This window comes from Caloenas nicobarica, chromosome 5, assembly GCF_036013445.1.
Source record: "Caloenas nicobarica isolate bCalNic1 chromosome 5, bCalNic1.hap1, whole genome shotgun sequence".
Classification (NCBI taxonomy): domain Eukaryota; kingdom Metazoa; phylum Chordata; class Aves; order Columbiformes; family Columbidae; genus Caloenas; species Caloenas nicobarica.
Window position 1 is genome coordinate 37450460 of NC_088249.1, and position 144179 is coordinate 37594638.

The 144179-nt window shown below is 40.4% G+C and overlaps 1 protein-coding gene across 13 annotated transcripts; it reads left to right on the forward strand.

Annotated features, from left to right (window-relative positions):
• The first annotated feature begins 8656 nt into the window (after nt 1–8656).
• Nucleotides 8657–101498, forward strand: PCNX1 (pecanex 1). Of its 13 annotated transcripts, none has more exons than XM_065637032.1 (37): nt 8657–8963; nt 17423–17631; nt 23553–23658; nt 26650–26695; nt 27597–27686; nt 29337–31034; nt 42610–42742; nt 47513–47697; nt 55017–55107; nt 56851–56908; nt 59092–59309; nt 61414–61567; nt 62305–62337; nt 63402–63573; nt 66839–66949; nt 67419–67510; nt 68726–68835; nt 70546–70651; nt 72120–72212; nt 73793–73943; nt 75259–75400; nt 76904–77081; nt 77478–77586; nt 78200–78329; nt 79409–79467; nt 80189–80404; nt 80817–81070; nt 81795–82025; nt 83404–83504; nt 84812–84962; nt 86714–86944; nt 87316–87590; nt 89287–89528; nt 90575–91011; nt 91872–91937; nt 92424–92564; nt 96539–101498. In XM_065637032.1, the coding sequence occupies exons 1-37, from the start codon at nt 8811–8813 to the stop codon at nt 96677–96679; spliced, it is 7113 nt and encodes a 2370-aa protein (XP_065493104.1). In that variant the 5' UTR covers nt 8657–8810; the 3' UTR covers nt 96680–101498. The 13 variants fall into 13 exon arrangements, with proteins under 13 accessions (XP_065493104.1, XP_065493107.1, XP_065493106.1 ...); XM_065637035.1 differs by having other exon boundaries at nt 66863–66949; XM_065637034.1 differs by having other exon boundaries at nt 59107–59309.
• Nucleotides 101499–144179: the final 42681 nt, after the last annotated feature.

The following is a 144179-nucleotide window of genomic DNA, read 5'->3' on the forward strand; positions in this document are numbered from 1 at the left end:
AAGATAAATACAAAAAGTGAAACACAGTCTGGTGTAAAAAGAGGCTGAAGACTATAAGGTCATGCAGCTGAAGGAATATTTGCATGAAAAATTATGCTATTTCAGAACCTGTGGTATATCTATATGTGTACATGAACACATAGGTCTACATACATGCATATGTGTGCCCTGTGTTCACAGGGACTGTTTTACTGGATTATAGCAAAGAGCTAACTGAAAGTGGAGGCAACAAGGAGAGGCTGAGTTGAATGTGTGTATGTGTTTCTGTATAGCTATGGATTTCTTTTACAGCAAGAGCTTCCTCCTAAATCATCTTAACATGAAATGCTGTTCGTGGAGGGTAGGTTACAACCAGTTGCCTATTGAATGGCTGCAACAAATCTATTCAGCCAGCAGGGGAGGGAGAAGATCTTTGTAGCTGCTGTTGTTTTCCTGGTAAATAATTATGCCACCTCCAGCTGGCTGCCAAAGACCCTTTCTTTAAAAGCCATATGTCCTCTCTAATAAAGCTCTCATCACATCTCCTTCAGGCTTCCCTCATTCTGCTGTACTTATGCCTGATTTCATTTGGTTCATGCAGTGGTACGGCTGTAGGATGATGGCTTCCTTAAGCTAGTGCTTAGAGAAAACATGGCCTAGAGAAAAAGGAGAGATTGTCTGGGATAGTCTGGGTCTGTGCCTCTGTGATTCCTGGAATGTTATTCACTGGGTGGCTCACACGGGTTTTCTCTTTAAATAGCTCTTTAAAGGGTTTCTGGAATCCACATTACTTTAGATCTGCCATAAAGTGGGAGTGTTTGAGGGCACTCCTCCCAGATTAATCATTTTCACATTCTGAAATCTGTCAACTGTACCTTCAGGCACTGCCAATTCAAGCAAATAATAGAAAAATAGAAGTCACAACACCTCAGGGCATGATTTCATCAGATCTTCTACACTAAACAGGTCTGACCTGCTCAATATTTTTCCAGGAGGCCTCCAGAGAACAGGAAGAAGAATACAGGAAGGGGCGTATCTTGTAAGGCAGCTGAGATTTCTTGCCAGTATAAATCATACAACATCTCTGGGAATTTAAACCTTGGTTGTTTAAAAAATAGCACTGCTTCTGCTGAGACCAACCTATATTGGTGCTGAAGCAGCGTGTGACTAGAGATGCTACCTTCCAAAAGGGATTTAAAACTCAGATTCTGCAGTTATTTTCTCAAATTCAGGTTGTTAAGTATGGCCACATTCCATCTCAAGGCAATGAATTACATACTGTTTCCAATAGTCTTGAATGTCAAAATTATTCTTCACACCTCCTACTAAAGCACAGTCACTGCCATATTCCATTTCAGACAAGGCTGTTTTCAGTGAGGAGCCTTACATACACAGCTAGCAAAGGAGTTGAAATCAGACAGAAATATAAAGTAAGTCTTCTGTTTATTCAGAACGAAGCTGAAATCCAAGAAATTCTAGAGAAACTGCCAAGGCAGCAGGGCTTCTGAACTCATGTGCCTAAGCAGACCCTTGTACTTGTATGAAATCCAGTCGCACAAAATTGAGACATATCTCCTACAACATTGTTGCCTTGCAATGCCACTAGTTATTGCAGAGATTACTACAGTTCCCTGTTGATAAGACAGCTGTTTAAAGACTATTCTCTAAATTCTGCCCACATTTCTTCCTTGGCGCTCCTAATTTTGGCCTCTTTTCATTACCCTGAAATTTGTAGGCATTTAATATTTTTTATAATTCTGCTTCTGACAATGTACTTTAAATTGAAACCCTTTCCTAGGCAGGGACTGACCAATTTAAAAGGCTTGACTTTCTTAGAAAAATGTCTAAAAAGATCTGAAAGAGAGAGGAATTCCTTTAAAATAGAGAAGGTGGTCTTATGGACTCATTCACGTGCTATTGGAGCTTTGTACTTCAGACAAAGAGTTTTAACTGTGAACAAAGATCTTAAATATTAATTTATCCCAGAGGCATCATGAATCATTGTTTGGTAGAAACTTCTTACAGTGAGGCACCACTGTGCTGTACTTTAAAGAATGTGGTATAAATGCTGCTAAAATACTGTCAGCTGGGTGTTTGGATATTCTAATTTTAGCCTTGTTTATTATGTTTCATCTCCATGGTGTTTTTAGGCAATTCTTGTACCAGCAACGCTAGCAAATTCCTCTTTTTCAGAGAGACCTTGTGGTCACTGGGACACTGATGACACTTCTCTGTGGGATTTCTGAATGGACACATTCACAGAATTAGGTCCTGCAATGCGAAAGTGGATGATGCTGTTGCAATTTTCTTGCAAAAAATACTAACAGAACCATCTTTAGGAGGAAAGTTCCTCTTAAAATTGCACTCTATCTCTAGCAGTGGGAGTGTTTAGCCATTACAATTGATTTTTCAGCCATGTGAAGCAGCTGCAAGAGGTTAGGATAGTGAGACTGGGGCCTGCATAGCTCCTAAAAACGTACAGAAGAAAGCTGTATAGAGACAACTAGACAACAAGGAAAAGGAGGGGAGTTGAAGATGCTGTTTCTCTAGTGGCAAGTTACAGAAGGTTGCTATCAACAAGTTGGTAAGAACTCTTTTTTCTTAGCTGTCATGGGACTTCTTTGTCTGTGTGTATCTATTTTAATCGGTTTTGCCCGTTCAGCACTCCCTGATAATAAGAAACTTATGTAAGTGCTCTTCTTTGGGGAGAATCTTGCTTTGGTCTGCTTATTTTGTCTTGAGAAAAACCACAGGGCTCAGAGAGCATAGGAAAAGGGCTTACGTACTCAAAAGGTGCAGCAGGCAGCTGAAACAAACTGCAAGGGCAGGATTGATGGGACTGCGAGCTTCATGGTTCAGCTGTTTGCAGATCAGTAATTAGCATCCTCCACCCAGTGAATTGATCTCTCCCTAAGCAGCACTGTGAGGTGCTATGGAGACCTATATTAGTCATACAGATAACTGAAAAAAGAAAAAAGAAAACCAAACCAACCAAACAAAAACCAAAACTTTTCTTCCCCTTTCTGGGTGTGTGAGGTCAAGAACACCGTTCTTGACCACACTGTGAGAGGGGGAACGGTTTGGCCTGCCCCACAAGCTGCTGGGCAGGGTGTATCCCAAAAGGGCAGGTGGATCTGGGGTGCGTTTGGTGCCCTGGCAGTGATAAAGGTGGGTGTGGGCTGTACCCTGGCCTACAGCTGGGGCAGCATCATGTGCTGTGAGCAGAGACCCTGCTAGCACAGCAGGGAATCACAGAATAGTTTGGGTTGGAAAGGATCTTCAAAGCTCATCTAGTCCAACCCCCAGCAATAAGCATGGACATCTTCAACTAGATCAGGTTGCTCAGAGCCCCGACCAGCCTGGCTTGGAATGTTTCCAGGTATGGGGCATCTACCACATTTCTGGGCAAACTGTGTCAGTATTTTACCACCCTTATTGTTAAAAATGTCTTCCTCATATCTAACCTGAATCTCCCCTCGTTCAGTTTAAAACAATCACCCCTTGTCCTGTCGCAACACAACCTTCTAAAAAGTCTGTCCCCATCTTTCTTATAGGGCCCTTTTAAGTACTGAAAGGCCACAACTAGATCTCCCTGGAACCTTCTCTTCTCCAGGCTGAACAAGCCCAACTCTCTCAGCCTGTCCTCACAGCAGAGCTGCTCCAGCCCCCTGATCATCTCTGTGGCCTCCTCTGGCCCCTCTCCAACAGGTCCATGTCTTTCCTGTGCTGAGGGCTCCAGAGCTGGACACAGGACTCCAGGTGGGGTCTCACCAGAGCAGAGGGGCGAGGAGGGAAAGAAGGTCTCCTGCTATCTAACCTTCCTGCTGGTAAATCCCTGCCTGGTCTGTCCTGAAACACTAAAGAGTAGGCTTAGTTTTCTCACTGTCACTAAAGGCTGTATTACAGTTGGGAGTAGGGGTAATACACAAGACTAAATTTCACAGAGTAATTTCAGAGCAATCTCTTAGTGTGCAAGGCAGAATATGGTGTGGCATCCTCTGCTGGAAAGGCAGTGTGGTCTGTCAAAGGATCTGGCTCTTCTTTAGAAGTTTGTTTAAAAACTGTGCAAATAGCAGATAAACTTGTCTCAGATGCTAACATGATGGCAACATGTTCAGTAGAGTCCTGCAGTTGTCAAAACCACTGTACTGTAATTAAAAGTGAATCTAGACCAACCTTTTACAAGAAAAAATAGCTATCTTACAGTGAAAGCAGGCTAACAAATATTATTGTAGAATGACTTTATGCTTTCTGTCACCCTCATAAATAAGCCTACTTCTTAATTGTCATATGAGATAGTGAGAGAATAACACATATTTATCACCATTTATGACAACGCTCTGAATTCAGATAAACCCTTTTTTAACCAGGTTGCAGTTACAGGGAAATGTTGAAAACAAAGTCAGGACTTATAATTATACAAAGGCTCTTAAAGCCCAGTTAGCAAGTATATATTGTGACTGTTGCTTCTTCAGGAAATCAAAAGGTAGGTGCAGTTCTCTCCTAGGCTTATCAGTTATATAGAAAATTGACTTCTGTCTTTTTCTTTTTTTTTGGAGGCAAAGTTGCTGCTTTGGATACTGTATCCAATCCACAGTGAGTAGTATGTGTCAGCAGGATCCAAAAATCAGGGTTTAATACTGCTGTCCAGCTATAGATGCTGAGACAAGGAATCAATAGGAAGACGTAAATAAAAGTTGGTAGTGCGCCACCAAGGCCTAGTTTGTCAATCTTCATCTGAAAACAAATGCTGTATCCAGCACGGAGAGAGAAGTGCCAACCCTCGCAATTGTAAAGTGAGTAAATTAGTGTTTTTCTTATTTTATGCTGATTGTTTTATTAGCTACTTACAGCTTGGTATCATACTGTGATAATTACTGTAATGAAAAATAACAAGGAAGTGCCAATCATAAGCCTGTTTCTGGGCATAATAAATTCCACCCAGTTTAGGCAAAACATTCTTTTTAACTTTCTGTTTCACCTCTTGTCCTAATTATGTAAGTTATATTCTTAGAAAACTTAGGAATTCTCTTGATAGCTAATTTAAAAATGATAATTCTGGGTATCCCACAAAAGATGTCTGGAGGGGAAGTGTAGCACTTCATTCCCTTGAATGAGAAGACAAGAGAGACTGAAGTGCTACCAATGGTGCAAAGCATGCTGCAATATTATTCTTAGAAATGGTAACATGTTGAAGCATTTTTGTGGCAGGTTTCAGTGTTTTGTTACTGTTTTGATTAACTTCCTGTTCCTGTAATATCATGCATTAGAAAAAGTGTGCTTATAAGGCTGGTCAAGGAATTGTGATTACCTTATCCATCTGAGTATTTGGTATAACCTACATTCTACCATGTACCACATGCAGTGGTGCCCTGATTTTGCAAATGCCCTTTCAATCCACTGGCATGTAGCATGAAGTGAAGAAAAACGTTGCTGTATACGATTAAAAGATCATTCTTCCCTAGCCAAGTCCAAGTCAAAACAGCCATATCTTTAATATGATGGCATACCTAAGAGAGCAAATAATACTAATTTGCTACAGAAGCTTCCCCAATAGCCTGCAGTTGTAAGGAGGGCACTTGACTGGGTACATACATAAAGAATGTGAGGAAAAAGGAATTGAAGTATTGTCTGCCCAAAATAATAGTTACAGTTTCGAGTTAGTCTCCTCTTGTGCCACACTGGCTTATGTGGCAAATTACTTCTTTGATTTAGTCTTGGCATGCTAAATTCCAAGAGAAATCCTGGAGGAAAATAGGTTGATTTCCAATCATTTGATTTAATGCCCCCTCTCTTAAGTATATTATCTAAAAATCTTCACTCTTCACCAATGCTGTGCTCTATTTTCCCTAGAGCACACTCTTTTTCTGTATAGAGAGTAATACTCATACGAGAAAAGTACTGTAAGGCTAAAGTAGAGTGCAGAAGCTAAGCTATTTATTTGTTGGATTGCAGAGGTTTGATGCATAGACTGAGTCTCCTGCTGTTACTTTCTATCCAGATGTAGATTGTTTGTTTGTTTCCCTTAAAAGTTAATAATTTTTTTTTCTTACTTTGTTAATGATGTCTATGACTGGGCTTGTTATCAATTTTACCTTCAGGTATGGATGGATTCCAATAATATTATTTCCCCATCTTGTGTCCTAATGATTTCAGCCTGTCTGCATTTAAATAGCTAAACAATGAAATTCAATTGTTCTCTCAAGCACATGATATTCTCTTGCTTATTTTCTACATGCAGACTAGATCATCTCGCACTGAAGCGCTCTTGAACAGGGCTATCTGTGCTAAACTAGGTTACGGTGTTTTGGATCAGGGTTGAGGGTTGAGCCTATAATATTCATGCTTTGTTTCCTCTGGGTTGTTTTTTTTGTTTGTTTGGGTTTTTTTGTTTTGTTTTGTTTTTTGCTTTAACCCCTCACCCCAAGCCTCTACCATTCCATGGCTGGTCCAATGACTTCTAGGAGCAGGGCTGGGAAAGCAGTCACAGGCTTCCACAGCATTCCGTCTCTCACACAGGAGCGCTGTTTTAACATGAATCATTACTATGAGGCTGAGGCAAATCTGTCCTGATCTAATCAATGGCTGCTAAACAGAAACATAAAGGTTTCTAAAGCATTTATTGTGGCCTTCAGACATGTTATTAATGAACATTATTCCTCTTCCCTCCTTTTTGTGGACAAGGTGAATGGCTTTTATGTTACATCCATAAAACAGCTGCTGGAAGAACTAAGGCTTCATAATTCTGATAATTACAGTATCATAGTGTATTTATGGACAACACATCCTAAAACTCCATCTTCTAACAGCTGTATTTGTAATTTTAGTTTTTCATGGTATTTTGGCAAATGATGTAGTTGAAACAGACTTCATAGTTGTGGGTTTTTTCTGAGCCTACTGTAATCGGTGAGGCTTGTTATGCTTGGCTCTACCCCAAAAGGATAAAGAGAATTCCCCCTCCCCATTCATGATAATCCTCTGCAGGTTTTCTCTGGTTTTGTTTTGGTTTGGTTTGTTTGGTTTGGTTTTCTCCCCTCTTCTTCCCCCCTGCCCCATTCTTTTTTTCCTTTTATATCTCAGTCCTGTTTGATAGAGTGAAAAAATGCTCCTTCGCAAAATACTGCTAGCAGTCTTATATTTAAAAAAATGTAGTATTTGAAACAATACAGTTAAAAAATTATTTATCTGTTTATACTGGGGAGAGACAGCTATCATGATTGGCGTTTTATGTCCATGCCTTCTCCCTACTGTCCCACCGGGAAAACAAAAAATAGATCATGTACATCTGCTTTGAGTCAGTCACTTCTGTCTTCTGGTTTTCCAAGAATAGCCAAATGCTGCCATTGGTTCACTAACTGTCAGGGAGAAAAACACTGAAGACTGTGGCATTAACACAGCGTCTTGAAAACACCAGCCCGAATGCGTGCTCATCATGAGTCACGGCTGAGTGCTTGGGTTATTTCATTCCTGCAATTCCTCCGCAGCAAAGATACGGGAGGTGCAGTTCCCCAGTCTCATACCTGCTGGAGTGGGACAGTAACTTGGTTTTGGGACAGAACCTACGTGAGATCCTTCTGCCACCACAGCGACATGGTCATAGCATGCCTTCAAAGCTACTTTTTCCCAAATATGACTGAAAAGCCGGGTAGTTTAATGATGGATCTTCAACATTACTCATTCATAGGATTTGAAGGAAGAGATCTCCCCTTTCCCCTGCTTGACAGCACTCTCCAAAGTCCTTCCCTAATCTGTCCCTTTCTGTCTGATGTGTGACTTTTGGGATGTGCTTATCTAAGGGGAAAGCTTGGAAAGCCAGGGCTCAACGAGAACTAGCGACTTTCTGTGAAAATGGACGAATGTGGAAGTTGAGACTTCAGTCTGTGGGAGACTTGTGGTGTGCCCATGGCCTGCTGTGTTGTGTTCAGCCTTACAGTAAGTCCAAACTCTGACTTCGTATGTGTTGAGAGCAACAACAAAACAAGCCATGTGGTGGGACTGGCACGCAGTGGTTTTGGCTAAATTATATCTCGGCAGTAAATGTAAGGGCTCCAAACCAAGCGAGGTTATTTTGCTTTGAAGAATCAAAGCATACAATGGGATGACGTCCCCCTGCCCTGCGACAAGAGGACACTGGGCCCCACCAGGAGCAGGACCCTGTGAGAGGGGGCAGGAAAAGCACTTTGTGCGCTTGTGCCTCACTCCATTTTCTAGGCATATCCTCACACGGCTTCAGCTCCAGAGCCACCATGGCCAGGCCGCAGGCGTGAGCCCACCTGGGTGACCGGGGAACACGTTTCCCTCTGGTGCCCCGGGCTGACTCCGGCCTGCCGCCTACCCGCCGGTGGGATTGGGCCCGGCGGAGGATGGGGGATCGGGATGGGGGCCGGGGATGGGGGCCGGGGCCGGGGCCGGGGCCGGGGATGGGGGCCGGGGCCGAGGCCAGCAATTCGCCGTACGGCGCAGCGCTGCCCCGACCTCCTCCGCGCCGCCAGGGGGCGCTGGCGGCGGCTTTGCCCGCTTCAGCGAGGGCGGGGGCAGAGAGGAGGCCGCGCGCAGGCGCAGTAGCGGGCGCGCCCGCCCACGCGGCGTTGTCCCTCCCCAGCGACAGAGCGCGGGGCGGGCGTCCCCTGCCGCAAGGGCTGCCGGTCTATCGGCGGCGCGGGGGCGGGCGGCCGGCCCGGGGCCCGGACATAAGATGGCGGCGGCGTTGCTGGGGAGGCGGCGGCGGCGGTTGCGGCCGTGCGGGCTGTCGCGGAGTGCGGGCGGCGCGCGGCTGTGCCCGGGCTCGCAGGGCGGATAGAGCGGGGCCGGCTCGGCGGAGCGGGGCCGCCATGGGCTCCCAGGTGCTGCAGATCCTGCGCCAGGGCGTGTGGGCGGCGCTGAGCGGCGGCTGGTACCAGGATCCGCACCAGGGCGCTGGGGTCAACGCGCTGCACCTCTACCTGTGGCTCTTCCTGCTCGGCTTCCCCTTCACCCTCTACATGGTGAGCGGAGGCCGCCGCCGCGCCCTGGAGAGCGGTGCCGGCCTGGGCCTCGGGGCGGGCGGGCCTTGTGGGGGCCGCTCGCCTCAGCGGCGGTGGGGAGGCCCGGGGAGGGGGGGCGGGAAGGGCCGCGGGCCGGGGCCGTCGCACGCGCGCCCCCTGCCCGCGGCGCTGCCCGCGCGCTGCCGCTGCCCGGGAAGGGGCGCCCGGGGCCCGCCTGCCCGCGGCCCGCCTGCCCGCGGCGCTCCCCGGTCGCGCCCGCCGCCGGGAGGGGTGGCCCGCGGCGGGCCCGGCGGCCGCGGCGGCCCGGAATAACGTCTGAGGCCGCGGCGTTTGGGGAGCGCGGACCGGCTCCCGGGAAGATGTGGGTGGGTGCTCGCGGGGCGCGGCAAGCCTTCGGTCGCTGGCGCTTTGCCTTCGTTTTTCTGTTTGCTTTCCTTCAGAATCGGGCAAACTCTACTGGCTTCCGCAGCAGATCTACTGGTAGTCCAGGAAAAAAGCACAGTTTCTGTTTAAGCTGTCAGGTCTAGCCAGTATTTCTGGCTGGCAGCTCTATCGCTTTCTCTTTTGACTTCTGAGACTGGGGGAAGGATGTTCTTCAGGTCCATAACCTAGAAGTTTATTTGGTCATAGTGTAGGGTACTGTGGGCTGGCTGGACAGCCCATCTGGACTGTTTGTTATTGACAATAGATTACTTTGGCTTTTTTGGTTGTGGCCAGATGGAGAATTCCTGTTAAATATATCATTGTATCTGATGCTTCAGTCAAAGCTGTTAAAATACTAACCTTTAAACCTAGAAACTTTCTTGACATTTGGACTTAGAAACAAATATAGGAGAGATATGATCTCTTACGAGAAAAGGAGGCAGTTTCCTGTTGATGAGTGCTTTTCTTTCTGTGTAATTTATGAAATATTAGTATTTTGCTTAGATTTCTCAGTAGAAAAATGTAGTCCTACCAGGTGTGATGTGACTAGTTTTGAGTATATGAGGTAGGATGTAATTTGCATATCTGCCAAGTCCAGATGCTGTGATGACTTAAAGTGGAAACTGCCTTGTGAAAAAATGTTTGTGAATGAAACCTTGGAGGAAGAGCTCTGCATGAGTGCAGTTGCAGAGGCTGAGAGCTCTGGGGTCAGGCATTTGCTTTGTTAAAAAGCGACTTGTAAGATTGCAGTGTGAGACACTTCATACTAAGAAATAGCTAATATGGAAGAGGAGGTTACAGTTAGTGTTTAATTCGTATTACGTTGTCTTGGTAAAGGTAGCTCCAAGGCTTTTTGTTTGAAAACTGTAGATTGCTGGCAAGGAAACCGCAGGCTGAGACAAATGGCTTTTAAAGCCAGAGTTAATGTGACAACAGCTAGATAAACTTTGAACTAAGCAGATCCTCTCTATAAAAAATATGGATCTGCATCTATTTGGAGTCCAACAGAACATGGGAAGAGGAGAGTCCTTTTAGTCTCAAATGTAGTGTGTGTTTTTGTTTTTTCTTTTAGAAGTAGTACTTTTCCGCTTTGACAGAATAGTCTAATTAGTACTGCTTTGCTGAGAAAGCTGTTCATAAAGGTGTGGTGAGCAATATTCTGCATGCACAAGAGACTTTTGAAGGGGGTGATCTATATTGTATATAGGTCTTTTGACAACTGATAAATCTGGACTAGCATTTGAGTCTCCTGCTGCTCTTAAAGCAGTAATTAAGCTTTGGTTGCCCATACTATGGGGTAAACTTCAGTGTTGCTTAAACTCTTTTCCTGTGTAAAGGGAGAAGATGAGCAAAAGCAGGCTGCTTCAGGTTTTGTTGAGGTCAGAGAAATTCTCTTGCCTCATAGCTCTGGACAAGTTAAAGATGCAAAAAGAAGTGCCAACTTCCCTGAGAATAAGTAGGGAGATTAGTCACAAGTTAAAGCAGATTGAATCATATTTGGCTGTTTTCCCTCTTTCCACCCTCTGCAGTTTGAGTGTTGTCTAGACGTAAACCAAACAGGCAGAACTGTGATGGTCATCTCAGCTCTTTAGCATCTTTTAAGCTCTTTTCAGAATGAAAAGCAGTAAATGTTGCATTACTGTAAGACATACATAAATAAGCAGGACTTGCTTAAAAAGTCTTAGGTAATCGTAATCTGAATTCTGAGCATGGCTCACTGGTGTGTAGGAGGGAGTTTCTAAGCTAGCTTTAAATGACTTGTTGCTGGCAGACAACCCTATGTGTTTAAAAAACAAGATGTATAGAAAGACTTGAAATGCTGGCAGGTTTTACATTACATATAAAACTTCTTCACATAGAGATTTACAAGGTTATAGTGTTGCTTTGGTGCATTGGGGCACCAATAACTGTAGTTATTCCTAGATTGTTTTGTAGCAACAAAGGCAAAGGGATCCCTTAAGAACTTCACTTGTAGATGGTTGTCAAGGCTGAATGCATTTTACAGTAAGCTAATAACTTTTTTCAAGTGTTGTTTAACACCCAACAGGAATGGAACACCTAATTTTTTTGGATATGGTAATTTAGGTGCCCTTATTGCTTAAAGACTTGGTTTATTGCTCCCAATTTTGCTAATCATACTTCCATGCATTCCTTCTATTGATCCTGTATTTTCAGGATGGAGTCTGGTAATGGTTGTGGCCAGCAAGCAATACCATAAATCTGTATGTTTCTTTGCATGTGTATGCCAGTGCTGTTAGGGTTGATGGGTTTAACACATGGTGCAAACCACCTGAAGAAATTAGCAGTAGAATTCAGCTAGCTATTCTTTCTTGGTCCCACCTCTGCTTAAGCACATAAAAGTGAGGTCTGTACACTGTGTGAAGGAGAAGAGACAGATGTATACATAAAGAGAAGTATACAGATCTGTAATATAGATACGTTTTTCTCATGTGTATTTATACTCTTAGCCTGTCCTTGTTGAAAGTGTGGCAAAAAGTGTAGATAATGACAGAACTGGGGTGTAGAGGAAGAGAAGTGTCTGTTTCAGTGAAGCTGCTTGAGTCTGTACTCTTGGATCTGTGGCTTGGCAGCATGCGTACAAAAATACTGCTCTCTAGACTAGCTAAATCTATCCTGTTTGGATATTTGTATTCAGTAACAGACCCAACTGTGCTTGTTGATATGCATATCAGTTGTAAGAACTGCTCCCTGTTTTTACTCTAACCCAAAACTCAAGTTGGGAGAAGAAAATACACTACAGCATGGGGAAACTGTATGACTAGGTTGTAAAATATAGTGGTAGAGTTGAAAGAAAAATACCCTAAATGCAGAGGCCAAATTTATGCATCAGTGTTGCAAGGGGGAGGGGAAGAAAGGAGGCTGCCAAAGAGCTTCCACTAGTTGGAATGCTGCTTCAGCCCCACCACGTGCGCAGGAATGGGTGAAGTCTTGGCTCTGACGCTCGAACTTTGCCAGCGACTGAAGAGCAGCTAGGACTGTACCTTGCTTGGGGTGATGGGCTTGTATATACCTACATAACTTGTCTGTCAAAGTCAAGCTCATTCAGACAACAGATCAGTTAATAGGCACTTGATTTCCTGACTTGTGTACATAGTTATAGGAGTAGGTCATATAAATGTTGCTTCATGTGAAAGTCTTTTTCCAGTGAAGTTTCTTAAACTAAGAATTTAAATACTTGAAATTGGATGTATGATGATAATCCCTGGTATCCCACATTGCTCTAAGCCAGCAACACTAGTTTGTTGGCTACTCAAGTTTCACTTGTACATCTTCAGGTTTCAGTCAAAAACTAGGTAACTTGTAACTAAACCTACTTCCTGGTAACACCAGTTCCTAAGTGGTGGTAGAAGAGCATCTGCTATTTCTTGATCTTTCCTCTTCTCCAGTATGAATGTTTCTATAAAATACTGGCCTCAAAATGCTTGAACTCGAGAGCATTTTACGAGGCAGCTGTTAATGCTTAATAAATGTTTGATTGATATCACTTTTACATAAGGACTTGTAATCTGGTTTGGGTTGGGAGACTGTCCTATAAATGTTCTCTCAACAGGTAACACCTACACATCTTTAGAAAAGAATCTGGCAACTTCATTGTATCTGTAGTGTCTAGCTAAAGCTAGATGTGGTTAGGTAAGATCCATATAGTCTTTGTTTCTTCATAAGTATGCACCACAGCCTGTGATCAATGAATTTCCCTCTGGTTCCTGGCACTTACTGCATTTCAAACATTGAATCAAGATAAAGTTACCTTTGTAGTTCAAATGAGAATATTTTAATCCTGTAACTGGTGGTCTCAGGCTTCTTTTCTGTTCTAGGTTGAACATTGGATTCTAGGAGTGCTTAAAGCTTTTTCTACCCACTCGTTTACAAAAAGTGTGCTGTGATAAAGCTGTGCTGACATAACAGACAGCAGCTTCCTGAAGGGGCAGTCCTGCTCCTCATAATGACACACCCATATCTTACCTTTGTCCACATGTATAGTGTGGTTTTCATAAGTTGTATTGAAAGGTTTAAATTTAGAAAGTGACTCCTGAGGGAAGGGTGGTATAAAATCAGTGTCCTTCCCTTCCCCCTCTTGTCTTTGAAGGAGTACTACTTAACTTCCCTTTAAGATTGAGGGAAGTACTTTCAGCTAAGAGTTTATCTAGTGATTGGGTTTGTCTAGCCATTGGATGACTGAAGTTTTCAACAGAATGTAGTTGAAGCAGGCAGTTTTTGTATGGTTATGTTGTGCTCTTCTCTCCTAGGAGAGCTTCACTTGTGACTACTGCTGTTCAGTGTATGTTTTCTTTTGGTGCTGATGGAAGTGACTAGAGATGTGCAGTAAAATGGGATGTTCTGTGAAATGCTGTTGCAGCTATAGACTTGTTGCTAGCTGGTGTCTGCTAACAAGCTCTAACGTGATGTTTTTAGTCTGTTGTGACCAATAAAAATGTTTTAGTACTTGTGAAAAGAACAGACATGAGATCAAACTGCAAATTTGTAGGACTTAAATTTATATTCAAGTCTTGAAGATGATATTATATAGGATGCTCAGCTATGCTGGTGAGAGACCTGCCTCTCCTCAAATGTGGTAAATTTTCAAGCACAGATTAAAATACTAATCTTGCTTTAACTTGCCTTGGCCTGTGGAGAGAAGACCTCAAATGGAAGTTGAATGCTTCTAAGTTTGGCAGAGAAAAGCGGAGAAGGCACCCGTGGTCTAGGTTGGGTTGCAGTAACTTCCTCTGGAGGTTGGAATGCAGGCGAGTTGCTGGTATAATACCATGGGTAGCACTGCTGTACCACAGCACGAGACTTAATGTAAAGTATGATCAGACGGTAGAGTATGCTGGACGTGATAAAATTTTATTCTGTTCCGTAGTATATGCCCTATATAGAGGAGAATAACTGCTACGGAATATGAAGAATAAAAAATAGTGAGTTATCTTATTTCTAGTTTTCTGCAATCCTGTGGAAACAGGCTGTGAGGAAGAAGCACCCTTTAATTCTTTATTGGATTTGCTACAAGTTACATGAGGTGTTTTGCTTTTTTCCCACTTGTCTCAAAACTTTCCTTTGCAGAACAGGATGTATAGATTTTGCATTCTACAAGATAAACTGGATATAGTGTGTGACCTCACTGCTGGTGGAGTAGAGGAGAGAAATTGAAGAGCTTTCCTGATTTTAAAAAAAAGTATAGACATGGCTTTTATAGATTAACTCTAGCTTTTGTGTGTTAAACTGACTCTTCTGATAATGGCTTCTGAACACTAGGTACTTGTAAAGGAGACTATAGTTGTGTTTGTGATTGGGTAGCAGACTGCTTAGCAGGCACAGGAAGCTCATACATTTGGCCACAGTTAACGGCATGCCCTTGCCTACAGGGACCTAGCTGCCTCTGAAGGTCTTGGAAGCAGATACACTGTGTTTCTTAAGACCCTTGTGGTGTTGGTTCAGGGGTTGTATGGATGCTATTAGCATCATTGTGGCCCCTGGCTGCTTACTGATGGTGTTTTTAAGTAGCTTTGTTCTTTCTCATCTTGAGGTGGTGCTTGATCAGTGAAATCTCCAGGTCCGTTAGGGTCTTGTCCAACTCAATGTGCAAAATATAAGTTAGCATACCTCAGCTTAATTTGCCTGTCCTACTTCAAAGATTATACAAGTTGTTGACTTAACCTACCTTTTCCTCCAAAACAAGTTAAACTTGACCTCTGTAATAAGAGAATCCTAATAAATAACCTGCCTCCTGATTGATTCCAGGCTCAATTATTTGTACTTGTTTGGATTTAGAAATGTTACATTGATTGTTTTTGCTTACTGCCAGAAAGTGAGCAGTCTGATTTGGTTTGTTCTGAAGTCAACAGACAATACAATATTTAGAAATGTTTATCCTTGTAAGGAACCTTTAATGAAGAACTGTTGTTTTTACATAACCAAGGACCTGGCACCTGACCCCAGCAGCGGGGAAGGACCGAGAGACATCGGACTATGAATTCTTAATGTAAAACACAGTTTCTTACTGGAATGTATACTGATACCTGTATTTACAAGTTAATTTAGGGGGAAGTGTAGCCGAAGTGCCAGGAATCCATATTGATAAGGGGAAGGGTATTGTATGCGTCGGGGTGGTCTGTAAACCCTGAAGTACCCAACCAATGGGGAACAGGGGAGGGAAATTGCGGCCAGGATTTTGGCGGGGGGATATAAGCAGGGGCTTTTTGCCCTATTAGGTGTGCCTACCTTTAGGTAGAACACCTGGTCTTGCAAAATCGTTATTAAAATATGCTTTGCTGGGAGATCCTGCCTGGGCCTATTATATTTGCAAAATAATTGTTTCCTACATCCTTTTACCCCCTTTATTAGAACAATATTTTGTACTCTGAGATCTCTTCAAACAGTGTTTTTTTTAAACTCATGGCTTAAATTGTGTGATGAGCTCCGGCAGTTCTTTCAGGACTACTAAACTCTTGAATATGTAGAAATATTAATGTTGCAATCGGATCTCCTTTAGACAACTAAAACTAGCTTTATGTGCAGAATAGAGAGGGTGCTCTGTCTTATTCTCCAGTCATGTTCCCTTTCTGATTCTGCAAGATGTGCATGGGGCTTTGATCACTGCAAAGAGTCTTCTCTTGCCATGGTCTGTATATGAAGGGTGACTAGGTATACGAAAGACACTGGAAATCTCCTTGGGCTAGGAGGTCTAAAAAGACAGTTCACTTGTTCTTCACATCAACTAAATTAATGTTCATGCTGGGTGACAAACGCTGCAGAGTTCTGATTGTTGTATGTCTGTGTGTGTGTATATACATACTTAAAGCTGTTAGAATTTTATATCAAACTGCACCATTAGTGGGGTAAAGGATAGTGATGCAGCAAAATACTTGAACACAGGCTCTTGTTTCTTTTGTAAGGAAAGTGGTCTATTTGTAGCTGAAGACTAAGGGAGAGTATCTCATTCTTTTTACTGACTGCCTAGGAAAATGGCAAGATTGTAAATATGGATAAAAGCTGAATTAGGAGAGTGAAAGCCTTGAAGCGAAATCTGAAGTTTAACTAGTACTCCGAACACTACTTCTAATAGCTGTTAGGCTGTACTTAATATCTGTTGCTGAAATGATTGATCTGTAGAAGCTGTATGGGCCTCAGTGAAAGTTGTGTGAGAAATCTTAATTCTGAGTGGAATTTCAAAAGTTGAATTCAGGACTGAGGTTTTTCATGTGGCTTCTGGCCACCTTAGACACAGCCGAAAAATTATCTTCGGAACATTTGCTTTGGCAGCCTTTTGCATGGGCACAGAGTAAGCTAGCACAAATCATCTTTGCTGCATGGGGTCTCGCAGGTTATTATGGACTACTGCTCAAATATGTGAGCCACAAACGTAAACAGCCTTTTGTTTTGTATGCAGGTAGGGAGAAGTTTGGCTTTTGTGACTTGAGTATCTTGTCATGCAAGAGTAGCTGTTGGAAGCTGACAGGCTAAGTTGAATCATCTATGTTGGGTAGCTTAGCAGGTTTTCTCCCATCCACCATGCTGTCACACTCACATAAGTTTCTCCAGAATGGACTCGGTACTGGGTACTAGCCCAGGTCATACCCTGTGCTTGGTTTAGTTTTCAAGTTGCTTAAATTTTTTCCATTTTTTTATTCATAACTACTAATCAAAAATATTGGTTGTGGCACAAAAAAATCATGCTTGCTCTAGGTTTCCTAGTCTAGGTCTTACGTTCTGATAGCCTGGAAAAAGAGAACAAGAGCTGACTTTGGTTCTCAAGCTCTAGTGATAAGTCTATTTAACATGTTGCTGTGGTGCTTTGGTGTCTTGTAGTCTAACTGTTCCTTTTTTCTATCTTGCTGGACTTCTAACAATCTCTGTGCAAGGTTTGACTGTAGGGAGTCTGTGTGTTTAAACCTTCATTTTGAGTATGATCAATATTTTCTGTATGAAGGATACTGTTAAAATCTAGATAGCTTTATTTTTTTATGGACATTTGACTTTGTGTTCATTAACTTTTTCTTACTCTCTTTTGAAAGGCCCTTCCTTCTTCCATGATGATAGTAGCTGTCTACTGCCCAGTGATAGCAGCTCTCTTTATCGTTTTGAAGATGGTGAATTACCGTTTGCACAGGGCACTGGATGAGGGAGAAATTGTGGAGAGGAATGCCAGTGAGCATATGGACAGAGGTGCGAAAACAGAACAAAGCAATGTTTCAGCCAAGAGGAAAGACAGCAATGGGCCCAGGTAAGATGTCTGCTGTTTGAGTATTGCTTCAAATGGTAAACAGTCCTGTTTTCATCAGATGTGTAACTGGAACAGTGGTTGAAATAAACACTGAGGAATATAGATGCAGACCTCTGTAGTTCATAAAAGGCTATTTAAGTCTGGTCTTTAAAAGCAGACTTATTTATATATTAGGTTTGAAATAATGGATTCATGTTAATTTCCTGGTTCCTCCTCCAAAGGAGTTCCAGAACAATACCGAAGATGCTGGAAGCACTGAAACAATAGCATGGAAAATGTGTGCTACACAACCAGTACAAGTAATCTTATTTCAGCAGTAGACTTAGTTTTAAAAATGTAGCTTTCAAAGACCACATACTACATGTGAAGTCTTTTATCACTAAAATGAATGTCTGATTGGGTTTCAATTTGCTTAGTTTTGCAAAAGCAGGAGTCAGACACAATGCTTGACTTCAGCCATAGTGTAACTTTAGGAGAACACTGTGTTGCGAATTTGGAAATCCTGGAATTGCTCAGCTCAGTAATCAAGATGATGGTTCTGAAGTGCTGTCAATAGGAGGTGATTCCTTTCCACAGATCTCCTTTGCTGTTGCCAGCATCAGAAAACCCAGAGGTTTTCCTCCTCTGACCCCAGACTATTTGGAGAAAGAAGAGCAAAAGATGACTCATCAACAAGACCAGCCTAACCAGTCTGATCAGACTATGGATGTGTCACGAGCTCTATTATCAAAGCCTCTGCCTGGCTCCAGATAATTGAGGCCATCCTAAGAGTTAGACTACATGAAATAAATCAACCTTGAGTTGAGAGCATTTCTCTTGTCTGTGAGTTTTTGGTACTAGTAGCCATGAATAGTTTTCAAAGTGAGGCAACTAGTATGTTGTCCAGACTCTTAAAAGATTGTTTGTGTTTTATTAAAAAAAGAGAACCAAAATGAACTGAAACTTTTACATGGAGACACTGCTGTAAGGAAGTGTAGCTGAAAGAAGCCTCGTAACTCTGTTTGTCGGGATGCTTAAAGGAAGTGTTAAAGTGATGCTCTTTAAAATGCTCAGCCTAAAAGTAAAAGGACTTCATTGTGCATATGGAGTAGCTTCTCATGAGATGGGTCTGAAGTTCTTCTGTATCTGCTCTAAGCTTGGGGGGCACACTGTTAGCAAAAATGGTGTCTTGGATCTCTTTAAAGTTGATATACAGTAGCTTCTTGTATCAATCTCTTATAACCTGAACCTTTTTCCATGGTGTGTTAGGTAACTGAACCTGCTGATTTTAATTGTGACTCCATTTAGATCACCATATAGCATACTAAAACTGTATTGAGCTGTTTTGGCAGAATGGTTGTCTAAATGTATATTAATGCGTATTCTGCTTAATAAAATTCATGAAAGCAAACTAGTCGTCTGTCTGTTTCAATGCAACCTTGCTAACGCATGTTTTAGCTGTGATCCTTGGATGTTTTTCCTTTGTTAAGCCATGTAGCTGTTGCTTCCAAAACAGTAGCCAAGACTTGGCAAGGGACCTCTGTCTACTAGTATTGGGAATTACTTCTGGATGTTTCAGAAGTTGTTTTGTCTAAGGAGCAGTTGACATTGGACAAGTTACTACATTATAAGCATTTATGAGCTCAGAAGTAGAGGTTAGTTTGCTGTGTGTCCTGCTTGCCAACTGAAGTTTCATTAACTTTTATATGATCCTTGTTCCCACTTTCAGGTCTCTTAACTAGAACTGGGAACAAGGTCAATGCAGAAATTACGGAGTTACTTTTTGGTAAGTGGGATATACAGTATATACTAATCTTTGCCTGGACATTTACAAGAGCTCTGGGATAACATTCAAACCAGTAGAGGGAATGTAGAGTGAGTTTTAATATTGAGCTGTCACCTTCTCAGTAAGTTAAATTGGTATGCTAATAAAAAACCGGTCTCAGAAGAAAGGTGGATATAGGGGAGATCTAAGCGGACATACTACATTAAATATTTGCATAATCAGAATGTTAGTTTTGATAGCTTAGGCTACAGCATGTGATACTAAGTGTGTCTCTCTATATATATAGAGAGAGAGTATAGTGGATGAGGCTGTCCTAGAGTTTTCACCCTGCTCCCACACACCCTCCTTGGGACCACTTTAGATATGAATATTACTGTTTTTGAAGGATTAAGGAATAGTCTGGTTTCTGTTCAAAAGTCACATTCACGATTCTGTGCAGCTTCTAAGAACTACTGTTCTTCCTGAAGATGTTTATCTGCAAAGTGGTGCTTTCAAGTGACAAAAGTTATGTGCTGTCATATGTAGCTTTACATGAACTCATTTATCTTTGGTTTGTGAATAGGATCAAACTCTGGGGGCTTTTAGTCTTTTCATAAAACTTTGGCATGCTTAAGCAAAGAACAACTTACTGTTCCCTAAGAAATGCCTTGTTTGATCCTTGCCTGCTTTATAAAGGTGAAATTCTCTAGTTAATATTTTTGAAAGAAGCTAGTCTTTAATTTATAGATAGGAATATGAGGTGTTGTCTTCTGTAGCTTCTAGTGTAGTTGCTGCTTTTGTACTTAAGGGGGTGGTGTTAGAAATGCATCTTTGAGGTTTTATAAGAACAAGTAATGGAGGTGCACACTTGCTCCTAATCTCACATAAAAGGTAGAAGGAACAGTGCAAGCATAATCTTTGGGTGTCAGTGGGCCCACTTAGATACCTCACAGCATTTAAGTCACTCTTGCTTCTGGAGATACGAAGATGGCTTCTTTCTTTTGTCAATGACCACTGTGGTTCAAAGTATCATGAAGCATTAAGATGGTGGCACCACTGTTGCTGATCTCCATCAGCATGGTGGAGCTGCAGTCATGGTACTACATGAATTTTGCATGTACTTCACCCAAAAAATAAAACTGATAGCTGGGGAATGTAGCTTCCCAGTTCGTTGCATACAGTTTACTTACACAAGTATGAGCAAGAGAAATTTTAAAAAAAACCCAAAAAACAAAAAGACAAAACCTACAAAAAACCCAAACAAACAACAAAAAAACCAACTCTCCAACTGTTGCCCTGCCTTTGCAATTTCTTCTCTTTGCAGTTTTCTGTGGCTGGCAGACCTGTTCTTGAACTTGGAATTGTTTTGCCCTTTTGACTCTAATTAGGGATTCAAACTGTAAAGAAAACTTCTCTTAATACCTGAAACTGTTGTGGTGTAGCATTTGCAGTACATGCTGTGGTCATTCTTTGTTTTGAGAGCACCCTCCTGACTAGCTCTCCTGATATTTTAGTTGGAAATTAAGGACAGAAGACTAAAACTCCCCCTCTGCTTTATCCTGAAATCAGAATTGCTCATTCCAGATACTCTCTGGAAGTTCTAGTCCAAATATCAGATTTCTTTAGTCAACCAGCCTAAGTCAGGTTTAAACTTCTGAATTCATGTAGACTTACAGCCTCTTCAGCCTTCTGGTTAGTCTGTGATGCATTAATATAGGACAGTTACTAATAATAAGAAATACTAGTGTTAATTTGTTTTGTACAATCCTTGAATGCCTTGTCCACAGCCATCTCTGTTACAGGTGGCTGGACATAATTTATTCAGTCTACTCAATTGGTCTAGTAACTTCAGGGGTTTTTGCTTGCAAACAGAAAAGTGTTGTGCTTGTTCTAATGTATGAAGTGAGCAAACTCTAAGAAACTGAGTGTAGAACTTAACAGCAGAAGTGGCCACAACACTAGTAGAAGATAGCACGTAGAACCCTTTAGGAACTGTTGTAGTCCAGATCCTTATGCGTGCTATGACTAATCCTAGAAATCTGTACTTCCTGCTTGTTTCTGCAGACTTCATTTGTTGTTGTTTGTTACTAACTTTTGTTAATCCATTAGTTTGTGTGTGCTGTCACAGAATACAGCAGCTGTGAGCAGAGTGGTGGTGTTGGCCTGTGCTGTTGCTTGTGCTGGTATCTGATGGTTCACTATTAGACAAAATTGCCTCCTTCTCCCACTGTGGCTAACTACCCAGTTCTGTACATGAAAGTTTATTTGCGTTGGCTTATTTTTCTACTTCATAGGACATACTTTAATCATATGCAGTGTTTCTGAATGAATTATTCAAACAGGAAAGGAATTTGATCTTTTTGTGAAAGGCATTTGTTATATATTCAGTTGTCATCATAATGTATACTGAGCTTAAACATTAAGTGAGAATTTTTCAGTTTAGTGTTTAACTTCATGTTACGTAAGGAATACTTTGGTTAAAGCTGGTGGAAATTATTGAAGCTGAATTCTGTATTTTTTTTTCCTTACCTCGTTCTGCCTTAGCATAATGGATAATACCAGATCAGAGAGGGCTCGTAAGCAGCCATCAGTAAGAGCATGCTTATGTCTCATGGCTGAGCTGTACCAAAATTGTGGCCTTTCACTTTCTTCTTCAATTTGCTGGAGTCTGACTATAATTGTTCTGCTAACTCATGGCTGATTTTTCTCTTAACTTATTTTTACTGAAGCAATATATTCCTATCTTCGAACTGTGGGGTTTTTTTGTAATCTTTTTGATGTAGGAAGGTTTAGGGGCTTCTTGTATGATCTAGAATGGTTCCTGAGGTTGTACCTTTATGCCTCTCTGAGATAACAGCTTAAAATGTCACGCTGCAGAATGAATGTTTCAGGTCCTTTAGTCTACAGGCAGTTTAGTATTTTGTATCGATGTCCATGTATTACAAAAATTATTAGGTGGTGGTCTTATTGCTTGAGAGTTTACCATGAAACTAGCTGTCTGTAAAGTCCTGCAGTGCTTCTACCTGTTTCTGTCCCTTTCTCCAGAGGGACTTCATCTTTAGTTTCTTTAGTCCAGCTGGAGGAGGGTTGTGCATGTGTTCGTTCTTCAGCAAAATGTTGGAGTGGACTTTCCACAGCTCTGAATCATTGTCGGGAGGCAGTTGTTTATCTTTGGGAAGGAGCAGAAAGTGTCAGTATCAAATTACACAGCAGCTAGTTCTGTTTAGAACTCTCCTGGGTCAAGATCATTGAAGAGAACTGTATTGGTAGAGGAAAAAGGATGCCTCAACTTCTCCCTTTTTGCAATTAATGAACAGTGCTAGGCTGGATCCCTGAGTTGTGGTCCCCAACTCATTTCACACCCTGTTGTCCTAATGGACAGGCCCAATATGCATTTGTTTCATAAATAATCTGCCTTTGACAAGCTGAATTATGTTGAATTATGATTTGGTGGTGATGTTGATCTAGAAAACATTTTCAAATCAATACTTATTAATCTTGAAAGGGTGAAATCACTAGAATGTAATAACATATATATTGTACCTCAAAATATTTATCGATAGGACCTGTAAATTATCTGAGGGGAAGTTACTTTCTGATAGAAAGAAGTTGCTTGCATCCCTGGAAGAGGTACCATGTCCCTGCCTTTCGAAGAACTTTTACTGACAGTGTGTGGTTTTCCTGGTTAATCCATCCTTAGTTTTGCTCCTAGATCCAGTGTAAGGAAAAGATCTAGATAATGACAAGTACCTTCAATCTGAGTCCTCTCCTTGCTCTTTGAAAGAGTTCTATTTAGTACTTTTTATATTGTTTAATTTCTGGGTATTAGAGTTAGACAGGTGATCTGAAAATTACATGTGTGTACATATAGACAGAGAATTTCACATGTCAGCATTTCAAAAGGCCTTGTAGCTCCTAAGTCTTAACAGTTTGTGTTGGCTGCTGACAGTGGACCTCACAAGGCAGCAACTTCTGTGACATACATGGGGTGTTCCAGCTCTGACTGAGCTTCACGTGTCAAATGGGCAGTAGTCATCTGAGATACTGGGGTATATTTGAGCACCTGGTATTTGGAAAGGGAAAAATCACTTTGAATCTGCACTCAACATAGACAGACAAACTTCTGTTTTACTGGTAGGTTAATGTTGGGGTTTTTTTGTTTATTTGTTTCTCTCAGTGACCCTGGTGGAGGGATTGAGATGTCAGAGTTCATACGAGAAGCAACTCCCCCTGTTGGCTGTAGTTCACGCAATTCTTATGCTGGGATAGATCCAAACAACCAGGTAAGCATTAAAGCTAATGCAGTTGTTGGTTTAGTACTGCTGGCTTTGTAATCTGGAGAGTAATCTTTGCAGATTTTTTTCTTATTATTTTACTTTTTTAAAAATTGTATTAAGATAAACAACTTACCTTCCTGTGTTTCTTAACTGCTTTATTAGGGTGGCATTGCACTGTCACCGCTGCATAGCTCTTGCTCATCCCATCGTGTGTGTGTTTTAGGAATGGCTGGATCTTATAAGGCCATCAGAAATTACTCCCTTTTGCTCAGTTAGCTTTGTTCTGATTTAGTAAATAAAAATGGCTTAGACCATGGTCAGATAAGTACTAAGACCCACTGTGGTGGGCTTCCCTCTTCCTTTTGGTATTAGTGAACTGTTAGCTCAAGCTGTAACTTAATCTTTATGTTCTAACTTTGTTTTCCTCCTTTGCTTTTGTTTGATCTGTCATTTAGATGCTTAATTGGCAAACTTCAGTTGTGCTGGATTTGAGGAGGCTTTGTTTAACGTATACATTCTTATAATGTATCCGTTGCTGATTACCTCTTGCAATGCTGAACGGCTTTCTGAAAGTTGTTATTCCTGACAGTTCAGACTCTGCAGTCAAAAATGTTAATTTGCTAAAGTACAAAGCAAGATAAACTGGTAGAAATGGCAAGACTAAAACTGTTTAATTTTGAATGGCGTCTGCAAAATCTTCACTATTTTCAAGCTTCAGCAAGGGTGGGAAGGAGGCAATAAATAGGGGCTGCTGTGTACCAGATACAAGTGCTGAAGAACTATTAGATTTTTTAATGCAACTTCATTATGCTCTAGTTGCCTTGTAATGTCACTGGGAAAGTTGTTCTGTTTCCTTATGTCTGCTAGATTTATGCATTCAACTTCCATAGTGCTCCATATGCTGTTCCTTCTATTTGGCTGGTGGTGTTTAGCCAGTTGTGGCATCTTTCTTTTGCCAACTCTTCATGAGGACAAGTAGATTGACTGGCCAGACAGTAAGGTTATGTTGACAGTGAGCAATACAGCATCATATTAAAGATACAGAACCTATTTTTAGATGAAGTGGAAATCCTTGGTGTGGTATTACAATATAAAGTCCTTCTAATTAGCTCTCTGAGCAAGCAGTATATAGTGTAGTGCAGTGTTATGCTAATGTTGGTGTTTATCTGAATAATGCTCTGTTATGCAGCATAGATGCTCTTGGAGATTTTCTCCTTTGAAGAGAGCAGGCATTTGGTATCATTCAAAGGAACAGGATGTGATGGTCCATGTAGGAAGACAGAACCAGGCTTGGGGGATCATGTTTCTTTGACTGGTCTTTGGAAAAAAACTATTCCAAATGTATTCATAACATTTTTTTAGCGTTAAAGCATGTGAAGAAGCTCTGTGTGCTTTAATGCTGACACTGTAACACAGTTAAAGCTACTGTGAAAGGAAGTATAGTATTTTAAATGTGTTTATGTTGATAAAATTAGTGCTCACTAGTCCCCTGTGATTGTGTGCAGCATCAAAAGGGTATGTGAACAGAAATCATCTGGGTTCTGTTCAGTTTTTTGCATGAAATAGCTTTCCCATGCTGATGCATTTACATTCAGCTACAGCATTCAGCAAGGCATGTCACTGAAGGGAAAAAATGTTGAAACAAAATGACTACCTAAAAAGTGCACATAATAGTGTAGTAAAGAATGCATAAAACAAGCTCTGGTTGCGTTTTTGCATTACATGTAGCAAAGTCATTGTTCTGTAGTACGGCTGCATAAAATCTGCACACACCTTCAGGTTACCTTAAATTTGCTGTGCTTACAGAGAAGAATTAGTAGAATTATGCTCTCTTTTCCCCGGAGTTATTTAAACTAGAGATTTTTGAAAAACAGTGTCTCAATAAGTATACAATAAAGTAAAATTTTCATCATTTTTGTGTATCTTGGGTTCAGATTTTGCCTCTGAGTGCTTTTCTCCTATCCTGTTTGAGTGATTTAATTATTTGACACATGCATTTTTTTTTGTGCTATTAGGAGTTCTGTAAGAGAGGTGGTGTTGGAAATATTATCCAAGCAAAGACTAAATTCCCTTTAGCACCTCTGCAAAATAATCTGCTACAGGTTATGGGTTGTATGTAGAAAGGCAGACTGCAAACCTACGACTAGCTAGTTTTCATGTGAGGTGGTACATGCCTGCTGGTTGGCCACTGAACATGGCTGAAAAGCAGATACTATGTGATTGTAACTAATACCCAAGAAAAGATCAAGGAATACTGCAATTTTTCATTAGCCTGTTTACTGGCTTTGAGGTAACTGTAATCTGTGTACTTAGAAACTGTCTTCTAAAGAAAAATTGCATTTTCAGGAATGAGGGGGAAGAATAAGATACAGTAAAATGATTACATTAAATTGATTTAAGTTTATCCCCTGTCCATGCTGCTGCCGCTTTCCATGTACAAACACTTAGGTTTTTGTGGTTACCAGGTCACTGGATCAACTCTAACAGACCTGAAAAATATCCGTGGTAAAAATATGTATCTTTTCCAATTGGAGCAGTTTCTAGACTTAGCTTGGTGTTTACTGTGTTGAAAGTATAAGTTTTATTAATAAAGCATTTTAGGCAACTGTGATCACCACATTAAGCACTCAGTGTGATGACAGCGTTTATTAGTGTACCACCACACTAGTAGTTTGTTTCCACATTAAGTATTTTCAAGGAAGATTCCTAGCTTAGAACCTCATTTTAAAATCAGCATAGTAAAATCTCCAAGTACACTGTCTATAACACAGAAAAATGCAGCGATGTAGTTGAATGTGTAATTAGATGCCGTGTCATCTCTGCAGCAGAAACATTCTGAGTCAGAAAGGATTTTACAGCGTTGTGCTGCTGGATGCTTTTGTGCCTTTGAAAATCTCTCCTAAGTGTATAGGCGAATGCATGCATTGCAGTAATAGGAAACAACAGTTGGGTAATTCCTGAAAGTTTACAGCTTTTTACATAATTCCTTGTTTCTAGGTTGGATCTGGGTTATCTCGTCTGGGAACAGCAGCAACCATCAAAGGTGAGATTTTTGGCTACTTAGTAAAATTACTGTGCAGTAGCACTTCAAATCACTATCACTTACTATGTTGTTTCCTAATACTGTCTACCTTGCTCATCTTCAAAACTTTTTTTGTGAGTTAGTACAACACTTACTAAGGAGAAGTCTTCCTTGGAGTTGCATATTATGTACCTAAAACACCACGAGAGAATATCCTGGAATCTGTGTGCTGTTTTCCATGTAATAACAGGTTTTGCTTGTAAATGCAGTGCCAAGGAGTTGGTTTGAGTGGACTTTTCCCTACTATTTTGAGTTCTCTGCACCCAGTTGCCCTTCTGATACTGTATATCAGTGACTGCATTATTTCTGGTTGCTTGGCATCTAGCAAAAGTACTGTCCAGGACAGCCCTTGTGAACTCCTCTGAGATGAAAAGTTAAATTATTTGTAATACGCAAAGTTGCTGCCTTGTAAATTTGTTAAGCCAGTAATAAGACAAAAGAAAATGAGATGTGAATTTTTGTCACCCTCCTGAGTTTTTTCCTTACCTTTTTGATCTTTGCAAGTATTTTATTACGGTCTACCCTTCATTTTTATTGGCAACCATGCAAAAAGGAATAATCAAGTAGACATATCTTTAAGGAAAAAAAAAATATATTTCCATTGAGTTCTGTGTAACACACTTTTCTAGTTCTTCATGGAAGATCTGTGTAGTTGAATGAAAACTTTCTTATATACAAAATAAAAGAAATAGAGTAGGCAATACTTACCTCTAAAAGATAAAGCTTTTGTTACTTGTAATTATTGTGATTTACCTTTAAATGAAGAAATAAAAGCAACAGTCTTTCATGACAGGTGAGACATTTGCAGTGCATGTAGATGTGTTAATACTTTGAGTACAAGTACTCTTCTTTAAATTCACAGGAGATACTGACACTGCTAAGACCTCTGATGATATCAGCCTAAGTCTTGGCCAGAGTTCTAGCCTATGTAAAGAAGGGAGTGAAGAACAAGGTAAAATTTCTCCTTCCTGCATATTAAACATGGTATTTTGTTTCCAAAGACCTTTGCTTAACATGCTAAAAAAATTCATGCAATTTGTTGATAGAATCTAAGAAAGGGTATCTTGAAGCTCTGTTTCCTTTCTTAATTACTCTAAGTTCCTGGGATACATAGCTTGAATACTTTAAACTTTATTCTTTGGCTGTGTGTTTCTTGTTCTGGCATCTTCTAGCAGGTAATAAATATTTACTGTGTTCTCTTGTCTTCTTGCTGTTGAAAGATGGTGAGTTTGCATGTCTCTAGACAATCTCTTTCATACTGAAAGTGGCCTGGGATTCCTGGACTTCATTGTTGACTAATTTGCTTTACTTTCCAGTGCAGCCAGATGATTTTTTTTAAATCAGGCATGCTTTTCTGTAAATAATCCTGTGTATAGTTCTGTGTTTCTGGAGCTGTAGACTGCTTCTAACATGCAAGCTATCAAACTATCAGAGTTTGGTAATTGTTTTTCCCTAGTATGTAAAGAAACTGCTAGCTGTATTCTTCAGTTGTCCAGTTTTGTTTCAAATCTTATTTTTCATTTAGCTTTATTTACAGGAAAAAATCTGATCAGACTAAGAGAGCATAAAAACTGTAGGGAAATCTTTTGTTTGCTGATTTTTTGAAGTATCTGGTGATTAGCAGGAATTCAACTCTGGGATTCAGTTCAGAAAGTATGTTTAAAATAGAGGATTGCAGATGGCCATGCTGTTGTAATAGGCAGCAGGGTTCTACTGTGTTCAGTTAACAGAACTGTTTGTGAAGCCTCTTAAGTTACACATGTGCAAATACACTCTACAAAAATTTAGCAATTGTAGTAATGTAACTTGGCCTCCAGATCTTCTATTTTTACTGGCAGTACCAAAAAGGAAAGTAGCCTGACTTCCAATGCTACCTGCAGGAGGACGCTTTTACAGGAGACCACTTGTGATGGATAACAGAAACAATTGTTTTAGGGAATTGCTAAAAGCAAATCCTCATGATTTGTTTTAACAGCACCAATTTTGGAGGTGGTAAAACTCAGTAACTTCATAGGGAGTTTCATTATAGTACAAACAGACCTGTGCCAGTGCCCGCATCCTTGCTAAGTATGAGCTTACTTGGTATCTGGTAGGAAAGGTGATTTTTTTTTGTTTGTTTGTTTGGTTTTTTTTGTTTTTTTGTTTTTAATGTGACTTCAAAATTAATGGGGTTTACTCTGTTTTCTTTAATTTTAAAGTATATGTGAAACAAAAAGCTGACTGCATGTAGGAAATAAAACAAAAGGCAGGGTACCCCTTTATAGTTAATAAACTTTGGAATGCATAAAAATATTAAGTCTGAGACACATGAGCAATAGAGAAGGTTAGAGACTTGTCAGAATCATGTTGTCTTTTTATTAGCTGTTAATCTTAAGCTGGTGTTGACGGCTTATTTTTTTATAAAAAAGTCTCCTGTCAGGTTTGCCCAGATGACAGGAAATCCTTTAAATGGTAACGTGATGCATAGTACTTGCAAATGGATTTGTCTTTTTTTTGTTGTTTTTACTTTGTCTGATATAAACAAGTAGTTGTAGTTGTAAAGCAGATTGTACAACTTCCATGAGCATTCTACCTGCATAATTTTAAATATGTCTTTAAACAGATTTGGCAACTGATCGGAAGCTTTTTCGTCTGGTGTCGAATGACTCGTTTGTCTCCATCCAACCTTCATTATCCTCTGGACAGGATTTGCCAAGAGACAACAGTGACAAAGTGTGCCTCTCGAACAACCAGCTTGTGGACCAGTCTAAAACCAGTGCGTGTGACACAGAAGTAGCTTCACTTATAACTCTGCATTCTCACTCCTATAGGAAGGATCATAGACCACGAGGTGTACCAAGGACTTCTAGCTCTGCTGTCGCTTTTCCAGATGCTTCACTAAATGACTTCCCTCTCTATCAACAGAGACGAGGACTAGATCCTGTCAGTGAGTTAGAAGCTGCCAAGCCCCCTTCTGGATCCAGAGAGTCCTTGGCTGAGAACTCTTGCATTTCAGGAGTTTTTCAATTAGATGACATTCTGAAAAGTAGCAGCCCTCAACCATTGGCTAAGAGTGGGAAGAGCAAATCCTTGAAAGCAGACAAAAGCGTGGACAGTCTGAGAAGCCTGAGTACTAGAAGCAGTGGTTCAACAGAAAGCTACTGCAGTGGGACTGATCGTGACACTAACAGTACCATCAGTAGCTATAAAAGTGAACACACTAGCTCAACGCATATAGAAAGTGTGCTCTCGGAGCACGAGGAGGAGTCTCCTAGAGAAGAGAAAAAGGATGGTAAGAAAAAGGACTGTGGTGTTGACTCAGAGGATGACAGTAGTTCTACTACTGACAAAAGGACTAGTAGCGAAAGGACTGCTGTGGAAGTGAGCACTACCAGTGGTGTTCCAGAGGTAAAGAGTTCTCATGCATCTGAGATGCACAGTCAGAAAGGTCTTGGTGCCTCTGCTTCAGAAGAGGCCAATAAGAACCCACATGCCAATGAATTGACTACACAAGGTGACAGGCCACCTGGGAAGGCTGCTGAACAAAGAGATGAGCAGAGTGAGAAACTGGCTGTGTTAGTAGATTCAAGAGCTTCTAAAGAAACGAGTGGAAAACAAAAAGAAGGAGATGTTCGACCAAAATCTTCTAGTTTAATACATCGAACAGCCTCTACCCACAAGTCTAGCCGGAGAAGGACAGGAAAAAAGCGGGCTAGTAGTTTTGATTCAAGTCGGCACAGGGAATATGTTTCCTTCCGAGGTGTATCTGGTACTAAACCTCACAGTGCTGTGTTTTGTCATGATGAGGACTCCAGTGATCAAAGTGACTTGAGCAGGACATCAAGTATGCAGTCAGCTCACCAGTTCAGCAGTGATAGCTCTTCCAGCACCACTTCCCATTCATGCCAGTCTCCTGAGGGAAAGTACAGTGCTCTAAAGACCAAATATGTTTCTAAAGAACGTGGGGGCACAGACCCTGAAAATGCTCACAAAACCCGTGTAAGCTCTGAAGGAATTAGTAAAAAACGATCTACGCGTCGGACTTCTAGTACAAACAGTGCCAAGAATCGTGCCAGAGTATTAAGCCTGGACAGTGGTACTGTAGCTTGTTTAAATGACCCAAGTAGTTTAATGGCACCAGGTAACATAAAACAATTAACCACTTCAAAATCTGATTTGGAAGCCAAAGAAGGAGAGGTGCTAGATGAGCTATCTCTGTTGGGAAGGGCTTCACACTTAGAGTCAGTCACTCGTTCTAGGAATAGCTTACCAAGCCAGGCTACGTTTCCTGAAGGGGAAGAGCAAGAATTAGCAAGTGGAGGTAAGTAAATGACCTACCAGAAGTACCTTGCTGTATTTTGTTAATGAGTCTTGTATCTGTGACTTAAGTTACAACTATACTTAAGTAGTGTCTTCCTGTTTCTTTGTTCTTGCATAGTAAAACTGACAAAGCATTTCCTTTGTAGTCTCTTGGAAGATCTCCAGAAATGGGAGTTGAAGTCAAACAAATGTGAATCTGTAGGTAGAGGTGTTATGGGTTTGTAACTGGCAGTCTTGGTTAACCAGAGCTCCTTCTTAAAGTTATTTGTGATCAAATCAGACTTGCTCCATCATATTAGTCAAACTTCAAATTGTCCCCTATTTTAAAAGTTAATAAAAGAGACTGTTTTTGTTTGAAAGATTGTGCAGTTTAGAAAATGGGAACATGGAAGTGATTGTTTGAAGTTCCTGCTGCCTCTTAGATGAACTCTCTGGCATGGCTTGAGGTGGTGTTAAAAACAACAACATCAACAAAAACCAAACAAAAACAAAAAAACACACAACAAAACCAAACCAACCCCAAACCCTTACTATGCTGCCTTGAATTGTGCATTCTTATGATGAAATAGTTACTAAGCTGAATTCTCATAGGATTTGATTTTGCTTAGCTTTGCTATTGTTGGCTAGACAGTGTTGTTTACTTTGGTTTATGTGTGGTTGTTTGGGGTGTGTTTTTGGTTTTTTTTCTTGTTTTTTTTCCCTTGTCCTCATTATGAGAACACAATAACCTTCCTGTGCTGGAGAGAGGAATGTAGTTTCCTCTTTCTATAACTATTGCTTTGCTTGCTGTAATGTGAGTACAAAGCTTACCAGTAATAGCTGGCATTAATATTGATTAATAGGGGCATTTAAGAAAATTTGGAGCCCTTAATATTTTTTTTGCTTATCATTTGTTAGGACATTTCAGTCTCTTTTCTTGGTTAGCCATATTGAATGCCTTAACTGGAAGGCTTTTTGTGTCATGGAAGATAACTGAGTTTAAAATACGTTTTCAGAGCATTATGGGATTGCTAATTGCCCTAGTCTGACTTTTGGGATTGTTTGAAGGGAATACCTACCAGATAATCTGGATCTTGTTGGCTAAGCACACAAATGCTTTATGAAATTTTATTTTAGATTGACATAGATATTTTTAAGAAATTGTAGCAAATTTACTGTCCCTGTTATTTGGGCAGCCTAAGCAAAGTATAATAATTCTTCCATCTTAAAAGGAACAACTTCTAGCTGACAGTGAGATAAGACCAAAGTGGGGTTTTTTTTGGGTCTGTCCCCTCCTGATACTGACATAAGAGCAAGCTCTAAAAATCAGTACAGTTAATTTTTGAGGGGGGATGGGGAAGTGTGCTACACTGGAGTTCATCTATATATTGATTACTGATCAAATTTGAGTGGTTTACAATAAGCTCAGACCTACTTAGGAACCTTCACTTAAGAGAATCTTCATTTATTGGTACTTGTTTTTCTGTTATTCCTGGTAACAAGAGTTTTGCAGTAGCTTTGAAGGAGTCCAGGTTGCTCTTTTAGTACTAAACCTGCAAGCTAAACACTTAACACACATTCTTACATGTAGTTGAAGTGACAGCTCTTTATGTCTACTGAGAGTAACTTGACTAATGAGAAGTCTGCTTTATGTATTTACCATTTTGACTCAATGCTTTCCCTAGCACAGGATTTAATTTCATTTTGGTTTGTGTTATTACAGCTTAAAACTGTTAATGTTCTCTCCTTATATACAAAGGAGGATTAATATACCTTGCAGAACATGTCAGACTGTGCTCTCACCAGTCATCAGAAGTCGGAAGGAATCAGTGCATGAATGATCTCTGTATATAATCAAATATTTTGCTCTCTTAAAAAGTGAGATGGTGGGGAAGACCGGCACTAACACGTTTAGAAACAATCTTAAAGACAGAAATCTGTAGCAGCTTAAGCAGGGAAGTCTTGCTGTCATTTTCACTGGACTATTCTCTTCAGTTTCCTTTGTAAAGTTTGCTTAGATAATGGTCATTTTGAAGTTGTTAGTATCTTTAATAAATGGCAAGCACCCAAGTATTACTTGCATATGCATTTCAGTCTGACTTTAAGAAGCAGTCTGGATTCAGGTTCTCCAGCTTTGATGGCATCATATGATTAATAACTCTTGCTGTATCTTATATTTCTTATTCTCAATAGATAGGAAATATTTACTTTAGGATTGTAAGAAATGAGTGTCATCCTGCTTTTTTGAAAACAGAATGAAAATATCCCTTTTCTTTAGCATTACTTAAATATTTATGCAGTTATGCCTAGTATCAAACCAGTAATTATTTTGAATTTATCTGTTCATCATCAGTCTGAATAATTTCTTCATGTTGTCCTTTGTTTCTACTGTTTTTTCATTTGTATGTTTTTGTTGCCTTTCTGCCAAATGTATAACTTATACTACAAGTTTTGTAACAGCTGTGTATTTAATTGTGGCTTTCTTTGGGCTTACTTGTGACTAACAGTGATCAGAGAAAATGTTTGAAATTTTTAGAATCTAAGTTGCTTTATATTCAGTATTTCCCACTATTGAGTGGTCTTCACCTTTTGGGAGTGTTTTTAAAGACATACATGTGTACTATAAATACACAGTGTATGTGTGTAGTTGTATATAAATTATTTGAGAAAATTATTTTATTTACCTGTAGCAGATGAGTTAAAGAATAAACTTTGTTCAGATTTTCATAAGATCAGAGAATATTGGTTGGATGTGACTTTTAGAAGTTGTTTGCTCCAACCTCCTGCTGAAAGGATTATTTTATAATTTTACATAGATAATTGTGGTGGTTGCTTATTTTCTGAAACAAATAACAGATGCATGCTGGATAACCAAAAGACTGATATTAATACTGCCTCCTCTTTTTCGGTCAGGAGCTTTCAATTCCTGTTTTTCAAATATGAGTTAGATCACTAATTCTAACTTAAGTCTTTAGGAAGTAAACTAAAAAGTACATTATGTCTGCGTAACTGCTAAAGCGTGTTTTGTAATGGGTATGGCCTTTAGTAATCTTTTACTAAGCAGGATGCTATACAAACTTGTACATATTTTACTTCAGCAGATACAACTTAGCCGTTTCATTTATATTATGCCAGGAAGTGGTGAATGACTCACTTTTTTACAAAATAACTTGTGCATTTGACTAGAAATGCAGTTCATTAAAATGCAGACAATCAACATTTGAAAATTGTGTAATACATGTAGTAAATGTGTAACAAAAAAATGGAAGATCTCTCACAATAGTTATCTTTGTTTAACTGCTTAGTCTCCAAAAGTAGCTAGTGAATTGGTGGGTGATGGGTTAGATGAAGTTATTTAGATGTTTAAAAGCTTGCCTCTGTGTAGTGACATTTTGGAAATACCACTATGGCATGCTCCTATGCCTGGTTTCTATCACATGTGTGCTATTTCTGGGTTGCTGTTTGTGAAGATTTAAAGAACCAACATAATGCCATATATGAAACAATGATGTTGTCTAAAACTTGAAATGACCTGAAAAGTCAAGTGTTTTCCCCTAGTTCTATATTTACTGTTAAAGATGCACGCTTTAAGTGGCTATTCTCTTCTACAGCTTGCTGTAATTTAAGATTTATTTACTTTTAAGTTCTTGAGTTGCATACTGTTTTGTAAATAAAACTGCATGTGATGTAATGCTTTTTTCTTTTTGTGCATTGCATAGTGATATTGAAGTAATGACTCATACTGTTCTTCTGTGTTTTGTGGTCTGCAGTACATCTCTACAGACAGGCAAAATAGGGTTTTGTGAGCTTGGATTAGAATCTTGCATTTCATGTTCATCTTCTCAGTCTGCATGTGTTTGTACATATTTGCTTAGTGTATCTGCCTGTAATCATTAAGCAGTACCCTCCCCAAAGTAAAATGTACAATTCAATTCTCTGCTATGCAGCCAATGCTAATGTCAGCTGTTACTGATGTATCACTTCTTGCCTACTATGCTTATGTTGCATATGGTCTACAGTCATTACTTATTTTGCTTATGTCGTAGAACTGTTCCATGCTTCTGATAGCTTTAGCTTGATAAGTTTTCTGCAGCTGGAATTTATACATTTACAGAAGATGGGGCTTCTAGTTTGTTTTCTGGGAGTCTATCAGTTCACATTTCAACTGCTAAACTAAACAGTTTTGCATGAAAAATCAAACTCTGAAAGAGTGCAGGAATAGTAGAAACTGAAAGATATGTAAAGTTATTGTAACGTGGTTCTGTGTATGTTAGCTATCTCTACTGATGGGTTCAGCAGGACCCCTCCTGTGACTGCATCAGATGAAGCAGAGTAGCCAGTAAAAAACTTCCATATGAAGTTGTTTATTGGAACCAAAAGACTGTATTCCATGATTAGATTTTTACATGTCAATTAGCAGTGTAATAATGTATGCAGCATTTGGTCCAAACATGACATAGAAATTTTAATTTTAGCTGTTCCCAATATCTGACTTTGAAAGCATAATATTGTTCTGTCACAGCTTTTGTGTGTAAAGGTTGAGTTTTACAGAATTACCTCTGATTTTTTTGGATTCTTGTTATCTCGGAGGTGAGATGTTGCTGTTCAGTTAAACATATAAACAGTGTTACAAGTGATGTGTGAGGCTGAAATGGAATTCTGCAGTTTTGGAACTGAACAATGAAATAACATTTGGAATGAATCTTGTATCTACTAGTGGTTAATCACTACCGAATAAAGCAAAATGCAGTTTTAGTATGTTGTGTGGGGACTTTGGCCTGCCTGTTTTGTCCCCTTGTTGGTATTTATGGATAATACAGGGATTTTCATTAGATTACTTACATCAAAATAACTATCATCTTCCTGATACTTTGTCATTTCATAAGGGTGGTGATGGGGAACAAACGAATAAAAACCTCGAGTTTTGTCTAACTGGCAGCAGTGGCTGTTGAGAGCCAGGAATGTGTGTAGTTGCTCTGCAAAAGCCCTGAGTGCTGCTGGTAAGAGATTTCCTGTGTCTTGGTAGAAACACGTTCCTTTAGTGTGTCATCTGCAGAGTGGTACATGTTCTACCTCAAGTTCTGCAGGGCTGCATTAGGGAAGTTCAGGAGATACTTGATGAGAAATGCTTGCCACAGCATATATCAAAAGTTAAAAACAAAGCAAAATACACTTCATTTAATTTGGTGGGGGTTTTTGTTTGTTTGTTTGTTTTCCCCCAGGAATATTATTTATAAAAACTTGACCCTGGTTAAATTTGCTCAAGCCTCTCAAAGAAACCAGAAGTAGTAGTTCTTTTAAAATACTTTGCATTGCTGTGGGAATGAGCTATTGAAATGTGTTTGACTGGTAGTGTTTGTGCAACTACTTCTTGCAATATTCTTTTTTTACTTTATTTGGAAAGAATGGTTCAATTTTGCTGACAAATAGCATGTGATGGTCATAAATTTGCCAAGTATTCATCTTTAAACAGGAGCTGAATAAGAATTTTTGATACTTGGTATAAATGAAGCTATATCTACTAACTTAAGTTTATAAGCCACTTTTTTCATGCTCCTTTCTAGATGTGCCTGGATTTATTGTTATGCATACAGCCAAGAAAGTTCTTAGGGCTCTCTGAAATGTGATGGAAGTGCTCACATTGCTGCCAAATGTACCTATGAGATGTAATTCCAAGATACTTCAAAGTAGACTGCTAATTAACATTTGCTGTTATAGATAATAAAAGCCCATTCAAAGCAAACATGATTTTCTGTGGATATACTAAGACAGAATACCACTTATGCTGGAAAGGCTGTGTGTTCTAAAGATTTAAAGCATCTTTTCTTTAAGATGAATAAATCCAAATACAAGGTCAGAATTAAGTTTCACAAAGATAAATGTAGGTTATGAACATTTGTCTGCTGCATGAACATACTACTAGCTATTGATACCCAAATCCCTGGATACAGCAACTCTCCCGGGCAGGCGATAGATTAGGTCATAGCTTTGGCACTTTGACCCCAAGTCCATCAACATTATATTTAAGAAGTCTGTGTGAGTAACACCTAATGTTTTTAAGTGAAATATTTCAAGTGTGCAGTACAGTGGAGTAACTGAGACTCAGTTTTATCTTTGGCATTAGTAGAGAAATTTGTCTATCAAGACAGTCTGTAAAAATGTTTGGTTCACAATTCAAAACAGATGTTTCCATTGTCCTAGTTATTCCCTGCTTGACAGTGTTTTGCTTTTCAGATTGTTGAGTGACTGGTTTACTGTAACTGTAAATATTCCTCCAGCCAAGTCTCAAACTTGTGTGGGTTTTGTGGTGTGTGTGGCGTGTCTCTTTTTTTTTTTTTTTTAATACATTCAACCACAACACTGAAGTCTTGGTCTTTACTTCAGGTATTTCTCTTTTTTTTTTTTTTTTTTTCCTCTGGTGACAGGCTTTCCTTCCTAAATTGTGTGTTTTCCTCTGCTCTATTTTCTAGCAAAAGTGTATATCTTAAAGGTATCCCTCTGTTCTTCATTGTTTCTCCCTTGCTTTCCATGTCTTCATTCTTTAGAAATTGGCATTAGTGATATTTTTCATTAAGTGGCCAGAGTAAGTTGTCATACTATAAACCAGTACTTTACTTTTTCACCAGAGAAGTACAAGAAATCCCTGCAATTGTAGGTCTTGGAATGGTGCATAATTCATGGTGATTAATATCTGCATGCTGAAGATATGGACTGAACAGACTCCTTCTTACTACTTGGGTATAAGTATGGTTTTAAAAATAGTGTTTGGGCACATGAGCCTAAACTACAAATGCCTCAACTGTGAGGAGAGTGGTGGTAAACCACAAATGCATGTGAGAAGTTTGACTTTTCTTAGGTTTTGAACATGAATGAGGTAAAGATGCTACTTACAGAAGAGCAAAATTTCAGCTATTTGGTTTGTTTGGAAATCTCTTAGAGGACAGATTTCATTGCCTGTATGAATGCATGAGCCCTGAACTGTTCATTTCAGTTCTCACAGAGAATTTGTAGGGTTGGTCATGACAAGTGCTTGAAAGTTAGATCCTATTTCCTATTCGATAGGGAGAGAAGTGGCATGTCCAAGCACCATTCAGGTTCCATGCACAAGTTTAACCATGCTTAACCTGACTAATGTTCAAAACCATCTAGACTTCAAGTGATGTATTTTCTTTCCTGAGAAGAGTGAGGGACACTGTTTCCATTGTCTGTGGGGTTTTTTGTTTTCTTTCCTGCCAGACTGAAGTTTGCAATTTTTATCCTGAGAACTGCATGTTTTTCCACAGTGATGCTTTACATCTGCATTACTTCCATACTATATCTTTCCAGGAGCCTTCCTACTTGGATAGAATTTATCTGTATTTCAGAATTTATCTGAGGCACTGGGTTTAGTGTGTTTGCCTAGCAAAAATGAAAGGGGACTTGTTGATGTAATAAAACTGGGAAATTCTGCTTCTTCATCTCATGCTTCTTCAGTTCCCACCTTCTAAGTTTGGGTTAGAAGCAGTGGTATGTACATGCAGGGTGATGTTGTAAATGTTTTGGCTTGTGTTTGTAAATATTCCTGTTCAAAAGAAAATATTTTCGTTTTCTGTTTCTTAAAGCTAGTTGTAGTATAAAATTGTATAGCTGTAGTGCAAAACTTCGAGTCTTCAGTTCTGTTTAGAACTTCGAGGAACTGTAGAGGCTTGCATCAAAAACACTTCGTGTAGTATAGAAAGAGAAGTTTTGGAAAGGCAAACTGCCTGCAGGCAAGGTAGATCAACCTGTGTTCAGATATTCCCATCTGATTGGCAAAGGGATGTGAGTATTTGTTATTCACTAGTTTTCTCTGCAATAAATTTTAGTCTTATTGGGAAAGCATAATTCCAAATGTGTGATGATGAAATCATATCCTCATGACTTTGTGTATACCTGCTAATTTGGCTTTTTTCCAGTCAGAAGTGTAATGAAAGGGGGAAAAAAAAGATGAATTTTAATAAATGTGTTAATATACACAGTTGCATTAACTATTGTGAAAGTTAACTTATTTCCTCTTTGAAATTAGATGTATTATATTTGAGAATAGGTGTGAGAGGGTTAAGTTTGCTACAAAGTTGTCATTAGGTCTCTACCTCTATTGATTTCTCTGGGGTATAGGTTTGTAGTTCTAACTTGTGCACTTTGAACTTCAAACCTGATTCTTCTGTTTGTGAGAACAGATAATGTTGGGGGCTCAAGTTCATATGACAACATGGAAAATAAATTTATACTTAAATTTCTTGACATTAAAGAAGTGTAGTGTTTTAACATAAGTTTAGAATAAAACAGAAAAATAGGACAGACTTTAGCAGCAAGCACTCTAACCTGAAAGGCTTGTCTTCCTCTACTGATTTATTAAGTAAGCATGAACTGTAAAAGTATTACCTGTGCTTTGTCTCCCTATTAGATCTAGATTTTGTAGATGTTGGATCTTACCTTTCTGGAGTCTAGAGTAAGTGGTTGGAAGTAACAGCATTGGAGAAGTGTGAGTGGTGGTCTTAGGATGTTTGTGTGTTGTGGTGGTATTTTGTTGGTGGTTTTGGTTTTTGGGTTTTTTTAAGCTGTCCTACAGTGATACTTTTAGTTTTGTTTTCAAACATCAACGCACTGTTACTTTGTAAATATTAAAAGAAGCGTATTTATGTTAAAACCAAGCTATTTCTCTCATGATTGAACTGCTCTCAGAGCAGATAGAGGATAATTTAGGAGCTTTATCTTGCCTCCTACTGGTGAATTCATGAGCAGTTGTAGTGTTCCTTCACACTAAAGACAAGTAGAAACACAAGTAATTAACACAAGTAGCTTTTCAAACTGGTATATCTTTTAAATCATCTGTGTTCTTTAAAATTAGGGTTTTTTCTTTTAAAAACACACAAACAAAACAACAAAAGCATCAAAAAAACCCCACCAAAAATAACCCACCCCAAAACAAACCAAAAAAACCACTCAGCCAAAAATCAAACTTTGCTCACTTTGGCCTTCCACACTTAAAACCACTATCCTTATTGTTCAACTACCTTATTGTACTTAGTCATGGTTTCAACATGTACCTTCTTGAGGTGTTACAAGCCATTAATAGACTTGCTTAGTGATCCTGCGTGTCTCTACCAACATTCAGGAAAGGCGTATATAGAAGATGTGCATCAAACTGAAGTTTTAAGGTAAATAAAAAATATCTTGGTAGATTAGGTAGAAAGCAACACCAAAATCTACTTTAACCTTTAAAAATCAAAGTGAATTTAAAAGGTAGCAAATGCCAGAACTATTTGCCTATGCTGTTTTTAATCTCCAAGTACCTATGGATTTTGATAATTTTTTTTTTTTTAATCTTCAAACATGTTTATAGCTGTTTTCCTCACAGGACACTGCTTCAGTGTGTGAGGTAGACTTGCTTTAGTGGTAAACTGGAGCTGTATAGGAAGGACCTCTAGTGTTTCCATAATCTGGGCTTCAGATATTGCAGAAGGTGATGTTTACTGAATAAAGTATATGAAAAGAAAAACAGATGTTGTCAGTGTTAAGTACGCTGTCTTGAAAAATTGCACTTGAACGTTGCTTTTGCTAAGTAGTTGCAAATGGTAATTAAAATTTAATACTGATGTTTACCATCTTAATGGTAATCAGGATGTTTATGTTTCAGTTAAGACTGTTCCTTATTTCATGGTGTTTAACTATGGTCTGATTAGCAGAAATGTGTGGAATTGCTTTTGCATCTGAAGTCAGCGGAAGCTGTGTTGTGAATATAGATGTCTTTTATGCTGATGTATATGCTAGGAAAATTGAGCTTTACAGATTGGCACCCAAAATTAGTGGGCAGTTTTGGCCTCTTATGTGTTAACTTAATCCACCAGAAGAAAAGTTTGGATTCATACTGTCTTGTTTAACGTGATTCACTTTCCCAGTACTTCAAGTATGAGAGCTATAAAGAAATACTCGAATAAATGGGGCTGTGTATTAAAACAAAGTATAAAGCTGTATATTAAACCACAAGAGAAACATGTTAAATTCTTGCTGAAATACAATGAAAAGGAAGTGTCTATTCATGCTTAGAATAACAAAAGCAGTTTTCCTTAAAATATCAGAAAGTACTGGATTGAGGATGTTCTTGCTTTTTGACATTGTGGTAACGACATGCCTGTAACTTTAATGTTGGTCTTAAAGTATATGTCTTCATGTAGCTTCTAAGCTTTTAAAGCAAACTACGGATTGAAGTTTCATATACAGTTGTTCACTTTAACTTGTGGTTCCTGGGTGGAATTCGACTCTTATTCCATGCAGTCTTTATTGCTTGAGCTATGGCAGCAATACACAGCAGTAGTAGCTTGCTATAGGTTACAATTCCCTGTAGACCAGTGTTAGATTCTTTGCTGGTAGTTTTGAACGCCCAATAACAGGAGTGTTGTAACTTGAAATGTGCTTCAGTGAACATGGACTACTCTGCCTGTTATCTTTCTACATAAAAAAAAGCATTACTCCCTTAGTGTGTTTTTTTTTATTTTGGCTTGACACAATTCTTGGTTTTCTCACTCTAGTAACAGGCTTTTTGGCTACCAAGTTGTGACTTCCCCTTCAAGATTTTGATTTTCCTCTTTCACTGACTTCATGTCAAGTGGTGGGTGTTTTGTTTTCTCTTCCTTCATTTGCCTGCCAAAACCTATTTTCGCTGTGACCATTCATTTGAGCTCTCTAGTGCACTGCATTCAAATTGGTTAGTAGCTTCCTTGGTTCAGGAAGACTCTGAGATTGTAGACACACCATGAAGCAGTGCAAATCCAAAGTTGTTCAGACTTTGAAGTTTAGGGAGCATAGGTGGATTTTGGGAGGTGATATGTGGGAAAAAAATCTTAGATTCCATTGAATACATACAAACTGGTTTTTAGTGTGTTGCATTATAAGTGGACCAAACCATTTGTTTGTTTTTTGTTTGGGGAGTTGAGATAACAAAACTACCAATCCTTCCAAAGAAACCATTCTCTTATTTAATCTCAAACTCCTACTCCTCCAAATCATAGCGTAACTAGACTAAAATGAGCTACATGTATCCCTTGGTCCTTATGAGCAAACCAAAAAAAGCAGCTCTGTTTTGTCCCCTGATGAAGTTAACCTCAAACCTACCTGTCTGTCAGAAATTATAAAATCGAGAAGAGAGTATTATGGTGAGGAGAGGCAGACAATCTTTCTAGGTTGTCCTTTAGGCTTCTTTATCTATAAGATGAGATAAAGGACAAGATCAGTCTTGTCTCTTCCTGCCCTGTGTACATGGAAGAGATCTGGGATATCAAAGTTTTTTTGCAACTTGGCTATCTGGATCTCGGGGTAAAAAAAAAAAAGTAATCTGTATATTCAAGAATGGATACACCCTACCTCCCAAACACCCTACCACCCAAATTTTTACTAATAATTGTGTTGTGATCCTGTCTTGATGCAGGTTACTTGACCAGTCAGCGCATAATTTGCTTTTGTTGTTTCAAGTCAAATTCATTAACTTGGGGAGGGTCAGGGGGAAGAAAGGAGTCTTAAGTTACTGTGTACATAACTAGGATGGGTTCTTATTTGACCTAAAGTCTGTCTTGATGCAGCAGCACAAGCCAGCGAGGAGCCTGTCACATTTCGTCGTGAACGCGGCACATTTAGGCGTCAGGCAGTACGACGCCGGCACAATGCAGGGAGTAACCCTACCCCTCCTACATTGCTCATCGGATCACCCCTCAGGTAGGGTATCTAAATGTTCCACCATATTTAGCATGCATGCAGCAGACCACTTCTCCCCACACCCACCAGTGTTACCAGAAAAGCACTTTTTACTTCCTTCCCCCCCATAACCTCCTTGAGCTGTCACTGCATGTCACTGTGGGCTTGTTGAATTGTGCATGTATATGTGGCAGTATTTTCAAAATGATCAGGATAGCCAGTCTCTAACATGTTATAGCTAATTTTGGATTGATAACAAATGGAACTAATGCTAACATACTTAGACTCAAGTGTTTTTGTCAAAAACTTCAGAAACTTATTTTCAAGGAAGGAATAAAACCCAAGAAAATATTATTTACCACTTGTCATTTTGCTTTTCTTTCCTTTAAGAAAGCAAGCGTTAGGGACTAGTACTGTAATCTTTTTTTTGCATCTGTAGATAGTGGGAAATAAGCATAATAACAAAATGGCAGAACATCATAAAGAGATAAATCTTATGAGCAAAGATTCCAAATCTAAAATACAAGGTAAACCATTGTATGAACATCCTGCAGCTTTTTACAGCAGAAGAGAAATAATGAAGTAATAGCAATGCCTTTGTTGTAGAAGGCACAGCATTGCTCAATATTAAATCTAATTGTGTGGCACTCTTGCATGCCTTGACAATGTTTAAAATGTGCTATTAATACATACACGTATCCCAGGAGTCCCCAAGCTTCACTGGCACAGCTGTAAACAGTACTGAGCCTAGTGATAAGTTACATACAGCAACTCTGTTTGGTCTGTCATCTTCAACAGTACAAGCAGCAATCACAGTAAGTTTTTAAACTTGCTTTTCAAATCTTTCAGTCCTGTGGTTGCCTGTGGTGTTGGAGAATCTGGCAAGCAGAACTTTGCCTTTAGAGGAAGGAACATTCCCCCATACATACCAAAGTAATTCTTCTTCCAGTTACGTGATAGATATGCAGGAGTAATTGTATATGTTGTGTATTCTTAATGATCTTCCTTTATATGCTTAGCTATTGTTAAATAATAGGAGCAGTCTGGTTTTGTGTTCCAGGAATACTTGTGTAATTTTTTTAACTGGTAAAAGCTATAGAAATTGAGCAAATAAAAGGAAAATACAATAGAGGATGGGGGAGGAATTGTGCCATATTTGTAGTACTGCTGAAATAATCAAGGGCTAAATTTCTAAATTTTCCTTAGACAGAAGGATTGCAAGAATGGTACCTAAAATCTAACAAATGAAGAGTTGACTTCTGCCATATCAAGGACTGAAACTAGTTAGATGTGTGTTTACTGGCTAGTGCAGTATGTGGCAATAATCACATCATTTTTTTGTGAAGCTTCTGGTCTTCCAGAACATAGGTTATTCAGGTTAGTGATTTACTGTATAGTGAGCAATGCTATAACTTTGCATTCTCTTAAATCACTTTTGGTCTACTCTCTGTTGCATTCACTTGTTTCTAATTTTTTTTGTTGTTGTTCCCTCCTTTTTTTTTTTTTTTTTAAGGGGAGGGTAGTATAGTTTTGTGTATTGGTTTATGAGAGACTCTGCAGACTAATCAGAGATCCTTAACTGTGCGTTAGCCAGAAAACATCGAGTTTCGTTTCTCTCTTAGACAGGTAGAAAGTAGGGCAAATAAAGCACTCTGTTTTAGAATGAGGCTGACAGCTACCTTATTTTCATATGCTGGTGCAGTCATTGAGGTTCCCATGGCTTAAGCTGGACTTCAGTGAGAGATCATGAGAAAACTGAAATTGGTGGAAGTAACTTCTTAATCAGACAAGATGTTCAAGGGTGAAAAAGTAGAGCAAGTATTCCAGCCTTGTATTTCCTCTGTGCATCTTCCAGTTACCTAAATTTGTTCCTTTCGAAATAGTCTAACTCTGTACTTTCTCTGACATAATGATACACATTATAAAAAATACTTGTATTATAAACATGTTCAGAATTTAATACTTAGCAAGATTACTTTGCTCGAAGCATTGTTTGTGATGCTAAATGACTGTCCCTTGGAGTGGAGTTAAATTGCTAGTCCAACCAAACACCAAAGTCCTTTCAGATTTGTTTGACATACATCCCACAGTTGGTAGTTCAAATACATTTTATCTGAAAAATTGTATTTATTATCGTTCTGTTTTCTAGGTGAATAGTCTGAAAAAAACCTTTGCTTTATATAGGTAGCTGAATTTTAGTGTAAATTTGTATTTTGCTGGAAGAAGCAGCCCTTAAAGATTGAAAAACAAAACAAACAAGTGCATAAGGAAGAAATGTGAAGAAATGCAGAGTATTTTTAGCCTATTACCACCAAGATACTTTCAAAACACCACTGGAACTGTACTGGCATTAATTGTATATGCTAGTGGTGAGCTTCCTCAGTTTAGTTCCTAATATTGCTCATCCATATAACTTTAGATGTTAAACTTCTAACAGTATTAGATTTACTAATCTTTAGTTGCCCTGATGTTACTTATTCTTGTCAGCAAAACTTTACTCTCCTAATCATCTAACTCTGGCATAAAATTGGATGTCATGAAGATGTTCCTTTAGAAACTGAGTTCAGTCTGGGTTTTTTTGTATGTATGGTGTGTGTGGTGGGGTTTTTGTGGGTTTTTTTGGTGGGTTTTGTGTGTGTGTGTGGTTTTTTGTGTGGTGGTGTGTGTGTGTTTTTTTTAATGTCCTATCCATTATTGCAATTACTTTTCAATTCCTCTGTAGAATGTTTAGTAAAGGAGACAATGGCACTATGTGTGTGTGTTTGGCAAGGGTAGACAAGTAAAACCTGGTCTAGTAAATTCTGCTGGTTTGATGCTAAATTAGGCATGAGTACCTTGCCTGTTAACTTAAAAACAAAACAAAACCAAACAAAAAAATAAACCAACCAAAACACACCACAAAACAACCACCCACCCCTGCTTTTGTCCTGCCTAAATGTCAAAAGTGTTTTGGGCACTTAAAACATAAGTATACATTGGCATCCTATACAGTCAATAGTGTATGCATGTGTGTCTGATATAAGAACATAAGTGACTGTCTGAAGCAGAATTTTACATTATTCTCTGCCTAATTAATAATTATATCTTTTACAAATCTGTGCAATCTGTTAATGTCAATGTTTTAGGGTGGGGTTTTTTTTTGTGACAGATATGGATAACCACTGAAAGGGCAATTTTGTATGTATCTTTTGATCTGTAGCTTCTATTCAAGGGAAAGCAGCATTGTTTAGCAGTGCTTTAGTGTTGCTGATAATACTTAAGGGACACAATGAAGGCTGGCACATCTCTGAGCTTCCTTGGGGCTTTTGTTGCCATGTAGCTCTCAGAGAGCCTTGTGTACAACAGCAACACACCAAATTTAAAATTCAGATTAAAATATGTTAGAATATGATAAATTAATGCATTGCAATTTTTTACCTCATGAGCTGTATGCATGTCTGCTTTATTTTGCATGGGCTTTTCTGAACACTTATTTTCATACTTATATCCATATTTTTTCCAGTGAAGCTCTAACAAAAGAATTGTGAAGTTGATATTCTAGAAAATATTGTTCAAAGCAAGAACATCAGATATAACCCCTCAGCCCTTAGTAAGATCTTGCTTTTTCGCTTGCGTCACCAGCATCACACTGTAAGCAGTGAAATACTAAAAGCAATGAGTGATAAGAGATTGTCTTTCAGAGGTGTTTGATATTTTCTGTAGTCTTTATAAATTATTTTATTGTCTAAAAAGAAATAATTTCAGAATTTCATCAAGTCCCGCAGGTGACTGTGACATATAACTTCTTTAAGTACACAAAATGAAGGATAATAAGAACACTAATCTTGCAAAGTAGGTGTGATATACAAGTGTAAGCATAATGTATTCTGACGCTTTGCCACATTTAGTACTAAACAAGGTATTAAAAAAAAAATCTTACTTTGTTAAATAGCTTTATAGAATAGTTTTGCAATGACAAGGCTGTGAAGAGCACTAACACTTTCAAGCTCATATGGCTGTAAACTTACAAATTTATCTGAAGCCCAAGCTGACTTTTAAAACCTGTTTTTTTGATGCAGGTATGTGTCTGGGTATAGAACAATTTCTTTGCAGTAGTAATGCTGAGTAATAATTTTTGCTGTACTGTAAAAAAGCTTTGAAATAGACTTAACTTTTGCCAATTAATAATTTGTTCTAAGCATTCTTAGTATCTTCAAAAGAACTCTGAATTGAAGTGTTCAACTACAATTATCTTACAAGGTCTATGGTAGCGTATGGCTACTAACAAAGCCTGAAGACGTTTCCTAGTTAGAGTACAGATTAATATGTAGAAAGGTCATGTTGTTATAACCAAAAGAACCCCAAAACAGCCAATTGAAGAGTTGATCCAGTCATACCTCAATGATCAGAAAGGGCCCCAGCCATCATGAGGAGACTGGAATAGCCACTGCTGTGTGTAGGCGATACCTCGAGTTAGTTTGCAATTAGACTAACCACCAGAAATTTGCTTTTGCACCCACAAATTAAGACTTACAGTAATATACGTGAGGGTGATTTGGGGAGATGTTAGAAAGCAATACTACTTTGAAGAATTAGGACAGGAACTGTATCTCCGGATTACTGACGTAACTAGTGTCTAAATATTCTGTTATACAGAACGCATGGGTTAACTTATCCAGAATAAGTAGCTTCTTAATGCTGTACTCGTAAGTCTTCCTCTTTAAACTATTATACAACCTCTTGTTTTGCTTCACTTCTAGCTGTGTTTCTCTTCTTCCTGGTAACGTGTCCCCAATCCGTGTTTTCTCGTAGCCTTCAAGATGGTCAGCAAGGCCCGCAGGCCCCCTCCCAGGGCAGAGCGCAGTCCCACCCCCTTCCCCAGGCAGCTGGGCCCGGTGCTTGCGCCTCCTTCCTGGTGAGAAATGGGAGTGTCCACTTAGAAGCCTCACCTGCTGCTGCAGCTGCTGCAGGCGGTGGCAGTTTGCACGATGAACTTGGTATGCAGGCCTTATGTAACCTTGGTGACATGGACGTTTTAACGCGGCAGATGTGTCGGTAATAACGTGATGAAAATCAGCTAACCTGAGCTTTGTTTCCGAGTCTCGTAGGTGCAGTTCTTAAAAGGCTGTATTGCTTGTTAATTCCTTGCTTTTTACAATAGCCTTTCCAGGCACTTTAACAAATGCACAATGTGAAACACTCTAAGGATGCAGAGATGCAAATAGTGATGGTGTGAGAGCTTTCATGACTCGAACAATGTAACACGTGTAATGCATAAGTGTTCTTGCATTGTCACAGGTAGTCGAGCAGGGATTGATACCAGCTTTGAGGGTCTTCTGTCTCCTGGTCCCTAGGAATTCTTGATCTTACTTTTTTTAGAGGAATCTTGCTTAGCTGCTGTTTAAAAAAAGAAATCCTCATGTAAATGTGTTCCATGAACACTTTAATTTAGGAGCTTGAGATTGAAAGAAAACCTGGACTTGTTCTTATATCAAAGGTAATCATTTCATGGAACCTTACAGTGCCCCTTAGTTCTTCATGGCCAATTTTATGTAGTTCTTAACTATTTATTAACTTCTGTGCAGCTGATAAAGTTGCTAGAGAGAAGGAAGTTCATAACAAGTGACTGATCTCCTGTGACACAGTAATGCAGGGGCAGATGTAGAAAAATTCCTGGCAGGGATCTTTGCAGCTATCTATATATGGTCTGAATTACTTATGACTTCAGGATTAATACGGAGTTCTTCCTTGAATTATTAAAATGGGCATCTGTAGAACTGACCATTATTAGTGACAGTATTTTGAGCAGCTGTCAGCTGTAATAACCTAAAACTACAGGTTAGCTCAGAACACTGACAAGACACTTGTTTCAGACCTTACTGAAACCCAATACTAAAAGATAAGTGAATTGTCATCGTATTCCACTAGTGAGGAAGACTTCAAGAGTTGCCAGGCTGTGGTACCTCTTTAAATATGAATTTGGCTAACAAGTTGCCACTCTCCTGCACCATCTAGCTGCAATAAAAGGAGAAACTGAATATAAGCAAAACTGAAAACAGCCTTGACATTCTCTGAGATGTTTTATAAAAAATATCTGCAGGTGTGTTAGATACACAATCTACTTACTTGATAACTTTTGTTTTAGAGTCTGGGGATCTACTAGTTTCTAGAGAGAAAAATAGAGACTTCTATCTCAATACTTGTATGTATCTCTGAACTATGAAAGCTTATCACGTTAAACTACAGATTTCTTTCTTTAATTTGGACTCTTTCATTTCTTTTAGAAAAAATATTGGAATATAACCCTGAAATTCAGGGATACTGATTATATCTGTTCAAGGTTAATGTTGAGATTTATTCTTAAAGCCATTACTGTATTTGAAGGATTTGTTTCATCTTACCCAAAATAATAGTCAAGTTTTATGGAATTAAAGATTTAATACACAATCTAGTTAAGTCTGAGTTATTTAAGAACTTATATTGCCATGTTGTAGTAGAAATCAAAGTGGATCATCTAAGAAATTGAACATTGCATTCAGGCTCTCTAAATAGGTGTATTCATTGCACTTGGCCTGTGTTGGAGTGTTCAGAAATTTATATAGCTAAATTCTTCTGAAATTTTCTGTATACTGTGCTTATAGTTGCATGGGGCAGCACATTGTCATTGGGAGATAAGAAACTTCCAGGATCTGCTCAGTTAAAAACCTCATTTATAGCTGGGATTTATTCCTCATTTGAAGCTCTGAGTATCTGTTCAGAAACCTTCCATGAGTGAAAGCAACTATTATAGGCAAGATCAGTCTTTATTTTAGGAAAAACATTTTTTTCTAGTTTGTGTAGCAATTTGTGTGACACGTGCTATGTTTTGTTAAATAGTTGGCAAAATGGTTTAAGCTTTCATGTGTGTGATTCCTTCATCAGGCCTGATAAGAAGGGAAGAGTATCTTTCCTTGTAACATGTTGTTGGGTGGTTTTTTTTTTTTTTTTATCCTCAGTCAGGGATGAAGTAACAATACTGCTCTGTTTCCCTTAAGTCTAATGCTGTTGGTTTTGCTCTGTTGTCCCAAGATACCTTCCAGTAGAAGATGACCCTGGTACTTTACAGTGGGTGTGGTTTAGAGGTGGGGGAGCGGGGTAGTTTTTTTCCTTAACTTTTGTTCTGATGCTGATCAAAGCAATGCAGGTGATGTGACTTACTCATTGTCACTGTGGAAATGACTGTGACTGTCCAGAGCAGAAAAATATTGAAAGTAGAGACTGGGGAAAAGCTATGGAAACAAAACCTTATTTATAGCAACCGGAAATAGAAGTGACAAAGGTAGTAGGTAGAGCTATATATCTCCATACAATGCATATAAGAATTAATTTAGTTACTGAAATTCTGTTGGTGTTTTCCAGCTCTTGTGGAAGACAAAACAGGGCATGTGTGATTTACATTAAAACGCCCTACATTTAGGACTCCTTTTTTTGTGTAAAAATGCATTATCTGCTTCTACATTCTTTGCATTTGTGTTGATGTCAAGCTGCAACTCTTAACAAGACAGAGGGGTGGTTTTGTCTGTTTTAGATTCATGTCTGTTAACTTGATGTTGGTGGCTTATTTTACAAAGGATGAACCTTACTCTATTATACCTACTCTACATCCAGTCTGGTACTGACTGTATAGTTGTCTGTAACTGGGCATTGTCCTCAGAGTAAGGCAAGAGATGCTTTGAGGCATTATCTTTAGTCTTCCAGGCTCAAAGTAGAAATATTTTTTTTTTAATCAATTATATTATTTCATGAAGGGGCTGGGACTTGATGGAAAAGGAAGCTTAATGAGCAGTAAACGTGAACTATATCACAGGAGGAATGCTGGACAGAAAGGAAAGGTGGCAGACCATCTGCCATGATTAGCATAATCATGCAGGATTAGTATAATATGAATCCACAAAACAGCAAAACAAAATGCATAGTGTGACTTAAGTGAATGACAGTCTTCAGAGCGCAGTGTGGCAGTTCTGATGCCTTTTATTATCACTGGTAGCTGATTCTTGAAACATGTAGGTGGTGGGTAGGATTTTTCAGTCCTTGCAGTGAAGGCTGTAGGTGTTACAATTTGCGAAGTAGTTAGGGATCCAAGTACCGAGTTACTAGAACAGATGCCCAGTTTCTGAAACTGGGGTGAAATAACAGATAACAGCGCCTCGTCCTCTCAGCTAGGTGATTTCCCACCCCCCACCCCCCCCACCCCCCCTCCTCCCCGAGGAATACTGCTTTTGTGATTAAAGGGAACTGGTCATCTGGAGCTTTACAACACAGTGACACTACTGTATTGGACTTCTGGTTGTATCGCTTATATGCAAGTGATAACTCTTCAGATTTATTGAGTTTATGAAGCATGGTCTTGAAGATCAAAACTTTTCTCTGAAGATAAATGTATACATTGGTTACTTATTTGATTAAAACCAATTTAGAATCAGTTCCTTGATACCTTTCTATAATTAAGTAGATGTCATTTATTTGGGATGGGTAGGGAGTATTTTCAAAGGTACAGGTAGAAAATAAATACTCACTTCCCATTGTTCCTATTGGAAATATCCCTGTTTTAGTCTGTGGAATTCTGCATAATAAGTAAAAGTTAGGCTTTTGACGAACTTCAGATAGAAAGAAAAAAGGAAATGCTTTGAAGTGTTCTAACTGAAAACCTGTAAGTCTTCATACTGCAGCTGAAAGTAAAATTTTGACCTTTGGAAATGATAGCTCGTTGCACCCTACAGAGTAACCAAATTCTCATGGCTTTGGTTTTGCTGACTAGGAATTAAAAAATATTATCACAAATAGCAGATGAGTATTTCTTGATCTAATGATAATGTAGACTTCAACGTGTCAAAAAGTGTTAGCAACATTCAGAACTAATTTATGGGAGGTTTGAAACAAAGTAATATTTATTGGATGGAAAACTGGGAAATGTGCTGAAAATAACTTAAATCATCAGAGCATGATTTTAGATGGAGCCTGAGCCACTTAAGTCTTCCAGGTTTCATCTGTGTCAGCTCATCAGCCTGTTGCTTTCATTGATTCCTGAACTGTGGGAATGCCAGTTTGTACATTGTGAACTGTTATGTGGTTGTCTCTCGACTTGGTGATGAGATATTTGTCTTTTGAAACAAGGAAGCTTGTGTCAGAGGAGGTACATTCATCTTTTCCTCTCCAAGTCAGAACAAAGATGTATTTTGGATTTGTGTGCTTGAGTATCAATGACTTGGTTTTGTTATTTTTGTAACCTGGTCCAAATAGAATATTGTTTGGGTGACTTGAATTTGCTGAGAACTAGCAGCACTCCCTTTGGGGCAGGAGGAAGAAATTATAAGCATTTCTCTTTAGTGGACGAACATGCTATTGGCTTTTTTTCTTGATTCTAAAATAATCTGACTCTGCCGTTTGTTCACAACTTGATAAAGCCACAGTGCTTATAGAAAGAAAAAACTTTCTTAAGCTTCTTCAGTATGATGCTGTTAAAAATATTTCAAGAGAATGATGTGGGAGAGCTAGGAGTGGGAGGGAGAAGAAAATCACTAGGGTAAGCAAAACCGATAGGTATATCCATATATATTGAGTCTTGTGAGCATTGGGATCCTTTACTGGAGTTTGAGAGTGCTGTGGGGATGCAGCTGTTATCTCACACAGTGCAAAAAGTATTAAATTGATGGGACTTTGGGGAGCTCAGCTGTAGTATCTCCAGTCACACTGTAGGGTTTATGTCCTCAACAACACTGAATAGTCCTGTCATCTTTCTTTTCTACTTTGGATGAGTTGAGGCTTTTCTGGAGAGCCTTTTGATTTAAAACAAACAAGGGCAGGCAACTTTGTTTTACTGATAAGCCAAATGTTTTTTGACAGAGCTAACTTTCAGTAGGAAGTCTTATATAAGTAGAGGGATGAATTGCATGTAATTGCAAGTATGGCAAGACCTGAGTCCATTTTGTAATTTGTGTGTAAATAATTGTAATTAAGTGTTTTGTCTGTTTACTGCTGCTTTATTGACCAGGTTTGTTTTATCTCAGCACAGCCATGCAGTATTTACAGCAGCAGTACAAATGCAGTAAATTTTGACAGATTCAAAGATGAGTTGAATGTGAGGAAACCGTAGATATTTTCTAATGTGAAGTGGTTTATGCTATTTTTTTTCACAGTTTTAGGCCCTTTTTAGGCATTTTACATGAGTGTAACAGTTCAGTAAACTTCTTTTTAAAACAAATATATCTGATGTATTATCTCAATCCAAGATAATGGGAAGTTATAGCTTGCAAGTAGTATATTGTAATTTCTGTGACTAGAATTTCACTAATTTGAAAATCAGAGAGTTTAATTTCCAGGCTCTCAATTGAGTAGTGCAAAAACATGAAGTATCTAACCCAAACTTCCTTATCTCTTAATAACTGGTTGTCCAGAAGATTTTTTTTCTATTAAGTTATACATAATTTTGTCCTGACTAGAGCTCAAGTGTATTATCCAATACCTTCATATTTGCTGCTGAATTTTTTTTTTTACTGATGTAGTTAAGAAATAGACTTGTGTAACTGATATTATTTATTGGTTGTGGGGAGGAAGATTTCTAATAACTTGCACTAGCTTAAATTTTAAACTTCAGTAACAACTGTTTACTACATTATGCATTAATAACCAAAGGTTATTTAACTAAAACACTCCATTAAAATCTATTGAGGAAGAAACCCCAACAAGTTAACTTCCTTACTTGCATTTCCTTACGAATGCCTATAGGAGATGTAATGAGATAATGAGAGAATGCTGTTGCATTACTGAGCTCTGATGCAGGCTGTGCGAGACTCCTGAACTATGGAGCTGTCTTGTCAGAATGGTTGGTCTTAGCACAGCTGCAGTACATGTCTAGTTGGTCTGAGGTGCCCCGTCTGAGGGTAGAAAGCTTTATGAAGATATTTTTCTATATACCAGTATTTTCCTTAGTTTTACTTGTTTTAATGATCCATTCTGAGTTTAACCTTGCTTTCAAACACTTTTAAATGGAACATAATTGTCTGCGGGTTTGAAGAGGAGTTGAAGAAGGATCATAATGTGGTATAAAAAAAAAAAATCAAACCCTACTATGAGAGAAGCAGGTTATGCTGTCACAGAAAGGGGCAAGGTTGGAAGCTCTGATCTTGTTAGGTATTTCTCATGTGACTGCTTGTTATCCTGTATCAACAGGAGAGGAAACAACTTCAAGACATGGAGCTGAGAGGCATATACAGTTTTTGCTTCAAATGCTCCGAAGCGGGACCTTTTTTGTTCTGTGTAAGCAGATCTTAAAATATTGGATGCTTTGCATCATGGCTTAAGAAGGGTTTTGAGCTAGGAGAGATGGAGAATTTGGCAGAACATTTCATCTGAGATCACAATTTCAAAATCAGCTTCCTGCATTCAGAGGTGAAATATATGGAACCTGACCTTCAGGGGAAATTACAGTGCTTATCTCTGATCAGACTATTGTGGGAAGAGGGCACTGTAAAAACATCATATTGTGAGTAAGGTAACTTATCATTTCAGTTATAATCTCTGGCTACTTTTTTTGTTGATTATATACTTAGGAATAGCTTGATATTGTTCATTCTAATGGTTTTAATAACAACTTTAGGAGATGATGGTTAATGGAGTTCCAGTAACTTCAAAGAGCTTGTCTGAGAAGTTAGTTTGCAGTCTTCTGTTCTTACACTGAAGTGTTTGCTTCTGACTTGTAGAAGAAATCTCTGCCTGCCATTCCTTTTTTAGTTTTTCTAGAGGCATAACTTAGGAAGCATCTCAGGCCACTTATTTCACTTTTTGTTTCTTTTAAAGTAGGCATGTGCTTCTCAAAAGAATTGTAATCTGGACACTTGAGGAATCTCTGCCATAGCTAAATGTCATGGTCCTCAAATGCTGATAGTGAATGATTTACTTACTGTTTTAATGGGGGGGACAGAGAAGAACTGAAGGGGCTGGTCATTGCAAGTTGTCGGCCTGGTTATTTCTAGGAGGGCGGAGAAAGGCTTACATTGTGCTTCTATTGTATTAATGATTACATCTTGTAAATATAAACTCTTAATTTAGTATTGCAGCTTACTGTATATATGTCATGTGAAATGGTATGAAAGAGGACCGACTAGCTAATGTCTTGTCTGCACTGGTGACACAATGTGTAATCACGTTTTATATTCTGATACTGATGTAAATTTAAATGTCTAAATTATTCTCAGTAGTAAGTTAATATGTAGAAACTAGTACCAGTGGGATGAAACATTATGAAATTTTGACCTACTTTTGACCTTTTCTTTAATAGGTAAGTTCAGTTCTACGCTCTACGAGACAGGGGGCTGCGACATGTCACTTGTGAACTTTGAACCAGCTGCAAGAAGAGCATCCAACATCTGGTGTGTGTGAAGGCCAGTCAAGAGTGATGATTCTTGTCTTACTGCAACAAAATATTTGATTTTAATATTAAAAGGTTATTTAGTATGGACTACAAAAAAAATCGATAGAAAATATTATCCATATACTTTTACTTTTGAAATCTAAGTGATTTTTTTACAGGGAGATAACACTAACTGCCTAAATAATCTTATCCACTTAAATGAATATCAGAAAATGAAGACTACCATTAGCTTAAGCAATAAACGTCCAAACTGAGAACGTGACAAATGCATTTTTGATTGGTTATAGAAAGTCCTTCTTAAAGGACTTAACCCAGGTTTTGGGAAAGCAGGTGGCTGTTGACCATAATGTCTGTTAACTTATTTACAAATGAACTTCCAATTGTGAAGCAAATGTAAACTGATAAATTTGTTCTCAAGTTCATAGATGGCATGAAACAATACATGGAAGTGTTAACATGCCTGAGGTTAAAATTTGACTTACAGTTGAAATAGCCAGCTACATACTAGAAAGTTCATCTGCTGTTGGAAAGATGCCTTTTCTTTCTCTGAAGGGACAGGAGACAGAAGAAAGAAAAACAATCCAAAACATCCTGTGTCCCTTCCCCCTGCCTCCAATCCACTTCACTATATCAAACTGCTCTGAAGCTATTGCGTCATGCTGAATGCTACAAATTCCTACCATGTGTAGGTGGAATAGCTATTGGAATTATGGAGTAATGAATATAAAAGCTCCCATCTTCAAATACTTCTTGTGAAAGTGTGCAAGTGCCTACTCTAGAGTTGAACTTTGACAAAAAAGTTCTGTATTCCTTGCACAAAGCTGCCAATGCTGCCTCTGCTGCTTGCATGTTCCAGATGCAATGGCTTTGCTGATGGCTGCTGTTATGACCTTACATGTGCTAATGGAAGGACTGAACTGGCCACATCCAAAAAATCAGATCTCAGCTTTAGAGAACACTTGAGTTTCAGCGAAGTAAAACTGATAACAAAGAATATTTCTATCTTAAGGCAAGGAACTGAAGGAAAGTTGCATAAATTTGATACAAGTCTTACTGCCATGTGATTTACATGGGAAACAAACATCCAAAAGCTATCCAAAATTGGGGAAAAAAAGCAATGGTTGGATATGGACTCTCATACAGTAAGAGAAATTTTTCCTCATCTCTAATGAATGGAAATTGCAAAGTAATTTTGCTCTTCTTACCAGAGGTTTAAGTTTGTTTAAAGTTAAGATTTTCAAAAGCAATTTAAGATTAAGTAATTCAGTATACTCGTTAAGTATGCAGTATTCTTGGCATTTTTGGGACCTTGGTAAAAACGGTATAGAACTAACAAACTCAGTATGGGAACACATTGAGGACTCTGGTCTCCTTTAGAGATGTGATGTATGTTTACACATCAGTAGCTAACACATTATGAAACATCTTTGTTTTTTCAAGTGGAATAATTATTATAACGATAATCTTTGTTAGACAATTTAGGGACTAGGTGTTGAGAAAATTATACCAAGTGTATGGGTCAAGTGTCTCCTGATCTACCATAGCTACAGAATTTACCACAATGCACAAGTCTAAGTGAATACTTGTATTTAAAATATGTGATTGAAGGAAAAACTTAAAGGAAGATTTTCAGCTAAAATCTGCTAAGAGTCAAAATCAATTTGGGACACTGGAAAATTAGAGTGGCCTGTTGAAATAAAATATAGTTTTATAATCTGAAGTCTTTCCCCTGTTCTTATAGTGACACGGACTCTCACGTATCGAGTTCTACCTCAGTTCGCTTTTATCCACATGATCTAGTAAGTTTTTCTTATTTATTTTTCAAGCATGCAAAAACCGAGAAGACTTTCCAATTTTATAGCAGTGATTAATAATCCTATGTCATAGTTCTTTGTTCTTAAGAAGGATTTTTGCCTGTGGTTAAATGAAAATAAAGCATTTATTTAGTGTTGTAGTGTCTTCATATATACATACAAATTCATCTTTTTGCATAGCACCTTAGAATTTAAATATAGATGGTTTCCACTGATGTAAAGCATAGTGATTTTTTCTAAATTGTGTGGAAAATGGTTGTTCTGAGAATACCTCATAAAGGTTTCCAGAGATGACTGGACGACTTGGACAGGGTTTTCCTTCTGTGCATTACTAAGATTACCAGGCAGCAGAAAGAATAAATTTCATGTTCTGACCAAGTAAAACTTCAGTAATTTCCCTGAAAGGAATTTAAAAGTCTGTCATTGGAATCTGCTGTACAAAATTGTAATTCATATGGAAGGAGTGACTGGGGAAAAAAGGCAGAGGCTTATGCTGTTTCATAGTGCAAATATGCCTTAGTTATTTCATCTCTAAACCTTCTATATTGTCATCAAGTCAAGATATATCTGTACTCTTAATTCTGACATCTGATATTGCTATGTCATGCAAACAGTGCAAATGGTTGTGATTCTTAAGGTCATGATTTTTAAGGTAGGGAACCAAACTAAAATATATTCAAGTACCTAATGACCTGATTAAGAGGAAAAACAAAATATGGATTTAGCATTTGGCAGAGGAGCTAGAGACCTCCATTTGCCTGGCCATGCTTTTCACCAAGTATGTGCTCTTCAAACCTGGTGTGTCTGCTTGAGGAACTTTCTTCACTTGCCACCAGGCCTCTTGAAAATGTAGCCTTCAAAAAAGAGGTTGCATTGCTTGTTACTTGCTGTTGGTTTGCCAGTGTGGTCCCATTGGAGGGAATGATTCTGTTTTAAGGCAAACTCATATTTGTAAAAGCTCAGCCCATGTGCCTAAATTGAAATTTCTACTGAAATGTATTATTAATGCAACAAAATGTTATGGTGATTCTACCTTTTAAGAAACCAAATTTTAAAAAAGTTGTCAAAAAGTGCCTGTTTTCTGACACAGCTGATCTTGGATTGTATGTTTTGTGGTTTTGAAATGCCTTTAGAAAGGGAGGGTTCTTACTTGGTGGTTTTATTAGTATTTTGCTAGGAAGGATAAGCTGGCTGAGCATAGTTACAGAACAGAGCTTTAAGAAGTCATGAAAAATTTTTTCAAACAAATGTTAAACTTTAAGACAGTTGGTTTAAAAACAAAAAAAACCACACCAAAAAAAACCACAGCGCCAAACTCTATAATTTTGACACTTAAAGGTGATAGAATATTTAGATTTTACTCTTTTCTTAAAAGATTATGAAGATTTTTCATCAAATGACATTTTAATGATGATATAGAATAAAGGGCAGTGCAATAAGATGTTTTCTGGCATGTTAATGAAATTTATGAAGTGGGTTAAATGACACATACATACTGTAGTGACTTTTTAACCTTCTGAGCACGCTCCTTAAATGTCCTTCATGGTTGTTAGTATGACTGTGATTTCAAGAGACTCTGGAGTGACAAACTACTAAATAAGTCGAAAGTATAGTCATAAATAGTACTTGAGTTAAGCCAGAGCTTTCTTTTATTTGTCTCCGAGTATATTCTGAATGTAGTGAGTTTGAATTTGACCACTGACGCATGCATATGTTGCTTTGTCACGCAAAACCAAACATTTGGCATGGGTGTGCATGCGGATTAGCTGACTGTAAAAATGTGTTGTAATTACTTAAATTCAGAATTGGAATATTCTGTAGTATCTGTTATTCCTGGTCACATATCAGTTTACTTGTCTTCAAATTTGAAGTTTTCAGAGTAAATGGCATAAGTGCTTAGAAGACATGTTCATACTTCTTTTTAAATAAGGCATATGCTAAAATGCCAAACAGTTGTGTTATATGCAAACTGTTACTACTGCTGGTGCTGTTTGTTTGCTATGATAAAGTCAGGAAATTAAAGCAGAAGCCTGAGAACTGACCGTGTTTAACATAGAACTTCTCAAAAGTGAAACTAAATAATTTTAGCAAGCTTTTCCAAAGCAGTTTTCAGTAGAACACAGTGCTATAATGAAAATGAGCTTTTGTTAATACTGACTTTCTTTTAGCTTTCTCTTCCTCAGATCAGGTTGAACAGGCTGCTAACCATGGATACAGATCTGCTGGAACAGCAAGATATTGACCTGAGCCCTGACCTTCAGGACCACATGCAAACTCAAGAGGAAGCAGCTCAAAAAATCAAGCAGTACTATCGCTTTTGGATCCTGCCTAAGCTTTGGATTAGCATCAATTTTGATAGATTAACTCTTCTGGCTTTATTTGATAGGTGAGATCCTTGTATGTTACTAGACTCAAAAAGTAACAATTGAAAAATGGCAGCTGAACTGCGAGTAATACAGACAAAGCTATCTTTAGAGAATTGTACTTAATTGTTGTACTTAAAGATGAAAGAATAATACAAAACACAGTTTTATGGAAATAATGAAGGCTACTCTCCCTTTTCCTCTAGCAATGCTACAAAGATGAAGAAAAAACAAAAAAAAACAACCCTCATTTTTTGCAGGAGTGGGATGATAGAGTATTTGATCAAAAAGAGATTTGTTGCTAGTCTTTAAAGCTAGAAAATAACCTTCTCCAAAAAACTTATTGAAATGGCCTAGAACTTGGCATGCACTTACATTATTTCAGCAAGTAGAGAGAATTTACCAGCTATTTCAAAGCCTTTTTTGAAAGGGTCATCTAATATTGTAGCCTGTTGTCCCTGCTGCATTTACCTAGTGGAATAAAATGAAGGTGACACCTCAACACCCTCAGCTTTTGGAATATATGGAATATGTAAATTTTGGTAATAAACTTCCTTGAGATAAACAATATAGTAGTGATTCTTTTCAGGCACAATCACTGCTAATTCTGTTCCTAAACACTACTAATATCATATGGAATTCTCTTTATTCCACTGGCATATTTTATCCAGTGAGAGTATTTTTAGTTTCTTCATTACAAAATCACAAATGACAGATTATATACAGGCAAGCTATCTTGCACATTTTTTTCACAGGCTTGTAATCATCCTGTGTGGGCCTTGAATATAGACTAATGTTACAGACCATGCTTCTGCTTGAGCATTTGAATTATTTCTGAAGTTACCTGCTGCAGTTATCTTCTGCTGTTTAAAGGTCAATTCACAGGATCACAGAATGTTAGGGATTGGAAGGGACCTCAAAAGATCATCTAGTCCAATCCCCTCACCGGAGCAGGAGCACCTAGGTGAGGTTACACAGGAAGGCGTCCAGGCGGGTTTTGAATGTCTCCAGAGAAGGAGACTCCACAACCTCTCTGGCCAGCCTGTTCCAGTGTTCTGTCACCCTCACTGTGAAGAAGTTTCTTCTCATATCTAAGTGGAACCTCCTGTGTTCCAGTTTGAACCCATTACCCCTTGTCCTATCATTGGTTGTCACAGAGAAGAGCCTGGTTCCATCCTCCTGACACTCACCCTTTACGTATTTATAAACATTAATGAGATCACCCCTCAGTCTCCTCTCCTCCAAGCTAGAGACCTAGCTCCCTCAGCCTTGCCTCAAAAGGAAGATGCTCCACTCCCTTAATCGTCTTCATGGCCCTGTGCTGGACTCTCTCCAGTAGTTCCCTGTCCTTCTTGAACTGAGGGGCCCAGAACTGGACACAATATTCCAGATGAGGTCTCACCAGGGCAGAGTAGAGGGGAAGGAGAACCTCTCTCGACCTACTAACCACTCTGCTTCTAATACACCCCAGGATGCCATTGGCCTTCCTGGCCACAAGGGCACAGTGCTGGCTCATGGTCATCCTGCTGTCCACGAGGACCCCCAGGTCCCTTTCCCCTACACTGCTCTCTAACAGGTCATTCCCCAACTTATACTGGAACCTGGGGTTGTTCCTGCCCAGATGCAAGACTCTGCACTTGCCCTTGTTATATTTCATTAAATTTTTCCCTGCCCAACTCTCCAGCCTGTCCAGGTCTCTGGATGCCAGCACAGCCTTCTGGCGTGTCAGCCACCCCTCCCAGTTTGGTGTCATCAGCAAACTTGCTGACAGTGCACTCTATTCCCTCATCCGAGTCATTGATGAATATGTTGAGTAGTACTGGTCCCAGTACTGACCCTTGAGGCACTCCACTAGATACAGGCCTCCAACTAGACTGCCCCGTTGACCATGACTCCATAAGATATTCATTGTATTGAGCTATCATTGCAGTGCTGGCAGCTCCTAGCTTTGCTAGAAGTCAGTGTACTAGTGTAGTCTATGCCAGTTCAAATGTATTCGTAACTACTTTGCCACCAGCAGCATAACTCTTGTTAACTTCTGACCCTAAGTGTTCCCTTCAGATTTTTCAAGACATAATTAGTTTTTAATTCCATATTTTTCTTTTTTTCTTTTTCTCTCTGATACAGGAATCGTGAGATCCTTGAAAATGTATTAGCTGTCATCCTAGCTATTCTAGTTGCATTTCTGGGCTCTGTCCTTCTTATAGAGGGCTTTTTCAAGGATATTTGGGTCTTCCAGTTCTGCCTGGTAATAGCCAGTTGTCAATATTCGCTGTTGAAGGTATTTTAATTTTCACTTTCTATAAACAATATAAGTAACTTCAGTTGGGTGTTGCAGGCTAGTTAGAGCTTTAAGGAAAAAAAACCTGCATGTTTATAATTTAAAAAGAAATTACTAAAGTTTAATTTCATGGAAAGTTTGAAGACAGTCATGCAAGGCCACTTCACTAGAATGCTTTTGCGTGTGTTTGTTAAACCTTTATTTGTTTTTCTCATGGACTTCTTATTTCCTCAAAGAGGAGTACATTCTTACTGATTAAAAACAGCCTACAAACTAAACTTTATTGTTTTGATTTGCTTTTCTTTTTTTTAGTGGAATCACCTCAATGAAGTCATATTAATCAATTATATCTAAGTATCTTTTTATCAGAATCATAGTTTTTATTAGACAATTGTTAATGGTACTTTTGTAATTTAAGAATGATTGTTTATTTCCATATGATTAGACTATTAGGATGAAAATTAGATTTAAATTTAAAGTGCACAGCACATTTTGTGTTTAAAAGAGGGAGAAGTTTAAAAATGAGGGCTTTTTTAAAAACTTTGACTATAGACATACTCTTTGAACAGATTTTTATGGTTTAATACATTGCGTTATTTAAAGGCTGTAGAGTGGTTTGACAATTGTAAAATTAATTATAGATTTTAAAAGAACTTTAATCAAGAAATGATGGGGGGGAGGAGTAAATGGACTTACCTGCAAATGGGGTAACTTTCTTCTTTGTGTTTTGGTTTCAGAGTGTTCAGCCAGATTCTTCTTCCCCTCGACATGTAAGTCATGGGCATGTGCCACTGTACTGATCCTGTAGATGTAGAACTTCCACAGATAATTGATCTTTGACATTTTTACATGCCTTCTTATAAGGCACAAGAGGCTTATTTTGTCTTAGTGTGTGAGAAGGGAGCTGATACTGTTTCCTGCACCCCGTAAGCTTTGTTTGTTTTTAGCAAATCATGTCTTCGCTGTTTTAAGCCTAGCTTTTGCTATAGAGCCATATCATGATAGGGTTTTTGATGAATACTTAGTATTCAAGCAATTATAGTGAGAAGTATTCTTAATGTTGCGATTTGCTGTGCTGGTATGAACTGACACAGCACTGATGCTCTGTTCTGTTCTTGTAGATCACTCAGTTGTCCTAATGCGCAAACATCTTTATTTTTTCACTCTATTAAGCTGAGTATGCAATGCTCTAGTGAGCATTAACCTTTGAGCATGGAAATGTTAATGTGCTAGTGTTGCACAATATGTTTATGTTCTCTTGTGCATCTGCTAGATTGCCAAGACAAAATATTTTATGTCATAAATAAGATATGAAAAAGCACTATTCCTCTGCAGCAAGTCATTTATTAGATATTAAGTAATAAGTTGTATGTTTTAATGAACACAAAAATACAGGGGTTTTTTAGATTGTGGGGTTTTTGTTGGTTTTTTTTTTTTTTTCTCCCTAGTAGGACCAGTATCTGCATAATAAACTTTATTTGCTTTCTCTTCAAAATTATTCTTGCTTGCTTATGAAGCCTAGTTAGAGTTTCTCTGGCATTTAGGATTGCAAGAAATGTACTTTTAAAACTTAGCAGAGAATAAGGGCAAATGCATCTTCGCCTAAATCTAATTGTTGTGTCCTTGCTATATTGAAGCCACAAAAAAAAGGACTTGTATACTGCAAGCAATGCATTAAGGACTTTATGAACAAAACTTAAGGATATGTTGAGATGACAGCACGTTATTTGATGAACAATGATTTTGGTTGTGAAACTATCTGTAACAGAAGAATTATCTGTAACAGAAGACTAACTATTATTGTGCTAATAATGAAACTTTTTTTTTTTAACAGGGTCATAATCGTATCATAGCCTATAGTAGGCCTGTATACTTCTGTTTATGTTGTGGTCTTATTTGGCTGTTGGATTATGGCAGCAGAAACATATCTACAACAAGATTCAGGTTGTATGGAATGGCTTTTACCAACCCCTTGCTGCTGCTGTCAGCCAGGGACTTAGTTATAGGTGAGTGGCTTTTCCATGGATTTGAATTGTTTGCTTTGCTGCAGTAGGATTTTTTTTTTTTTCCTCCACTCTGCATCTTGTTATTACACTGTTGCATTATCACCTTTTAAATGCAGTTCATTTAAGTTACCTTTGTGAAGAGTAGTTTTAGCTTTGCTGAAGTTTATGGGGAAATTCCCCTCTTCTATAGCTTTGCTGTGACAAACTGCAGAGGTGTTGCTCAGTAGGTAAAGAAACATTTTGATTTGGACTCTTTCATGCTCTCTAGAGGGGCTTGTGGCAAATGAGTAGGTGTTCTCTTAAATCAGGTTATTTGTGTTTAGCAATCATGTAGAACAGTAGGGATACAATTTTAGAAAACATTATAGACAGATTTAATCTTATTTAAGCTCTCTCTTCTCAGAGCAGGCCTATCAGCAATACCAAAAATATAATTTTGGGATGTATGAGGTACTTTCATTGTATTCTGAGCAGCACAGTGCATTCACAGTACTGCTGGCATTTAATACCTCATCCCCTCACCCCCCAAAAAAACCCCAAAACAAACCACCACCACAAAAAAACCCAACAACAAACCTTTCCCATATTTACTTAGAAAATTATTGAAGATAGTCGCAGCTACGTAATCTCAGGCAGAGCCCATAGAAAGGAGAGAAAGAATGTGACCATTTGAAGACCATCTTATAATGTTAACTTTATGTATGTTCTTTAATGGAGCAAAGCTTTTTGGTGATCCTCTTTGAATTACTTCTTAGGAGGGGAAAGAAAATCTCTAAGAATTCATCTAAATTGAACACACTTGCTCTTCAGTTGTGCCAAGATATCTGTGGATGAAAGACTGCAGCAGTTAAAAATGTTATTACTTGCATGCCTCCAGTTCTTGGGCAGTCTTCTGTCCAAGAAAAATTAAAACTTAGTCTTGATTTTGATTCTTCATATGTATTTTTAAAAATTCACTTATTAATTAATAAAAATTACTGACTCAGGCATTTTGGGAATTAATTTTTGTTACTTGATTTTAGTAACATCTTGAATTTCATACCTCATACTGTTTCTCCCTTTGACTTTGTGCTAGTAAATTTGCATTTAAATGTCCAGAAGGAAATGGTCAAAGCTTCTTATTTATGAAGAGAGTATTGTCCAGGCATTTCCAGAGGTGCTTTTCTGCAGGTTCTATGGATCTACTCATGCACTGGCACACTTCATTCTGTATCTGTGATGGAAAAAGAAGTTAATTCAGTAGATACTTCTGACTCATTCAATATATAAGACTAGCTTAATTTCCCCTGTTTACGCTCTGTCAATGTCAGAAGTCTTTTCTTCCCTTTCCTGTCACCTTGAGTCATTTTGCCATAATTTATACCCATATCCCCATAAGGTAATATGGACGTGTATGTGTAGGTGGTGTGTTGTATTGTAAAAGTGACCTGCTTCTTTTAAAAGTACTTAAGAGTCTTTTTCAGTTTTAAAAAGACGTACTGGCATCTTTACCAGGCCATGTCTATTTTGGGATTAGCTTTTAAAACTACTTAGTTGAAGAGTTCTGGATGGTTTTTGATCCTTATGTTTTACTGTTCTTAGGTATCTTGCACCAGCTTATGTGGTTACTATTTCTTAGCAGTTCTACCAGTAAAAATCAGATTGTTAGAACACCTCTCATTTCTTAAAAACAAAACAAAACCCCAGACTCGCCCCTCTCCCTTGGCAACACCACCACAGTGCAAACCCCTCTCCACACACACACACACACACACACACACACACACACACACACACACACACACTTCAGCAACTCTTAATGTTGCTGGAGCACTGTTTCAAAAAGTGTGTATGGCAAAGCAAGCTGGCTACTAGCAAACACGCTTTGTTCAAACATAAAGTCAAAATCTCAGCTGCCTTTTTTCCCATTCCCAGGCATAGCCACTAGAACACCACAGGTGCAGGGCAAGGCAAACTTTGTGTTTAGATAACATAATTGCTGTGTCCTTGCCAACAGACAAGTGAGGACTGGCATAGATTTATTTATTTTGTGTCCCACGTATTAGACTTGATCATTTGGTCTCAATCTGCTCCACATTTATAACAATTATTTTCTCTTTTCACCTAGGTGGTCCCCATTAGAGAGCAAATCTGTTACGGGCTTTAGAAGCCATTAGAAATGCTGGCTTTCTGCTTGACTACTTTATAAATCGTGTATTTTCAGATCTATTCTGTAATCTGATTTTCAGTAGACCCAAGATAGTTCAACCTACAGGCCTTCATGAAACATCTTTTCAACCTGTCAGTGAGAGAACACTTTATCATTTGCCTCCTATGCAAGCTTCCTTGAGTAATGATTTAGAAACTAAAAATTGAGACTTGTTATTCTTCACAGGACACTGTAAAATCTATTTCTTCATTTTGTCACTGAAGCTACAAGTCAATAAGGTTTTAGAAAATCTTCCCTAAACTGCTAGATTTTTGGCTGCTAGGGTTATTTTCATGTTTGGATGTTTCTGTCCCTCAGAACTGAGAACTTATGATATGCTGCTGCTTGTGAATTATGTCTGAACTACTTAATAGTTGTGTAAAATATTATTTCCTTATCTTTTATTCCTTAAGATGGAAAGTAAATGAAACGTATAGGTTGGGACACATCATCCTCTGTATTAAAATTAAGTGGTATTTGTTTATCTTTGCATTCTTAAGTTCTGTAATTTGCAGAAGTTTTAATGGTAGATACAGTTATCCATTTTCCTGGGAAAAAAAAAATCATTTAGGATTAGAACTGTTCAGAAGTGGTGAGGGGAAAATGAGTAAAATTGTCAGACATTATTGATGGCAGAAAACCCAGAAGTGAAATGCTTGGCCTCTTAAATCCATATGGCTGGTGTTAACTTGTTCCTGTAACTCCAGACAGGCAGTTAGGCTTGGATAAGCCTAATTTACAATGACTAAAAATTTACAGGTTGTCTAATCTGTAAACACTCTTGGCTGATCTTTGCTAAATAAAACTGGAAAGCCTAAATTGGCCTGTGCGTGTTCCTACAGCGATTAAAATGCAAATACAAGAAATCTTCTTACTATTGGTCTATATAACCTCTATAATCAGTCAGTTCTAAGTCACTGAAGTAGAGATTTATATAATGTATGCTTACCGTAGAAATACTTCAGTGACATTGAGTCAAATGGTGTGTGTGATGCCCTAGAACTGAAACTGAAGAGTACGTTACCATGCTATATTTTTCATATTCACCTCTTTTTCAACTATTTGTTTCCTCCGTAGTGTTTACACTATGTTTCCCTATAGTATTCTTCATTGGTCTCCTGCCTCAGGTGAATACATTTGTGATGTATCTGTGTGAACAGCTGGATATTCATGTCTTCGGTGGCAATGGTGAGTGTTGTTTTTTATGTAAGTGGCAAAAGATTAGGTTAGGATTAGCCATTAGATTAGGAGCAGCCATCAGATTAGTAGGCTGGTTAAAAAATTTAGTGATTACACTATTTGTATTCCTACACTCTAAACAAAGAATACTAATTGTATTTTTGAAAAGGCTAAAGGTCTTCTGATTGATTATTGAAAAATAGATTTACTGTCCTAGTAAGTGTCCAAAAGTATACTTTCCTTCTCAACTGGTTTCTATTGCAGTTGTTAATGATTTCCATGGTATTACTGTTGAATAAATTGCTCTTTAAAAAAATCATTTGTAGGGGAAAATATGAGTAGTTGCTGTAGGTGGGATTTTTTTTTTTAATGTCAGGAGGATGTTGCAAGGAGGTTGTCTTTAAACAATCTGAAGTGTTTTGTGTTCTAACCTAGTTACATAACCCTTTGTTTTTTCTTTCTTTTCTATGAAATTCAGCTACCACAAGCCTGCTTGCAGCACTTTACAGTTTTATCTGTAGTATTGTGGCAGTAGCATTGTTATATGGACTGTGCTATGGTGCCCTGAAGGTGAGCAAAATTTTAGACACAGCATAACATACATGTTTTGGATTTTGTTTTCTGCTTTCTAGTACCTTAGATACCTAAATATGCAGAAAGTTAATTAGAAATATTAGCGTGATTTGATAGGATTTTATACTTGCTCAGCTGTGGTGTCAATAAAGGAGATGCAATGCAGGAACAAAGCAGATTTCTTGCTTTTAGAAAGTGTATGATTTGTGCCTGCACTAACAGGGTGGGGGTTTTTTTTGGCTGAAAATGTAACATTTACTTTCAGTTTCATTCTACATTGATTCCTGAAAAAAATGCCGTAAGCAGCTTGTTTCTAGCACAGTCTTCATGTATTTGTTTATTAACCTCTCAAAATGGCTCATGTGAGTATTGTTTCCAGTGCTTCAAACCAGAAGTGGTCTTTTCAAATTAATTGTTACTTGAAAAGAAACCAGGAAGTAGTTCGTAGTGTCAAAGTGAAGATGTGTGCCTATCTAAAAGTTCAATTGGCTGGAAAAGGGGGAGGAAGAAAAACCAAACACAACCGAACAGCTTTTCCTTGCTTGAAATGCCATTCTGTCTCAGTTCACAATTAATCGTAGCATGTGCACCTTCCAACTCAGAGTTGACTGGCTTTTTTCCACCTTGGTGCAGAGACTAATAAGTTGCTAGAGGAAATACTCCCGTGATGCTCTCGCCTGCAGAAAATCATAAGCTTTCTGTGAATTTGTATGTTGGTCTCATTAGCCTTTGTAAACACATCTGTTCGAGATAAACAGGCTTTAGCAAAGAATCACTGTCTCATCTTTGCAGATCCAGTACAGATCATGAAAACAAATAAAACCACTGGTTTAATCTGAATTCAGCATATTAGAAAAAATAAATCTGAGTAAAAACATACATAACTTTGAAAATCAATAAGTGACTAAACTAAACTCTTAAGAACCTGTAGTCTTAAGGAATGCAAGAAATTCTTCATAAGGTTATAAAAACTGACTGTTTAATGATTAAGATGGTGTGGGCTTAAGGGATGTACCCTATGTTAGAATATCTGATCTTTCGTTAGACATAGTACAAAAAATATTGTTCAATATTTACCTAAAAGTCCTGTTTCATTTTTGTGGAATTGTAGTTAACTTTTCCATTCTATTACTACAATATACTTAATTCTTGTGTGTCAGATAAGTGTTCTATACTGTCTCTTTTTTATTAACATTTCATTTCTGTCTCCAGGATTCTTGGGATGGGCAGCATATTCCAGTTCTCTTCTCCATATTTTGCGGTTTGTTAGTGGCAATATCGTATCATCTCAGCAGACAAAGCAGTGACCCTTCTGTACTTTTGTAAGTGACTCAGTTTCCAAAGGAAGAAGCAAGTTGCAGGGGAATGTTGTTCGTAATGGTAGATATTAGTACCGTTTGAACTGGTAGTCACCAGCATTATCAAAAATAGTATGATACTGGTTCAGTAGTTGGAGAGAAATTAAATTTTGCAACTAGTTTCTCCTCTAACAACAATTTTTCTTTATGACTTCTGGCAAATCACGTGCATGCCAAAATCTGATTTAACTGCCTGCTGATATTCTCTAAAATGCCATTCAGGTGCCATCTTTCTGCTAGCACATTTGTGCTGAACAACCTGTACCCCGTTCTGTATTTAAAGTAGTACTCAAAGCACTTGCTTAAGCTGAAGCCCACGTGGATTTTTTGAACTGTTTCTCTCACTTCGTTACTGTGTTCTCATCTTGCAAGTATTCTCAAAACACTTGTTCAAATAACTTCTCAGATGCAAAATAATAAGGTTCTGTTTTGATGATGAGCATTCCTATCTAGCGTGGGAAAACGTGTTCATGTTGCTACTCTGAGTTGGAGTATTGATCTGATTATGAGAGTATTTCTGATTCGGTTAATAATTATATGTGTAAAACAAAATAGTTCCAGTAGGAGGAACACCTCCCACAGAATAGCCAATAGATGCTCAGTCACATACCTGGGTTAGGCAGAGTTTGAACTTAGACTTAAATTTAGTCATAATGTTGGATGAATTTGATAAGCAATAGTCAGGGGTAGATAGTGAGTGGCCTCTTCTGTGAACAGGGAGATTAATGATTTGTGAGTATTCACACAGAAGGAAAATTTTTATATTTGGGTTGACAACTAAACCGTGTCCTGTTACTTAGTTCAGGTGACTTTACTCAGTTGGTATGAGGTCCTTGTCCCTAGATACCTGGTATTTTGTTCTTTCCAAGTACCAAAGCCTGAATGCTAATGTTTGACCTATGAGTGTATCTATTTAGCCAGATCTGGCACAGTTAAGCATTGCAATATGTAGTTGTCTTTGAAGGCCTTATTCTGTAGTGACCTTCCTGTCTGTAAAATGAGATTAGACATTTCTGTACTACAGAGGGTATTGTAAGAAACATCATGTGGAGGGGTTGCGAGACACTTGATATGGCTAGCAGTGCCGCATATGGTCTTGTCAAAGTTTAGGTTATAAATGTGGTGGTGGTCGGTTTGGTTTTGGTTTTTTTAGGGCTTTAGCACCAGCAAGGTCTGTAAAGAATTTAGTAGTTTGGTCAGCACAGCTAGTTATTTAGTCAGGATACTTTTTTTTTTGGTTACAGTTGAAGTTTGAATTAAAACAAGGAATTATTGGTTTTCTAATTGGTGTTGACAAAGACCACTTGTGAACTTTGCACTGAGTTACATTACTGTTCAGTTATTTATGAACTAAAGTTTTGTTTCATGAGTGTTAAGAATACCACTTAAAATTCAGTATTTGTTCAGTTACCTGTATTGGTACTGGAGAAACTGCTGTTTGAACAATATCTGGTTACTTATCTTTAATGGTGATCATTGTGTACAACCAGAGAACTAATTATTTTATAAAGTTGAGATCTCATCTGTGTAAATTTGCTCAGCCATGTGAAAGCACTACATATACCAGGATTATTTTTTCTTGTAATCAACTTGTAATAGAACTTTGTTATTCTTCTAAAATGACATAGAACAATACATGCTTTTCAATGGGTTCTTTTTTTCTCTGTCTTAAAGCTCTTTAGTGCAATCAAAATTTTTTCCTAATTCTGAAGACAAAAACCCTGAGGATCCTCTGTCTGAAGTAAAAGATCCTTTACCTGAAAAGCTTAGAAATTCTGTGGTAAGTAGGCTTTTAAATTATTCTTTTAATTCAATCTAAGCATTTACTATGTTTGTTTGTATGGCATCCATCTGGATCTTGGCTCACAACACTTCTTAGATACCATGGTGTTAATTAGAATAGATATCAGTGTTTTCTTTAAATCTGCAGATGAGCCAATGTACTAAGAGTATAGTGCTTATATTGTATTTTAAGTTATTTAAAAGGAGACATGTGAGAATTGGAATTTCCTAGTGTGAATTCAGTGAAGTATCATTGAGGATTTTCTTCGAGGTCATATTGATAGTAATAAATGGTACTTGCTTTTGTACAGAAGTTAGTGGGGAAGAGTTAATAGTGACAAAACTCTATTAACTCAGTATTTGTAATAATTGTGAGGAAGAGCTTTGTGTTCACTGTTCCAGAAGCAGAAAATAAAAATGGTGGAAACTGTTGTGGGTTTTTTGTGATTTTTTTTTTTTTTTTTTTAAGAGCAGATGTAACCTGTTCCATTTACTTTCGCACATACTTTGAACTTTTAGTACAAATTCACTCTAAGTGTTTATGAAAGTAGTAATATTTAAACCTTGTTCTTTTTCACACAGTGGAGCAGTAAGTAGAAAGACTTAAGGAGATTTTTATGTTTAACATGTACAAATGAAGTTTGAATATTTAACCTTGGGTACATCTCGACTGTAGGGTAATAACCCTATAGAAAAGTTGTATCCCAAGAAGTTAAGGCCTTGCACCGATAACTGCTCTGTGTAATTACTTGGCCGATTTGGGGTAGTTACTCCTTTTAATGATTTTCTGGGCTGGAAATATTAGTACTGTATTTACAGAGTTGGGAACTGGTCTAAACCTGGAGACTCAAGTTGTAGTGGCTCTAAGTACATATTGCCCCCTTGTGACTGAGTCTGGCATTACTCATTTTGTTAATTTTTTTGTTTGTTATCAACAGCTTATCTTCAGTTTTTAGGGGTAACAGAAAATTCAGACTCATTCCTCAGGGTTATTCCAAAACTATCCTTTACCTTCCTGCAGAGGAGGGGGAAAAAGGATTAAGGACCCTAGTTATTCCAACTAGTTGTTGGCTCTGTCTAGGCAGCTGTCTTCCAGAGCTCTTAATTGACCCACATTCTAAGCAAACTCTTAGATCACAAATGGGAAATTTGGTCAGCACTTCCAGCTCTTCCATCAGTGCCGTAAGGGGTCTTTATACCCCATCACAGTCCAGAATGAGAGAATATATTTGGTGTATTAATTTCTTATGCTTGACTTTGGGTATGTGTCTTTCCACTTAACTTATTTGAAATTATGGTCCTAGCTGCAATATTTGTCTTGTGAAATTTCTGATCATTTCACTGGAAGTAATTAACACTGGCATAATTTGAAAATCTTTAATCAGTTACTGCTGATGGGCATTAAGAGTCTGAAGAGGACAACCAAAGCTGGTATTTTCTAAAATTGTTCTGTTTTGACTCCCCAGAGTGAACGACTGCAGTCTGACCTGATTGTGTGTATAGTCATTGGTGTACTCTATTTTGCAATTCATGTCAGTACAGTATTTACAGTTTTACAGGTAAGCTGTTCCATAATGTCTGCCATTTGTCTTCTGTATTCAAACACTCTAATGTGATATAAGACTTATTCTGGTAGTGCACTGTGTCTTCTGACTAGATTTAGATGGTCTTTAAATATATAGTGTGACAAGTATATGGCTGAAGATCTTTACATTCTGCTTTTGTGTGCTCAAAAACTCTTCTTCCCCTGCTCTTTCCTAGTTTCTGCTTAGATTCTAGGGTTTTATTTTAGTCTCTGACAAAAAAAAAAAAGGCGCCTTCTTTTGCTTCATCCATCTCAGTTAAATAGTGCCAATATTGTTCTGGAGTAAGGAAAAATGAAACTTTAGAAAAAGTTTAAAAGGTTTATTTCTTAAAGATTGAGGAGCTGAACTCAGCAATTGCACGCTAGCATGGCTGTGTGTAGACTCTAGTATAGGGGAGTACCCCTGCACTGGAATGGTTATTTACAGGACTTGAATGAGCCTTTGAGTTTCATGGTTTTTACTTGTCTGTCTAGCTAATACTGCTACTTCAGATACTTCTAATGGGCATCTATGACTCCTGCTTGATGATGATGATACGGGACCAGATCCTGTGCTTGCATTTGTTTAAAGGCATTTGCCTAAGGAGTTGCAGTTGCTGAATGTCTTATTTTGGTATTCCTGCAATGGAACCATTGGTTAGCTTATGAACAGCCTTATGTCAGGCAAATGAAAGTTTCTTGCATGTATTTAGAAGGATTTTACTCTCCCACTGATACCTACAGTTAAAGTAAGAAACTAGTTTTAAAAAGCATGTGTGCAGGTAGCTTCCTGGTTTTCAGGTGAAGTGTCCTGTTTAAGCAGGTGTGCTAGTTTTTTCTAAGGAAAATATCTCTTCTATTATATGGACTTCAGCATTCCTCCTCAATTGCTTTCTCCCACATTTGAGAAATTTGGCTATATGTTCTTCACCAGTTCTGTAGTTCAGTAGGCTTAGGCTTCGGCTTCACAGAGTTTCTGAATCAAGAGCTTATAACAAGGTGATGGAATCCTAATTTTGCTGTGCCTTATCTAGAAATATAGAGAAAATGTTAATGTTTAGAAAGCGTTACTGTAAAATCCAGCCTTCATACCATGTTACTATAGTACAATTTTATGACTTCTGTGAAGGCGTTCAGTCTTGGTGGAGACTTCTTATTCACCTTCTTCTCAAGAAACTAATGATTTGTTTTTCCTTATGCTTATACCTCCTTTTATCTGGCAGATGGAAATGTAAATTGGGTTCAGCCTTTAAAGGATAATAGCTTTATAATTTGTAAGATGAAATGGAGATGGGTCAAAAGCGATGGACTATGAAGGAAGATAGGTGTACTATTTTTACTGTAAAATACTTTTCAGCTTAGTGAAAATTTGTTAGAAAAAGATGGTTTATTCTCTCACAGGCATCTCTTGTTTGATCTTAAAGTTCGTAGTACAGCTTCTCATGAAGAACTGTGTTCCCAACATGCTAATTAATACAGGAGCACTTGCCTAGATGCTGGAAGAGGTATTACATTATTAATGTATGATTTTGTTTATAAAACACAAACCTTAATTTCTCCAATTCTTCTTTTTAGCCTATTTTAAGTTATGTTCTCTATGCATTGGTGGGTACAGTAGGCTTTGTGACCCATTATGTTCTGCCTCAGCTCCGAAAGCAACTTCCTTGGCATTGCTTTTCTCACCCGTTGCTGAAAACCAAGGAATACTATCAATTTGAAGTCCGAAGTAAGTATCATTCATAACACTTTTTTGGACTTATTATAGTTGCTGACCAAATTGTTACCTATTGATACTCTCAATATTTTTTCTTTATTATTCTTGTCAGTGGAGTATGTAATGACATCTAATATAGAAATACCTTAGTTTCTCAGTTTGTCATGCTTTGATTCAACGACATTTTATGTATTTATTAACTGATGTTGACAATACATGATGTGCTAACATCTCAGAGCAGTTCCATTAAAAGCAGTGTCTTCAAAATCTTAAATGGCGAAGTTTGGCCTAATAATTGCCTTAATATTTTTTTATAAAGGTAGAGTATGTTTCACTAGATATTTCTTCAAGATAGTAAGTTTTTAAATGTTTTGGAGGATTAGTTACGGTGAGCACTGTCAGAGATTTCACCTTGGCGTGGGTTTGATTCTTAATGGTATTGTTGACATGTTTAACAATAGAAGGTAGCGCAAGTAGCCTGCTAATGGAAAAACACTAAGGGACCAGTCTTGCTAGTTGATCTGCATAGACACACACTTGCACCTTGTGTTAAAGCCGTGTCAATGACTAGTTGTCCTTATGGCTTCTGGTGTAGAAAAGGAACTTCAGTTTTTCCTGGGGCTTATCTGGGCATGTGCAGTCATTCATAGCAGCAAAGTGGGCTGGGCCCTTTTCTAGCCTCTTTCAAGTATACCTTTAACCTTTTATGTATGCAGCAGTGTTTCATATAACTTTTGACATAGATTCTTCCAGCCTATGTTTGTACTGCCTTGTAAAATTTTCTCATTATTTTCATTTGCATCAATTTGAAACATGGCAATCCTGTAATATATTTTGCGATTATTGTAGAATTTTAAAGAAGTTCTAATGTCTCAGACATTTGTGTTGGCAGGTTACATATGCTCTTTTATATTGTGGAGTTGTAAAACAGAAATCTTTTGGTTTGAATGTGGTTGGAAAACATCCTTTTGCATGAGAGAAGATGTGTAATGTCAAACAGCTTCATCAGTATCAGTCCTGAAATTATTGAAGAAGTGGCAAACCAGTTTGTTTCCTGCCATGTGCAGTAAGCAAGAAGCTTGCAAACTGTTAAATTGTTATACACTTTTGTATAGATGTGTAACAGTGCAAAACTCTACTGGGTCTACCAACAGTAGCTTACAAGGAGCTTCTCTTTATTTTGGTTAGAGAAAACAACGAAAAGTCCAGTATGAGAATACAGTTAGTGTTTGGTTCACCGAATTACTTGTATCAAGAATCTTTATTCTATTAGCTGAGTTTGATTTGACAGTGCAATCTGATATTTTTCTTTTTAATATCTTGATAGATGCTGCACATGTTATGTGGTTTGAGAAACTTCACATTTGGCTCCTTTTTGTAGAGAAGAATGTTATCTATCCACTGATAGTCCTCAATGAGCTTAGTAGCAGCGCTAAGAATATTGCTAGTCCAAAGAAACTGGATACTGAGTAAGTAGAAAAGGCTGTCAAGTAATCTGAGTATGTCTGCTGTGGTGGGAAATTAAATGGTGAGTTCTGGCCTCAATGGGAAGATAGTTAATGCTGTCGCCTTAAAACTAAGGCAAGGAATAAATGAAGTTTTGCTTTCTTTCAAAGCTCTTACAGAACCAAGTCACCTTGCTAACTTAAACTGAATGGAGTATTACAATGTTAAATTAGGAACCCGCAGGAAGATAAATCATTCCATTCATAGCATATACTATAAAGATTGCATGTTGCAGAATTATCTAGTAGTGTGATATCAGAATTTCCTTGTTGATCTTCAGAGTCTATAATATGATTATCTGGACCGCAAGTTCAACACAGTGATAATACATTCTTGTACTTAAGACTTGTGTAATGTTCCCTGAGTCAGTGTGCCAGGTTGGAGCCTCTCTGCAGCTTTCTGCTCCCATCAAGGAATTCTCCAGGCCTTCCAGCCCCCAAGTATCATGTGTATCCAGATGGAATTGCACATTGCCTCTTAAATTGAGCCTTACTTATAATCACTCGAGCAGTGTATCTGACTGTCTCAGCAGATGAGTTCAATATAGGCTCTGCATTTTTGCCTCCAATAACAGTGACCAGGTGGCTTTTTTGAATTTCAAGTTCTATTGTTTTAGAACAGGACTGTTGTAGAGAAAATAGATCTTCAAACAAAATAGAATATGTATGGGGGGGGAAGGGGAGGTTGGATTTCTTGGCTGTGGGTTTTTGGGGTGGAGAGGGAGTGTGTTTGGATTTTTTTTTAAGTCTAAATTAGATCCCTGGATGTAGTAAGTTCTTCCTTGGGGTTTATTACTCTTGTCACTATAAGACCTTTGGGAGGAATATTGTCATTACACTACTTTAATGTTATTTTTATAACTGTTTGATCTGCCAGTTACTATCTCTGGAAAAGATTAGCACTGTAAGTTTATAATTAGGTTGCAATTCCCCCAATATCAGCTAGAGCAGTATAGTCATGCAGGAAATACACAGTGCTCATTAAAAACATCCTCTTGCTGATTAATCTAGAGTACTTATAGCATTTTTGTATCTCAATATTCATAACCTAAATTAAAGACAAGGTTTCTTTTCAAGAGCACAGGGATATTTCACGTCTGATTTTTATTCTTTTTTTAGTGAAACTCTTACAAATAGTGCTAATCCTTGAACACTGGCTTGAAAGTATTGATAGAAAGACTTGGGTAGTAACACTTAAAAAAAAATTCTAAAGTTGTCTTCAAGAAGAGAAAAAAAACCAAAAAACCAAAAAAACCACAAAAAAAACCCCACCAAAAAACCCAAAACAAAAAAACCAAACAAACAAAACCCTGGCCTGTCCATTCCCACAACTCCAAAAGCAAACCCAGATCTAAACCTTGAGTCTGAATAGTTTGGCATTGCATGACAGCAACAATTTAGGTGGTTGTCTTTAAACTCCTTTCAGACAGCAGATAAGTAACTGTTTTGTGTGAATTTCTTATACAGGTTGGGTGCTTTAATGATCACAATAGCTGGCTTGAAGTTACTGCGTTCTTCATTCAGTAGCCCGACGTGCCAGTATGTCACTGTTATTTTCACAGTGCTGTTCTTTACTTTTGATTACAAAAGTTTTACTGAGACCATGCTGCTAGATCTCTTCTTCATGTCCATACTCTTCAGCAAGGTAACTTTAACTCTCTGTTTCTAGGTGCTTCAGGTCATCCAAAAGGGAAAGCAGGTAGTCCTAACTGATAGGTAATCTTCCAGATCATCAGTCCTATTGGTACTGTAATCAGTATGCTCTAAGATGGCCAAGACTTCTCCTTCCCAAAGCACTTATGTTTGCTTGAGAAAGCATATGTACCTTTCTAAACATCCCATGAGTTTCTGTTAGTAGAACAATGAAGTGCATATTATGCCACTTGCTTCATTATTACATCCTTTTTGCAAGTCTCAAGGCTTCTGGTAGACCAGTAAGGACTCTAGGGTAACCAGTAAATTCCTTGGGATATTTGTGTACTGCAAAGCATGTTGATTCTCAGCCAAATCACTAATTTTTTTTTTTTCTTTTTTTCCGTAGCTTTGGGAACTCTTTTATAAATTGAGATTTGTATATACCTACATTGCTCCCTGGCAGATCACGTGGGGATCTGCCTTCCATGCTTTCGCCCAGCCCTTTGCTGTGCCACGTATCCTTTGAAAATGCAAACTTTTTCCTGAAGTTGTGTATAACTTCCAAATGTTGCTTTATAATGGATTATGTATTATGGGCTAGATCTACTGAAAGAATAGGTTTGTCTAGTGACTATTCATGAAAAACTGTGCATGCTTTCTGCCTTGCTACAATGCTATGAATTGTATGGTAGCAGAGTAGGAATAGAATTCTGACACAAAAGAAACATGAAGCAGGAGTTATTTCTTTATGAAAATGTCACAGCTCTTCCTCTGACAGTCATTCCCCTTTTCAAGAGTCAACTAACTCTGGGTTTAGTTCTTGAGTTTTGCATTTTAAGCTTCTGTAGACTGGTTTGAATGGAGTGAGTTATTAATAATATTTCTGTAGAATTTTGAGAAAGAGAATGATCACTATGTCTATTGCCAAATTTTCACCTATTTCTGTTTAAAAAAAACAGACATAATCCCCTTACTGCTGGAGATGCTGTAAAGATACTTTGCTGCATAAAAATTCTTAGAGACCTTGTTTTGCTCCTAATTGATGTTGCTGTATATTTCAGGTACCATCAGAGAAGCCTGAAAAAACGTAGTTGTTGCTTTGCTTTCCTTAATTCTGTTGTCCTACAGATTCTGCAATGTTGTTTGTCCAAGCAGCTGTGTCAGCTTTCTTCTCTACTCCACTGAACCCTTTTCTAGGAAGTGCAATATTCATCACTTCATATGCCAGGCCTGTCAAATTCTGGGAAAGAGACTACAAGTAGGCGAAATAAGACCTTTAAAGTTTGTCTTTTTTTTAATAATAATGTAACTATGGCTAAATGTGTTGGTTTGGTTGGTTTTGTTGGTGCTATTTTTTTCCCAGGGAAAACTAGTCTATAGCAGTGAAAGTTTTCAATGAACTTGTTTCTGAAATGCTATAGCAGCTGTTTATTTTATTAGCAACATTTGCTTTAGCTTCTTAAGGAATTTCTACTTTGAGGTGTGCTCCCCTGGTATTTTTTTTTAAACATAAAAATTATGGTATTGTAAAGGGCAATTTTAATCAGGAAGTGAATTTATGTACAAAAAGGTTTTGGCAGAGGTAGTTCATAACTGTAGTTGGCCTGTGTTCATTATTGCTCATTTCACAGCTAAAACTGACTAACCTCAGCATAAAAATCTTTAAATATTTTTTATCAAGGTGGGATCAGTAGTAAAAGATTCTTCATGTCAGATGATACCTTCTTGCATTTTATTTCACTGAAGTTCACTGTTGTGGATGGAGAATCAGACCAGTGAAATATTAGATAAACAGCATAGGGCAAGATGAGTGGGTAGTTCTGGTATTCATGGAGAATTTTTCATTTCACTGCTTTATTGCCTTTTTTTCCCCTTCTAACACTACAACAGTTTAAATACAGTGTTCCAAATGTTATGTTAAAGATTGAAGGTTTTAACTTCAGCCAATGAAATAATAACTTTCTGAAAATTGCCCTTTCAGTAAAGTCTACTGTAACATTAGCTGTGCCAATTTAATGATTTTTGAGTTTGTCACATCTAAAGCTTTATGATATTTATCTAAAAAAATATATACACTTATATCTAAAGCAAAAGATTATTCTATGCCTGCCTACTGTGGAAAAACCATATTAGATATTGCATCATAATGCTATTATAGGCCGAAAATACTTTTACATATAAGAAGAGCAGCATATTTGAATATAAAATGATTTTAAAGTAACTTTTAGAAACTCTGTCAGTGGGAATATTTTTTAACAATTTTCATTCTTTTAGTAGTTTCTTCCCTTAGATTTTCTTACGGCAATGCATTTTGTATTAAGTATACTTTATTTTCAGCACAAAGCGTGTGGATCATTCAAATACAAGACTGGCTTCACAGCTTGATCGAAATCCAGGTAGCTTTCCTAGTCTGATTTTGGTGGGTTTGGGTTTTTTTAGGTGGAGATGTATTTTTTTGGATAATGGTGGTTTTTTCAAATGTAAATGGCTTTATAGGATTTTTAATGGATTCATGGTCAGTTTGCCCTCTTCTTACCATCTTCTCCAACCATGCCCAACCTTCCTGCTCTGTCCACTGTTTTGTCCTCTGTCATCTTTATTTTCCTTTATTCCTTAGACTTTCCTGTAATTTTTTTGTTTCCCTCTTTTTGTGTGTCTGCTTTACTTAATTTATAATCGCAGTATGCATAAAGTTGTCTTGCTTTTTATTCTTCTTAAGTATTTTTAAAAAGCCAAATGTTATTTGAGGGTATCTCAATGTCACAGCGGTGAGACCAGTATAGCTGTCATTACTGAGGAACTTCTGTGTTCATTTGCTTTTGGACTTTGTTATGTGGAATAGGTTGATGGGAGATGCATGAGTGGAACTGAAGGAATAATTTGGAAAATGGAGGAGTGACTAGGAAGGGAAAAAAAATTAGTCAAAAATACTAAATGTCACTTAGTATTCATTTGGAGTAGTTGTCCCTTAAAAAAAAGAGGGAGGGGGGGAGAATGACCTTCAAACAATGTTGCTGTTAAGAAAAGTATAAATTCAATGTGAAGTGATAATTGACATTCAAGCTTGATGCTTTTTCTGCAGATTCAGATAATAACCCAAACCCAATCTTTCTGCAGGTTCAGATGATAACAACCTGAATTCAATCTTCTATGAACATTTAACCCGTTCCCTTCAGCACAGCCTATGTGGAGACTTGTTGTTGGGTCGGTGGGGAAACTACAGTACTGGGGACTGCTTCATCCTAGCCTCTGACTACCTCAATGCACTAGTACACCTTATAGAGATAGGAAATGGCTTGGTCACCTTCCAGCTGAGGGGCCTTGAATTCAGAGGTAAGTATGTTACACAACCTTAACTGTCTGTACTAAAAAGTGGACTTTTGCTTTGTTAATTTATTTTCAGTTCCATCCTGTAAACTAATTGATTTGAAAATGGGCTGCAAGGGCCTCTTTGTGCCTCTGTCGCTTGTGAGGAAAACTAGCTTGCTCTAGTGGAGTCTCTCTTTCCATTTTAGTGCATCATGGCTACCATATTTGCTGTCTTAGAGACACCTAACTAAAATGTGATTCTAGAGTGATAAATTAAGCTATCTGAATCTTTCGTGTTCATTGGCAGATAGTTCAGTTGGTTTTACAGAAGCATAGTTGGAGATGGACTGGATTCTAAACACTTTGAAACACAAGTCAACATTAAAGCAATCATGAAGTGTTCAACTCTTTCTTCTTTTCTAAATTTTCTCCTAAGGAACTTATTGCCAGCAACGAGAAGTAGAGGCCATCACTGAAGGTGTAGAGGAAGATGAAGGTTTTTGTTGCTGTGAACCAGGTCACCTTCCTCACATGCTTTCCTTTAATGCTGCCTTTGGGCAGCGTTGGCTAGCTTGGGAAGTGCTTGTAACCAAGTATGTTCTGGAGGGTTATAGCATCACTGACAACAGTGCAGCTTCCATGCTTCAAGTCTTTGATCTCCGGAAAATTCTCACCACTTACTATGTGAAGGTGTGTTTTACATCAGTACAACCGTTGGGGGGAGGTTGGCTGGATTACATCTGGGAACTGCTTCATGTCTTGAAATTCTAATGTATTTCATGAGTACCATAGAATGTGATGCACATTATTGATGTTTGAACACCTTCATCAAATGTGGACAGAGTTTGCTGTACTGATGATTACTTGATAGTCTGGTCCATGAGCAGGACAATGACCCTGTAGTCTGGAACAGAGAGAGAACACAATCTAGCTGAAGCTGGAGTAGATACTTAAAAGCTGTTACCCAAATGTAATAACTATGTTGTAAATTTAAAGTTAAATAGTGTGTTTCTCTTGGAGAAAGCCAAACTGCTTCTGTCTTAAAAGGCTGTCCAAAACCGTGCCCAGCTGTAAGAAAGATCCCTTCAGCTGTAAGAAAGATCCCTTCAGCTAAAAATTCCTCTTTTTTTTTTCCTGCAAAATTGCCATGAGTCCTGTCTCATCCTTTTTTTCCTTTCCTTATTCCTTCAGCACATGCTTCAGAAGTCTTGACAGTCTTTGTAAAATATGCCTCTATAGAAACCTGTATTATGTTTTTTGTGCAAATTTGTTGCATCTGTGAGCTAAATAATTGCTACTGTGTATCAGTTTTGTTCATTACCAGGAAAATAATGCAAATGAGTTGAAACAATGGAGATTGACTTTTTTTTGTTGTTGCAATACTGACTCATCTTTTTAACTACTACTGTTTCAGGGAATCATCTATTATGTCACAACATCCCCCAAGCTAGAGGAATGGTTAGCTAATGAGACGATGCAGGAAGGACTGCGGTTTTGCACAGACCGCAATTATGTTGATGTAGACCCAACATTTAACCCCAATATTGATGAGGATTATGACCATCGTTTAGCAGGGATCTCGAGAGAGAGTTTCTGTATGATATATTTGAACTGGATAGAATACTGCTGCTCTCGAAGAGAAAAGGTAAGTATGAATGTGTGAGCAAAGCCATTCGCTATTCTAGGATGGTCTAACTTTTTCCCCTGTTCGTTTGACTTACAGCAGGCTTAATATTGATTTTTTTAATGAACATTTATAATTGAAATATTAATTTATAGTTCAGTGGTTTTGAACTTCCACTCTTGAGATGTGAATTGAAATAAGTACTGCAAAGTAGTGTATGATTTAACCTGTTCGTTAATGAATTGTCATTTACCAGCTCAAATGAATCAGTTGAATCTTAGGCATTTATCTACATACAAAAGGGTATGTTTATAGAATTGATGATTTGTGTTTAGATGTCAGTGCTTGCAAATCAACTCTAATTTAAACAGAACTCCTAAAACCACCCCCCACCCCAACCCAGGTACCTGTTACCACCTTATAAGACTGACTACTTGTTTCTTAGTGGACATACTATACCATTCCTTTGGATCACTGGAATTGTTTGCTTGTGAAAATGATCATCCCATATTCAACACTATTCCTCTATGCAAATTATTCCACCTTTTAAATAGAAGCATTAGTATGTTTGTAGAGGAATGCCTTGGCTTCTTACTGTATGTGGTCTAGTCAAAACAGTGTTTCCTTTGAGTATAAGCAGAAATTGATTGAGATTAAAGGGACAGGAATATAATTGGAACTTGTGTTTAATAAAGGATCTGAGACTTCAGAGTTCAGTTTTGATTTGGAAGTAAAAGATTAATTAAAAGCCCATTTTAACAGATGTAAGATTTTAAAGTGTTCTGCAATCAAATGACAAACAGCAGCTGAAGAAAATTGTTTCCCTCCAAGTCATAATCTTGTGAAATATTTTGTGTAGGTATTGAAAATCAGGTTTAATTACTTAAATTAATGATACTATTATCGAGGGCATTATATACTCTCTACAGCTACTACTGGCTTTGAGCTGAGGGTGAGTTCCCTCCAAATGAAGCTGTAGTCCAAGGAAGTTTTTGGTTAACACAGAATTATATACTCCTAACCAGTAAGTGAGAATCTACTTTATTCACAAAAAATATTCTACTCTTAACACCATAATTTTGCTAACCAACAGTTTGCATACAAGTTACGCTATTCATGAGGAATGTTCCATGCATCTGTTCAGCTTACAATTTGTCTTATTTCAAATATAGTATGTGTCTACCTTTACAAGTAGTCTACATATTTGTAAATCTTTAAAAAAAAAATTCCTATTCTAAGTCTGAGCAAGAGTAACTAGTGTGGTTGCTACATACGTACACTTGAGTTTGTGTACCTTTGTATGTGTTTGGGTCTTTTTACACCTGGCAGAAAAGTGTTTCTGTGGCGATTTCTTTACTCTGTTCACCTCACAATTCTTTTTTTCTTTTGTTATTACAAGCCACTGGATTCAAGTAAAGACTCACCCCTGGTGTCACTGTGTTACGGACTGTGTGTTCTGGGGCGGAGAGCATTGGGAACAGCTTCACACCATATGTCTAGGTAATAAAATATTGTTGTAAGCTTCCTGTCCTCAAAATCCCTCAGGGTTCCTAGATTAGGTATTAGATGAATACCTCTTCATAAAAAAACCCCAGATGTTTGATGCCATCTTTCCTTAAACTGAACAGATCTGCCATATAAGCTGTGTTTGTTATAACAGACAGTGAAACGTAACCAAAGAACAAAAAAGGGTGAATTTGAACTTGAGCATTTTGTTTTAGCAAACTAATGCAAGGTGAGAATTCTGGTGTAGGTAAGGATCAGTTACAACTGATGAAAAAAAAAAAAACAAAACAAAAATAAAAGGGGGGTGGGAACAAAACCAAAACCAAAAAAACCCCACACAAGAACTGATTGCATTCTAAAAGTAAGCTCCATTTCCTGCTGCTCCAAGTATGTCCCCTATATGGAAACAGGGGGAAGAAGAGGATGGCTTCTTAAAATGAAGAACGTGCATGTCTTGATGGAAGTTAGATCAGACGTTTATGAGAAGTTTCACAGTTCAGCTGGCTCTGTGGCAAGCAGTTGTGTTTTGTACAAATCTCCTTCAGCTCAACTCTGTCATTGTATGGCAACATCTTTTGTGCAGACTGACAGCCTCAACTTACTTCTGAAAGCCAATGTAAAATATAGTTGTATGTTTCAGGAAATCACAAGGTGATGGTTTAAAAGGGAAATAAAAAAAAGCATAATTGGGTGTGGAAGCTATTGATCACCTGAGTGCCAACTGTAAAACCTGTTCTACTTCACTTTCAGGGAAACAGTTGACTAATTCTTCTTACTACCAGCCAATTGCCCCCTGAAGGTCTTGCAGATATGCAGCCACAAGAGTAATCAGAGCATATTTGATTTTCACTCTTAAGTTAGCTTATTAAAAGGAAATGATGCGAGGTTGTCAAGATTTTTGTTCTGTACTAAAGCGTGCACAACTGAAGCTACATATGCTCCTTAACAGTTCCATTGTGGTATTATATTCCCAGAAAAGTTTTCTCTTTAAAAATTTTGTTATTAAAGTCAGGCATTCCCCACAGTGTTCCTATTTACTTTAGTCCATGTAAATAGTCTGTTGCATGTATGGTTTATTCATGACCTGTTCAGTCCACGTAGACATTGTGTCCAAGGTTTGCTTACCACACACGTCCTTACTCATGTTCTCTTCTCCCTGTCTTTAAATTCTCTGTACAGAGAACAATTGTGGTCCTTTCTGTACAACTCAGTATTTTCTGCCCTCGCTAGTGATGGTATTTGTGGATATGTTTGTATTTCTATTAATATTTGGGCTGTTTTCATTTTTTTCCCCTCAACAGTAATCTGGAATCCTTCTTGTATGGCCTGCATGCCCTGTTTAAGGGTGACTTCCGTATATCTTCAATTAGAGATGAATGGATCTTTGCTGACATGGAATTGCTGAGGAAAGTAGTGGTTCCTGGAATACGGATGTCACTTAAGCTACATCAGGTGAGAGATTACACAGGAAGATGTGTCCAGTTCTTTTTATTTCTGTGTATTTGTTCTTTTAAAAATAAGCAGCTGGAAGGGGGGGGCAGGAAGAAGAGGAGAACAGAAGGGCATGTGATAGAGATGGACAGCTGAAAATGAGGGAATATCTAATGTCTTGCCCCATGTGTTATTATAGTTTATCTGGAAGGTGATATAGAGGAAAAGGGAATGCAGCTTCTGCTCAGAACTTGAAAATTACATCAAACATAGATCAGAGAACATGTCATGCCCTGTTTCATATCCATCTAGAGACAATTCCCTTATGAACAGCCTCTGATATTTTCCCTTCCTCTTCCCCTCCCCACATACATTGGCTTAAAAGGTTATCATGCCATTCAAAGCTGCACAGCCCTCTCCTTCAATGGGACTTGTTTTTTTCTTTTCTGTGAAGTATTGTAATAACAGACATTTGGCATTACTCATTGATCCTATTGATAAGGATTCAGGTGAGAATGAGACAGTTGCTTTTCAGTGAGCTGAAATTGGGTTTGGTCTTTGCTCATGTTCAACCTCACTTCACTATAATCTCAAATTCTGTCCAGCATGTCTATTAACTGAGCTCACGAAGTACAAGAAGGCACATACTGAGTGATAAGCACTCTGTGAAGGGGGAGAAAGTGGTGGCACTCTAGAAGAACAAATTACTTGAAAATCAAGTAGGCAGATCTTAGTTGCATTTTTAAAATAATAAAGGTGGGGTTTTTTTGCCATCTTTGCAAAGTCTAGAAGTCCCCAAAGCTAGCAGTGATTGAATCAACTCCTTCATGTAACACAAACTCCCTGAATTCAGCAGAATTCATATAAATGTTACAAGTATATGTAGCAAAGTAGAATAATTACAAAATCATTGTTGAAACCAGCAGAAGTACCACTTGAACAATTCTCAAGTGTTCTCAGTGTGTTTGGGTTACCATGCAGAATAGGCTTGAATTAAGTCAGAGAATAAAAAGTGAGAAAAATACAAATCTCTCTAGCAATAAAAGGAAGGGTTTTTTACTAACCATTATTGTTTTAATCTCTAAAGGGTGATTTTATTCACTTGCAATACGATAGCATATCGAGGCTTCAGCCAGTGTTGGAAATTTAGCTGTTAACCACTATCCTTTTTTAACCAGAAAGTAATGTGACCTAATACTGAATTGAACTTGGAAATTTTGTGTTTGTTTGACTGACAATAGTGTAAGTTGTGTGAAAGTGTGTGATGCTGAAGTAGTCTGTCGTCAAGTATTAACATGAACTTTAATAGAAAATACAGACAAACCTTGTTGGTTTTCTTCCTAGTGCTATTTTCACATAATACAGTGTCAGGGAGTAACCAGTGCTTTATTTAAGTGTGTTCGACAATTGGAGACTTGTGAATAAAGAAAGAAGCTAAAACTAAAATGCTTCTGCAGACAATAAAATACATATAAATCTAGTGTAAAATTCAACTGGAAAGTTACTTGAATCAATAGTAGGCAAGTCCTTCCAACCATTTTGGTTTTAAGTTAAAAGAGGAAGCAAACACAAGCAAACAGAACTAATCTGTTGGAAAAGAGCTTATCTTTAACAACGTTCTTTAGTAGGTATCTGATTTTTTTGTGTGTGTTTAACTTTGTATAATGCACTGAGCCTTTCAACACTTTGAGTTGTGAAATGCTCGATATTTTTTTAATGTAGTTACATCTGAAATGTTAATCATATCTCACTAAACCTGTCCTTGAAAACAGGATCACTTCACTTCTCCAGATGAATATGATGATCCTTCTGTCCTTTATGAAGCCATAACAACCCATGAAGAGAATCTAGTTATAGCACATGAAGGGGACCCTGCTTGGCGGAGTGCAGTTCTTTCCAATTCTCCCTCCCTCCTTGCTCTGCGTCACGTGATGGATGATGGCACCAATGAATATAAAATAATTATGCTGAATAAGCGCTATCTCAGTTTCAGGGTCATTAAGGTGAGACTTGGGCGTGTTCCACAGCGTGACAGTATGTTGCTGTATATTTTAATAACTATACCAAACTGCTACTTCAATTCAAATAATTCCTTTTTTGTTACTGACCTGTCATTGGTAAGCCTGCTGCTTCTCATATAGTAGAAGTACTAATCAGAAAATCAGTTCCTGACTTAGAATGAGAAGAAAAATAAGATTGGTTTTATTCTCACTGTTGCAGCCTGTGTCCGTAGGTTCAGCCTTTTAAAGAAGTGGATATGAACGCTGGCAGTTCTGAGTGCATGCATTTGGGAAGGCCTGCGTATAGCAAAGCAGTAACCAGACACTCTCGTTGTTTCACTTTCTGACATAGCCTTTCGACTTGGCTTTTGCAGGTCAATAAGGAGTGTGTGCGTGGCCTGTGGGCAGGACAACAGCAGGAGCTTGTCTTCCTGCGTAATCGTAATCCAGAAAGAGGAAGTATCCAAAACGCAAAACAAGCTCTGAGGAACATGATCAACTCCTCTTGTGACCAGCCCATTGGATACCCAATCTACGTCTCGCCTTTGACTACTTCCTATTCAGATAGTCACGAACAGCTTAAGGAGATCCTCGGGGGAGCTATCAGCTTAGGAAACATCAGAAACTTCATAGTGTCCACATGGCACAGGTGAGCTGAGGAAATGAGTTCTCATTAGTATGTGTTCATGCTCTCATATTCCATTAACTAGTCTCATACATGACCAACACAACATCATTTATAATATTCAGTCACATAAAAATAAATAAGCCTTGACTTTTATTTCAGGCACATTGGTAGCATATGGCAGCTGCTTTGGTACAGCATTAATCTTCAAGGCATGTAAGTAGCGTGCCACAAACTATGTAAATGAGAACTCAGAAAAAACAGGACAGTCTAGATGAAAGAACTACAACTTCAGTTCTAATTTCATGTCCTCAGTGGTTTTTTTCTTTTTCAGTACCATCACTTTTAGAGTCTCTAACACCATCTTTACAGAATCAGGACTGTTTAGTAGGATTCCTGTCTGGCAAATATTTAGCATACAAGTGGTGATATTAATGTTGTTAGGGTATGCTCATACACAGTAACACAAGCTTCAGCTGTTGTTCAGAATTTCACGAGTGCTTATAAATACCTCATATGTCGGAAGCAGAACAATTAACTGGAGTGATAATAATATAATCTTCCTTCCACGTGACCCCTCAGTAATCCAGTTCTTGCTGTGGTTTGTAGGCCATGAGAACTTCCACTGCGCTCCTGGCCCCTTATGACTGTGGCTCCAAAAGCAACAGCAGCAGCTGTGTGTGGCATTCAGAAATGTGTGTCCCAGTTCTTACCAGTTCCAGGAGCTGGTGCCCTAGTTGGAACAGGCCTGTAGCTGATTCTGATGGTCGTATTTATACTTAGGTGTCTGCAGCACATCAAAACTGAACGTGCTGCTTCAACCCAGAATATGTCCCACTTACTACAGTATGTGGTGTTTGTCCTCTCTCGCCATCTGCTTGTTCAACATGTGGACAGAATAACAGGTGAAAGTGATGACACAGAACAGTATTTGGATCCAAGCTGTGTGTGCTTCAGGATTCTGGATCCCAGGGGCAAATAAAACTGGAAAGGAGTGCTTAGTGTATTTGAGTGAGACAGAAAGAGAAGAATAATAAAAAGTAGGAGTTGAAGGGAGGAGAAATGTGCTGTGTATTTTGTGTCCATCTGAAGTTTGTTAATGCAAACGATGTGGTGAAAAGCCTGTATGTACACTGGAAAATGTTGGCTAATCTACTCTCTGAATGTTCAAAATTCACACGAGAATTCATGGTTCAAATAATTGCAATATGTGCTTCAAACTACAAGTACATTACTGAAGGTAACAAGAAACCAAATACATTAAAATAATTTAAAAACCCAGCAAACATTATTTTCCTGCTCATCTGAATAGACAAAGATTTTACAGTATAAGAGTACACATGACTGGTGTATTAAAGAGCATAAATTTTACTAAACTGTTACAAAATAACAAGGATGTTCTGCCAGCATGTTATATTTAGAAGTTTATCACTTTATTGTACTTCAGAGGTGGCTTGGTTATTCAAAAGCTATTTTGTGTGAGCATTTGGCTTCTCATAAATAACTGTTACTTGAATAGTTGTCATGAAGAATACTGCAATCTCGTGGAAAGCAACATTTATAATTTCAAAGCATATTCTGAGAAAATAAAGTTTTATCTGATTTTAGGGAACGCTGTCGCTTGTGCTGAGTAAAGCCTTTTGCTTGTCATTGTAACGCATTTCACAGAATCCGAATGATTAGGAGGCCTGACAATGTGTCAATTGCATTTTGTTTTCAGACTAAGGAAAGGTTGTGGAGCTGGCTGCAATAGTGGTGGAAATATTGAAGATTCAGATGCTGGAGGTGGAGCTTCTTGCACAAGTAACAATGCAACGATCAATGAGTCGCAGAGCAGCGTGTCGCAAGGAGGGGGGAATGCGCCTACAGGGCAGGGACCTGGGGCAGTCCAGCACCCTCCTGTCGCAGCTCATCCCACAGCTCTTCCTGCAGCTCATCCACCAACTCATCCCTCCACTTTAGGTAAAGTTAAATCAGAGCAACGGTTTTATACAAATACAATCCTATAGCCAGAACTGGCCTTTCAGCTCTTTGGATCAGGCCTAAGTTAAAAGAAAAAGCAAACAAAAGTGACTGTGTAGTGTTAACAGCTGCTGGATTCATCTCAAACTAGAGTGCTGGTTTATGCAATGCAAGGTTCCCAAATAGATTTGAGCAATAAAGATGTAGTAGCTGTGCTAGTAGATTAAATAACTTTTTATAATATATCACTGCAGATTGGATCTTTTAACTTCTGCATATTGTCTGCAAATGGTGAACTTGTAATTTTTTGGTGAATGTATTGGTATTTCTTATTTATACAGTGGAACAGATTCTCTGTTTCTGTAGTATTTTAGCTGAACCATATCCAAGAGTCTGTACTGAGCTGTAGTTAGGAAGGTGATAAACAGTAAAGCTGAGAAAAAGCTTTCCAAACACTGCCTTTACTCACAAAGAATGTAAAAGTATATGTAGTTGAATGAATTTGGGTTTTTACATGATGTAACTAATCTGTCAGCTGTGGAGAGGTATCTACAAGTACTTAGTATAGGACAAGCAATGATATCAATGCTCATAAACCACTATTCCTGTTTTTCACTGTGTATTAATTTTTTCTGAATTTGTTTAAAAACAGCTTTTGCTCTAGCAAATTTTGACTCAATCTTTGAACATCCAGTCAAGCATATTAAGAAAGAATATCTAGTATTTTGAAACACCTGTACCTGCCTTAATGCTTTTTAAGTATGGGAAAGTTAAGTGTTAATATTAAGAAATAAATTGTTAATGCAGGAAGAGCAAAGCTGAAGCATTTTTCAAGCTACTTGTCTTGCAGGGATTGTGAATTGAACAGAATATGAAATTCCAAGTTAAGATGTATGGAATGTATTCAAATGCTCTGCTATATGAAATGCAACAGATCTTGTGCAATACAGCCATTTCAGATGTTGTTGATTAGACCCATAAATTTTGTATCTAAGCACTTAAATATTCGTGTGTCAGAAATCTAAATCTAATTCTGTATCTTTTAGGCACCAGTCACAGCGCTCACTCTGTGCAGTCAAGCCTTGTCAGACATTCCCCTGCCCGCGCCTCAGTAGCTAGCCATTCATCTTATTGCTACGGCAGTCGTCATTCATCTCTTCGCACGTCCACAACAGGCTTTGCGCCTTGTCGGCGCTCTTCCACCAGTCAGATATCCCTGCGTAACCTCCCATCATCCATCCAGTCCCGTCTGTCTATGGTGAACCAAATGGAACCTACTGGCCAGACTGGGGTCAGCGTGCAGCATGGACTGCCCTCTTCTAGCAGCTCCAGCCAAAGCATCCCAGCCTGTAAACAGCATGCCCTTGTGGGCTTTCTAGGGACAGAAGGAGGGAGTAATGCAACTGAAACTCAGTCAGGTGGTAATGCAAGCCCTGCAAGTCAAATGCAAGCCAAAAAGGATGACGTTATTTACAGAATCCAGGTGAATAGCTCAGAAGAGCAAGTTAACGTGCTTTCACGTGTTTTTGTTAGTGTTACCTTCAATGTTGTTGAAATCACTACTTCTAAATACACACAGAGTCTGGAATGTTTCGCTATACAACTATTGTGCAGTTACACTTGGAGAATTAATGTGAGGAAAAGGTTTTCTGGACAACCAGCCTTCCTGCGTGCTTAGACGTCCTCGTTTACTTATGTTTTACTGTATGGCAGCTTTGAGAACATCGGCTGAACTCAGTTTCACTTCATGCTTAGTTTGCCTTTATTCGTGACAAAATGTAAAGCTAAACAGCTTCATTTGCAGGGCAGAAAGCAATTAGCTGTTTTCTTTTAAACCAAGTAGATTTTCCACAAGTGTAAAAATACTCGCTTTCATATGTATTTATTCATTTTCGTATGTATTTATTCTTTGGTTATTGCCACAAGTTTGGGGTTACTGAGCAGTGAACAGTATGCCATTGACTAAGTTAATCATGACAGCCTTACTCGTTTTGTGAAAATCCAGAAATTTGTATTCTTGCTGTTCTATCCATTATTAGTCCCACATACATGTCTTTGGCAGTATATTAGTGGGAAACATCAAGAAGTGTATTTAATATGATAGATCGTAACAAACATTATTTCATTGCTGGTATCACCTCATTTTAGAGTAATCCTTAGTAAACTGCATCATAGTGAGCAAAGTTAACAAATTAATTTTGCAGGTCTGTGCTTAGTAGCTTGTTTGCAGGCAAAGGCCATTTTATGAAACTGCTTAATTCTTCTGTGTGAGGAAGATACAGGCGAAGTTTACATGTGCCCTTGGATAGTGGACATTATGTGGTTCTCTTTGTCCTTAAATAGGAAGAAGTTTTCAGGAGTTTTCTCCTGCTGCCCCCGTGGAAAGGCCAGTTTACTTCAAAACATGGGGTGGGTCTCCACTAACCATGCTAGTAGATAAATAGTTCTTCAGCCTAACAGTAAATTCTCCAAAACCACGTTTCTTAAGATATTCTGTAAGAAGTGATGAGCCAGTTTTAACAGCTCATCATCACTTAACTATTCCCTGCTACTGGACCATGTGCTGCTAATGCTTATGCTGTGCCAGCTCCTCAGACCCTGCCACAAGTGCAACAACTGAAAGAAGGGGTGGGAAAGGGAACCAGAGCTGCTGCTTCTGACAGCAGTGAACTGGGATATTTTCAGCTGGGTCTGAAACCACAGCCTAATTTCCAAAGTCTGTGCTTGCTCAGGCTTTTTCGTAGCCTGGAGCTTGAGTTTCCAACATTGAAATGCATCAGAAATTGATTTCTGGGGGTTTAAGTCAGTTCTCTGGAAGTATGCAAAAGGTTAGTTTTATCTGTTTCTTTTAAATTTTGGCTGAACTAACAGTCAAAACTCAATTCCTGCTTATAGTTAATGGATCCCAGTCAAGTACTGGAAGGGATCAACGTGTCGAAAAGGAAAGAGCTGCAGTGGCCAGATGAGGTGATACGGCTAAAAGCTGGAAGAAACAGCTGGAAAGACTGGAGTCCTCAGGAAGGCATGGAAGGCCATGTAAGTTTTGCTTAGAAGATGATGAGCTAATTTTTAAAATGGCAGCGTCTTGGTTCTGTGGTGGTCTGCCTAGATACTTGTAGTAGTGAAGTTGGATCAGTAGCTGTCCTCCAAGTAAATGTTGCTGGAAGAGCAGGTTTAGAATCCTAATTTGAAGCAGAGGGATATTTCTGCAACTGTATCCAAAAGATATGCAGGACAATGATTCAAATGTTGTCAACCACTTCTCCTTCCTTGCCTTCTTCCAGCTCTTGTCATAAACTCTAAGGCATTGCGCTCATTCATGCGCTTCACATCCAACCTTCATTTTCCTTTCCCTAAATTACCAGTCCTTGAGCAAATACAGGTCAATATACCAGTGAGTACTTAATTGAATGGTTAACAGTTTTTGTTTTTAAATTATTCTGATGAAAATAGAGCAAAGAAAGATTGTATTTAAATGTCTCTTTATCATATAACGGGCATGTGATAGATGTTAACTTTCCTTTAAGAAGGAAATCTGCTATAACTCAAACTTGCGAAAGCCTCTGACTTGAAACTACATCTCCCTTTTCTCTAGGTGTGTTATCTCTGCATTTTATAAAAAAATCACTATATTAGTTAGAAAACTTATCTCCCAATTTAGGCTCTCTTTAGGAGGAAAAAATCCAGCTCTGTATTTACGGCTTTTTGCTTTTTACTGAGGGCGTATATTTTTTCAGACCTTTCTGTCTATAAAGATGCTCCAGTGAGTGTTCTTTCAGTGATAAATAGTACAAGGGAAGAGTCACTGACATGGTCTGCATTGGCTCATCAATACAACAGTATTTTCATTTGTCAGTTCTGACAGTTTATAAGAATTTGCTTTGATAGACCGCTTTCCTTAATTGGAGGAGTTATTTAGAAATTGGATTCAGGAGCTGGATTTTACTGTCTGAAAGTCCACATCACTGTGGATGTATGTGCAAATTTCAGGTAAGAAACGGCAGTATGCGTATATCGCAGTATATGCCAAATCTACCTTGATGTTTGTTATGCGTATGTGAGAGAAGGGCCCTGGAAATAAAATTCCATCTATGAATAATTGTATCATAGTTGACAGTCTGTTCTTAGGGTAGCAGGGTTACCTTGTAGGTAACACCTAGGAGTAGAATGCTGTTGTAAACATTCATAGTTACTTTTGGTTTAAACGTTATACTTTTGAAATTTTATCGTTAGCTATTACAGATCAAGAATGTTGTAAAAATGATGAATGTAAAGGGTTATATTGAAACATGTCCTGTTGCGTGGTATCAGTGGATGGGTTTTTTTAGGGAGTTTGTGAATGTGTTTTGTAAATTGCAGCACACTGACATGTGTAGCGATTGATGTTACAGAAAGATTAAAACAAGAGGATTTGAAGGTCAGAGTAAGCTACTGTTCTGAACTCTTCTAATCTATTTTTGGTGCAACATACTGGCAGGTTTTATTAGAAGAGCATCTTCTAACCTAAGAAGAAAGGGGAAAAGCATCAGATTATCTTGTGTGATTAGAAGGAGAGGATTTAACTTGATGACATAGTTTCCATCGCCTGCTTCAGCTGCCTGTGGTTAAACATGCCAGTATCAGTAAAGCCCTTAGCTCTTAGGACAGTCTTCCCTTTCTGACCCTGTGGCTGTGGTCCTCTCTGCAAACAGGCAGAAATGATTCTTACTTGCTGAGATGCTGCTCATCGAGCAGTTTACCAGCCAAAGCCTCATGTCAGTGCTCATGGTATGAAGTTCAGCTTCAGAAAAATGCGTGTCCCAGGACTAGCTATGTACCAATAATTATGGCCACATTCTAAGTGGCATATAGATTGTCCTATTGCATATCAAGGGGAAAGAAGGACTAGACAAAAGCAGAAGTAAGCAAAGGAAGGATTGGAAGAGAATGGTAAAAGACAAGAAGAAAGAGAAAACAGGTGAAAAGAGATGATTACATTATTCCTGGGGTTTGTACGTGGGGATATAGGATAAGGATTCAGGAATTTAATTATGACAAATTTGGGAGTCGTTGCACTAGGGGGTGTGTGTGTTCTGTATCTGATTTCTTGAATCGTATAAAGTGTCAAAATGTACTGTTGTGATGAGTGAGGAGTAGGTTGTGTTAGACTCGTTGCTGATGATATGACCCTTAGTTAATACTCATCTAAGGGTGATATTACAGGTGACATCTAAGGGTGAATTTCTGAGCACTACATAGTCTTAGTTGTTCAAAACTTTTCTACTACATAGAGAAAAGCATTTTTCCTAACTTTGCTTTTTATTTTGCTGAGCATACAGTATATATAATATACAAAGACATTATAGGGTTTCTTCAAGGAAATGAAATTTAGCAATCCTCTTTGTATTGTAGGTACTTCTTCCAGGACTTTGAGATTAAGGTATACTCTGCATTATCTTTCTATGATACCTGACACTGGCATGCGGAAGAACCCTTTTTCCCCCCCCAAGAGATTCTTATCACCTCTTGACTATATAGTGACATCATTTTGCATGTTATTAGTTATTTATGGGTATCAAATGCGAATCGTGATAGAACAGATGATAAAACTGTGTGGAGGGATGGTTGCAGTGAGTTATAATCTATGTACGGCTTGTGCATATACCCAGTTTTTAAGGAGCCACAATATTGATGCCTTTGGAGTCAGCCCTTAGCTATCTCAAAGGTACCAGTTTTGAGCTGGACAACAAGGATGTAGTACTTGGACTTTATTGGGAAATGTTTTACGTGAATTCCTGGCCTCACTCCATACAGCAGCATAAAAAGTTTATTTGGACAGACTTTGATGAAATCAGACTTGAACAGACCACTTGAATATCATGCTGTTGCATCAAACAAAGGGGACCTAAGGATGCTGTGGTTCCCTGGCTGAAATGCTCTCCCCATGGAGGCAGTGTAGAGCTCATGCAGTGGACAAAGCTGAGTCTCCTTCATCCAGTGTTGGTGAAATTGGCAGCTGTCAGATGGGTAAAGTGGGGATTAAGGGGATCTTGCAAGACTTAAATTACTTGTGGTTTTCTGTCCTTTTTTCCCACCTGTATGTTTAGAACTCTTGAAAACTGTACTGTCCTATATTTTGTAAAAATTAATTTTATTTGCTTTTTACCTTATCTTGTCTCGAATTTAGCGTTCTTTTCCACAACTGGCAAATTTGAGGTAATTCTATGGAGCTGGTAATACTTTAGGCCATGTTACTGGAGCATACTTGTGGTTCCTTTGGGGTGCCCAGAAGTTAAGGGGTTGGTTTTTTTATGGAGGCAGCTGAGCAGAGAGTTGGTCGTATAAGGGCCTGTATAGAAAAGGGACCGTCTGGTCAATATCAGGTGGGATCCTTGGAGGCAGCAAATCATAGTACCTGAAATCTGTAAATCCAGGGGAATATGGGACAGTAGTTTATGGCACTGTTTCTGAAACCCTTCCTCTTTGTAATTTTTTTTTCATTTTAAATTATCTTTGAAGAATTTAATTTAAAATGTCAACCTTGAATTCACAGTAAGTAGGGAATAAAATTAGGGCAAGGCATTTGACTTAGAGGAGACAGTAGTTTACAGCTAGCTCCTGATAAACTACACTTCCATGCTATTATATGCTGCAAAACACTGAGGTGTATTAAGACTGTTACAGCTAGAACATAAAAATATCCCAAACCTATATCTATACAAGTTTTTTTCAATTGTTACTCACTTTCCATGAACTGTTTGGTTCTGACTTGGATCAAGTTGTTTGTTCCTGCTGAATTTCAAATCAAAGGCTGGCTGTTCTCAGGTAAGCTGCAGATCTCCAGCAAGACTTAAATAAGTAGCTTATCTGTGGGTATGCTGTCACTAAAAAATGGGCAACTAGGTCAGTATAGCACTTACGTTATTGCTCCTTTTGCCCTGTAAGAGTCTTGAGTTATCAGCCACAAGTTTGTTATGACAGCTTTCCCTATGGAACTCATGTTTTATTCTGCCTTTTTTTTCCTCCCCCAGGTGATTCACCGCTGGGTGCCTTGCAGCAGAGATCCAAGTAGTCGGTCACATATAGATAAAACCATCCTGCTGGTTCAAATCGAAGATAAATATGTTGCTGTTGTTGAAACTGGAGTCCTTGAACTTGGGGCTGAAGTGTAAATCTCTGAGACTGAAACTTCCCCTTCTCCAACGGTTCAGAAGAGAGAAGGGTCCAGAAGAAGCAGCTCCCAGGACATGAAACTTTGGTCCATTTGTAGGAAAGGACTTGAAACATAAATTTGTCAAAGTCCTTTTCCCCAAATAAACAAGTGTAAGAAATTTTTTTAAGTTGTTAGCTGCTGAAGAAACATTTGCATGAAGGATAGATTTGTTGAGACATATCTTTTTGTTTATAAATTTTGTTTATGCATTGCGTAATGCTTTAAATCAACAAACTTTTCAGTTCTAAGATCAGAGCACCTCATATTTTTCTAATTGTTTTGCCAAAAATTGTCATATCTTGTCACAGAGTGTGTGGAATTCATCCACCTTATTTTAAAGAAATTGACTACAAACCTTCAGTTTGGTGAAACAGTGTAAAGGTTTCAGGTGTGGCAAGAAGAGACTGAACAGATGTATAGATTCTTATTCCTATTGAGCTAAACATTAATGAGAACTGCACTAATTTTTTTACAGCAATGCACTAAAAACAACCCTGAGATTGCTGAGAACATTTATTTATATATATAAATATAAGTATATAAAATACCATTATTTAAATTGCCTTTGGGATTAATCCCCTCCCTCTCCATATACATGTTGATGGTAAGGGCTGTGCCATGGGTTTGGTTCTATGTTCTGTATTTCGTACAAGTGCATTTGCTGCATCCTCTTCACAATAAATGGTAAAATAACAAATATGTAGAAAAGCACCTGAGTATCCCTGTACTACATCAGACTCTATTGTGGTGGCAGTGGTACCTCAAATCTGTACAACACATCTAGCTTTAAAGTGGATGCCCATGTATGACCTTTTGTCTGTCCTCCCTCTGCTAGCCATGGCTACTTTGCTTCTTTACACCCCAAGCTGGCTGTGTTATTTCATTGGCTCTTCTCTGGCAGAGACAGTGGTTTGAGTTTTGCAGGCAGAGGTGCAGGTCCATGATTACTTCATAGATGCTTGAAGATTTTTTTTTATTCCATCCAATTTAAAAAAGAAAAACAGCAACAAACAACCCCCCCAAAAAAACTCAAGCAAAAAAGCCCAACAGAAACTTGACTTTTACTTTTAAAGAGCTTTTATAGAAGGCACAGCCCTAAACTTGTATCACTTTTACCACCTTGCCTTTTCTTTCCCTTTAGTCTTCATTCTTTTCTATGACTTGAATTTTATTTTCTGTGATTATATATTCTATGTAAGTGTAATTTGAGTATTTATAACTGTGAAGTTGAATTATTCATGTGTTACATATCCTAGGTTCTATTGTATTTTTTTCAAGTGTGTATTCAGGGAAACAAGTAACTCAGAACTATCACGGGAGTGTGAGAGGGAAACTGGTTTGTTCTTGACTTGCAGTTCCTATGACTCACTTCTCTTAATCCATAAGAAAAAATGTACCTATTGTGATTGTTTCCTGTTTCTGACCTGTAATTATGTAGGACTCTGTGGGGAAACTGCACACAGTCCTAGTTTTTGGGAGCAGCCATCTTCTTCCCAGTCACCTCTGCTTCTGTGTAGGTAACATAACCAGAAGAGACTTCTGATATACCACAGAGGTTATTGTAATTATTTCTCTGACATCAGAGGAACCTTGTCCATTATGTACCTAATGTAAGACTGAAGCTATATGAGATGAGAAAAAACAAAGGAAGAAACAGCTACCTAGGAGATACTGGTATTCTGGCTCAAATCACTGTATGCCATCTAGCCATGAAAGGGTAAGTCTTTGCCTGGTAGCTAATCAATTCACGATACTGTTCCCAGCAAATTATACTGGGACCTTGCTTACATCGTATACTATGCAAACTTGTTCTTGAAGTACCGTGCATCTTATGGTTGCACATTACTGTTTGGTTTATGCACCTGCGCAGCCCCACCTAATCCTGGTATAAATGCACAGTTCCGGATCTGCCACCATTGAAATAATTTTGCAGTTCCACGTAGTTTGTCATGTGCACATTATAGCGTAGTTGAGTTCATCTCCTGCATACCTGAAAATGTAGTATAGTAGATGAACCTTCTTCAGCAGTCTGGTAATGTTGCTGTCAGGAACGAAGATGATGTGTAAGTTTTGAATTGAAGGTGTTTTAGTTACGTTTTTGTTCTGTGTTCTTCAGGTAATTACAGACTTTCCTGTATCACTAGGAGTGTTGCTTCATTTTAGAAAGAGGAATTTGTTTGAAAATAGGCCTCCATTTGATACTAGTTGCACAAGGCTTTTTCGTGTACTGAAGCCTTGAGGTAAACAAATGACTGAAAAACAGAATACATAGGTTTTTGGGTTTTTTTTAAAAAAAACTTAACTGAAGCAACTTTTACTATGTTAACCCTGGCTTTGAACAATCTCTCTCACTCTCTTCAGGGCAAGATAATGACCATGTCCATTGCTGGTAATATATATGATAGGAATTAATGGCTCATTAACTTAAAAATTCTAGAGATTATGTAACTGCCTGGAATTAGATTGGCAAACAGCAAATGGGGAAAAAGGCTCTTTTTAAGGGGCAAAGAGAACTGATGTATTTTCTATTTATTTTTTTAATCTTAAAGCTTTTGGTGTGTTGCCTTCAGGAGATGGATTTTAATGTGGCCAGTTAAGAGGTTAATACCTTCTTTCAGGTATTCGGCAAACACTTGCTGTGAAGCCATTCACAGAGTGCTCATACCTATTCCAGATCTGCTCAACAGAAGCCACCTAGTTTGAATTTCTCTTTGGACAATTAACTTTTTTAAAGTTTTGCTGCATTCTGAACTCTTAAGATTCGTATATGATTGTACATCAGTTCGTGCAAAGTTTGTGTCTTGGACAAAACTGTTTGTTTTCTTCTAAATCCCCACAGGATAGATCTGTCCATGGAAACCTCTCTTCTAGATGGAGATAATTTCATGTTTTGTTATCTTTTCTTTGGCCTTTGTCTTGACGCATAATATTTTTCTCCTGTTGTATGGAAAAGATGGGTATTTTCAAATTAGTCCTGTCAGTCCAGGTCGAGCTCAGCATAGAGCAGATTTTTTTTTTTTTTTAGATCTTTCTAAGCTTTCATGAAGACACATTATAGATGAGTGCTTTAGCTATGTCCACTTGCATTGTGTAATATTCTCTTGCCATAAGAACATTCCAGTTAAGTCCCATTGTTTTAGCTTCCAGGTAGATCCCAATCTATTTTCTCTCAGATTTCTTTAAAGGTGGTATCTGTGTACATATGGAAGGATTTACAGCTCCCTAAAACAAATTTGCAAGTACAGAAAAGTGCTTGAAAACCCCACTAATCAGATTATGTTTGTTGGTTAAATGGCTACTGATAATTTTTTAAAACCTCTTCGTATTTCACCTCCCTATGAAATCTTTTTAAGTGTTCTGATTAAAACAGACAAAGCCCTATAAAACATGTATGTGACACCAGTGATGACACCTAGACGAGTGCCACTTGCACTGTGTGATAGTTGTGATGAATTCTGGAGATCTCTCTTGTGATTCAGCATTTGTGAAATTATTTCAGAGTTGGGGGGAGAGCGAAGGAGAAGAGGATGATGGTGATTATTTTTTTTAAGGTAATTCCATATAGGTCGAATGGTCCTATAGCCACTTTGCCTGGGACATTTGGCATGTTTGAGCGGTGGTCTCAGTTTTCTGGTCAGCGGTGTAGTTCATTGCCAGGCGTTCCTTACCCCCATGTTCACAACCCCTTTGGGAACTTTCTTATGAGAAGCCTAGGTGACTGGTGGGGTGGAAGATGAAGACTTGCATGGCACAGGTCCATGGCCTTGGCTGTTTGGCAAGTGGCCACGAAGATTTATCTAGACTCGGGCAAGCAGAGATACCATACAGCTGGATTTGACTTCAGGTCATTTCTCTGAAAATGCACATGACACCGTATGACCTAGGAGTGTAGATACAAGGACGCTGCTTTAAAGATCTTTCTCCATTACAGAACTCTCCCAAAATGGAGCAGGATAGATTACATTTCTTACCATTAACAATATTACTCAAATATCCTTCAATTTATATTGGATTTGGGGTTATACCACCACAGGTTTTATGTACTTGTTTTTATTAAGGAATTTTATACCTATTATATAGGTATCTATTTTCTTGTCTGGCTTGCTATTTGATAATCTATTGCAGTACATTCAGTGATGCTGGACTCTTTCAGAAATTATACTGGTAATTACTGGTGCCTTAGTAAAAAAGTGGGTACATAACACCTTGGTGGAAAGTAAAGCATGTGGCTTGTTTCACCCCTGCATGGTATGTATATTTCCAAAAAGGTGATTAAGATGGCTGCTCCAAAAGATTTCAGGAGTATACATACATTACTCAGTCACAAACATCTGAATATGAGCAATTTTTATGACTTCTGGTATGTACAGTTTCAACAGATAATCCCAGTACACCTAGTCCACAACTCTGGAAGATGGCAATTGAATAGCTGGATATGTAACTTTTTACACAGACACCCCCAAAGCCTGATGATAAGCTGCTGGTTAGGAGACGGAGGGAGAGGGGAGTAGAGCAGAAATGAAAGCATGGCTTTGGTTGTTAATGGGCAATGAAAATATATATTGCCTCTACCAGCAAATGGATTCCTTGCCAGGGGTAGGGATATATGTACCTGTGTGTCTGTGAGTGTGTATGTGTCTGCGTGTGTTACTGGAAACAGCCTGTAAATATTGTAGCTGTTTAAAATGGAAAAGGCAGAGTTTTTTTGCAACATGTTGCAGCAAAAGGACAGTATTGACAGTGGAGAAACACTGAGAAATAAAAATACCTTTTTTTCACTTGTTGTCATTTGTTGCACTATTGCATTCTTAAGATGTCGTTCTCACAATTGCCTGTAAGCGCTATTGTAGGTTGACTCAAAACACCCTTTAATGAAGGAGTCTCTTATTTTAAACTTATTTCTCTTTTATGTAGCTGTAATAGTAGAAAGGAGAACCTCAGCTACTCCTGTTTTACTGCCAGCATCATACCTGTTTCATTTTTACATAAATAGTGCCATGTTCCTTCTCTTCTACAGTTAAAATGGTTTTCTATTGTCTTTGAAGCAGTTCCTGTATTTATCATAGATCCCTTATTTCTGGATCCTTTTCAAAGCCTGTAACAGTATTGTACTGTCTGTATGCATGGTAATTTTCTGTTCTTCATACTGCCCAGGGAAATGTTTTACCTAGTGTGGTTTAATCAGTGATTTCTAACATTCTGCTGTCCTTGATCTGACAGCCAAGCGCAGCATTGTGTAAAGTCCTGATGAACACTATGCTTACTGAAGCACTTGTTGATACAGTGATACTAATTTAAAAATACTCAGCTGCTGTCCGTCCACTATCTCAAATTTCTTCATGCTAGTACAGAGAATTATGACATCATCTTGTCCCTCTGAGTTAGAAGTGAATTTTTAAAATGTAGAAGCGATGGTGACTTACTCAGTGGATGGCTCTGTGTGTTTCAAACTAAAGATTGGATATTTCCTTTTTTTTTTTTAAATCACAACAAAACATTATCCATCTCCTGGAACTTGCTACTGTTTGCCTGCACTAGGCAAGGTGATTTGACCAACAGCTTCTTTGGGTTTTAATTTATGAATGAAGGAGAATCCAGAGTACAAATACAACAAATATTCTTAAGGAAAAACAAGTCCTTTTTAATAAAAGCTAGTGAGTCTCATTGAAAAGTTCAAAGGTCTGCAAGGGATGTGTTTACAAAAAGCAGCTGAGGTTCCAGCTCTGTTTTTTAACAGTAACAATATCAAAAAAGGACATCATAAGCACTACTTTCCAAAGGCACATCACAGTGTGATTTAGGGGTGGTAAAGCAGAAGATGGGTTTGTGCTGTAGCGCACTGTGCTATTGGTGTTAGCCTAAGGAATGCAACTGCTTAAAAATTGGTGGACTGGAACCCTAGTTAGTAGTTGAATTCTATTTACCAGTTCAGTTTTGCATGAGAGGAATCTAATTCACGTGCTCCCAGACTCTGTATCCCTGCAAGCCAAGGTCTGGGAACAGTTTGCTTCGAAAACTCTCTCCTAGTCTGTGCAAGTGTAATTCCTATTACATGGCTTTCTTGTAACACCAAAGATGATCCTGTATTTTGTTTTTAATTGACCTTCCTCTGAAAAGTAATTCTTGTGTAGAAAGAAGCCAGTGACTGAGCAGCTGATACTGGGGTTCCAGCAGAACATTGCCACGCTGACCTCTGGGCATCTCTTAAGAGCTTTCACTTTTGATTGGATTGCTTTAGATAGATTTTGCTCCAACTCACCAGAAAGTGGTTTGGTTTCTTCTCATTCCTAGGTACTGGTGCAGAACACCTTGTCGTATCGCAGCACTGATAGCACAGAGCACTGATGATGCAGGGTACCCAAATGCTTTTGGTGGAAACTCAAGAAACGAGTTTACACAGTTGAACTGCTTGTACAAGAGGTCTGTTTTTACTCTTTCCTGGCAATTCAGCTTTCCACTCCTCGCTTCGTGAAGAGAGTGTGCACCACATTCTGCTGTGATGGTAAACGAGAGAAAACTTCACATAGATGGGCATTTTGTCTGAACGTTCTGATTCCTTTTCAGCTTTCTTGTCTGCCTTTACTCTTTTCTCCCTGGAAAGTCAGGTTATTTTGAGACTTCTTCAGTCTATCAGGAAAGTGTGAAGAGAGTACCTGTGTCAGAGACAAGTCCAGAAAGGGTTGCAATGGCCATTGCAGCAACCGAGCTCCCTTGTCCCACCAGGGCCCAGGTTCTGCTGTGGCTGAGGCAAAGGCCCTCTGTGGTTGTCCTGGCCTCTGTGCTCTTAACCAGAGGCCAAGGGTGGTCTTCATGGGAGGAAGCAGAAAAGCAGGAGACTCAAGGTAGCCTTTTTGATGTCTGCCAGCCCCAGTGCTTGCAAACCTCTCCCAGAAAGGACATGGCAAAAGTCAATGCCTGTGATTGCAGAGAGCTGGTTTTAAATCTCCCACCTGGCTTTCTGCTTGCTCATCTGTTCTAGTGAGCCTTTGGGGTTATAGTTTGGGTTTTTTCTTTAAAAATGCCATTTTAATCTCCACCCCCTACCAAAGCATCCAGATGTTTCTGCTAAGCTAAGCAGCAAAGCTGATAGTGTTCACACGCAATGGGTTAGTGCTGAGCTGCCCTGTTAATCCTGCGTGGAGAGGATGCTGCCATCCTTCCCTGCAGGGCTAGGGGGCTCTGGCCAGAGCGCCTCTGGCAGAAAGCTCCTGCTAGTTCATGCCCTTGTGCTGAGGCTGCTGCTTCTCCCCTACATTGTCAGGGAACTGATCCTGCTTTAAAAACACAAGCCTTTCCTCCCTACCTCCAGGTGGGGATGCATCCACAACCCCAGCAGCCCTGCGATGGGAACATGCCACAGGGGAGGGCAGAAACAAGCAGAGGGCAGAGAAGCAATCCTTTCAGCAAGTGAAGAGGCTGAACGCTTCATTTAGACATCCCACAGTCTGAAATAAGGTACCTGGGACCTTGCTGTATTGATGTGCCTCCTACACCAATCAATGAAAACTGCTGAGAAAGTCTTCGTGTGGTGTGGGAGCAGAGCAGCCCCTATTCCAGTGGCAGCACTGCCCGCTGGTTATGGCACAGCGTGTCACTGCCCTCCTTCCCACATGGCCAGGGAACAAACTGGAAGACAGGAGTAAACAGCAAGAAAACAAGACAAATATATTGGGGAGAGGGCATGTGAGGAAAGAGGAAGACTACCTTAATCTTTCCAGAAGCTGCAAGAGATGAAATGAGCAGCTCCAATATAATTTCTCAGCTTCTTTCCAGTAATTCCCCTGTGTTTAAGTGAACCAGAGGTGAATTCCTCAAAAGTGCAAATTAATTTTAAATTCACTTCTGATTAGCAAACACCAGTCTCAGAAACTACTAAAAAGGTTGTAATAGGCCACTTTATTCACTGTAATGTTTCATATATATTACAGTGCATTATTATTCTCATGCAAAATTGAAGATTAAATCTTAGTTTAAGAACACAGTGTCCCTGTGATGCTGGGAATGAAATGGCTGCTGTTTCCGCATTCAGTTCTTGTAGATGCATGGCTAACTCCCGAAATCCCAAAATGTACCTGTACTGCAGGTGCTTGAAATGTAGGATAACAAGGATCTGAGTGGCCCCTGCTGCTTGTTTGGACCTTGCATCCTTTCCACTGTCATGGCAGGTTTCACAGGATGGCTCGGAGGGGTGTCCCGTGAACCCGCTTGGAGTTCAATAACTCTTTTTTTCCTCCTGCTGTGGGAAGAAATCCAAGGAACCTGCACCCTCGTGCATCTCTCTTACAAGCCGACCTGCTCCATCTGGTGCAGATGCCAGAAAACACAGGTGGGAGATTGTCACTGGTAAGTCAATGCTGGCTTTTCAGAAACCAGTTTCCTCCTTTGTTGGTGGAGTGTGTTTTACGTGTCCCACAGTGGCTGCTGGCGATGCAGAGGCTGTAGTGATGTTCCCCAGCAAGAGGAACCGTTCCCGCTCTCCTTTTTCACTGTGGGAACATCAGGTGTTTGGAGGACACTGGCTCCCCCTCCCCTGTGAGGTAACTGCCACAGTACATTAACTTCTTGTGTGCTTCATATTTACCAGCACTTCAAGTAATAGGCCCTTGGTGTTCCTTGACACCCACCAAGAGAGGAAGCCAGCGCCATTCTTGGTGCCTGTCCTTGCTGGTGCAGTCGCTAAGCTCTGTCATTCAGGTATGCAGAGAGCAAAACGGGTAGCAGCTCGTCCCTCTGCGGGTTACTAGAGAGCAGCTCTCTCTGGAAGAACACGCCCTCTGATATAGTAGGAGCAATTACAAACTACAGCTTCCCTTGTTCTTGTCGTTCTTGTTGTTTTCTGTTAATGGAGTGTTTTGTTCCATCGGTGTGTGGTGTGTGCATCGAAAGCGAGACTGGGGCTGCTTCCTCCCTTGGAGCTGAGAAGTTAGTTACCTGGCTGGGGCTGGCAACCACTGACTGCCCAGCCTCGCCGGGCTGCCTGGCCTGGCCACGGCAGAGCCCAGCAGCTTCTATTTCTTGCCTTCTCAGGATCTTTTCTGTTATCAGCAAGGAAACCTGCTTGCTGCACTCGGTGTTTGATGCTCTTTGCTCACCTTTGCCCTAAGGTTTGGAAACCTCTGGGCTGTAGCTTCCTGCAGCAGTCTTGCCTTTTGACACTGAATCTCTCAAAATGACCCCTGACAATGACTCCTGGCTGTGGCCTGGATGATCTTTTTTTATGGGTGCCTTACCCGAGGTTTGGTTTCGTGGGTGGTTGGTTTGGTTTGTTGTTTTTTGGGGGTTTGTTTTAAGTTGCATTTGAAAAATGCCTCTACTTCAAGGTAGGTTATTTGGTGCTGCAGGGCAGTACCCGGATAAGGGCTGCGGCAGACATCCTCTGGACGGGGCTGCTCGCTGCCATCCCAGGAGCCTGGATGTGCCCCTGGAGCCGCCTCTGTCCTCCCCACCAGTTCCGCTACTGCACCCTGTTGGCACCAGTCACCCCGCAGCTCCGCTACCGTACCCCACTGGCACCAGTTACCCCCCAGCTCCGCCACTGCACCCCGCTGGCACCGGTCACCTCCAGGGCAAACGACGTCGGCCTGATGCTGCCACAGGGCCAGCTGGCACTGAGCCTGTCCCCCGTCTCACCCCGTGGCTGCATGTGCTGTATCCAGCTCCCTGACTCGCCCCTCTGCTTCTGCTGCCCACCAGCAGGTCCCACCACCGTGCCTGCCAGCCTGTTTGCATCTAGCCGGCTCACAGTATGCCACAGCTGAAGTCTGAGAGCTGATTTGCTTTTTCTACCTTTTCTTTTTTCTTCTTCTTCCACTCAGCATTGTGTTAGGGCTGAGGAAGCCAATATCTGTGAGAAGAGATGGCTGACATCCCCATCATATGGAAGTGCTGCTGCTTGGGATGTCTGAGTCAAGCAGGCACCCTGCGTGTGGGGAAGCCCTTCATCTGCTGTGCAAACCCTCCAGCCCAGGTAAGGAGCAGCTGCTGCCTGGGATGTGTGCTTGGATAATAAGCATTCTGGATAATAGGTACCTGCATGGAATAAGCATCACAGGATGGTTTGGTTCAGAAGGGACCTCCAAAAATCATCTAGTCCAACCCGCCTGCCATGGGCAGGGACATCTTCCACTAGACCAGGTTGCTCAAAGCCCCAGTCAGCCTGGCCTTGAGCACTACCAGGGATGGGGCACCCACAGCTTCTCCAGGCAGCCTGTTCCAGTGCCTCACCAGCCTCACGGTGAAGAATTTCTTCCTTATGTCAAATCTAAACCCACCCTCTTTCAGTTTAAAACCATTGCCCCTTTTCCTGTTACTACAGGCCCTTGTAGAATGTCTCTGCCTTTCTTATAAGCCCCCTTTAAACACTGAAAGGCAAGATACCTGCTGGTTGTTAGAAGCTGGGAGCTCCAGACAGCAGAAACAGTCTTACCTGCTGCAAAACTGATAAAAAAAACTAAGACAGATTGATGCTAAATAACCAAGGGGGACCACCCCAAGGGCTGATTAGATGAAAGTCCTGTCCATTTCTGCCCGGGCTTTGCTGCTGCCCGGCTTTGCTGTTGCAGCAGAGGACAGAGGCCTTTGGAGCCCCCCACGTGTGCCAGGGATTGCTGTGGGCAACCAGCCGCTCCCCCCTTGCCTTGTGCTGTAAAGCCCCCTCGTGGATAATAATGAATGGAAGTGATCCGTGTGATGAATAATTGGCTTGGAGCACGGGGCTGGCTGCAATTACGGGTTCATCTGTACACGACGTTATGCTACACGGCTGTCAAACTCTTTTTGACACAATAGGTTTTCATTATGGGAAATGTGTTCCGTGGATGAGAGCGGCGGCAGTGCTGCGCAGCAACACAGCGGAGCTGGGCTTCGTCTCGGGCATGAAATGCACCACACAAACACAAATAAATGTCACAGCAAGTCTGGGCGAAGTAGTGCTTTTCCCACTCCTGTGCTAATCCCAAAACGTGTGCTCACCCTTCCCTATGGCCAAGGAGCTGTCAGCTCTTGGGGGGAGGCAGGGATGGGGGGGAGCACCCCTTCTCCTCTTTCACTCCTGGCCACTGCCGCTCCTCTGGGTTCCCCCCTGAGCTCCCTGCCACCCCTTGCTGCCCCCGGTCCCCCCACTGTGGGCATGGCACGAACACCACAGTGCTACCCCTGGGAGGTCTTGGCTTGGACATGGCTGGAAAAATGTATAGGGCCATGTTGTGACTTACTGCTAAGCTATTCTCTGTTTTATTAAATATTTAGCAGTGATTGTTCTAGAGATTAGTGGTGAACGATAGGAAAAAAAAACCCAAACCGTACAGATGACTTTTACTGTCTGGTTTGGTGTACCAGTACTCCTACGCCTGTATTTCTCTCCCAACAGGAGCCAAATTGCACAGCTTTATGTAACCGGCTATATAAAGAGTGCCTTGAAGGAACGTGAAAACGCCGCCTACCCTCACGCCCAGCACTCCTTGCCCTCCCCCAGATACGGGGCTGATCACAGCCTGCCTGCCCCCCAAAAGGCACCGCTGAGTGTGGCCACTCAAACATGCCCAAGCGTCAGCTACCTGCCTGATAGGCACCCCAAGAAACTGCTGCTAGTTCTGGCGCGTCACTGCCCCAGGTGTTTTCTTGGTCAGCTTTGGGGGGAGAGAAGAGGAAGGGGAGTTCACAGACACTGTGCAAAGCGCAAACCGGGCAGTGTGCTCCAGCTGAGAGCCTTCGCTTGCCCGGCTACAGGAGGCATTTGGGCAGGGTGAGCAGCGTTCCAGCCTCGGGGCTGCTCTCTGGGCCTCGCACCGTAGCGCAGGGCCAGCCTCTGATTGCTAGAGAGATCCCGGGACTCATCATTCAGTGTAGGTATATAAAAATAGAAGGCTGCCTTACAGGGCTGTGTCCTGCGGCGTCTGGAGCAAAGCGGGGGCATCGCACGAAGGTTTAGGCAGAAAGTGTGTAGGCCGTGTGAGCTGGAATCCTGGAGAAAATCGTAGCTGTAGCTCAGCATTCCTGCCTGAGCCCAGCTCGGGGATTTGCTACAGGTGCTCGCATCTGCGCTGCAAATGCGTTTTCATTTTCATCCTGCAAATGATCTGTAAACAATGCCTGGGGACAAGCATGGCTTTACCGGCGCTCTTTCTCTCTCATTCATAAATATGCAGATGCTCACCTTTCCTAACTCTTCTCTAAATGTTTTCCTTCCTGTTTTTTATTGACACCTGGGAGGATAAGAAGGGTGGCAGCGAAGGGAGCTGTGCCTCTGTCGTGTGCATAATTATGGAACAGTCTCGTAAAATATATAACTGCTTGAGCAAGAACTGCTTAAAATATGGATTCTGACTCAGCTGGCAGCTGCTGTACCAAGGGCCAAAGATGCTGTGGGAGAAGGTGTCTTTGCAGAGGTTAAAGCTGAGCAGCAAAGCACGGGGACCTGGACTGCAGTCAAAACTCTGCTGCTATGGTGACTTTTGGGTGATTTCAATTCTTTCCACCTCCCTTTTCGTACCTTCTCGTAGGTGAAAAAGGTTTTAGCTACCTCATGGGAGAGAAGCGTTGTGGGAAGCAATTTCTGCATGTGTGTGTGATGCTATAAAGGTTTTTTCATAGTACTGATGTAGATGGAAGCTTCAGATTTTCTCAGTTTTGGGGGAAGGCAGGGTTTCTGAATCACCCCACTGACTCAACACAGAGCTAGAAGCCAACTGAGAAAGCAGCCCAGGTCTGTGAGCGTTGCCATGCTCAAGGGCGTTGAAAAGTTAAACTCAGCTCTAGCCTTGAATTCAGCAGTTGTAGCCCCTTCCCCTGCAACAGCCAGAACCACAGCTCTGTGGGGGCTTCTCTGCAGCTGATGCACCTCGTGGGGTTCAGGAAAAAAGCCTTCGGAGTGATATAAACACACAATGCACCAGTGTAAGTCCAGTTGCCTGTGACAGGGCTGGAGGCTAGAAAAGGATTTTCTGGGAGAAATGCCTTTCCAGGGAAAGGGGATCTGCTGAGGCTGGTTTCACCATGGGAGTAGCACATCTAAGAAATCTTTGCTCTGGACTTCCTTCCCCATATCACCTCTTCTCATTTTTCCCTTCATCTCCCTTATAGTACCTTGCTATCAGCTAGGTTCAGTGCACATACCTGGTCTTTTATGTTTTTACAGCTCCTTAGACAATATGGCCTTTGAGCACTTATCGCAACACGATTATTTTAGGGCATTGGCGGCTCTTCAGATTTCCTGGGCATGGTTATAATATTGTTCAGATCCTTTTTCTTCAAATGTGAATATGTATGAGATTTCTTCCTATGCAGCACAGGAACCTTCCCGAAGTCAAACATGAAATGAGTCATTACTCCCTTATAAACCCGCTGCACACAGTCCCCTCTGCTAACATTAGCTCAGTGTCATCTCCTCATTATGCCCCTTGCAGAGAAATGTCTCTGTGTGTATGTCTGTGTCTTTCTCCATCTCCTCCCCTGCCCCTGGATTTCCACGGTAAATGCCATTCTCCTCTGTTCCCACAAGTACACGGAGGTCTAGAGGAAATTATATTGCTAAATAAGCTATGGAAGAGTACAAAAGCTCTAAACTATAAATACACCATCTGTGTTAAAAACTAGCGGCACGCATTGTCTGCAGGGGCCCTTCAGGAGGATGGCTCCTCGAGGCGTGGGTGTGGGACAGGTGGGTCCCATTCATGTCACCAGACCACTCGCTTGCTGACCATTCCCCCTGAATGCCCACCTTCTGCCTGACGCTGTGCTGGTTTGACTGAAATCGAGTTAATTTTCTTACTGCGGTTAAAAACTATACGGGGGGGAGTGAGCAAGTGGCTATCGTGGTTTTGAATTGCTAGCTCAGGTTAAACTGTGACACAGTGTCATGCCACAATGTGCCTGTGTGAATCTCTGTCACATCATCATCAGAGTTCCTGCCTATAAAATCTTGAGTCGCACACAGAGGTGTTAAAACCAGTTTTTGTTATTTTGTACTGCAGGAAGTGGCTGAAGGGGGAGAATGGGAGCTGGGAATGATGCCCGCAGCTGAGCAGCCCTGGCTGGGTTTGCCTTCTGCTGCTGCATCTACAGACCGCACACGGGCCACGAGTTTTAATTTCCAACCAGAATAACCAATACTTTTTCCTTTTGGTAGGAATTTAAGACATTCACATTCTTCACAGGTAAGAGACTTAAGAAAAACACTAAATATTCAGAGAGACACGATAAACCTTGAGATTCAGCAATGCTGTGTATGCAGAAAAAGTGTATTTTCTAGGTCACGGAAATTCAGCACTTTCAGGAGCTGAAATCTGGTCCACAAAAGTACTTAGACAAAAAGTGCTATGGGTCTCTACAGGTGCTTCAGTTCAAAGTTTCAATCCTCAAGACCTGTGCTGAGATCCTGAGAAGATGAACATGATGTTTTGGCCCATTAACCAGAGCTACAAGGGATGCTGGCAGCACCCCTCCTGCCCCGAATGGTCCAAGCAGCATGAAATCAATTAGCTAAAGGACCTGACCCTTTCTTACAACAGAGGGGCTCCAGCAACACAGTCTCAAATAAGTTCTTGCATGGCTGGGCACTACTTTGGTTTGGTACATCATTCTGTTAGGAACGGTTTCTTTATAATCAAAAAAATGCTATGCTAAGAGCTACATGTAAAAGGGCACATTTCCAAATGGAAGCACCTTGAATTAAAGCATTTACAGAAATTAACTTGTGCTTTGCTCCTTAACTTTGTCGTTCAGTGCCTGTTTGTTACAATGCTGCTTCATTACTTAATGATATGTATCTTTGGCATGTGTTTCTTGCCTAACGCGCTGAATGTTGTGCAGTGATTGAATCAGACAGCCCTTACTGCCTAGTGAGCGAGGCACGTGTCCTGCAGGAAAATACTGCTATATTCAGCTTTTACTGTTATTTGCGTACACCAAGAAACCAGATCAAGGTGTTTCATCTCACCTCTGTTTACCACCAAAGGCAACTTTGTACCTTGCAGCTGATGTGATCAAGCAGCTCTCTGCTCCCTTCCCTCTGCCTCAGCTCCCAGGCGAGGGGTTCTTCTGCTCCCCTGGGACTGAGGGAGATTGCCTGTGCCAGCTCGGGGAGCAGGGGCAGCTCAGAGGGCTGCCAGGGCTGGCGTCAACACAGGGAGGGAGAAGTGCCACTTTTCCTTTCCTTGGCAGCAAGCTGCTCGATCAGCTCAAGCCGTAAATATAATAATACCAACTACCCTTTCTAAGGAAGGTCTTTATCCAACAAGCACATTGCCCCAGGAAAACTGCTCAGTTCTTAATTAACTGCCCAAGCTACAACACACGAACTTCTGTACAAAGTGAAGTCCCTGCAAAATGAACTTCCCAGCTTACCACATGCTATCCTTGCTGAGAGAACTGTTTGCCCACAGGGTTTCCATGTGCAGCCCCGGTGCAGCAGGATCAACACACACCAGGCACTGACAAAGAGCTGGCAAACCTGCTCACCAGGGGGTTGTTTCCCACTGGACACCCCCTCTCTCCCCAAGGAAAGGACAGCTGCAGAAGGCTTTCAAAACCCGAACCTTTGGAGGAAAGCCTGTGACTGTGTGGGATACTGCAGGCTCCGCCACTTTTGCCTGATCGCATGAGAGGGACACATCATCCCATCTCCTCGTGCACACCTTTTCTCTGCTTAGCAATAACTGGTTATCTGGTCACCCAGCGAGGGTCGGAGCTGAGATGGAGCCACTAGATTGATATATCGAGCCATGACCTGTCATCTTGCAAGGATCCCTCTACACTCAGTGGAGGGAGATAAGCAGAATGGAGTCACCCTATTCACCTTCCCACGCGTGCAGGTTAGATGGATCTGTGCCTGCTGAACCTCGTGTGCTTCGCTGTCACAACCCTTTAGTACTTCTGGAACATGCCCAACATTGCCTGAGCGTAGTGCTGTAACGTGCTCCCACCCTTGTACTTGATAAGTTGTAAATAAGCTTTAACAAAGCTGAATATAAGAGGATGGATGTTCATTTTCATAGCAGCCTCTATGCTCAGGGTACAAATGCTTGTGATTTTTCTCTTTGAGAAGGTTCCAGCTGTGCCACAGGAGGATGAACAAACCCTCACCTGCCCCACACAGTTCCATTTTGGTAAACTGAGCTTGCTAACTATGTCCCCTCTTTTCTCTGCCTAACTTAGAAAAATGATGGTGTCCTATAAAACCAATAAGCTTCCTGAGGGTAGGGAAAGGTCTTCCCTAAAGCAAATCCTGCACACACTGGCAGGGAAAACCAGGGGCTTCCTAATGCAATCATCAAAGCTTTCTCCTCTCTCTGGACCAGCAAAGCATCAGTAGCTCATATCCCAACCCACGATGAGCTCAACACTGAGCAGAAAGTGTATCAAGATGAGCAACTTCATTGGTCAGGGCCCTGCTCAGCACTCTCCCGCAAGCCAATTTGGGGGACCCACCTGCACCCCGACAGCCATCAGCGTCGGCACGCAGGGATGAGGTTGGGTTCCACAACCGTCCTCCAACAGCCCCTTCTCTCAGAGAGAACCGCTTTCAGTTGTTGGGTAACACAGCCGGTCTCACAAGGCCCGTGGTGTTAGTCCAGGCTGAACTGCCGATAGGGCTGGATTTGACACGTGTGTGCCCTGAGACATCAGCTTTTTAATGACACAATAGACACTCTTTATTTTTTATTATCTGCTTCATTAAGAGTGCGTGAGACACACACTAAAAGAAAGAATTATGGTAACACAGAAAACTGTCAGTCCTTGTGAAATTTGGAGATGCTTGCACCCTCTGTTAACTAACCTGTATCAGCTATGCTGTAGCATGGTGCATGTGCATATACATATGCATGTGCATACATATTGCACAAGATGCTTATATTGTAAGGCAAAGATTCAAAAAAATGTTCTTGTGTTTGAGCAATACTCATATAATTCTGCTGATGGCTAAAGTAAATTTGCATAGGTTTGGACATGCACTTATATTAGGATTTGTAAATAATTTATGTGCATTTTGTGAGCAATTTGAATTAAATACAATATATAATAAGTCATAGTTGAAGGCATTAGGATAACTCAAATAGAATGTAAGCATAATACAAGCTGTCTAAGATAAGAATAAGGACTCCTATTCTTCAAATTAGTCTGTAAATGGGACATGCAAGCACGCATTTGTTTCACCTGATAGAAAGATTTGAGTCTATTCAAATGGCTTGGGTCCAGGTACAAGGGGAAAAAAGTTCTTTCATCCTTGTTATTGTGCTTTGTAATAAAACAAAATATCAACGAGTAAGAAAAACAGAGGTCACTTCACCATGTCAGGTATGGATACCTTTAATGAGTAAGTCTACATGTCTGTTAGTCTGGGTTTGAGAGCTTTTTCTTTCCCTTGCTCCAAGGTGACGGCTTGTTTGGAAATCTGGGCTAATGTCTTTCATGCGGATAAATGTTGAAGGTGGCATTTCACAGCTGTTCTCTCCAGAGAGCTGAGGTTGGAAAGGGGTGATTTATTTCCACCTGTGAAATTCCTGGGTTTGCTACCTGAGATTTTGCTTTTTCTCCCTGGTACTTGAAGTAGTTATGCCAGTTATGTGGGTGAGATAATGATGAAACCACATGTACCTGTGGGTTTTATATCTAGAATCATACAAAAATCCTTTCAGATCCCCAAAAGAATAACTTATCAGGCTGAATTTTCAGCCTGGGTCTCTCAGAGAGGCACTGCTGTTAAGGGGCAGGATGGTAACAGTGTGTGAGGTTGGATCGAATGCCGCTGCCACTTTCTGAGAAATGGATGTTTATAGTATGGTGATACTAAGAGAACAGGCAAGCCTTTGGCAATGGATGTTTTTGGAAAGGATGTGGTATGGCTAGAGAGGGAGGGGTGGTAACATGCTGCCATAATGCGTGCCAGAAAATGCAGGGAGAAGTGCAAGACCACAACCTATATTTTCTTTGCCCCGCATGCTGAGCATGTCTCAGCATGCCCAGCTGCTGAGCTGAGCTGAGCTGCGCTCACAGAGCCTGGGACCAGGCTCCAGGTGAGAGCTGCAGGGCCAGCTTCACCTCATGGGTTATTTTGTACAGGAATGGCAGAAAACGCCCTGTTCTCTGCAAGGAGCAATCCTTTTCACGTTGGGGGTAGGGTCTAATGAGTTTTTATCATGAATTCATCATCTAGCCTCCCACCCAATTTAAGGTTCTCCAACAGAATGACAAATTTGTGAACGGGCTAGCTAGCCTGAGTTTTTCCAAAGTAATTGCTCAAATTTAGAAACCGTTTGTTCTCTGGCCAGGACGACATTATTAAAATGTGTTGACCTTCAGGAAAATCTTGCTGATGAACGAGAACGGGCAGAAAGCAGGCAGAAGTGCAGCACTCCCAGTGCTGCTGGCCAGTTTTTGTGTCAGATGTACTTTCTTTATTGCTCTCAAGTGGTGCAAAGAAATTGATTTTTTTTAACACTTTAGATATCCATCCATCACTTGAGGTTTTTCTTTATATCATTGCACTGCTCTTGGGGGCATCTGGCATCTGTTTATTTGTGCGCTGAGAGCTCGCCTACATGAACTGCTGATGGAAGCATTCGGCATTTCTCTGCTCATCATAGCTGTTTCATTTGTTTAATCAGCAACTCTGTGCTCTTGGTTGTCTGCACTCTGTTAGGCAGTGACTGTGCCTCCATGTCGGTATTAGATGAGGATTACATTGCAATTCAGCTTGATCTCTCCATTCAGCAACAGCTATGCTTTTTAGTTTTAGGCCAGACCATCACATTGCAACTGAGCTACATCAGTTTATGGCTGGTGAAGGGCGCTGCAGATGCAGCGTTCTTCAAAGCACTGCAAAAACCAGCCACTGAAAGATTAATTGCCCACAGCACCAGCAATGATCAAAGAAATCGCTCCCAGGTGATGGTGTGAAGTAGGGGGAAGCTATGATGATCACACCATTGCTTGAAGGAATAACGTGTGTGCCTCTCCCTGTGCCCCACTGAACTCTTTGGGGTCAGCACTCATCCCTGGAGACTTACATCTGTAGTGGCAGAAAGCTGGATAAGATTTTCACATGTGAAGTGTGACAAGATTTGCTGTCTGCTTCCCCTCACCTGCTTGTATTTTTCAGGATGAAAAATTAATTTTTCAGCAGATTAAGAGGAGTGTTAATATAGGATGAAGAAAGAGATCTGTTACTATCAGTGAGGGTGTGGTTTTTAATGAGTGTTGTAGCAGGCATATTAAAAATGTATTAAAAAATAAACTGTATCTGTTGCCTTCTCATTATAGAGGGGACAGGAAGAAAAATACGTTCAAGAGGGATTTAAATGAAGAGTTCATAAAGGTACAGAGAGGGCATTTCAGATAGAAATGGTAATGTCATGTAACCGTAACAGATACACCATTCTAGACAAAAATAAATTCTTTGTGCTTGGTTATCAAGTCTCGCATAGAGATCTGATGTCTGATCATTTGTGCTGATATTTTACTAATTCTTTTTGCTCCTAATTGAGGCTCGCTATTATTCTAGAGGAAGGCTAGGGGACGTGGCATGGCTAACAGACTGATCCACTGGGTTTTCTGTATTCATGAGGCTCCACTTCCATAAAGACGAACTGGAAATCGTTTTCACCAGGAAAGAATGTACGAGGCTCAGAGTGGATGAAGTTTGTGTGCTCTTTTTAATAAGCACTGTTCTTTCTATAGACACTCAAGCTCTCTGAATTAGACCACTGCCTGAAGGGACAGGTATTATGAGAAGAGCTGCCAAAGCCTTTGTGTGTCAGCGGGAAGCCTCTGGTTATCACAAGAGGATCTAAATGGAAAGGTGACATTCAAAAGACCATTAAGATAAAAGCCAGGATAAATTTCTTCCCAACCTCCCTTAATAGAAACTTTTGTTTAAAATCACCTTTCCTGAGAGAAGAAAAGTCCGACCTATGTGATTTGATATATACAGCTTACTTCTTATTTAGGTAGAGTCAGCTGCTTAAGAAAGCAATAGCTTAGCCAGGAGAGGTAATGAGATTAATGACAGAGGTAAAAAGAATGTCGATATGTGTGACAAATATGTATTTCTAATATTGCAGCCATGAAAGCCCAATGGAGAACATAGTACCAGCTACTTCCAGCTGGTCTGCCAAGACAACAAGTACAGACATGGCGCAGGCAAAATCGCCTCTACCAGGAAAGCCAGCTTTCCTTGTGCATGGCTTTGTGGAGCTTTAGGAACATGAAATAGGGCTTTTTGGGGGGATAACCTTTGAATCTTTGCTTTCTTGTCCTCTGGACTCCCTGGAAGAGTGTTGCCTATAGCATACTCTTCAATGCTCTTGGCAGCCTGGTTTTGAATGAAGACTGGGCTGTGTCATTCTTGCCTGAAAACCGTTCCACAGTTTAGCAGTTCTCCCTGCTTGGCCAGGGCGTGCACGTGTGACTCGTTCTCCCTTCTGAGCACTAACCAGATTGCAATGTGAGCCTGAGACCTGAAAGTGTGGATTGAGGAAAAAGTGGTCATAATCACTGGCAATGGTGACATTTGCCAAGCAAAAAATACACATCAGTCCTGATTTCCAGCAGGCCAGTCCTTTGCCTGTACAGCCGGTGATGCTGTCAGCCTTGCTGGTCCCCGGGAGCTGCTGCTGATCCGAGTTATCCTGCAGCTTCCAGATGACTCTGGCCAAGATCTCAAGACCCAGACTAGTATCTAGACAATGCTCCTCTCTGCTGTGATAACAGACGTTGGCAGCAGCACAAATCTAACTCGCTGTGTCTTTTCCCTCATATACTACCCGTGTGCAAGTCTCAGTGATAGCAGAAGCAGGCAGTAAATGGATTGCTTAATTCGCTAAGGTCAGATCTATAGGTATCCACTTGGCTGTACGATGATGTGTTGCGCTGCACAGCTGGGCCCTATAGTTCCCCACTATTGTTGAAGGAAATGTATTAAACGAGTAGGTTGCTTTTATTAGGTAGGATCCGTGACAGTTCAAAGCTGCCTGCTGCCTTCGTGAGTCGTAGCAGGCTTTTTCCACAACAATTCCCCTTTTTCCTAGGGGTTATCTCCCTCTCTTGCAGTGCTGGATCAGACGTCCTAGAGCCCCTCCACCCAACCTGAAACCCAGCACTTGCCTCGGCTGCTCTGCGAGGGAACTGGTTTAACCTTTCCAAGTTTAAATATTCATATTAAATGCTCACCGTAGTAGGCTGTGATTTTGCTAAGCGCCCTTCTCTGAAGTCCCTGTTTCTGTGCATGACTAATATTTAGTCACAGCTGGGAGAGTTTTGTCTTCAGAAGGATTTAACCAAGAGACATAAGATGAAGCACACTTGGCAAACAGTCCCATCCACCGTCATATTACCAGAGTTACCCTGGGGAAGGTGGAGGAAGCGATTTTGGGTCATGCAGGAAATCAGTGGTAGAACCTGTCACAGCCCAGCACAGCCCTGACTCCTCCGTTGCCACAAGGAACAGGCTTTTTTGCAACATCTCCTGTAAAAAATGTCTAATTTAGTCCGGGACCGGAAAATATTGATGATACATCTCTTTTACAAGGCACATTAGGGGAATGTAATCAATAGCCAGAGGTGTAAATTCTAGTTAAGATGCTATAACAACAGTCTATTAGGTAGTAAATTAATTATATCATTATACGTGTAAATATGTCCTATTGTTTTCTTTTCCACCTATTTCTAAATTTCTCTTTCAGACACTATTTATTTTAGAATTTTGGTTTGTGTTGGATTTTTCTTGATTTAGCATAGAATTAAAAAACAGGCTCAGCTCTCATGGTTTTTCCTATCCTTCATAGACCTGTCTGGCAAAGATCTCTTAAAATTGTCATTGCTAGTAGCAGGTACAGGCATAGGTCTCTGTCACCTGCTATTGGGTAAATACCTTTGGTTTCCTGCTTAGAAACAATCATGCTAAGAGCCACCCCCAACGAGCTGAAGATGAAAATAACTTGAGCCCATCTTCCTGCTGAAGCAGAACGGTTATCTTGCATTCACTCACTATCGCTTTGTCCAACTTAATTTTAAATGTACCAAGCAGTAGATCTTCTGACACTCTGCTCTTGGGAGATAATTTTGCCTATCTCACTGCCATGAACTCCTTCCTGATACACCACATTTTCCTTTCCTATCTTTACCCTTGAATGCTAATTCTATCCTGGTCCATTCTGCTAATTGGCTCCTTGCTCTTAATAGTTTTTAAACCCTCTGGGGTCTTCTCTGTCATCACTTGACTGTGCCACATGCATTAACTCTTTGAGCCTTGGTCTTTTCCTGTTTGCAAGCAACTCAAGTTTTGCCATTGACTTAGGAGGGAATACTGCAAATCTTCAAACCTGCCTCGTAAGCAGAGTGGTGGAAATTATTCTTTGATTCACTGTCTGGTAAAACAAAAGAGGGAGAAAATTGTCAGCATGAATAAAGCAATTTTATCTCTTTTGAGGAATAGTATGTTTAATCAATGTGTATATAAATCTGTAATCAAGATGTTGGTTTGATTAGAAATTGCGAAATAAAGCTACTTTGGTTTTAGCAGTCTACCTAGATCTTCTTTGCAGTCATTCATCGCATTCCGTTTAGTTTCTTCATATCTCTCCACTAACTTCCAGCTACATGAGCTACCAAAAAGCTGCCCAGCCAGGCAGATCTTTAAATGTTTGCAGGATTCTTAAGTAAGAAGGTTAATATCCCAAATGATCTCGCATTCACAGTTGCCTACAGCATGAAAGCTTTCTTCTGCACTTTTATTTTTTGAGGAGCCACGATAGATCGTTTTAAATAAATACTGCGAGGAGATGCATTTGGTGTGTGTTGAAGGCCACATCTGTGCAGTCCTGAGTGTGGCTGGTTTCTGGGGGCAGGTATGAAGTGCACCAGGGGTGTAGAGACCAGAGCTGTCCTGTTAACACTTGCTGAAGTGTGTTAGAAGTACAGAAGCCCCCAAACTGCTGTAAGGAAGGAACAGACAGAGGACTTGGGGTATTTAAAAGGTAATCCTCCACAACCGATTGTGGTACATCGAAATTGCTGTCTGCGTGGTGGTAGATTCCCATTGTCACTAATTGCTCGCCCTTACTGTGTTCAGGATCCGAGTGTTTTGTGATTGGCATTTCTCTATTAACAAAATGCCTTTCTTTCTGCAATCCTGTGGGTGTTTCTATCGCTTCCCAACTATGACATCTGCATGCCTGGCAAACTATGAGCTTGCTGGGTACAAAGATACCTGCTTGAAGAAAATCTGCAGATGTGGAGGCTGGCACGGGGATGAAGTCGTGAGGGTCAGGGATCAAAAGCAATTGTGTCAATTGGGTATCTGCACGGTGTGGGAAGCACAAGGCAAAGGTGTCTCTCACCCTGCAGGGTGTGCAGCCGCTGCTTCAACACACATGCACCCAGAGCCAGCATGCCAGCAAGCCCAGGGCTGGGACCTGTTGTGTTTTGGTAATGCGGCTGTTTATAGCCTAAGCCATGCACTATTCCCCCTCTATTCTGGTATTTCTTTCACAGTTCTTTACACCTGGAGAGCTTTTTGAATCGGGATGCTCCCTGAATAACAGAGCTATCTTCAGCAATGCTGAATAATTAATATTTTCTACATATTTACAGGCAGTCCAAAGCTTTTTCCTAATGTCCCAGGTGCTTAAAGAAAAGGATGTATGACCCCTCTGGCATCACATAAATATGTTAGTAAACCATCTATGTAAAGCCGTAGCCTAGTCTTTATTCCCTCAAGCAGGTCCTCTGGGTGCTGCCCATCTGCCTCACTTGAGCTGCCAGGAGCTCCACAGCCATCACCAGGGCTGGGAAGAAATCAGATATTCCTGCTGGACTCTGGCAAGGGGAGGATTAGGATTTGGAGCCTGCAATCACAATTGATCACATGAAATGAGCAGAAGACAGGAGTCTCTAACAACCCCGCGACCCACCAGAAGGCAGCATGAAGTTTGCAGACAGACATGAAATCTTTTTTTATGAGTGAACCTCTGCAGGAGCTGGATGTGAACTAAACTCTTTTGGACTTAAGTCTTTAGAATTCCCAGCAATAGAAGCTTGCCTAAAAGGCAGTTTCCTCAGAATATGGGATAAGCAGTCTAACAAATGTACATATGTCCCAGTAAAACGAATTTTAAATTAATCTACCAGGTAGAATTGCAAGCTTAGTAGATTCAGGGGGCATGTGATAAGGTGGAATATATTTGGGTGTCAGTAAAACATTTAAGAAGAATTTCTCAAAAATCATTCAAATTTTCTTGGCTCTGACAAAGACTTAGCAATTTTTTAAACTGCACAAAGTGCTGCTAATAGAGTAGCCGCTGGCAAGGTGTCTGTGGAGAGTGCAAGAGAATCATGGGGTGGTGCTGAGATACGCAATGTTAAATAGTCTGCAATCTATATTCGTAAATATCCCCATGCAGGAGCCAGGTGAGGGAATAAGCATTACCTGGCTGCTGTTCCTGCAGAGGACTGGACAGGGAGCAGCTGTGGGCTCAGAGAAAAAAAACATGGCTAGAAATAATATGGTGACATTTGTGGAAAATGCAACATGATTCCAAAATACGGCTACTCACTGCGGCAAGTCTGGGGACAGAAACCCTGAAGAGGGTTTAAGCTTGGTAACAGACAGTGAATGATACATAAAGCTGCAATGCAACAGGCTCGCCAAGGTATTGTTCTTTACTGATTTCCATGGTATCTGAGTGCTGCAGAGATTATATAAATACACACTTTCTGGATAAACTCTTCTCCCTGCCAGGATGTGTTAGGAATTTTATTTACCAACGTTTTCATTTTGCAATGAAGGGGTGGGCTAACTTGAAAAGACAAGGGCTCGTATTCAGGCTTGGTTACAGCAAGATCATCCCATTCCTGCAAAAGAAAAATGAAGGCTGTATTGATAATATTGGTTGTAGGACTCCTCTGTCCTGAACTTGCCCAAGCTTCACCCCAGTACAGAAAGCGCCACTGCCCTTGACAAATGCTGCTGATGTGTGCGCTTGCCTCTGAGGCACACTCCTGCTCAGGAGCCAGAGATTGAATCCAATCTGTTACCGGAGGACCAGCCCAAGGACTGCCCAGAGCGTCAGCATGGAACCTTTGCAGCAGCATGTGTGGGAGAACATGTGGGCTGCTGAGTCTTCAGGCAGATGACATGATATTTCTTTTCACTCTATTTCTAGAAACTCCGCACCTTCATTCCTAAGTGGCGTACAGTGCATTAGTGACGGTGGGAGGTGGCAAACGCGTGATTCAGCGTTGCCTGGGTCTTTAGCCTTCAGTGCAGGCCCACCATAAACAGAGGAAAGAGCTTTTAACTGGGGGTGGGAATGGGCTTTGTGGCTGTGAGGGTGGTCCAGAAGGATGCGCCTGGGAGATGGTCATATAGCTCTGCCCATGCTCTGGCTCTGTCGTGTGAAACTGCTCCTCTTCCTAACACGTCACACTCCATCACCTAGTTTTAAGTACGTTTTAGACATGTTTCCTACAGGAGGAAGTTTCATGTGATCTCATGGACTCCTCATTTTGTCATCCTTATGTTTGAGCTTGTTGCCCATTTCCAGTGAAATTTGACTAAGGGGTGCTCAAAAATAGCAAGGATCCTGCAAGTTTCACCAAAAAAAGTTGTGTGCAGGAGAGAGGAGGCATCGTTCCCAGGTTTGCCTTCGAGTCACACGTGCTGCAGCAAATGCCAGCCTGCATGTTGTCACCAAAGTAGTCTTCCAGGGGAGAGCTGTAAGGCAAAAAGAAGCTGTATAGGGATAGGAAGAGATAAGATAAAATTGTACTGCAATTCAGTTACAAATCCGGTTACCCCCAAGGCACAAACCCAGAGAAAGGGTGCCCGGTCACTTCTGTTGCTCACCAGGCTGCTCCATACTGCTCTGGACTCATCCCAGCCACTGGCAGCTGGACATTGCTGGCTGTGTAGGGTCAGGGACTGAGGTTAGAGACAGCTGAGCAAACCCCATGCTTCTGCACAAAGAGATATTAATAGGAGGAAGAGGCAGTGTCCGGGATGTCCCTAGACAGTACACTAATGTCCATGAATCATAAGTTGCTCTGCAATCACAAGGCTGAGTCCTGTCCTTTTCCCCCAGTATAATCCTATTAAGGATCAGAGGGTTGCAGCTCATTATGCGAGAAGAATTTGACCTACGCTTCCCCCTGAGCTGCCGTAATGAGCGCCAGTCTGCGGCAGGGGCTGTTACTATGCTGAGAGGAAGGCAAATGAGGCAGATGTTTGGGGAAGACATTGTGTTTTCTTAGTTTTTAACTGCTAATAAGGCGGCAGAAGATAACAGCGCATTGGCTGATTCAGTGTGTCTTGGGGCTGGAAACACCCTCTGTCCGCAGCTGCAAGAGCCGCTCGGCTGTGTTAGCTGCCCGCCCTGGAAAAAACAGGACATCAGCTGGGGGAGTGCAGTTTCTGCATGTTTCCTCTCATGTAAAATTTCAGTGGTGGGCTTATTCCATGCCGCCTTAGTCTAGCTACAGTTTAAGTGCATTAGAGCCTCATCCTGGAAGATATTGAACAGGAGCTGAAGCATGACCATTGAGTAGCACAGGAGTAAAATTACACTCTGTGTACTGGCCCATCACTGGCACAGGCTCCTCTCAGAAGCAGCACAGTCTTCAAGCAGAGACCCGGGCAGAGAGAGTTTGTATTGGGGAGGACAGTGCAAAATCACAGCACATCAGCCCATGAACATTAGAGGTCAATTAATATCGAGGGTCATTTTATCCCCAAAGGTCCTCGAGCTTCCTGCCTCGCAGTCAGTCAGATGCCTGCAAGGGTATCATGCTTCACAGACACCGCCAGCTGCGAAACAGGAAAAAAGAGAAATCAGCCAAATGATTTGCAGGCACAATAATCTAGAGATGATAAACGATGAACAACAGCAGAGTCATCAGCTCTATCCAAGCTGAACATTAACTCTCTCTGTGAGTGCCAATAAAGGAAAAAAGGTAACATTGTATGCTGCTTTGGGACATTCTGCTCCTGCTTCATAAACACGGAGTTTCACCTGACTTCCATGCGTAAGGCAGCTTGTGTTTTTGGCAGTAAACTGCAGGAGAACGTGGAAGCGCGTTGGCTGGGGCTGTGCAGCAAACCTCCCAGAGAAGGGACCCCAGCACAGGGGCTGCACCCTGGCCCTGCAGCAGCCACAAGTCCCCTCCTGGCCACTTGGAAAAGCCACCAGCCCATGGCCTTCTCAGGGGATTCTGAACAGGTACAAAGCACTTCAAAACACACTTCAACCCCCTCGAGCAGCACACCTCTCTGCTACCAGGGAAACGAAGCTCCAAGCTGTGCTTGTGGAAAGCTGTGGCTGCAGCTGGTCCTGCTAACTTTAAGCGCATTACAAAAAGCCACTGAAAATATTTTACCCCTTTCCATTTACCTCCCGCACACCTCAAGCAGTGCTGGTGTTTCAGCTGGATTGAGAAACGCCCCCCCAGCCTGGCAGCGCAGGGGGCATCAAGCGTGGCAGGAACATGCATGTGCAAAGGGCTGCTCGAAACTTGGGGGTTGTACGAAGCCCTCATTCTTGGTTTTGTTCCAATGCTTAAATGAAAATACTCCTTTCAGAATTGCCCAGGAGAAAGAAATCACAGGAAATTCATACTGCAGATGTAGCTACTTTTTTTCCCCCCTTCAGTGAAACATGCTTCACAGACCTGGAGAAGCTGCTGCTCCGAAGTGACACGATCTCTGCTGTTCCAGTGGAGAGGTCTGAGTGCAGATATTCAGCTAAGAGTGGTGGAGATGACAAGGACCATGCCAGTTTTAACCAGCAGTTGTCAAGGGCTTTCTGAGTCCGTATCTCCCAGGAAACACTTTATCGGGGGTGTACAAGCCCTGCGTTCCCAGCTATTGCATCTCTTTCAGGGAAGGGCTGGGGAAGTGTGGCAAATGCTGGTGGGTTCCTGAGGAGCAAGGAAACTTGTGGGAAAATCCGCGCATGTTACTGATGCAACACTGCTTGGCAAGCAGCTTTGGAAACCTTCATGCTGTTTGAAAACTAATGGAAAACAAGTTGTTTCTGAGACATATTAGCAACTTAGTATTTTCCCACTGGAAAACATTTTCTTGAAAAAATTATTACTGTTTCCCCTCATGTCTGTAGGGCTTTTATTTGGTGGAAAAAACACCTTGGCCAGTATTGAAATTTTCAAGTGGAGACAAATACAGCACACAGGTATGTTCCTCACATGAGCTAAAGTTGAAACCCTGGGTCGCTGTGGGTGCAGATGATTCCTGTTCAGGACCCCTGCACAAGGCAGCGTTTGCAGACGGTGTGGATGCAGGCTCTCAAGCCAGACATCAGCAGAGAGGCCAGAGTTATCCTTCTGCTTTGCTACCCAACTTGCTGTCTTACTGAATAACTTGGCTGCAGCTAAACTTGGCTCTGCTACCCAGACTTCTTTTAATAAACTTAAGTCTCCATTAGAGTGCTCCAGAAAGTTTGATATGACATCACTGCTGAATAAACAGAAACCAATATAGAGTGGATTTGCTGGAGACTGCATTCAAGATTTCAGCTATAATGCCAAAGTTCAGAGTGATTCAAAATACCATAGATCCCTTGTGATTTATAATAATCTAATCAGCGCTTTAAAGCAGTTATGGGCAGACAGAGAAAGCACGGGTGACCTACCACTGGTAGTACTTGCCCATGAGAAAAGAAAGAAAACGAAATGAGGTAGCACCATTCTGGAAGCAGTCTGAAGCCTCGATGTGCCTCTAGATACCTATATATGAAAAGAGATGCCCCATAGCCCCAGCCTCATAAGGCTGGCAGGGGTATTTGTATCCATTTCAGTGGGCTAGGCTCCAAAGCAAACACTCTCCTGTGTAGACCTTCCCATGGCACTAAACCTCAGCCAGATCTGGGACAAGTCATCTGTAGTTAACTGCATCACTATTTCTCCTCCTCACCCCTCCACCACCACCATATGCCAGTAAACTCTTACTGACCTCTACTGTTCCTCCAACTCTGGATGATGTGGGCAATCTGCATTCGTGTGGTTGCTCCGAGTGCTTGCACCTAGAAAACCCGGGTCACACTGAGGGGGAGGCAAAGCTGGAAGGGGCTGCACTCAGCAGCGGAGGTTTGGAGGAGACAAACGTCCAGGGAAAAAATCTGAGCAACTGCATGGACATATTGGATGTGCTTACACAAGAAGGCCAAGACCAGCTGTTGTTTGAATGTTTCTAGGCTGTCCATAGGCATTGGGCAAAAGTCGATTGTCATCTGAAAGAGGAAGCTGCATTTTGTGGGTGAAACAGTATTTCCCAACCTTGTGGTTGCCAGAGTAGTGCCAGAGGGGCCACAGACCAGAGGAAAGGTACATGGCAAGTGCAAGTGGATAGCAGAAGCTGTGTTTGGTGAGTATATGCTTCTGCTGCGGGGGTGATAAAAGCATCTTTCTTCTCCCTTTGCTTTCTCTCTGCCTCTAACATAGATACAGGTTCATCACATCAGGCTGCTGCCAAGCATCTCCCTGGGACAGCACCGTAGATGACTGGCATTCAAGATGCCTTCAGATGAAAAGTGTAGGAGAAGGTGCCCCTGGAGGAAATGTCAGATGGAAAAACAAAATGGAACAAGCCAGGGGAGAGGACCAAAAAAAGAAAGGAAAAATATGCTGGAATGTCAAACCAAAATGGGAGGAGAGGTTAACAAGAAACCAAACAGCTGAGAAAGGAGACACCAACAAATACAAGGCACAGCCCAAGCAGCCAGTGATGAGTTGCTCCAACAAGGGTTAAAAACGGGATCGTGCTGTAGAACTGATGTGGATGTTTGGGAAATATAGTCCCAGCTTAGGTTTAGACTCTAGGGTTTGCGTGTGTTGGAGCAGTTCACAGAGAGGCGCTTTAACGTGGCCAGCATCAGGTGGCCGTACAGGAGCTGGCGGGGAAGCCCTCTGAGCAAGCTGTAAAAGCAGCAGAGAGGCAGGTCAGCATTCAGACATCCAGGCCCATTGTACCCTGCACTGACACAGCTGCCACACGTGCCAGGACTGCCAGCAGCAACAACAATGCCAAGGGCCTCCTTGAGCCCAGGCTCCAACTAGGCACCCTTGTCGCATTGCCTCTGCCAGCACCAGTAGCTTGTTCCAGCCCTGGAGCATCTGAACACTGTACGACTTCTTGCTCCAGTAAAGCAGAAAAGAGTTAACTCCCCCTCGGTTCTCCTCCAGAAGAGAGAAGATGGAAATGTTTCATACTGTGCTATTTTTAAATCGTTCAAGAAACATGTTACTAACAGAAGAACGGCATAACTGATGTTTCCCAGGATCAGCTGATGAAAGTGCACAACACAGCTCCTCTTGGGCAGTCCAGGAAAGCTAGAGCAACTTAAAATAGCTTGCAAATAGAAAGAAAAAAACAGGAAACCATTACAGAGCTCTGTAGGCAACGCCCCAAAGTCCATTTTAGCCATTAGCAATTGTACTTATAGCAATAGAAAGAAATTAAGCAGTGAGACCACTGGAAGGTTAGGTTCCCCACTGAATCCTAAAAATAGCTCCAGCTCATTGCCAGTGAATGGTATCACACTGAGATGACCAGAGGCACCTGTCCAGATGTTACATAAACCTCTGTAACAAGGGTCTGCTTTAAAGTGGGGGGTCATCAGACACTTAGGCTGGAGGATGGACACTTAGGAGCACCCTGTGATGTCGATGTCTCTCCACTGTGACCTGGGCTGAGACTCACCAGCTGGCTTCACATGATTTGCCAACTGACTCACCTGTTCCTTATGGAGGCAGACTGTGGCATCAATCAATGTACTTGAAACTCGCTCAGAAATAGGCACAGGTAGGACAACTCATAATAGCTACATATGAAAGGATCTGATATGTCCCGTATAATCAAATAATTACTGCTACACTCAGCAGAACATTGTATTTCTGAGGGCTTAGTATTTCTGAGGGCTGCTAAAGATAAATTTTGCAGTGGTTATTCCAGACTAATTTTCACACAGAATAGATTCAAATATTAATGAACTCGGTCTCTTCTGTGGGCAGCACAAGGCGGGAGGTCAGTTGAGGAGATTACTCTGGCTTCTTCTGAGTTTATAATGTCAGAAGGAATGCAGCTCCTTGTCAAAGCACACCAGCGAGCGATAGAGCCGACACTGCTGGGAGGTGCACTGCAGAGAAAAACAGGTGTCCTGAAGAGCATGTCAGAAAACACCCTTCCTGTTGGACTGGATAGTAAAATTTCTACCCAGATCATAAATGTGGCTTCCCCACTTCCCCTTTATTTTCATTACAGGCCGAGAAAAAAAAAAAATCCCTTTCTTCCTTGGTTTTGAGGAAGCAGTTTGAAGCGCAGTTTCTGTGTGGCAGCTGGCCAGCTCTCTGGGGAGGAGGTGGCAAGCTCCAAGGCGAGCATCTCCTGCCAGCTGAGGAACACTGTCCTTTCGCAGCTCGGCGTGCCCCAGCCTGCTTTTGGTGCTGCCTTCCAACCTGGTGTGCACAGCAGCCCCCAGGGCAGTGCTGTGCACTGGATGTCCCAAGCCCAAGCTGGGCTCCCATCACCTGCTTCCTGCGCTGCTGTGGGGGGGGATGCTGGAGTCTCCCAGCCTTTGAAGGGTTTCCAGCAGAGAGCAAGTTAACAAGTCTGTGAGCCGTACAAGCAAATCTAATGTGCGCCTTCGTCACTTACAAGCCATCATTTGTAAATATTTGTGGTGGTACCTAGCAGGAGGCAGGCAAAATGCACAGAAATGGCGAAATTTTTTCAGTCGCACAGAAGAAATATTAGCGGATACCACATAGAAATGCCCTAGGACAAAATACAGGTGCTAGGAGCTGCTTGGGGACCTGGTACAGGTTATACACTAAGATGCTGGTATGTTTTGATTGAATCTGTTCGCTGCAGGGCACCTTTTAGATATAAGGAGCCTACCTACTGCGGGGCAAGTACTGCAAATTAGTTAGAGTTGGTTGTTAAAAGATCATTAACATGCTTTGTTCTCTGGTAGAAACCTTGTGTTCATCCCATGAAAGGGATCCAAGAGCCTAGTGGTGACATTTTCAGTCTGGCTGTGATGGTACTGCACCTGGAGAAAAGAAGTACTCCTGCAAGAAGGTTTAAGATTTGATGCTTTCCTTTCAGGAAGTTTGTACAAACCCCAAGTTTTCTTTCATGATGAGATTCTCTAAAGTTTCAGGCTGATTTGTACAAAATGACTGGGCCTATTTTCCTTTGTACTTCTGTCCTCCTACATGGACTCTGCCAATCCAGGCCCCCAGTGGCTTGCTGGTATGGTCATGCACCTTCGATCCGGTGGTGGGGTCGTGCTGCTTGCAGTTCCCCAAAGGCAGGGGTTTGTCTGTTGTGCCTAGAGGTGAGCAATATCCCATCCAAGGAACAGCGCAGGCGTGCTCTGGCCTGAACAAACTCTTAATTCTTTTCTGTCTCACATCTCCTCCCAAAGGAGATCTAAGGTGCTCTGTGGACACAACGAATGAGCAAAGTCACGGGGTGGAAGGACACTGCTTGTCTCCAGGCCATATAGATGCAGAAGATGTTGCAAAGACAGGTTAAGAAATTTGTCCAGGGCTGCAAAACAAGTGGGTAGAGGAGCCAGGAGCTCACCCTCCCACTTCTAAGACCCAGTCACCAGAGTAATTTTCCCTCCTGTGGAAGCAGCCCTAGGAAGGACAGCTGAGAAGGAACGGGTGTGGGAAATGCTGTGTGCAGGGGAAAAAAAAGAATATACCGATTTTTATTCTACATTTTGTGTGTGCAAAGGGGGAAGAGATGGTACAATTTGCCTAGAGGGTGGTTTCCACAACTGGAAATATTTAATTAAGTGAATTATTTTCTTAGTAGTACTTTAAAAGGTTATATCCCCAATTAACAGTGCATTAGACCTAGCCTCAGCCCCATTTTGATATGCTCAATGGACTGTGAGGAATTTACTGTCAGCTTGAAAGAGACAAAAAAGGTAGAAGTCAAATTTGTGGCAAAATGCAGTTTCTGGCTCCTTGTCAAAGCACCCACATGCCTCATTACCTTGGTTTAAATCCAACAGACTAGCTTAACAGGGCTGTTTATTACTCCCCTCCCTTCCATCTATACCAAAAAGGAGGTTTCAGCTACAAATCCTCTCTTTGCTAAGCTGTACTTCTCTCTTTTTTTTTTTTTGGATATATACCTTTTCTTAGGCTGCCTTACTGGAGTGTGGCGTTTGCATAAGGCTGATAAATGCCACCTGGTGACAATGTCTCTCAGGCCGTTTCAAACAATATTCCATCTCCGTACCAGCTGCTTCTGCTGGGAACACTATTGTACCGTGCTGCCAGACTTGGAGCCAAATGATCCTGGTGAGGGGGGGGCGAGGGTGTTAATGAGATAATAAAAGTATACGCTCAGTATTTTCTGCTGCAGCATACATGTGGCTTTTTCTTGACTATAAACCCTGCTTAGCCATTGGAATGTGGCTCCGTCAAAATAAAATGTCAACTCCTTTTTTTATTGCAGCCCTCACAGCGTCATATCACATGAATTGTCAGCCTTTTCTTCCTCACTTTACCAGAAAGCATCTGTCCTGTTTCCCTTCAGGTCCCGTGAGCACAGACACCCAGCATGGTGTTCAATTCCTTTGCACCAACCAACCTGCCATAAAGACACCTCCAGGAGATGGATATAAATGGGGGACATAAGTGCCCCTGCTACAGCAGTATCTCTTACTGCTTAGGGGATGGGACCAGCTGAGTGTCTCCACAGAAAAACATAGCTTCAGAAAAGGAATTAACTGTAACACCTCCTAAAATCATCTTAGGGACAGCAACCGTTCAACGGGGAAAGCAAATCCCAAAGCACAAGTGCTGCGGTTGGTGCCGGAGCAGCTCAGCTGTGTCCCCACTCCCATCACCTTCAGCACTGCCAGGGCAGCTCCATGCATGGGGAGGGGCAGAAAATGGGAGCAGACAAACACGGCCCTTCTTTCCTGCACACTGCTCATTGGGAGCTTGACTCCCACCTCTGAACAGCCCAAAGTGCCATTAGCCATTGCTCTCGAGGTTTATCTTCAGCCAAGCACTTTCTCCTTTACCACTGCACTGAGTTCCTGTGGGCAAAGCCTCTCCTCTTTCTGCAGGCTCTGCTGAAGAAGATGCTGCTTAGCCTGTATCTACACCCTGCTACACCATGTTTTGCAGTGGTTCAGCTCCCAGTGTGCTGAGACCACTGCCTGTTGTACTGACAGATACAGTCTCAGCAGTTCATTGTGGTCTCTTTCTTATCTGTATCTTTCTTTTCTGCCTATCTTATCCTCAGTTTGTCAGCTGTTTGCAGCAGGAACTTTCCCTGTATGTGCCAACCACCTCCATCAGCAAAAGCTCCCACACCAAAAATTACTAAAAGTTAGCAATAACAGAAGTATTCATCTTAGGGCAGCAATGTTTAAAAAAAAGCCAGAAGTAGGGGTGAATATGCACACAATTCTGTATTCAGCTACCCTAAACTTTAGCAGAGCTTTGGTCCTGCTATTTCTACAGTCTTTCCTTTCCTGAATGGTCATATTCCTCCTTCATACAAATGCAAGCAGAGCTCCCAGAGAACCAGCCTGTGAACTTAGTTAATTAGTCAGCATGCTTGGGGGGAACATAGATTAACACCTGGCTTCATCCCTGCTGACAAGCTGTCTTCAAAAACCTGTTCAGGAGGCAGGGGAGCCCTTCAGCTGAGAGGAGGTTTTATTATAACAAGGTCTCTGCGTACTGCCCTGAAGTGGAGTGGCGAGGACTTTGCTCAGCACCGCTGCTGCAGCCTGTGTGTAAGTGGGGATGTGTGGGGCAGGATGGGGTGAGGGGCTCCACCACCCCAGTCCGGTGTTGCCTGTCAGAGCAAGCAGGACACAGAGGTTGCTTTTCCGTCCTCACCTACTTCCATTTGGTTTTAATAGGGACTTGTTGCAGCTGTAAGCGCCACTCCAGTTCTTCTGAAGCATTGTGAAAGAATGTGATGATGTAGCTTTGTTATTTTTAGCCTATTTTCCTAAGTGAACTATGCTTACACAACTACGTCTCTGCAGCCCTACCCTCCCTGCCCCTCACATGCAGGCACTCATAGCTCTTACATCCATAAGCTGATTTTAAACAAAGGGAGCAGAGGTCTCAGAGCTGTGAAGGATAACTCACAACACTGGCATGTGGGTAGATGAGAGACACACACGCTCCCTCGCAAGCCCACCGCTGGCAGGTCGGCAGCCAGAGCTCAGCGCTGGTCCGTGCCAAAGGCAGAACCCAGCCAGCCCCGCCAGCACGGCCGTCCTCTCCAGCCTGCCCTTGCCGGGATTTGCCCTCACAGGCATGAAGGGAATGGTGTAGAAAAGACCGGGAAGGGTCAGGGATGGGGCAATGGGGGAATTGCAGGGATGGCTAAAGGATATAGGAAGCAAATCTGTGGCACTGAGGAGCTTCCTGCTTTGTCTAAGAGTGACTGGTGCCTTCGGCACAGGTCTAAAGCAGTTTGGCTACAGCAGTTCTCAGTAGGACTAAACTCTGCTTGATCGGATTGAGGAAACAGCGGTGGAACTTGCTCTGGCACGTTTGCTGATTCTGTTTCTAGCTTAGACAGGACAAAGGACAACCTGAGCTGAGGGAAAAACAAGGGGAAAATGAGTGTGGAGGTTATTCACTCTCCCTATGAAAAATGAGCCTGGAAGTGTAAAAGAAAGTCTAGAGTCCCAGGCTTCATCCTTCCAGGTGAAGATAGTTCTCTCTTAAAGCGCAAAGAATACCAGTGCTGTGAGACGTTTGCTAAAACACACACACAAAAGGTGAATATGTATGTGAGACGCTGCCCTGCTGAGCAGGACATCCCAAGCCCTCCACAATACTAGGCCAGCCTGGCAAAGCCGAGATGCTGCTATATATGAGGTACCTGCCAAGGATGTCAACAGCCCACCTCTGGTTTCTGAGGCTTGAGAAGCCAGGGTGAATGGGTAGTGGAGCTTTCTGGGTATAAATGCAGTGCCTGTATGTAAGTGCCTGTGTCACCGTCATCATGGCTCAAGGCATTTGATATTTAACATCTGCCTGAAGAGTGATGGTCATTAGATATAAGATCTATTGTGTACAAACAATGAGGACATAACTAGGTTCAAAAGGCTTACAATGAGTTCATGAGATAAAAGTATTCAGGATGCATACACATGGTATGCAACATTTATTAACCCAATTAACCAGTAAATGTTATTATTTTCTCAAAAATGAACCAAATCAGTTATTTATCCTGAGGAAAAACAGAATATAGCATAAATGGGTCTTTGGTAATGTGATCACCACTGTAATCTATTACACTGGGTAGCTGATGGCAGAATTGCACCTTGTGTTTGTCTCCTGCTGTTGGTGTGGTATTGGCTGTCCAAATAGTCCAAGGCAGCCCTTGTTCTTTCAGCGTGGGCTTGTATTTTTCAAGCGATGCAGCCACAGCAGTTTGGCCTTTTATTTCTGCTGGCGTATTGTTCTTCAACATTTTCCCCAGCAGAGTGGTTCTGCTGGACAATTGGGCTCTCTGAGGGGCGTATTTCTTTGATGGTGCGGGATACAAGCTGATATTTAAAGGCAGAGCCACAGCTAACACTAAGTCTGTTCAGTGGCATGAAAGCCAGCCTGAGTATAAGCTTTTTTGTCTATTTTATAATTCAGACTCCTTTTTTTTTTTTAAGTTATTATGGCCAATAGCCGATCTTTCAACAATTAGGCCATTATTTTGCTCCATCAAGCATAAAGCTTAGAGGAAACTCAATTCCATTTGAAGCACCACAGTGTAAGAGAAAGAGATTCTTACCTTGAAACTGGAGTGCTGCTGACTTTCAGGAGACCTGAGCTGCCCACGGGGTCAGCCTGCATGTGCCCTGGAGAAAAGTGCTGGGATCAAGCTCTTTTTCTGAGTAACCTCTCATTCTGGAAGTCTCAGTATTTACTTGCCTCTCCTGAAGGCTCTGATTTCTATTGTTGAAGTTGCTGACAGTTTTCAGCTTCTATTATTCTTGGCTGCTTCCAGAAATATAGCATGTGCATAATTTTTTTTTTTTTTAATTTTTGGCTACACCAGCATTGTATAATTGTGCTCCCATGACTATATTGCAGTTGACTTTTATAATCATGAGAAGCTCATAATCAAAGAGAAATGTAAAATTACTAAAATATCACCTTAGCTATTATTTTTAAACTAAGGCAAGCACTTACATGAGAAATGAACTTGGAAACAGTCAACTTACTCTGACATTGTGATTTCACAGAAGGTCAGAGCCAAGCCTTATTAGAAATCTACAGAAGATGGTGCCATGGTGACGTGAAGCAGAAGTGCCATTTCTCAGTAGCGGGGTGGAGTTCAAAGGCAGCCCTTTCTGCATTTGAAATGCCAAAATCTGATATGACAATATTTAGACTACTCATCAAAATAAAACAAATCCTCTTTCTCCACCATAACTGCAAGATTAAACAACTTGTTTATATTTAACCCATTTAGATGGTAAACCGCCTACCACTGGGCAGTGCCATTCCAAGGAAGACAAAATAAAAGCCACTAAAATCAAAACAGTCAGGTCATCTGTGACTCAGGCAGCTAAAATCAAGGAATTAACTGAAAGCACAATAGCTTTTAAATCCATAAACCACTACAAAGATCAGTTTCTACCCACTGAGGAGGACAATAAAGGGTGATAATGGAGGAATGTGCCTCCTGCTATCATTGTTTTGCAGAAGGGGAAATTCCCAAAACAGCCCAGGAAAGGCTGACCTGTGTAAATGGGACCTGCAGGGATCTCTTTGGGTATTAAGGGCAACTGTGAAAGCTGGGGGAGCTGCAGAGGAGCAGGCACTTGGCCAAAGCTTTGTCCTGCTGTATCCCTTCCATGCTGGCTGGACCTTAAGAAGGCACCTGTGCCAGCTGAGTAGTTTCCAGGCATGAATAAAAGGCAAGCTGTGACTGCTGGAGTTCGAGTATGTCTGAGCTCTGTATCTAAGATCTCTGCTTTTTAATGTGCAGGGAAAACATAATAGAAAAGGCAGGTTCCTCTTGCCCTGATATTTCTGCCTGTTCCTATGCTCTGTTGAGGCAGCATGGCCAGATCCAGAGACACTTCATGTCAGTGAAACATCACCTCTGAGAGCCCCTGTGGCAAGTCCTTTGAACTAGAGTTCAGCTTCCCCATGATGAAGAAAAGGAACATATTTCTTACTAATGGGGATAACTTCACTGGAACGATATGTACTCTAACTGTGTTTGAATGTAATATGAGAAAATCCCCTTATGGTCCTTCCCCTCTGAGTCCCACATAGCAAGTTTGTCTCCTTGTCCACTCACAATTATAATACCACTGGTAAAGGAGCTGTAGGCTCATTACCTAGCTGCATAATGAAGTACATTACCAGGACAGATGGATAGCTGGCAGTAGAGGATGAAACAGGCTAAAATCCAAAGTGCTCTGAAATATGCCCTTGGGCTTTCTCCGAAGCCTATTTGTTTTTCTGAGAGGATTTTAACATTCAGAAGTTCATAGGAAGCTTGCCTGCTTCCAGAAGGTGTCATCATGCATGGCATAGAGCCACAACTGGTGTTAGCGTTTGTGAGCTAACGCTGCTAGTCATCGCGCTGCTGCGAAGATGTTGAAGTTGGGTCACCCAGAGAGCAACACCATTAGTGCACTGGGCTGCTACGAGTGGTCCTGGGGAGGACTGGCAGGAAACCCCACCAACCACCCTTTGGGCAGGATCTTCTCAAAATGAACCTGTGGTCCTCAGACCTCAAAGTAATATTAAAAAAAAGAAAAAAAACCAAAACACAAAAAAATCTGAACGCCAACAACTTCTCCTTTTCCTCACCTGTTTTGGCAGCCATACCTGTTTCTTTGTCAGGAGCAGAGGAATGTCTGCAGTGACAGGCATCACAGGGCTATGTACAGACCAGCCATGGGAGTTCAATCCTGTCATCCTACGCATCTGACGGTTTCTTTGTTTAACATTTTCCTATAGCACGTGCTGATTTCCTTGCACTCTTTAAGGCACGGGAATCATCCTTACCATTCCCTTTGCTCACCATACAGCGATGTTTCATGTCACTGGCAAAAAGCATGCTGCTGTTGGGCTATGCAGAAGGTGCCTTGTACAGAGATGTGTGAGGCATCCTATCACTGCCTGCAGGGGCAAGATGTGCTCCCTGGGCAGAGCTTGTTTTCCACGCTGTACATGGCAAGCTGGTGCCTTCTGCCTGAAAAGGGTCCAGCTTGCTGCACCAGTGACCATTTCTGCTGTCCTGAGTAGGAACACGGAGCTGTTCTGTTGAATCACATGAAGCTCAGAGGCTACAGACCATCTCCCTAGGAGACACAAGCCATTGTGAAAATAAAAAGTCAAGCAAGTAGCAAACACAAGCTAGTAGCAAAATGACTGTTATTCGATTGTGTAAGAGGTAGAGATGAGCACCACCCCAGCTCCCAAGGTTGTCTGTACAACTAGGGAGGACCTCAGGTTCTCCTTCCAATTTCATGTGCTATGGAAGAGGGGTGTCCTGGGGTGCAGTTCCATGTGTCAGACTCGCACTGCTTAGGCAATCGACTCGTGGCTGTGCTGGTGTGAGGGACCAGAGGCAAAGGGTTGTTTTTCTTCTCATGTTGGAGCCTGCCCTGTCATGCTGAGGTGCACAGGCTAGGAAGAGGATTTGTGTTACAGATGGTGCCAGCATCCTGTGCCGGTGAAGTGGAACTGACACTTGTCACTGCAGAGAAAGCAGAAATTGAGGCTACCCATGCATATGTGCTGGTAATACTGAGAACAGGAAACAAATGTTGCAGGTGTGACAGTGTGCCTTCCACCCAAAGGTTTCCAAAAGGTTTGCAAATCCTGCCTTGTTGAATTAGCCTCCCCTAATTCCTCTGCAACACAGACAAACATGATAGCACCATTCTGCAGCTCACTAAAGTAAGCCACATGGGTGCTCACCTGTACCTCACTGAAGCACATCCCATTCAGGGCTGATGGTAGATAATCCCAATGTCACCACTTGGTTCCTTTGTCATCATTTGACCATATGGCTTCTCAAACTTCCTTTATGTGTCACTGCAGAAGTGTTTCTCTTTGCAATGTTAACTTGAGCTAGAGCACAGGTGTTGCCCTACTTTAGCTGCCATCTGCACACAAAACCCTTCTGTAGCTTGGATGGTTTGGCTTAGATGCTTGGGTGGGCATATGACACTGCTTCATAGAGTGGCTGCAGGTTACTGCCATAGACCACCCATGGCCCTCCATGGCATGCCCAGAATTCCCTACCAAGTGTCCAGAAAGGATAAGCAAGTTCTCCCACAGTGCTGTTGAAAAGCCCTTATTGTACATTTCAGCCTACTACATGGCTGCGATTCGTGCTAGTTCTGGTCTTCCGTGAAAGTAAGTGCAGGGCTGGTATGGACCATGCAGTGTTCCTGCTGTCACAGGTGCCAGGCTCACTCAAGGTCAGTGATGTGACCATAAGTAACTCAAGTTGCCTCCTCTGGGAGGACTTTGCAAAAATACAGCAGGCAAGAACAGAAATATCTTCATGAAAGGTTTGTGTTACATAACTGGTAAAAAAAAAAAAAAGAAAGAAAAAGAAAAAAAAAAAGAAGGAAATTAAGAAAAATCATTTTAAAAAATCACAGAGAAAATTCCTTGAAACCATAGCGCTGTAAAGCACTTTATTTATTTAACTAAAGCCTACAAAAATACTAAATAAAATGAGGAGTTTGGTCTTGGAATTTTAAGGAGTGTCTAGGGCACTTGCCCCTCTGCCAAGTGTTTGGATGAAGTATTGAAATAGCATATCCAGGAAAAAAAAAAAAAAAAAAAGAGAAACTGTGTTTTACTTAGGGAGGAGGAAAGTCAGAGTGATCCATCTGCCAGAGGCAATTCTCTTCATTACAATGAGTAAGTGTTTACTGTACCTGAGTGGGGTACAGGTGACGTGTACTTTGCAGCAGACAAAGATGAATTATCTGGGATAGCAGACATTTGAGCTTATTAGGGAGGTAAGGGGTCTGTTAGTTTTATCTGCAGCTGATTCTCTGCTGAGCTGTGAATAAACCGGCCAGCATCTCGATGTCATGCTATGTAGTCCAAAGACAGATTAACTGCTTTTACCCCTTACTAAGGCAGTAGCACGTAACATTGGATTCAATGTTGTCAGGAGGACAAGGGTATGACTCAGGGTTTGGTTTTTTCCCCCTTTCTTTGTTTTGATTTGTTTATGAAGTAGGTGGCCGTGTTCCAATCTGCTTATAATGAACATACTGGCAGCAAGCTAAAATTAATTTTGGGGGAGTATTTTACAGAAGTCTCTATAACAACAAAACATATAGATATGCTGAATGTGTAGAGCTTTATTACCTAGGAAGGGACAGGCAGCAATAAAGAACTGAATGCAGCCCATATTTTTGAAAGCATTTCTTGTTTGTAAGATAGGAGGTGAATTGATGCTTCTTTCTTATTTTGATACAAAAGTTTACATTTTCCTCTGTTTTGGTTACACCTACCACAGAATATCACTTTTACATTGAAAGTCAGTAAGGTTCAGGCTTCTAAATCACACTGTGTTTCCTAAAGGCTTCAAGAACAAAATCTGTCCCCCTGCAGAGGATCTCAACAGGATTTTTTAATATCCTTTAAGATCTAGGCCGACACTTGGGACTTGAGGAGTGGGAGAGAAGCCACAGAGGGATGCAGAGGGTTCCTATCAGCTACAAATAGGACGACCACAAGTAAGTTTTGGAGGAGATGGCTGGATCTGTGCTTATAAGGATGGTTTATCTTGTTAAGGTGTGTATCAAGATGCACAGTGTTTGGTGGTTTTCCTTAAAGCTGCATTTCTACAGAGAACTGATGTGGTGAGCCCCTCAGCTCGATTGCTTCTTTCCAAGTTTGTTTGAATGTGAACAAGAGTGAAAGTGAGACACAATTGCTCAGACAGCAAAAAATACAATGCTGCTTATTTTAAGACTGTTGGGGTTGGCAATACCATGTCTACAGGGAGCTAATTACTCATACAACTGGTAAAATACCATGACAACAACAAAGAATGACATTTTATTGACAAGTAATAACGACAAGCTCCTGCCTTGCAGCATGCAGCTGGAGGGGCCAGCCTGTAGCCTCCCAAGCCAGTGGGATGTCTCAAGTGAATAAGAACAACTTGGAACCCATATTTCTGCTGTGAAGATCATTAGAAAGGATGCAGTAAGCTCTAATAAAATATACAGACTAGAGAAGTGTCCATCGGTGAGGATACATGGCAGCTGTACAGTCTGCACAGTTAGATACTGCTTCAACAGCAAAGCAATGGGCCCAGGGGCTGGCTGATTCATTCTTTCCTGTTTTCCATTTTGCTCCTTCATAGAGATTGTGGGTTTGGTCTACAAGTCTCTCCAAGGGCATCTGCTTTGGTGTTCTTTTTTTTTTCCTCATCAATACTCCCAAAGGACTTCCACTTATTTCCCTTTATGTGCAGCAACACAGAGGCACTAATTTGTTTGCTGGAAGCATATTTTCATTGTGAGAACGGCATGTCTTCCTCTGAGACCTTTCAAAAGAGCCCCACCTTGCATAATTGCAGGATTTCAGCTGGAGATCCCTTTTTACTCAGTAACCTAATATCACTTACATCTTTCTCTACTTGTAAAAGCCTTGATTTTTAATTCATATAACTTTCCCATTGAGAACTGAGAGTAGTTAAAGCATCTGCTAAAATCTATTAATGTAGTTATTTGTTGGAAAAGAATTCAAAACAAATTTCTGTGAAGTGCAAGCTTAAAAGCCTTAAGGGGACTGGCAATAAAGCATCCAATTTCATTTATAGGACACCTGCCAAAATTCAGGTGTCCTGTGTTGTGGCAATTATTTATTTGTTATTGAATTGTCTTATTCCTGTTCCAGAGGACAGAAATCACCATTAAATTTGTCCTTTCTGGTGACGGTCTGAATGGGCAGGCCACTGGAGATTGTATGGTATACAATGTATATATATATGTATGTATACATATATATGTGTATTTTTTTCAGGGTTTTTTGTTTGATTGGTTGAGGTTTTTTTGTTTGCTTGGGGTGGGGTGTTTTTTTTGGTTTTTTTTGCTTGTGGGTTTGTTGTTGTTGTTTTGTTTTGTTTTTCCAGGGAAACATGGGACATGAGAAATGCCCCACTGGATCAGTTCAGTGATCCACCCAGCCCACCGCCTGGTCTCTGGCAATGGCAGGAAATCCAGGGACAGTGTGTGAACCCGGCCACTTTCTGTAGTTCATTCCTCTTTGAGCTTTCCCAGCGATCACAGCTGTTATATTTGGGGTGCTAGAGGGTATGTACCTGTGTATACCTTTCAGTATCCATGTATGAACCTGTTGTCCATGAATTTGTCTCACGCCTTTTCAAACCTACTGACACTCTCTGATTCCACACCCTCTTGAGGTAAGAAGGCCCAGAAGTTCACCACCCTCTGTGTAAAGATGGACTTTTAAAAATCTATTTTAAATGGGTCACCTACTAGATTCATTGAGTGTTCTCACCCTCAACTTCTTGTATTGTGGAGTTTCATCAATATCTCTGTATTCAGGTTTTATCTACTGTCTCCATAGTTTTATAAACCTTGATCATATTAAGCCTCAGTCTTCTCTCCAAATGCGAGTACTTGCCTCTTTAGTTTCTTTTCATAAGGCAGCTTCTCCATCCTCTCAGCTATTTTAGTTGCCCTTCTTTAACCCTGCTACACCCTTCCTGAGATGCGGAGGCCTGAGCTGCACACAGCTGCTGTGGGTGCACCAGGAAATTATATATCAGTAAAACAGCACCTTCAGCCTTGATCTCGTTCCTCTTCCTGATGAGACAGAAGCAACTTCACAGTGTATGGTGGATGTCTGTGTTGCTATATAGGCACCAGGACTAACAGCACAAAACTGCAGCCGTTTGCCTATCAAAACAGAAAAAAATCCCTCAAAAATCTATCAGGGGATTTATGAATGGTCATGGAGACTGAATTAGGCATTTTTCCTGGTGGCTGCTGTTTCTCAAATGGGGTCAAAGGAAAAAAAAAAGTACTTTAAAATGCGTCTGAAGCTTTTTCCTAAATAGACACACTTTTTTTTTTTTTCTGCATTGTGCAAAATAACACTCCCCAGGAAGGTCCAAACTCTCGATGGATGCAAAACTGCTAGTTGCAACTTGAAATAAGGAAATGTTAAGTCTCTGAGACCTGGACTTCAGCCACTTTCCTGCAGTTTTCCCTCCTTTTTCTTACCCTCTGGGCAGCATAAGGGATCCAGAAAATGAAAGAATCTGTAGTGACTGGGGCCCTAGCGTTGGGCTCCTATTTGCGGACACCAGCTGGGAATCTGCTTCAAATTACTACTAACTTATTTTTGCTAAGAGCAAATGATCCTCCAAAAAGGTAGTGTCCAGAAGCAGAACTTGTGGCAATCCTGCTCCACTGAAAGCCTGGCTTGTGAGCCTCAGGAGAGGGAGAATGGTTCAAAACTGCGAGGCAGAAAGCTATTGCAGAAACCACACAGTTTTCCTGGCCCTCTCTGATGGATTTTTTCCGTCAAAAAAAGGATGCTTTGGCCCAGTAGCAGTAACTTGAGGTTCTGCATGCCCAGCAAAGAGCTCTCTGCACCAAGATTCCTGAGAAACCCACAGGAGGAGAAGCTGATCTATTCCACACGGGCACACGGAGGGAAAGCCTGATAGGACAGAAACACGGCCAACTGCTACAAGAAACACCCAGGTGCACACGGTGCCAATTCAGCATTGAATTTCAACCACGTTGCTAACTAAATTTCCTTCAACTTCAGCAGCTGCACGGCTGAACCTGCACAAACTCATTTTTCTCTGGTCTCCCCTCAATGCAGACCCTGCTCCCTCTCCTTCCCAGTAATGCTCTCAGTCTCCTCCCTCAGCTCAATCCTATCTCCATCCTGTGGGAACGCTTTAATTCTGGAGGCAGGGCTGCCTCTGGGGCCACGGTTTCAAGGTTATCAGCTGCTTCATGCATTATGTGTCAAACACCCTGACTGAATTGTTCTTTCCTGATGCTGATAGCTTCAACCAAATAAATATTTAATAGTTTATGGTGGTGACAACTCTTCAAAGATTCTTGTCCTTGCTAATGTCCACCAGAGAAAATGAAAAATCTGCCACTTCAAGGATACTAACAAATGCTGCAAGCCCCAGGCTTGCATCTCTGGGCTTGTCTGCCAGTGCTTGGGTGTGGTGTATGTAAAGACACATGTTCTGCTTTTTGCCTAGCTATGGGGCTAATCTGAGCCCTCTTCACTTTGCAACATCCTTACATATATATGGACTAGTTACCACAGTGCAGGTTTTCCATCCCAGGTGTGTATAATGCTTCTGCTTTGTTTACTGCAGGTATGGAATTTGCAAGTGTTCAAATGGCCTTTCTCCACACAAATGATGGATGGAGGGATGGATGGATGGATGGATGGAGTTCCTACTAGATTGGGCTCTGCATGGCAATCTGCTAGAGAACAGTGAACAAAATACTCCATACATTAGTCATTCACAGTGAGAATGAGCATTAGCATCGTGAAACCCCTCTGGCTTTGGAGGGTAACCTTTATGCTACACAAGGGAAATAGGAATTTTTGTTTGTTTGTTTTGTTTAATTCTGCGGAGTTATATGTTTATCAAAGCTTCTCCTGCTTCACTTTCCTGATAGGTCCCCATTGACAATAAAGGACTGGATACAGTTACTAGAGCAAGGTTGTTTCTTGTTGACCTCTTTCTTTTTCTTTTGGCGAGGAAGGATCAGTGTCGGCTATTTAACCTTTGTGTTCAATGACTATACTGTGTTTCCATATGCATACCTATCTCTTGGTGCTCTTTTGCTTCTTGATGGTTGGCTGGTCAAAGGCATTCCCATGTTTCCCTTAGACATTTATAAAAATGTGTAAACACACTTTAGAGCAATCTGGTCCATCATCCTCTCCTCCCATCTTCTTTCTATAATTGCCCAAAGTGAATGGTGCAAGCTTGCAGCATCACTTTATGAGATGCATTTGAGCCTTGCACTGTGCATGCTGATGTGAGAACCAGGGTCAGCAGTTTAAAGCTTGCAGACAGCTGAAGGAAGACAGCCATATGAAAAGGAAATCATGTAAGAGAATATAACACAAGAAAAGGCAACCAGTAATGTTGGAGCAAAAGACTGGAAATTATCTTTCCAGAAAAAACAGTGAAGAGAATCAAACAGAAATTGAACTCAAACCTCAGGTTTTGTATTTAAAATCAACTTTTCATTAGTTCCAAGCTTTTTAACCAAGCACTTAATCAAAAGAAGAGTCATTTTACATCGTCTCTTTTCCTATTCAAGTTGAGTGCTGCATCTTGACCACAAACTATTACTGTCACAGTGATTTACCTTTCTGGCATTAGTTATGGCCTTTGCATCCATTTCCAGTTCACTGGGTGGCTAGTTAAGCTTTCCGGCATTTAGGGGAAAAGTCCAGAGAATAAAAGTTTCAGCAGTGGCAAATGGAAACATTAAAAAAAAAAAAAAAAAAGACAAACCAAAAGGAGAGACTTTGAAAAGGGAGAGGAATTATCTGCATTTAATTTCTGCATATGAGCTTTTAGAATTCATGTTACCTAGTCTATCCTCACAGATCTGAGAGCAAAGAACGCAGATTTTATGCTCAGCCCAACTAAAACCACATGACTCCAGATGTCACCTTAAAATGACAATGCAAAACAAAACACCAGGGATTGTTTTCTCTCTGATCTTCAACTTCCCAAGGTCTGTAACAGCTTTACCTGTTGCTTGTAGATGCCCACAACTACTTCATCATTCAGTAACTACAAAAAGCAGAGTGGGAACACTTCTGCGGCACTGCAAGCAGCACATAATCCTTTTTTGTGGCAACCTCTAAGCACTGAAGTCCTGAGAAGAGATGAACAACTGGTGAGCCACCTTCCCACCGCTAAGCAACAGTGATGTGAAACTGGTCCAGGGATCTCAATGCCTGATTTTGCAGGTGACTAAGCAAACAAGAGAAACTAAGCCCTTCCCAAAAGCCCTGGCTGGTTGGAGACCTGTCGAGAGATGCTGTCCCAGCTGCTTGCTGCTGGGTCCCTGTAGCAAGAGCAGCGGTAGCTGCTTTGGCTTAGGACTGGGATCAGCTCGCCCCAGAGTCCCCTGGAGCCGACTGTTGCACAGGCACGCAGCTGGTTGCCCTGAGGCCAACAAGGCTGTAAAAGTATTGGACTTTCAGGCTTACCCTTAGAGAGTGAGCTTATTGATTGCTGTAGCTTGCAAATGTATAATTGCACTCTAGTGCCCTGTGGACAGTGGTAGAGCCAGGAGCTTGTGGAGGTGATTACAAATATTGTCTACATGGGCAGTTTAATTTACTCGCAAACTCTACCATGCCTTTACATTGAATCCGTGTTTTAAGTTCACCAGAGCACTTCAAACTTGAGC

What these genes read in the sequence shown, in the direction of transcription:
- PCNX1 (XM_065637032.1), top strand. Translation starts at nt 8,811, where the DNA reads ATGGGCTCCCAGGTGCTGCAGATCCTGCGCCAGGGCGTGTGGGCGGCG. An exon ending in CTCATCGGATCACCCCTCAG is followed by an intron (nt 42,743 to 47,512) that starts GTAGGGTATCTA and finishes GTTTTCTCGTAG; the next exon opens with CCTTCAAGATGGTCAGCAAG. An exon ending in TTCTGGGAAAGAGACTACAA is followed by an intron (nt 78,330 to 79,408) that starts GTAGGCGAAATA and finishes CTTTATTTTCAG; the next exon opens with CACAAAGCGTGTGGATCATT.